Consider the following 141,281-nt stretch of genomic DNA (forward strand, 5'->3'; position numbering starts at 1 on the left):
CTCACACAGAGACCCACGGACTCACAAAGAGACCCACAGACTCACAGAGACCCACAGACTCACACAGAGACCCATAGACTCGCACAGAGACACACAGACTCACACAGAGACCGACAGACTCACACAGAGACCCATAGACTCACACAGAGACTCACACAGAGACTCACACAGAGACCCACAGACTCACACAGAGACCCATAGACTCGTACAGAGACCCACAGACCACACAGAGACTCACACAGAGCCTCACACAGAGACCCACAGACTCACACAGAGACTCACACAGAGACTCACACAGAGACCCATAGACTCGTACAGAGACCCACAGACTCACTCAGAGACCCATAGACTCACAGAGAGACTCACATAGAGACCCACAGACTCACACAGAGACCCACAGACTCACACAGAGGCACACAGACTCACACCGAGACCCACAGACTCACAAAGAGACCCAAAGACTCACACAGAGACCCACAGACTCACACGGAGACCCATAGACTCGTACAGAGACCCAGAGACCACACAGAGACTCACACAGAGACTCACACAGAGACCCACAGACTCACACAGAGACTCACACAGAGACTCACACAGAGACCCATAGACTCGTACAGAGACCCACAGACTCACTCAGAGACCCATAGACTCACAGAGAGACTCACACAGAGACCCACAGACTCACACAGAGACCCACAGACTCACACAGAGACCCACAGACTCACACAGAGACTCACACATAGACCCACAGACTCACACAGAGACCCTCAGTCTCACACAGAGACCCACAGACTCACACAGAGGCACACAGACTCACACAGAGACCCACGGACTCACAAAGAGACCCACAGACTCACACAGAGACCCACAGACTCACACGGAGACCAATAGACTCACACAGAGACTCACACAGAGACCCAGATACTCACACGGAGAATCACACAGAGACCCACAGACTCACACAGAAACCCACAGACTCAAACAGAGACCCATAGATTCACACAGAGACTCACACAGAGACCCACAGACTCACACAGAGACTCACACAGAAACTCACACAAAGACCCATAGACTCACACAGAGCCTCACACAGAGACTCACAGAGACCCAAAGACTCACACAGAGACTCACACAGAGACTCACACAGAGCCCCATAGACTCACACAGAGACTCACACAGAGACTCACAGACTCACATAGAGACCCACAGACTCACACAGAGACCGACAGACTCACACAGAGACCCACAGACTTAAACAGAGACCCACAGGCTCACACAGAGACCCACAGACTCACACAGAGACCCACAGACTCGCACAGAGACCCACAGACTCACACAGAGACCCACAGACTCACACAGAGACCCACAGACTCGCACAGAGACCCACAGACTCACACAGAGATCCACAGACTCGCACAGAGATCTACAGACTCACCCCGAGACCCACAGTCTCACACAGAGACCCACGGACTCAAAAAGAGACCCACAGACTCACACAGAGACACACAGACTCACACGAAGACCCATAGACTCACACAGAAACACACAGACTCACACAGAGACCCATAGACTCGCACAGAGACACACAGACTCACACAGAGACCGACAGACTCACACAGAGACCCATTGACTCACACAGAGACTCACACAGAGACTAACACAGAGACCCACAGACTCACACAGGGACTCACACAGAGACTCACACAGAGACCCATAGACTCGTACAGAGACCCACAGAATCACTCAGAGACCCATAGACTCACAGAGAGACTCACACAGAGACCCACAGACTCACAGAGACCCACAGACTCACACAGAGGCACACAGACTCACACCGAGTCCCACAGACTCACAAAGAGACCCACAGACTCACACAGAGACCCACAGACTCACACGGAGACCCATAGACTCGTACAGAGACCCAGAGACCACACAGAGACTCACACAGAGACTCACACAGAGACCCACAGACTCACACAGAGACTCACACAGAGACTCACACAGAGACCCATAGACTAGTACAGAGACCCACACACTCACTCAGAGACCCATAGACTCACAGAGAGACTCACACAGAGACCTACAGACTCACACAGAGACCCACAGACTCACACAGAGACCCACAGACTCACACAGAGACCCACAGACTCACACAGAGACTCACACATAGACCCACAGACTCACACAGAGACCCACAGTCTCACACAGAGACCCACAGACTCACACAGAGGCACACAGACTCACACAGAGACCCACGGACTCACAAAGAGACCCACAGACTCACACAGAGAACCACAGACTCACACGGAGACCCATAGACTCACACAGAGTCTCACAGAGACCCAGAGACTCACACAAAGAATCACACAGAAACTCACACAGAGACCCATAGACTCACACAGAGCCTCACACAGAGACTCACAGAGACCCAAAGACTCACACAGAGACTCACACAGAGACTCACACAGAGCCCCATAGACTCACACAGAGACTCACACAGAGACTCACAGACTCACATAGAGACCCACAGACTCACACAGAGAGCCACAGACTCACACAGAGACCCACAGACTTAAACAGAGACCCACAGGCTCACACAGAGACCCACAGACTCACACAGAGACCCACAGACTCGCACAGAGACCCACAGACTCACACAGAGACCCACAGACTCACACAGAGACCCACAGACTCGCACAGATACCCACAGACTCACACAGAGATCCACAGACTCGCACAGAGATCTACAGACTCACACCGAGACCCACAGACTCACACAGAGACCCACGGACTCAAAAAGAGACCCACAGACTCACACAGAGACCCACAGACTCACACGAAGACCCATAGACTCACACAGAAACACACAGACTCACACAGAGACCCATAGACTCGCACAGAGACACACAGACTCACACAGAGACCGACAGACTCACACAGAGACCCATTGACTCACACAGAGACTCACACAGAGACTCACACAGAGACCCACAGACTCACACAGAGACTCACACAGAGACTCACACAGAGACCCATAGACTCGTACAGAGACCCACAGACTCACTCAGAGACTGATAGACTCACAGAGAGACTCACACGGAGACCCACCGACTCACACAGAGACCCACAGACTCACACAGAGACCCACAGACTCACACAGAGACTCACACATAGACACACAGACTCACACAGAGACCCACAAAGACTCACACCGAGACCCACAGACTCACACAGAGACCCACAGACTCGCACAGAGACCCACAGACTCACACAGAGACCCACAGAATCACACAGAGGCCCACAGACTCGCACAGAGACCCACAGACTCACACAGAGATCCACAGACTCGCACAGACATCTACAGACTCACCCCAAGACCCACAGTCTCACACACAGACCCAAGGACTCAAAAAGAGACCCACAGACTCACACAGAGACACACAGACTCACACGAAGACCCATAGACTCACACAGAAACACACAGACTCACACAGAGACCCATAGACTCGCACAGAGACACACAGAATCACAGAGAGACCGACAGACTCACACAGAGACCCATTGACTCACACAGAGACTCACACAGAGACTCACACAGAGACCCACAGACTCACACAGGGACTCACACAGAGACTCACACAGAGACCCATAGACTCGTACAGAGACCCACAGAATCACTCAGAGACCCATAGACTCACAGAGAGACTCACACAGAGACCCACAGACTCACACAGAGACCCACAGACTCACACAGAGGCACACAGACTCACACCGAGTCCCACAGACTCACAAAGAGACCCACAGACTCACACAGAGACCCACAGACTCACACGGAAACCCATAGACTCGTACAGAGACCCAGAGACCACACAGAGACTCACACAGAGACTCACACAGAGACCCACAGACTCACACAGAGACTCAAATAGAGACTCACACAGAGACCCATAGACTAGTACAGAGACCCACAGACTCACTCAGAGACCCATAGACTCACAGAGAGACTCACACAGAGACCTACAGACTCACACAGAGACCCACAGACTCACACAGAGACCCACAGACTCACACAGAGACCCACAGACTCACACAGAGACTCACACATAGACCCACAGACTCACACAGAGACCCACAGTCTCACACAGAGACACACAGACTCACACGAAGACCCATAGACTCACACAGAAACACACAGACTCACACAGAGACCCATAGACTCGCACAGAGACACACAGAATCACACAGAGACCGACAGACTCACACAGAGACCCATTGACTCACACAGAGACTCACACAGAGACTCACACAGAGACCCACAGACTCACACAGGGACTCACACAGAGACTCACACAGAGACCCATAGACTCGTACAGAGACCCACAGAATCACTCAGAGACCCATAGACTCACAGAGAGACTCACACAGAGACCCACAGACTCACACAGAGACCCACAGACTCACACAGAGGCACACAGACTCACACCGAGTCCCACAGACTCACAAAGAGACCCACAGACTCACACAGAGACCCACAGACTCACACGGAGACCCATAGACTCGTACAGAGACCCAGAGACCACACAGAGACTCACACAGAGACTCACACAGAGACCCACAGACTCACACAGAGACTCACACAGAGACTCACACAGAGACCCATAGACTAGTACAGAGACCCACAGACTCACTCAGAGACCCATAGACTCACAGAGAGACTCACACAGAGACCTACAGACTCACACAGAGACCCACAGACTCACACAGAGCCCCACGGACTCACACAGAGACCCACAGACTCACACAGAGACTCACACATAGACCCACAGACTCACACAGAGACCCACAGTCTCACACAGAGACCCACAGACTCACACAGAGGCACACAGACTCACACAGAGACCCACGGACTCACAAAGAGACCCACAGACTCACACAGAGACCCACAGACTCACACGGAGACCCATAGACTCACACAGAGTCTCACAGAGACCCAGAGACTCACACAGAGAATCACACAGAAACTCACACAGAGACCCATAGACTCACACAGAGCCTCACACAGAGACTCACAGAGACCCAAAGACTCACACAGAGACTCACACAGAGACTCACACAGAGCCCCATAGACTCACACAGAGACTCACAGACTCACATAGAGACCCACAGACTCACACAGAGAGCCACAGACTCACACAGAGACCCACAGACTTAAACAGAGACCCACAGGCTCACACAGAGACCCACAGACTCACACAGAGACCCACAGACTCGCACAGAGACCCACAGACTCACACAGAGACCCACAGACTCACACAGAGACCCACAGACTCGCACAGAGACCCACAGACTCACACAGAGATCCACAGACTCGCACAGAGATCTACAGACTCACACCGAGACCCACAGACTCACACAAAGACCCACGGACTCAAAAAGAGACCCACAGACTCACACAGAGACCCACAGACTCACACGAAGACCCATAGACTCACACCGAAACACACAGACTCACACAGAGACCCATAGACTCGCACAGAGACACACAGACTCACACAGAGACCGACAGACTCACACAAAGACCCATTGACTCACACAGAGACTCATACAGAGACTCACACAGAGACCCACAGACTCACACAGAGACTCACACAGAGACTCACACAGAGACCCATAGACTCGTACAGAGACCCACAGACTCACTCAGAGACTGATAGACTCACAGAGAGACTCACACGGAGACCCACCGACTCACACAGAGACCCACAGACTCACACAGAGCCCCATAGACTCACACAGAGACTCACACAGAGACTCACAGACTCACATAGAGACCCACAGACTCACACAGAGAGCCACAGACTCACACAGAGACCCACAGACTTAAACAGAGACCCACAGGCTCACACAGAGACCCACAGACTCACACAGAGACCCACAGACTCGCACAGAGACCCACAGACTCACACAGAGACCCACAGACTCACACAGAGACCCACAGACTCGCACAGATACCCACAGACTCACACAGAGATCCACAGACTCGCACAGAGATCTACAGACTCACACCGAGACCCACAGACTCACACAGAGACCCACGGACTCAAAAAGAGACCCACAGACTCACACAGAGACCCACAGACTCACACGAAGACCCATAGACTCACACAGAAACACACAGACTCACACAGAGACCCATAGACTCGCACAGAGACACACAGACTCACACAGAGACCGACAGACTCACACAGAGACCCATTGACTCACACAGAGACTCACACAGAGACTCACACAGAGACCCACAGACTCACACAGAGACTCACACAGAGACTCACACAGAGACCCATAGACTCGTACAGAGACCCACAGACTCACTCAGAGACTGATAGACTCACAGAGAGACTCACACGGAGACCCACCGACTCACACAGAGACCCACAGACTCACACAGAGACCCACAGACTCACACAGAGACTCACACATAGACACACAGACTCACACAGAGACCCACAAAGACTCACACCGAGACCCACAGACTCACACAGAGACCCACAGACTCGCACAGAGACCCACAGACTCACACAGAGACCCACAGAATCACACAGAGGCCCACAGACTCGCACAGAGACCCACAGACTCACACAGAGATCCACAGACTCGCACAGACATCTACAGACTCACCCCAAGACCCACAGTCTCACACACAGACCCAAGGACTCAAAAAGAGACCCACAGACTCACACAGAGACACACAGACTCACACGAAGACCCATAGACTCACACAGAAACACACAGACTCACACAGAGACCCATAGACTCGCACAGAGACACACAGAATCACAGAGAGACCGACAGACTCACACAGAGACCCATTGACTCACACAGAGACTCACACAGAGACTCACACAGAGACCCACAGACTCACACAGGGACTCACACAGAGACTCACACAGAGACCCATAGACTCGTACAGAGACCCACAGAATCACTCAGAGACCCATAGACTCACAGAGAGACTCACACAGAGACCCACAGACTCACACAGAGACCCACAGACTCACACAGAGGCACACAGACTCACACCGAGTCCCACAGACTCACAAAGAGACCCACAGACTCACACAGAGACCCACAGACTCACACGGAAACCCATAGACTCGTACAGAGACCCAGAGACCACACAGAGACTCACACAGAGACTCACACAGAGACCCACAGACTCACACAGAGACTCAAATAGAGACTCACACAGAGACCCATAGACTAGTACAGAGACCCACAGACTCACTCAGAGACCCATAGACTCACAGAGAGACTCACACAGAGACCTACAGACTCACACAGAGACCCACAGACTCACACAGAGACCCACAGACTCACACAGAGACCCACAGACTCACACAGAGACTCACACATAGACCCACAGACTCACACAGAGACCCACAGTCTCACACAGAGACACACAGACTCACACGAAGACCCATAGACTCACACAGAAACACACAGACTCACACAGAGACCCATAGACTCGCACAGAGACACACAGAATCACACAGAGACCGACAGACTCACACAGAGACCCATTGACTCACACAGAGACTCACACAGAGACTCACACAGAGACCCACAGACTCACACAGGGACTCACACAGAGACTCACACAGAGACCCATAGACTCGTACAGAGACCCACAGAATCACTCAGAGACCCATAGACTCACAGAGAGACTCACACAGAGACCCACAGACTCACACAGAGACCCACAGACTCACACAGAGGCACACAGACTCACACCGAGTCCCACAGACTCACAAAGAGACCCACAGACTCACACAGAGACCCACAGACTCACACGGAGACCCATAGACTCGTACAGAGACCCAGAGACCACACAGAGACTCACACAGAGACTCACACAGAGACCCACAGACTCACACAGAGACTCACACAGAGACTCACACAGAGACCCATAGACTAGTACAGAGACCCACAGACTCACTCAGAGACCCATAGACTCACAGAGAGACTCACACAGAGACCTACAGACTCACACAGAGACCCACAGACTCACACAGAGCCCCACGGACTCACACAGAGACCCACAGACTCACACAGAGACTCACACATAGACCCACAGACTCACACAGAGACCCACAGTCTCACACAGAGACCCACAGACTCACACAGAGGCACACAGACTCACACAGAGACCCACGGACTCACAAAGAGACCCACAGACTCACACAGAGACCCACAGACTCACACGGAGACCCATAGACTCACACAGAGTCTCACAGAGACCCAGAGACTCACACAGAGAATCACACAGAAACTCACACAGAGACCCATAGACTCACACAGAGCCTCACACAGAGACTCACAGAGACCCAAAGACTCACACAGAGACTCACACAGAGACTCACACAGAGCCCCATAGACTCACACAGAGACTCACAGACTCACATAGAGACCCACAGACTCACACAGAGAGCCACAGACTCACACAGAGACCCACAGACTTAAACAGAGACCCACAGGCTCACACAGAGACCCACAGACTCACACAGAGACCCACAGACTCGCACAGAGACCCACAGACTCACACAGAGACCCACAGACTCACACAGAGACCCACAGACTCGCACAGAGACCCACAGACTCACACAGAGATCCACAGACTCGCACAGAGCTCTACAGACTCACACCGAGACCCACAGACTCACACAAAGACCCACGGACTCAAAAAGAGACCCACAGACTCACACAGAGACCCACAGACTCACACGAAGACCCATAGACTCACACCGAAACACACAGACTCACACAGAGACCCATAGACTCGCACAGAGACACACAGACTCACACAGAGACCGACAGACTCACACAAAGACCCATTGACTCACACAGAGACTCATACAGAGACTCACACAGAGACCCACAGACTCACACAGAGACTCACACAGAGACTCACACAGAGACCCATAGACTCGTACAGAGACCCACAGACTCACTCAGAGACTGATAGACTCACAGAGAGACTCACACGGAGACCCACCGACTCACACAGAGACCCACAGACTCACACAGAGACCCACAGACTCACACAGAGACCCACAGACTCACACAGAAACTCACACATAGACACACAGACTCACAGAGACCCACAAAGACTCACACCGAGACCCACAGACTCACACAGAGACCCACAGACTCACACAGAGACCCACAGACTCACACAGAGACCCACAGCCTCGCACAGAGACCCACAGACTCGCACAGAGACCAACAGACTCACACAGAGAACCCAAAGCCTCGCACAGAGACCCACAGACTCACACAGAGGCACAAAGACTCACACAGAGGCACACAGACTCACATCAAGACCCACAGACTCACACAGAGACCCACAGTCTCACACAGAGGCACACAGACTCACGTCGAGACCCACAGACTCACACAGAGACCCACAGACTCACACAGAGGCCCACAGACTCACACAGAGACCCACAGACTCGCACAGAGACCCACAGACTCACACAGAGGCACACAGACTCACACCAAGACCCACAGACTCACACAGAGACCCACAGACTCACACAGAGACCCACAGGCTCACACAGAGACCCACAGACTCGCACAGAGACCCACAGACTCACACAGAGACCCACGGACTCACAAAGAGACCCATGGACTCACACAGAGACCCACAGACACACACGGAGACCCATAGACTCACACAGAAACACACAGACTCACACAGAGACCCATAGACTCGCACAGAGACACACAGAATCACACAGAGACCGACAGACTCACACAGAGACCCATTGACTCACACAGAGACTGACACAGAGACTCACACAGAGACCCACAGACTCACACAGGGACTCACACAGAGACTCACACAGAGACCCATAGACTCGTACAGAGACCCACAGAATCACTCAGAGACCCATAGACTCACAGAGAGACTCACACAGAGACCCACAGACTCACACAGAGGCCCACAGACTCACACAGAGGCACACAGACTCACACCGAGTCCCACAGACTCACAAAGAGACCCACAGACTCACACAGAGACCCACAGACTCACACGGAGACCCATAGACTCGTACAGAGACCCAGAGACCACACAGAGACTCACACAGAGACTCACACAGAGACCCACAGACTCACACAGAGACTCACACAGAGACTCACACAGAGACCCATAGACTAGTACAGAGACCCACAGACTCACTCAGAGACCCATAGACTCACAGAGAGACTCACACAGAGACCTACAGACTCACACAGAGACCCACAGACTCACACAGAGCCCCACGGACTCACACAGAGACCCACAGACTCACACAGAGACTCACACATAGACCCACAGACTCATACAGAGACCCACAGTCTCACACAGAGACCCACAGACTCACACAGAGGCACACAGACTCACACAGAGACCCACGGACTCACAAAGAGACCCACAGACTCACACAGAGACCCACAGACTCACACGGAGACCCATAGACTCACACAGAGTCTCACAGAGACCCAGAGACTCACACAGAGAATCACACAGAAACTCACACAGAGACCCATAGACTCACACAGAGCCTCACACAGAGACTCACAGAGACCCAAAGACTCACACAGAGACTCACACAGAGACTCACACAGAGCCCCATAGACTCACACAGAGACTCACAGACTCACATAGAGACCCACAGACTCACACAGAGAGCCACAGACTCACACAGAGACCCACAGACTTAAACAGAGACCCACAGGCTCACACAGAGACCCACAGACTCACACAGAGACCCACAGACTCGCACAGAGACCCACAGACTCACACAGAGACCCACAGACTCACACAGAGACCCACAGACTCGCACAGAGACCCACAGACTCACACAGAGATCCACAGACTCGCACAGAGATCTACAGACTCACACCGAGACCCACAGACTCACACAAAGACCCACGGACTCAAAAAGAGACCCACAGACTCACACAGAGACCCACAGACTAGCACGAAGACCCATAGACTCACACCGAAACACACAGACTCACACAGAGACCCATAGACTCGCACAGAGACACACAGACTCACACAGAGACCGACAGACTCACACAAAGACCCATTGACTCACACAGAGACTCATACAGAGACTCACACAGAGACCCACAGACTCACACAGAGACTCACACAGAGGCTCACACAGAGACCCATAGACTCGTACAGAGACCCACAGACTCACTCAGAGACTGATAGACTCACAGAGAGACTCACACGGAGACCCACCGACTCACACAGAGACCCACAGACTCACACAGAGACCCACAGACTCACACAGAGACCCACAGACTCACACAGAAACTCACACATAGACACACAGACTCACAGAGACCCACAAAGACTCACACCGAGACCCACAGACTCACACAGAGACCCACAGACTCACACAGAGACCCACAGACTCACACAGAGACCCACAGCCTCGCACAGAGACCCACAGACTCGCACAGAGACCAACAGACTCACACAGAGAACCCAAAGCCTCGCACAGAGACCCACAGACTCACACAGAGGCACAAAGACTCACACAGAGGCACACAGACTCACAGCGAGACCCACAGACTCACACAGAGACCCACAGTCTCACACAGAGGCACACAGACTCACGCCGAGACCCACAGACTCACACAGAGACCCACAGACTCACACAGAGGCCCACAGACTCACACAGAGACCCACAGACTCGCACAGAGACCCACAGACTCACACAGAGGCACACAGACTCACACCAAGACCCACAGACTCACACAGAGACCCACAGACTCACACAGAGACCCACAGGCTCACACAGAGACCCACAGACTCACACAGAAACCCACGGACTCACAAAGAGACCCATGGACTCACACAGAGACCCACAGACACACACGGAGACCCATAGACTCACACAGAAACCCACAGACTCACACAGAGACCCCATAGACTCGCACAGAGACATACAGACTCACACAGAGACCGACAGACTCACACAGAGACCCATTGACTCACACAGAGACTCACACAGAGACTCACACAGAGACCCACAGACTCACACAGAGACTCACACAGAGACTCACACAGAGACCCATAGACTCGTACAGAGACCCAAAGACTCACTCAGAGACCCATAGACTCACAGAGAGACTCACACGGAGGCCCACCGACTCACACGGAGACCCACCGACTCACACAGAGACCCACAGACTCACACAGAGACCCACAGACTCACACAGAGACCCACAGACTCACACAGAAACTCACACATAGACACACAGACTCACAGAGACCCACAAAGACTCACACCGAGACCCACAGACTCACACAGAGACCCACAGACTCACACAGAGACCCACAGACTCACACAGAGACCCACAGCCTCGCACAGAGACCCACAGACTCGCACAGAGACCAACAGACTCACACAGAGAACCCAAAGCCTCGCACAGAGACCCACAGACTCACACAGAGGCACAAAGACTCACACAGAGGCACACAGACTCACCTCGAGACCCACAGACTCACACAGAGACCCACAGTCTCACACAGAGGCACACAGACTCACGCCGAGACCCACAGACTCACACAGAGACCCACAGACTCACACAGAGGCCCACAGACTCACACAGAGACCCACAGACTCGCACAGAGACCCACAGACTCACACAGAGGCACACAGACTCACACCAAGACCCACAGACTCACACAGAGACCCACAGACTCACACAGAGACCCACAGGCTCACACAGAGACCCACAGACTCACACAGAGACCCACGGACTCACAAAGAGACCCATGGACTCACACAGAGACCCACAGACACACACGGAGACCCATAGACTCACACAGAAACCCACAGACTCACACAGAGACCCCATAGACTCGCACAGAGACATACAGACTCACACAGAGACCGACAGACTCACACAGAGACCCATTGACTCACACAGAGACTCACACAGAGACTCACACAGAGACCCACAGACTCACACAGAGACTCACACAGAGACTCACACAGAGACCCATAGACTCGTACAGAGACCCAAAGACTCACTCAGAGACCCATAGACTCACAGAGAGACTCAAACGGAGGCCCACCGACTCACACAGAGACCCACAGACTCACACAGAGACCCACAGACTCACACAGAGACTCAGACATAGACCCACAGACTCACACAGAGACCCACAGTTTCACACAGAGACCCACAGACTCACACAAAGACCCACAGACTCACACAGAGACCCACAGACTCACACAGAGGCACACAGACTCACACTGAGACCCACAGACTCACACAGAGACCCACCGACTCGCACAGAGACCCACAGACTCACACAGAGGCACACATACTCACAATGAGACCCACAGACTCACACAGAGACCCACAGACTCACACAGAGACCCACAGACTCACACAGAGACCCAAAGACTCGTACAGAGACCCAAAGACTCGCACAGAGACCCACAGACTCACACAGAGGCACAAAGACTCACACCGAGACCCACAGACTCACACAGAGACCCACAGACTCACACAGAGACCCACAGGCTCACACAGAGACCCACAGACTCGCACAGAGACCCACAGACTCACACAGAGACCCACGGACTCACAAAGAGACCCACGGACTCACACAGAGACCCACAGACACACACGGAGACCCATAGACTCACACAGAAACCCACAGACTCACACAGAGACCCATAGACTCGCACAGAGACACACAGACTCACACAGAGACCGACAGACTCACACAGAGACCCATTGACTCACACAGAGACTCACACAGAGACCCACAGACTCACACAGAGACTCACACAGAGACCCATAGACTCGTACAGAGACCCAAAGACTCACTCAGAGACCCATAGACTCACAGAGAGACTCACACGGAGCCCCACCGACTCACACAGAGACCCACAGACTCACACAGAGACCCACAGACTCACACAGAGACCCACAGACTCACACAGAGACCCACAGACTCGCACAGAGACCCACAGACTCACACAGAGACCCACAGACTCAGAGACCCACAGACTCGCACAGAGACCCACAGACTCACACAGAGATCCACAGACCAGCACAGAGATCTACAGACTCACACCGAGACCCACAGACTCACACAGAGACCCACGGACTCAAAAAGAGACCCACAGACTCACACAGAGACCCACAGACTCACACGAAGACCCATAGACTCACACAGAAACACACAGACTCACACAGAGACCCATAGACTCGCACAGAGACACACAGACTCACACAGAGACCGACAGACTCACACAGAGACCCATTGACTCACACAGAGACTCACACAGAGACCCACAGACTCACACAGAGACTCACACAGAGACTCACACAGAGACGCATAGACTCGTACAGAGACCCACAGACTCACTCAGAGACTGATAGACTCACAGAGAGACTCACACGGAGACCCACCGACTCACACAGAGACCCACAGACTCACACAGAGACCCACAGACTCACACAGAGACTCACACATAGACACACAGACTCACACAGAGACCCACAAAGACTCACATCGAGACCCACAGACTCACACAGAGACCCACAGACTCACAAAGAGACCCACAGACTCACACAGAGACCCACAGCCTCGAACAGAGACCCACAGACTCGCACAGAGACCAACAGACTCACACAGAGACCCAAAGGCTCGCACAGAGACCCATAGACTCGCACAGAGACCCACAGACTCACACAGAGACTCACACAGAGACCCATAGACTCGTACAGAGACCAAAAGACTCACTCAGAGACCCATAGACTCACAGAGAGACTCACACGGAGACAAACCGACTCACACAGAGACCCACAGACTCACACAGAGACCCACAGTCTCACACAGAGACCCACAGACTCACACAGAGGCACACAGACTCACACCGAGACCCACCGGCTCACACAGAGACCCGCAAACTCACACAGAGACCCACAGACTCGCACAGAGACCCACAGACTCGCACAGAGACCCACAGACTGACACAAAGACCCACAGTCTCACACAGAGACCCACAGACTCACACAGAGGCACACAGACTCACACCGAGACCCACAGACTCACACAGAGACCCACAGACTCACACAAAGACCCACAGACTCACACAGAGACCCACAGACTCACACAGAGGCACACAGACTCACACTGAGTCCCACAGACTCACACAGAGACCCACCGACTCGCACAGAGACCCACAGACTCACACAGAGGCACACATACTCACAACGAGACCCACAGACTCACACAGAGACCCACAGACTCACACAGAGACCCACAGACTCACACAGAGAACCACAGACTCGCACAGAGACCAACAGACTCGCACAGAGACCCACAGACTCACACAGAGACCCACAGACTCGCACAGAGACCCACAGACTCACACAGAGACCCACGGACTCACAAAGAGACCCACGGACTCACACAGAGACCCACAGACACACACGGAGACCCATAGACTCACACAGAAACCCACAGACTTACACAGAGACCCATAGACTCGCACAGAGCCACACAGACTCACACAGAGACCCACAGTCTGACACAGAGACCCACAGACTCACACAGAGGCACACAGACTCACACCGAGACCCACCGGCTCACACAGAGACCCCCAAACTCACACAGAGACCCACAGACTCGCACAGAGACCCACAGACTCGCACAGAGACCCACAGACTCACACAAAGACCCACAGTCTCACACAGAGACCCACAGACTCACACAGAGGCACACAGACTCACACCGAGACCCACAGACTCACACAGAGACCCACAGACTCACCCAAAGACCCACAGACTCACACAGAGACCCACAGACTCACACAGAGGCACACAGACTCACACTGAGACCCACAGACTCACACAGAGACCCACCGACTCGCACAGAGACCCACAGACTCACACAGAGGCACACATACTCACAACGAGACCCACAGACTCACACAGAGACCCACAGACTCACACAGAGACCCACAGACTCACACAGAGACCCACAGACTCACACAGAGGCACACAGACTCACACCAAGACCCACAGACTCACACAGAGACCCACAGACTCACACAGAGGCACACAGACTCACACCAAGACCCACAGACTCACACAGAGACCCACAGACTCACACAGAGACCCACAGACTCACACAGAGGCACACAGACTCACACCGAGACCCACCGGCTCACACAGAGACCCCCAAACTCACACAGAGACCCACAGACTCGCACAGAGACCCACAGACTCGCACAGAGACCCACAGACTCACACAAAGACCCACAGTCTCACACAGAGACCCACAGACTCACACAGAGGCACACAGACTCACACCGAGACCCACAGACTCACACAGAGACCCACAGACTCACCCAAAGACCCACAGACTCACACAGAGACCCACAGACTCACACAGAGGCACACAGACTCACACTGAGACCCACAGACTCACACAGAGACCCACCGACTCGCACAGAGACCCACAGACTCACACAGAGGCACACATACTCACAACGAGACCCACAGACTCACACAGAGACCCACAGACTCACACAGAGACCCACAGACTCACACAGAGACCCACAGACTCACACAGAGGCACACAGACTCACACCAAGACCCACAGACTCACACAGAGACCCACAGACTCACACAGAGACCCACAGACTCACACAGAGAACCACAGACTCGCACAGAGACGCACAGACTCGCACAGAGACCCAAAGACTCACACAGAGACCCACAGACTCAAACAGAGACCCACAGACTCACACAGAGACCCTCAGACTCACACAGAGAGCCACAGACTCGAACAGAGACCCACAGACTCAAGCAGAGACCCACAGACTCAAACAGAGATCCACAGACTCAAACAGAGAACCCACAGACTCAAACAGAGACCAATAGACTCAAACAGAGACTCACAGAGACTCACACAGAGACCCATAGACTCGCACAGAGACACACAGACTCACACAGAGACCGACAGACTCACACAGAGACCCATAGACTCACACAGAGACTCACACAGAGACTCACACAGAGACCCAGAGACTCACACAGAGACTCACACAGAGACCCACAGACTCACACAGAGACTCACACAGAGACCCATAGACTCACACAGAGACTCACACAGAGACTCACACAGAGACGCACAGACTCACACAGAGACTCACACAGAGACTCATACAGAGACCCACAGTCTCACACAGAGACCCACAGACTCACAAAGAGACCCACAGACTTACACAGAGACTCACACAGAGACCCACAGACCTACATAGAGACCCACAGACTCACACAGAGACTCGCGCAGAGACCCACAGACTCGCACCTAGACTCGCATGGAGACCCACAGACTCGCACAGAGACGCACAGACTCACACAGAGACTCGCACAGAGGCCCACAGACTCGAACAGAAACCCACAGAGTCACACAGAGACTCACACAGAGACCCACACAGACTCGCACAGAGACCCACAGACTCACACAGAAACTCGCACAGAGACCCACAGACTCACACAGAGTCCCACAGACTCACACAGAGACCCACAGACTCAAAACAGAGACTCACACAGAGACTCAAACAGAGACCCACAGACTCACAGAGACTCACATAGAGACCCATAGACTCACACAGAGACTGCACACAGAGACTCACACAGAGTCCCACATACTCACACAGAAACCCAGAGACTCACACATAGACCCACAGACTCACAAAGAGACCCACAGACTCGCACACAGACCCACAGACTCACACAGAGACCCACAGACTCACACAGAGACCCACAGACTCAAACAGAGGCCCACAGACTCACACAGAGAACCACAGACTCACACGGAGACCCAGAGACTAAAACAGAGACCCACAGACTCACACAGAGACCCACAGACTCACACAGAGACCCACAGACTGACACAGAGGCCCACAGACTCACACAGAGACCTACAGACTCAAACAGAGACCCATAAACTCACACAGAGAATCACAGAGACCCACACAGAGACCTACAGACTCAAACAGAGACCCATAGACTCACACAGAGACCCACAGACTCGCACCTAGACCCACAGACTCACACAGAGACGCACAGACTCACATAGACACTCGCATAGAGACCCGCAGACTCGAACAGAAACCCACAGTCACACAGAGACTCACACAGAGACCCAGAGACTCACACAGAGTTTCACACATAGACCCACAGACTCACACAGAGACCCATAGACTCGCATAGAGACCCATAGACTCGCACAGAGACCCACAGACTCACACAGAGTCCCACAGACTCACACAGAGACCCACAGACTCACACAGAGACCCACAGACTCACACAGAGACTCACACAGAGACCCACACAGACTCACACAGAGACCCAGACTCGCACAGAGACTCGCACAGAGACCCACAGAGACTCGCACAGAGACCACAGAGACCCACAGACTCGCACAGAGACTCGCACAGAGACCCACAGTGTCACACAGAGACCCACAGACTCGTACAGAAACTCGCACAGAGACCCACAGACTCACACAGAGTCCCACAGACTCACACAGAGACCCACAGACTCAAAACAGAGACTCACACAGAGACTCAAACAGAGAACCACAGACTCACACAGAGACTCACATAGAGACCCATAGACTCACACAGAGACTCACACAGAGTCCCACATACTCACACAGAAACCCACAGAGACTCACACATAGACCCACAGACTCACAAAGAGACCCACAGACTTGCACACAGACCCACAGACTCACACAGAGACCCACAGACTCACACAGAGACCCACAGACTCACACAGAGGCCCACAGACTCACACAGAGACCCACAGACTCACACGGAGACCCAGAGACTAAAACAGAGTCCCACAGACTCACAGAGACCCACAGACTCACACAGAGGCCCACAGACTCACACAGAGACCCACAGACTCAAACAGAGACCCATAAACTCACACAGAGACTCACAGAGACTCACACAGAGACCCACACAGAGACCTACAGACTCAAACAGAGACCCATAGACTCACACAGAGACCCACAGACTCGCACCTAGACCCACAGACTCGCACAGAGACGCACAGACTCACACAGAGACTCACACAGAGACCCACAGACTCGCACCTAGACCCACAGCCTCACACAGAGACGCACAGACTCACATAGAGACTCGCATAGAGACCCGCAGACTCGAACAGAAACCCACAGTCACACAGAGACTCACACAGAGACCCAGAGACTCACACAGAGTTTCACACATAGACCCACAGACTCACGCAGAGTCCCACAGACTCACACAGAGACCTACAGACTCCCACAAAGACCCACAGACTCGCACCTAGACCCACAGACTCACACAGAGACTCACAGACTCAAACAGAGACCCACAGACTCACACAGAGACCTACAGACTCACACAGAGACCCACAGACTCGCACCTACACCCATAGACTCAAACAGAGACCCACAGACTCAAACAGAGACCCATAGACTCAGAGACTCAAAGAGACTCACACAGAGACCCACAGACTCACACAGAGACTCACACAGAGACCCACACAGACTCACACAGAGACCCACAGACTCGCACAGAGACTCGCACAGAGACCCACAGAGACTCGCACAGAGACCACAGAGACCCACAGACTCGCACAGAGCCTCACACAGAGACCCACAGACTCACATAGAAACCCACACTCACACAGAGACCCACAATATCACAGAGAAACCCACAGACTCGCTCAGAGACTCACACAGAGGTCTTCATACGTGCTGCTCGCTAAGAGCACTTGACCCAACAGTCTGTTCACACTAGACGGGGGATGTTTTCGTTGTTTGTGTGTCTGCGTGTGCAGTTAAATTCAGAGTGGTCACCTTGGATGAGAATTTTGCAACCGTCTTGCAAACGGTAAGACATCGTCTCTAAGAGTTTCTGAACCAAATGGTTCTTATAACCTTTAGTGCGGCATTGCACCCATTTGCTTCACAAACGTAAATGTGAGCGGGAATCGATCTCGGGTCGCCAGGTTCGTAGCACAGTGCGCTAACTGCTACACCACCGCTCCCCACAGACACACACACACACAGAAACACACACGCAGACACACATGCAGACACACAGATACACAGAAACACACACGCACACGCATGCAGACACACAGATACACAGACACACACACACAGACACACACAGAAACGCACACACGCAGACACAACAACCGCCATTCGCCACTAAGTGGCAGTGACGTCACCACGACGCTTGAGCCAGGCCATGTGCATCTTGAGGCCACGTGAATTGTCGAACGCCCGCTGGCAGGAGGTCGTGGGGCAGACCCAAGTGCCACGGATCGACTAAGATGACTGGCTGTTTGCACCACCTGTGCCCCCTATTGTGCCAACCTGCTGAGCTTAAGCCACCCAGCGCTCCGCTCGTTGTTGTGAGCGTCGCTCCTCCGCCCTCCGTTGTTGTTGGAGGGCGACTACCTCCAACTGCCCAGTAGCGTCCTTCACGAGCCTCCTCCACAGAGGCCGATCTTGACACCGCTGGTACCAATCATCGGCAAGTCCATCCAGCTCCACGTCCTCCTGTACCACATCACTCCATCTCTTCTCTAGCCCGTGCCGAGCCCGTTTAGCCCCCTCGATCCGGCCGAACAAAAGCTATTTAGGCATGCGGTGGCTGGGCATGCGGGCTACATGACCCAGCCATCGCAGCCTTGCCTGCCGGAGGAGCTCACCGATGGGACCTTGCCCCGATCTTTCAAGGATTTGTGAGCTCCTCACACAATCCAGCCTGGTTAAACCCAGGATGGATCGTAGGCAGGCTAGCCTAAATGTTTCCAACTGGCGAAGATGCTCCATTAGGGGGGTCCACGTTTTGCAAGCGTAGAGAAGGGAGGGAATGACCATGGCCGAGAAGACTTTAAGCTTAGTGTGGAGCGACAGACCAGGTAGCTTCCACACAGCGTTACGCAACCGATGAAAAGATATTGCCACTCGACTGATTCGGAGTGAGACCTTTGCTGTTAAACTGGAGCCGGTCATAAGCACACTGCCCAGGTATGGGAAACTCTCCACTCTCTCCACAACTGCCCAATCACCGATTGGGAGTTGTGGGGGTGGAGTGTCCGATGGTACAAAATACCCAGGCAGGTTCTTAGTTTTGGTGGGGCTGATGGTAAGGCCAAATCTCTTAGAGGCATGCTCCAGTCTCAGCAGCAGCGTCTCCAACTCCTCCTCTGAATGAGCAGCTATTACCAAATCATCAGCATACATAACGTGGTAGAGCACCCGGGCATCGATCGATCAATCGATCAATCGATCACACACACACAGACAGACACACAGATACACGCTGACACCACACGTCGACACACACGCAGATACACAGATACATACACACACATACACACAGACACACAAACACACAGACACACGTGTCTCAAAGTTGGCGGGCAAATTTCAAAGTAAGCGGGCATCAAGGACGACGCGAGGCCATGTGTGTAGATAAGGCTTTGTAATATTTAACCGAGCATTGCCGTTTTTCGCTGACTCGCCATTTCCACGCCTGACCCAGGGGTGCGTTCTGTAAACACCTGGGGGCAGATCCACCAGCTTTGGTTCGAGCAGAGCCCGACCCTGCTGGTGATGATGCTGATGAGACACTGAATGTTGAAACCGGACCTTGTCTATAAACATCTGGGGGCAGTTCCACCAGCGTCGGTTCAAGTAAATATCTGTGTGACCGTTGGTAACCAATCGTGCTATGTGTTTCGTATCTTTTGCAGTACGCTCTCATATATATCGAGGTAAGATGCGACAACGGATACCTATATTATTACAGTTTATTATTATCTGTAAGAGCGCTGTGCAGGGACTCATTGACTTAATAACGAGTTAGGCTCCAGATGTTTGTTTGTAACTCAATTTGTTTATAAGTCCCACATTACTCCTGTCGCTTGCAAACATGGTGTACAGCATTTATACTCAACGCGATAAATGGCTTTGAAAGTTGTATCATCTCCTGTAGATGTAGATGCCACTGGTTCTTCACCTTCTGCAGATGTAGATGCCACTGGTTCTCTTCACGTTTTGCAGATGTAGATACCACTGGTTCTTCGTGTTCTGCAGATGTAGATGCCACTGGTTCTTCACCTTCTGCAGATGTAGATGCCACTGGTTCTCTTCACGTTTTGCAGATGTAGATACCACTGGTTCTTCGTGTTCTGCAAATATAGATGTCACTGGTTCTTCACGTTCTGCAGATGTAGATGCTACTGGTTCTTCACGTTCTCGAGATATAGATGCCACTGGTTCTTCACGTTCTGCAGATGTAGATGCCACTGGTTCTTTACGTTCTGCAGATGTAGATGCCACTGGTTCTTCACGTTCTGCAGATGTAGATGCCACTGGTGTCTTCACGTTCTGTACATGTAGATGCCACTGGTTCTTCACGTTCTGCAGATGTAGATGCTACTGGTTCTTCACGTTCTCTAGATATAGATGCCACTGGTTCTTCACGTTCTGCAGATGTAGATGCCACTGGTGTCTTCACGTTCTGTACATGTAGATGCCACTGGTTCTTCACGTTCTGCAGATGGATGTAGATGCCACTGGTTCTTCACGTTATGCGGATGTAGAGGTCACTGGTTCTTCACGTTCTGCAGATGTAGATGCCACTGGTGTCTTCACGTTCAACCACTATCATCACAACCACCGTCACCACCATCGTCATCACCACCACCACCATCACCCCAACCGCCACCAACAGCACCACCATCAACCCAACCACCATCACCCCAACCACCACCCCAACCAACACCAGCACCACCACCCCAACCAACACCACCACCCCAACCACCACCCCAACCAACACCAGCACCGCCTGAGTGTCCACACGTCACCGCAGGACCCGCAGAGGAACCGCATCGCGCAGTGGAGGAACGCGAGCGGCCGGGCGGGCATCGTGCAGCTCGAGCTGGCCATGCCCTCCGAGCCGCCGCTGGGCACCTACAACGTGGCGGTGTTGGAGCAGCAGAGCGATGGGGACGTCGTCGCCTCGCACACCTTCACCGTGGAGGAGTACGGTAGGGGAGAAAGGGCTGTGGGGGGCGGGCGGTGGATAGGAGGTCGACGTCCGTTCAGTCGAAATGTCACATGGGGGCGGCTAGGGGGTTGCCTCTGTGGGAGGAGTCTGTGGGTGTCTGTGTGCTGAGTCTGTTGGTATCTGTGTGAGTATGTGGGTATCTGTGTGCTGAGTCTGTTGGTCTCTGTGTGAGGAGTCTGTGGGCCTCTGTGTGAGTCTGTGGGTGTCTGTGTGAGGAGACTGTGGATCTCTGTGTGAGGAGACTGTGGGTCTCTGTGTGATCCTGTGGGTGTCTGTGTGAGGAGTCTGTGGGTCTCTGTGTGATCCTGTGGGTGTCTGTGTGATGAATCTGTGGGTGTCTCTGTGTGAGTCTGTGGGTGTCTCTGTGTGAGTCTGTGGGTGTCTGTGTGAGTCTATGGGTGTCTCTGTATGAGTCTGTGTGTGTCTCTGTGTGAGTCTGTGTGTCTCTGTGTGAGTCTGTGGGTATCTGTGTGAGTCTGTGGGTCTCTGTGCGATCCTGTGAGTGTCTGTGTGAGGAGTCTGTGTATCTCTGAGTGAGGAGTCTGTGGGTCTCTGTATGAGGAGTCTGTGGGCCTCTATGTAAGGAGTCTGTGGGTCTATATGTGAGGAGACTGTGGGTGTCTGTGTGAGTTTGTGTTTATCTGTGTGAGTCTGTGGGTTTCTACGTGAGTCTGTGTTTCTCTGTGTGAAGAGTTTGTGGGTCTATGTGTGAGGAGTCTGTGGGTCTATGTGTGAGGAGTCTGTGGGTCTCTTTGTGAAGAATCTGTGGGTCTCGGTGTGAGGAGTCTGTGGGTCTCTGTGTGATGAGTCTGTGGGTCTCTGCCGCGAGTCTGTGGGCCTCTGCCGCGAGTCTGTGGGTCTCTGCATGAGTCTGTGAGTCTCTGTGTGGCAACAGGGAGGCCATCATCCAGCAGTGGATTGACAAGAGTGCTTTACTTGTGCACAGTGTATTTTAATTAACCATGCACATGATGATGACGATGATCGCTACGCGATAATTGTTGTTTCCATTCTGATTGCAGTGCTCCCAACTTTTGAGGTCTCCATTCAGACACCATCCTACCTGAACTATCTGGATGAGAGTGTCACTCTGAAAGTATGTGGCAGGTATGCACTGAGCTGAGTTTCTCTCTGGGTTGGTTCACAATGGCAGTGTCAGAGACATTGAGCAAATATTTACAAAAAACTGAGTTTGAGTCCTGGGTCTGGGTGTCTTTCCTGATTGGTTCATAATGGCTATGTTAGAAACATTGGTCCAGTATGTATGAAAACTTGGGATTGAGCCCTGTATCTGGGTGTCTCTCTCTCTTTGGGTTGGTTTACATTTGACCATGTTTGAGACATTGAGCCAGTATGTAAGAGTCCTGGGTTTGAGCCCTGGGTCTGGGTGTCTTTCTCTGGGGGTTCATAATGGCCATGTTAGAGACATTTAGCCAGTATTTATGAGATCCTGGGTTTGAACCCTGGGTCTAGATGTCTTTCTCTGGAGGTTCATAGTGGCCATGTTAGAGACATCTATCCAGTGTTATGAGACCCTGGGTTTGTGGCCTGATTCTGGGTGTCTTTCTCTGGGGGTTCATAATGGCCATGTTAGAAGCATTTAACCAGTATTTATGAGACCCTGGGTTTGAGCCCTGGGTCTGGGTGTCTTTCTCTGGGGGTTCATAATGGCCATGTTAGACACATTTAGCCAGTATTTATGAGACCCTGGGTTTGAGCCCTGGGCCTGGGTGTCTTTCTCTGGGGGTTCATACTGGCCATGTTAGAGGCATTTAGCCAGTATTTATGAGACCCTGGGTTTGAGCCCTGGGTCTGGGTGTCTTTCTCTGGGGGTTTATAATGGCAATGTTAGAGACATCTAGCCAGTATTTATGAGTCCCTGGGTTTGAGCCCTGGGTCTGGGTGTCTTTCTCTGGGGGTTCATAATGGCCATGTTAGAGACATTTAGCCAGTATTTGAGATCCTGGGTTTGTGCCCTGGGTCTGGGTGTCTTTCTCTGGGGGTTCATAGTGGCCATGTTAGAGACATCTATCCAGTGTTATGAGACCCTGGGTTTGTGGCCTGATTCTGGGTGTCTTTCTCTGGGGGTTCATAATGGCCATGTTAGAAGCATTTAACCAGTATTTATGAGACCCTGGGTTTGAGCCCTGGGTCTGGGTGTCTTTCTCTGGGGGTTCATAGTGGCCATGTTAGAGACATCTATCCAGTATTATGAGACCCTGGGTTTGTGGCCTGATTCTGGGTGTCTTTCTCTGGGGGTTCATAATGGCCATGTTAGAAGCATTTAACCAGTATTTATGAGACCCTGGGTTTGAGCCCTGGGTCTGGGTGTCTTTCTCTGGGGGTTCATAATGGCCATGTTAGCCACATTTAGCCAGTATTTATGAGACCCTGGGTTTGAGCCCTGGGTCTGGGTGTCTTTCTCTGGGGGTTCATAATGGCCATGTTAGAGACATTTAGCCAGTATTTGAGATCCTGGGTTTGTGCCCTGGGTCTGGGTGTCTTTCTCTGGGGGTTCATAGTGGCCATGTTAGAGACATCTATCCAGTGTTATGAGACCCTGGGTTTGTGGCCTGATTCTGGGTGTCTTTCTCTGGGGGTTCATAATGGCCATGTTAGAAGCATTTAACCAGTATTTATGAGACCCTGGGTTTGAGCCCTGGGTCTGGGTGTCTTTCTCTGGGGGTTCATAGTGGCCATGTTAGAGACATCTATCCAGTATTATGAGACCCTGGGTTTGTGGCCTGATTCTGGGTGTCTTTCTCTGGGGGTTCATAATGGCCATGTTAGAAGCATTTAACCAGTATTTATGAGACCCTGGGTTTGAGCCCTGGGTCTGGGTGTCTTTCTCTGTGGGTTCATAATGGCCATGTTAGACACATTTAGCCAGTATTTATGAGACCCTGGGTTTGAGCCCTGGGTCTGGGTGTCTTTCTCTGGGAGTTCATAATGGCCATGTTAGAGGCATTTAGCCAGTATTTATGAGACCCTGGGTTTGAGCCCTGGGTCTGGGTGTCTTTCTCTGGGGGTTTATAATGGCAATGTTAGAGACATCTAGCCAGTATTTATGAGACCCTGGGTTTGAGCCCTGGGTCTGGGTGTCTTTCTCTGGGGGTTCATAATGGCCATGTTAGAGACATTTAGCCAGTATTTATGAGATCCTGGGTTTGTGCCCTGGGTCTGGGTGTCTTTCTCTGGGGGTTCATAGTGGCCATGTTAGAGACATCTATCCAGTGTTATGAGACCCTGGGTTTGTGGCCTGATTCTGGGTGTCTTTCTCTGGGGGTTCATAATGGCCATGTTAGAAGCATTTAACCAGTATTTATGAGACCCTGGGTTTGAGCCCTGGGTCTGGGTGTCTTTCTCTGGGGGTTCATAATGGCCATGTTAGACACATTTAGCCAGTATTTATGAGACCCTGGGTTTGAGCCCTGGGTCTGGGTGTCTTTCTCTGGGGGTTCATAATGGCCATGTTAGAGGCATTTAGCCAGTATTTATGAGACCCTGGGTTTGAGCCCTGGGTCTGGGTGTCTTTCTCTGGGAGTTCATAATGGCAATATTAGAGACATCTAGCCAGTATTTATGAGACCCTGGGTTTGAGCCCTGGGTCTGGGTGTCTTTCTCTGGGGGTTCATAATGGCCATGTTAGAGACATTTAGCCAGTATTTATGAGATCCTGGGTTTGTGCCCTGGGTCTGGGTGTCTTTCTCTGGGGGTTCATACTGGCCATGTTAGAGACATCTAGCCAGTATGCATGAGACCCTGGGTTTGAGCCCTGGGTCTGGGTGTCTTTCTCTGGGGGTTCGTAATGGCCATGTTAGAGGCATCTAGCCAGTATTTATGAGTTTCTGCATGAGACACTTCAGTATTTTATTAAATGAAAGTAAATTTTGCGTGACCCTGGTGAGAATTCACGAGACCAAGACGAGAGCCGCATTAGGCTGAGGAGTCATCAACGTGACAACACAAAACTCATAAACGAGAGCAGAGACACACATCACGTCTGTATGTGAATGGATGTGGGGTTAAAAAAAATGGGTGGGTGGGATTCCTCTCTCCCTTCCTCCCTCCCTCCCTCCCCCTCCTCACCAACCTCCTCACCCCACTCCTCACCCTCCTTCCCCCTCCTCTTCCCCCCTCCTCCACCTCCTCCTCCCCCCTCCCCCTCTCCCCTCCTCCTCCTCCCCCAGTCTAAAATAAAGATTCCGAACTTCAATATATAATCAGAACCATTTCATTTAAGCTGCCGTGCCGGATGTCGGATTATTTTTTTTTACAATTTCGTCATTTTGCCTTTTCTACATTTCCACAGGTACACGTACGGGAAGCCAGTGCACGGTACTGTGAATGCAAGCGTGTGCATTCAGGGTCAGCCCAGGTTTTGGTGGCGGGAAGACTGCATCACTCCAGTCTGCAACGAGTTCTTCAAGGAAGTAAGCGAGTTGGCGGTGCGGAGCAGGGTTGGCTGTGCCTTGCTGTCGTGTAGCGTTTAGCCCGCGACGGAACCCGGCGACCCAAGTTTGATTCCCGCTAACGGCCACTAATCCATAGTGACCGGTTTCTCCCGGAACAATTGTTATTTTTTTTACTTGAAAAATGTCACTGAAGAATCCATCTCGGCCACTGGACATTGGTGGGGAAAAAACAAACTGCTGGTACATCCGGTAGAAAAAAAGAGCTTCATAGCTTCTCAGATTTCCTCCAGTAGACAGTTAATGTGGGGCACTCCTTAACGTTCACGGATAGATACGCTCCTGGAAAGGGATGCGCGTAGCTCCAACGTCGCGTTACGTCAAAAAGCAATTTTCCCCTTAAAAAATTAATGTTGAAGGGTTTAGGGGATATCACTAACAGCTCGCACACATTCTCGCCGATATTATCCTAACCTGTATCGATACAACACGTATACGCAATATAATACTCGGTCCTTCATTCTTAACAACTTGCTACAGCACCCTCTCTTTCATTGTCCCTTCACAACCTGTACTCTTATTCTTGGTTCTTTCGGTAAAGTCACGTAGAAGGGAAACAATAAAATAAAAAATATATAAAACAATAAATTCTTACGACGTTTCGACTGCAACACAAGCAATCATCATCAGGTGTGAAAATCACAGCAAGAAAATGTTTTCACACCTTATGATGATTGCTTGTGTTGTAGTCGAAACGTCGTGAGAATTTTATTGATTTATATATATTTTTTTATTTTTTATTTTGTTTCCCTTCTACGTGGTGACTTTACCGAAAGAACCAGTAATATGAATCCCTGCAGTCACGAAAGCTTTATATCAAAATTTTCACCTGTGCTCTCTCTAATTTCTCTTGGCACCTATGTTTTGTTATTCATAAATCTGCAGCAGCTCCGCGTTTAGGCCCCCGGCTTGTAACTCTGCCCGACTTGCGCTGGGGAGACGAAGGAGGCGTAGACGCGGCGAGGTTGCCGTGCCGTTGAGCAGCGGCACTTGCTTATCGTACCGCACTGGCCACTGGCAATGCCATTGGGATGCGGCGATTGGCTCGGGCGGCGCGTACCTCGCATTGCCACGGGTCACGTTGCTCCCGGCAATTGCCTCGGCGCACGTCAACGAAACGGAGAAGAAACGTTACCCGGAGCCACTGAAAGACGTTTGCAATGGAGGAGAACGCAGACGCTGATGGAAATGCGGTTAAGGGATGATCAATGAGAGGGTACCGTAGGAGGAGGAGACAGGTGGTTGAGATTTCAGGACTGGGAGGCAGATTTAAAGGGGGAGCGTCGCCTGCCGTAGGCGCGCTTGCCTGGGACGAAAGACGGAGGCTGCACAGCTACGCTGGAGCTCTTACTCGTCAAGAGTTCTGAAACGCCCCCCCCCTCCCCCCCCACCTTGGTAAACTGTTAATGAAAGCCTCTTACCTTCCTTGTCTTCATCACCGCGTCAGAGCTTCTTTACAAAAAGGTCTCAACGCAAAGCGAGCGGTATTCGAAAGTGGGCACGCCGCAGAAGGGCGCGAAACTGCGGATCGCATCGCATTCTGCATCTGACCCATCGCGAACGTCCGATACGCCAGGTGGGGAAGGACGGATGCGCGGAGTGGCAAGTGGACAACGCCAAGCCAAGCAACGCCTCCTGTCACACGACGCACATTCTGAAAGTCGTGGCTGTGCTGGAGGAGGAGGGAACAGGTTTTGTTTTTTTATTGCCGTTCTTATTTCGTTTTGAATGATATTTTGCCTCGGTGGCTGGGAGATGTTGACTACCTCGCCTGCTATGCAAGGAGCCCGTCGCTTCGATCCCCCGACCCTGAAGATGCCCGTTGTATATTTGGAGCTTGGCACATCTGTCTCTCTCCCCGTAGTAGTCGCAAGGGTTGAGTGAGTGGGTGGGTTAGTGTGTGTGGGTGAGTGGGTGAGTGAGTAAGTGCGTGAGGTTGGTGGGTGAATGAGTGAGCGGTTGGTTGAGTGAGTGGATGGATGAGTGAGTGGGTAACTCCGGTTCTTCCCTCCACATTTTGAATCGACATCACGCAGTCTTGGAGTGTTTAGCCGCCGCTATACATTTCCATGCGATAATGATGATGAAAAGCTTCCACTCCATTGGGCTATCATTTTCGATAGCCAGGGGCCGCTTCTGACTACAGAGCTATCTATGTAGCCGCTCGGTGGGGGCATTACACTTTATACAATAAAAACTTCGGATACCGGCAAATTCCTCGAATTGTAACAGCACACACGCAGACAGCAGCAACATCGCCCCCCCCCCCATCTGCCTTACAGCTGCGACAACACGAAAGTACCCCCCCACGCCCCCTCCCACCCCCCCCCCCCGAAACATTCCTCCGCTTCGACGCTCGATATTCCAGTTGAAAGCGTTCGCTTGCTTTTACCAACGTTTCCAGGGTAAAAAAACAAAACCCAGATCGATTGCCACATTCCCACCCCCACTGCGCCCCCCCCCTCCACCCCTGCCACGTCTGGTGGTGGAGGGTTAATGGTGCGAGACCATGTCTCGCCTATGAAGGGCCTTCGTAGGTGACACTACTCGCTCACGGCACTCATGCCAACGGGTTGTTAAGGCTAAATGGGGGATCTTTGTCACCCCCGGTACTGTAGCAGTTAGCGTTGCGCTGCAAACCCAGGTCCAATTTCCCGCTCACGGCCAACACCAGCGACGATGATCTAAACCGGTTCCTGGGCTTCTCCTGGGTCAAATTGTCCTCAAATGAGTACCTGGTGCAATGTGTAAACATCGCCACTGGGGGGAGACAAAGGCGGCCGGGGGTGGTGCTGGCCACCCACCCCCTCGTGTGCCACAGTGCCGGTAGCCTTCATAGGTGCTGCTACTCGCCCACAGCACTTGCCCCAACAGTCTGTTAAAGGCTCTTTGTTTTGCCCCCCCCCCCACCGCCTGCACAGGAATGAAAATGAAACAGAAGGCAGAGAAGAACTTTGAGACGGACATATCCCGGATCTCGTTCGTCGACATGCCCTCGTGGTACCGATACGGGCTTCCGATTGTGGGAAAGGTAACCCGAGCAGAGCACATCCCAGCAGAACTGCGGTGTATCATGACCCATCATTACGCTTTCAAACTCCTCCTTATAAGTCGCCGCCCTCCGAGCTCGTGAACAACCAGACCCCCCGGCAATGCATCTGCAAAGTCGAACCTCTCTCTGTCTCTCCCCGAGTCGTTAGTTTATCTTTAAAGTGACTCCTGCAACTGCCCGTCGTCGCGTGATGGGTTCGTATGAAAATTTAATTTTTCGTGACTGAAATGTAAATATTGGGTTTGAATTTATTTGATCCTAATTATTTTTCCCCCTCTAATACACGTGAAGTTTGGGTGTAAGACAATTTGACGGTCATCTACACAAAAAGTTTTCCTCAAGAATTAATTTGTTGTTGTTGTTAAATCCACAATTTGGTGTCGTTAGTCGAAAATTTTCGTTGCATCTTGGCAAAGCGGCAACTGAGTAAAGTTGCCCGTTGTGGAACAAAAAGAGCAGGTTCGTTGAGATAAAAGCCATTGTCCTCGAAAGGCGTTTGTGCTTGTGACTTATTGACAGCGATAGCAAATGCAGGAATGATAACTGGATAGATTACTTATTATTATTCTGTAGCTGTGCAAAACGAACATATAAAATACTAAAACAGGGGCGCGCGCCAATGTATATTTTTTTTGGAAAATTGATGATCCTTAGTAATAACAAACTAACAATTAGTTACAATTTTAATAATGAGCCTTTCGTCAAGAACAAATACACTTAAAATTGCATGAAAATCCACGCAGCCTAGGCATCAGCGTAATGCACGGCGGTACAGAGCATCAGGCCTTAGGCACAGATCACCAAAACTACATGGATTATTGCAAAAGAGGTCGCAGACTTCTCTTGCACTGTAACACAGCCAAAGTATCCCCGTCTCATACCAGATAGGATTGGGGTGTATTCATTCAGACTCTTGTAGACATTGCTTGTAAGCTATGCTATGTGTGATAGGTAGCCAGTGTAACCCATCTCGTATCACTGCTGGGCCGAGATAGAATTGGGGTGGAATTGATCCATGCTCTTGTGGATGAGTTTAATGCATTGGACGACCAATATTATCCGTAAGTATTTTTTTTGGGTAAATATAGATTTGTATTGTTGAATCCACCACCACCTGACACAGCCAATTACTAAAGGATTGTCATGAAAACAAAACGTGTGACCAATTCGTTACTTGTACAGCACTAACCAGTTATGTATTGGAGAGTAAACACACGACAACATTTTCCAATCGAGTACTTGTGGAATGGGTAGAAGTAGTTTGTAAGGGATGCTACGTTTTGATGGGCAGCCAATGTAAGCCGTCTCGTATTGAGGTCGTGATCGAACTAATCTACCTACTCTACAGTAGTATCTACCTACTCTATAGTTGTATATACCGACCCTATAATAGTATTTATTGACGCTATGGCAGTTAACTACTAACTTAACAGAGTGCTGTGGGGAGGCCTAGTCCTGTGGAGAGCCCCCGGCCTCGCCTAGCTTGCCCAGCCGGCCGAGGTGGTGCCTTGGCCGGCTGGGCCGCTATCCACACCCCCCCCCCCCCACTATCCCCCCACTACAGTAGTATCTATGGACTATAGGATTATTTACCGACCATATAGTAGTGAGTGCACACATTAGCATGGAGGGGGGGAGAAGAGGACATCACACTGTGGTGAAGAATTGACCTCAGCGTTGTGTGTATTTTTTTGCATTTTCAACGCAAATGAGAATTCCCCCCTCCCCGCACCGATCGCGTGTGTGCGTTGCTAAGGCAACCACGGGTCAGCTTTCTCGCGCATGCCCAAATGATAAATAGTACCAAATTGTTAATGTAACTACTTTAAAGTTGACGGACGTGAAATAGGAATAGCGCTGGCTCACCACCGGGCTTATCGCGTGGTATCTGGGTACTTTTTTGAAACGCGAACCCCACAGTTTGCGAGTTAAATCCATCACAAGCTGGGTCCACACACAGACAGACACACATACAGACATATCCTCCGGGCTAAAATGCCATAAACACACTGGCGAGTCTAACTCCGACCCGGCTCCGGTCCGGGTCCGGGTCCTGTCTTCCGGCTCCTCTTCAGGATGACGGCTCCAGGTCTTCAGGTGGTGGCTTCGGGTCCTCAAGTGTACCACAGCAGCCGGACCCGTTCAGGGGTCCGGCTCATATAGTCAGTCCCGGTTCTCTCCGCCCCAGAGCCATGCCCTTCTTCTCAAACCTCCGAGAAGGACCTGGGCTGTCGACATGTCATCCACCCAGCCCCCTCTTGGGGGTCCTGGGGTCCGTACCTCCAGTCACGAGCCCCCCTGGGTTCAACCTGAGTGCCACGGCCCAACTCTATCCGGGCATTCTACTGCCCCCTGTTATCCCGGGGCTGACACTACATCTAGAGAGCGGTGGTATTGCTGCTTCACAACCAGTAATGCCACGACACTACTGTAGTGCTAGTAGATACTACTTTAGTCAGTATATACTACTGCAGTGACAGTAGATACTACTGTAGTCAGTATATACTACTGTAGTAATAGTAGATACTACTATAGTCAGTATATACTACTGTAGTGATAGTAGATACTACTGTAGTCAGTATATACTACTGCAGTGATAGTAGATACTACTATAGTCAGTATATACTACTGCAGTGATGGTAGATACTACTGTTGTCAGTATATACTACTGTAGTGATAGTAGATACTACTGTAGTCAGTATATACTACTGTAGTGATAGTAGATACTACAGTAGTCAGTATATACTACTGTAGTGATAGTAGATACTACTATAGTCAGTATATACTACTGTAGTGATAGTAGATACTACTATAGTCAGTATATACTACTGTAGTGACAGTAGATACTACTGTAGTCAGTATATGCTACTGTAGTGACAGTAGATACTACTGTAGTCAGTATATGCTACTGTAGTGCTAGTAGATACTACTATAGTCAGTATATACTACTGCAGCGATAGTAGATACTACTATAGTCAGTATATACTACTGTAGTGATAGTAGATAATACAGTAATCAGTATATACTACTGTAGTGATAGTAGATACTACAGTAGTCAGTATATATACTGTAGTGATAGTAGATACTACTATAGCCAGTATATAGTACTGCAGTGATAGTAGATACTACTATAGTCAGTATATACTGCTGCAGTGATAGTAGATACTACTATAGTCAGTATATACTAATGCAGTGATGGTAGATACTACTGTTGTCAGTATATACTACTGTAGTGATAGTAGATACTACTGTAGTCAGTATATACTACTGTAGTGATAGTAGATACGACAGTAGTCAGTATATACTACTGTAGTGATAGTAGATACTACTATAGTGAGTATATACTACTGTAGTGATAGTAGATACTACTATAGTCAGTATATACTACTGTAGTGACAGTAGATACTACTGCAGTCAGTATATACTACTGTAGTGCTAGTAGATACTACTATAGTCAGTATATACTACTGCAGCGATAGTAGATACTATAGTCAGTATATACTACTGTAGTGATAGTAGATAATGCAGTAGTCAGTATATACTACTGTAGTGATAGTAGATACTACAGTAGTCAGTATATATACTATAGTGATAGTAGATACTACTATAGTCAGTATATTTATACTGTAGTGATAGTAGATACTGCTATAGTCAGTATATACTATTATACAGTTAGTAGATACTGCTATTGAGTCTGCAGATACTACTATAGAGTCAGCACATTACTATGGAGTTAGTAGTTACTACTATAATCAATAGATACTGTTAAAGAGTCAATAGATAATATTATAGTTTCAGTAGGTAGTACCATAGTCATTAGATATCATTGCAGAGTTAGTAGTTACTACTATAGGGTCGGTTGATACTACTATAGAGTTGGTAGATACGACCAGAGAGTTGGTAGATACTACTGCAGTGATCGTAGATACTACTGTTGTCATTAGATTATACTTGAGTCAGTAGATAACACTACAGTCTGTATATACTGCTGTAGAGTCAGTAGATACTGCTATAGAGTCAGCAGATACTGCTATGGAGTCAGTTGATACTACTATAGAGTTAGTAATTACTACTACGGTCAGTAGATACTACTATAGAGTCGGTAGATACTACTGTAGAGTCAGTATATACTACTACTACAGTTAGTAGATACTACTGCAGTAATCAGATACTCCTGAAGAGTTTCAACAGTTGCTACTTTAGAGTCATTTGATATTACATTAGAGTCAATAGATACTACTATAGAGTCAGTAGTCACTACTGTAGAGCCAGATACTACTATAAAGTCACTAGATACTACTCTATTGTATGGAGGGTGTTTACCCCCCACTTTCTATTTATTTTTTATTCAGGACTTCGGCAAGCCTCTCGTTATTTTGTTGATCAACAAATGGACAGACAAACAGAACGCTGGGCTTTCACAATAGCTTAGTATTTGTGTAGGTATATGTTATGTTTTTAAGAGAAGACAAGTTTTTGAAATATATTTTTCCCCCGGGCAATGCCGGGTACTTCCCGCTAGTATGTTATAAAGGGACCCTGAATAAAAAACAAAAATTCGAAAAATCATTTGTAACTTGCATAGTAAAGTAATCGTATTTTTTCATTTGCTATACAGCCAGATAATATAACAAATCGCTAACCCTAAACACCCAGTCGTTTGTAAAAGTTGAAGGCGGTATATTTCTGTAGTGATAGAGCAAGTGCAGAATCACTGAACCGAAATTGATAGTTTGAAAGCATCTAGTACGGGGGCCTTGAAAGTGCAGGGCCTGTAGCATATTATACTTTTGCTGCTAGGATCGCCCATCATTGCCGTGGCCGCGTGGATTTTTTCTCTGGGTCCTCCGTTGTTTCCCTTCCACATTTAGAAACATGCGCTTAAGAATATTTGGCTGCTATGAAAGCCTTAGTTAGAGCTATCATTTGTCATATTTGGGTCGCTTCTGAAAAAGAGCTTCACATGTTAGTGGGCCTTACCTGGTAAAATAGTAAAAAAAAAAAATTCCTAAACTAAAAATTGGCCACATTTTAGTTTTACCGCGTCAGGTACTCGCCACCTTTTGCCGTGACTCGAACTCGTCCGTCCCTGTATCCGCAGGTGAAGGTGGAGAGGCCTGACGGCAGTCCGGTCCCACGCAAACTCGTCAGCCTGGCCGTGAAGCAAGGCAACGGCGGTCCTCCCGGAAGCCAGCACCACACCGGGGCAGACGGAACGTTCACTTTCACCATAGACACGGGCGACTTCAATAAGTCCGGCGCGATCCTCCTGGAGGTGAATCACGGACCCACGGTCTTTCCCAGTAGAGGTGCATCCCGCTGCTGACCTGAAGAGGCACTCGATGCTATTGGCCCCCGCAATATTCGCAAGGAACACCGAGTCATGTTTTACTCTCCGACGAGGTCCCCTCTGAGATCTTCGGATCGACGTCTTCTAAGGACTCCGAGAGGTCAAGGCGCTGTTCCTGGGGTGATGGGGCTCTTGCCACTGTGCAGCTCCCAGGCATTGTAACTTGAAGGCCTGGGTTTCACTCAGGCCTAGGTTACATGAAAGCCTGGGTTACATGAAGGTCTTAGTTACATAAGGCCTGGGTTTTATGAATGAGTGGGTTACATGAAAGCCTCAGTTCCATAAGAACTGGGTTTCATTAATGCCTGGGTTACATGAAGGCCTTAGTTAGATATGGCCCGAGTTTAATTAAGGCCTGGGTTACATGAAAGCCTTAGTTACATAACTGGGTTTCATTAATGCCTGGGTTACATGAAGGCCTTAGTTAGATAAGGCCCGAGTTTAATTAAGGCCTGGGTTACATGAAAGCCTTAGTTACATAAATGGGTTTCATTAATGCCTGGGTTACATGAAGGCCTTAGTTAGATAAGGCCCGAGTTTAATTAAGGCCTGGGTTACATGAAAGCCTTAGTTACATAAGAAACGGGTTTCATTAATGCCTGGGTTACATGAAGGCCTTAGTTAGATAAGGCCCGAGTTTAATTAAGGCCTGGGTTACATGAAAGCCTTAGTTACATAAGAACTGGGTTTCATTAATGCCTGGGTTACATGAAGGCCTTAGTTAGATAAGGCCCGAGTTTAATTTAGGCCTGGGTTACATGAAAGCCTTAGTTACATAAGAAATGGGTTTCATTAATGCCTCTGTTACGTGAAGGCCTCAGTTACATGAAGGCCTCAGTTACATGAAGGCCTCAGTTACATGAAGGCCTCAGTTACATGAAGGCCTCAGTTACATGAAGGCCTCAGTTACATGAAGGCCTCAGTTACATGAAGGCCTCAGTTACATGAAGGCCTCAGTTACGTAACCCTTAGCTACACGAAGGCATTAATGATACATTCTGTGGAATTTTCCCAATTTGTGTTGTATCGCTTTAAGAGACGCATCCGCATGTGTTACCCCCACCCCACCACCATGAACCCCACAGGCCACAGACCCCGAGTTCAACTCGACCGCCCATCCGGGTGTGACCTACCGGCAGGGTTACAGCACCATCAGCGCGTTCTTCTCGCCCAGCGACAGTTTCCTGCAGCTGGAGCGCGTCGCTCACACGCTCGAGTGCGGCTCCTCCGTCTCTCTGCACCTGCTTCTGTTGCTGAAAGAGAACAGGAGCAGCGCCGGTGACGACCGCGCGGGAGGAGTTGTGCGGCCCGTTATCAATGTTCTGGTGAGCGCCGTCGCTTCCGTCCCTCTGCCTGCGAATCTCTTTTTTTCACCGTCGTTATGGCGGAGGTCACCCGGGCGCTCACCCGCAACAGCAGCGACTCACTAACCCACTCAATCATCCACACAGTAACTCGCTCACTAACCCACCCACCCGCACAGCGACTCACTCACTAACCCACTCACCCACCCGCACAGCGACTCACTCACCCACACGTCAACTCACTCACTAACCCACTCACTCACCCACACAGTAACTCGCTCACTAACCCACTCACCCACCCACACAGTAACTCGCTCACTAACCCACCCACCCGCACAGCGACTCACTCACTCACCCACACGTCAACTCACTCACTAACCCACTCACTCACCCACACAGTAACTCGCTCACTAACCCACCCACCCGCACAGCGACTCACTCACTAACCCACTCACCCACCCGCACAGCGACTCACTCACTAACCCACCCACTCACCCACACAGTAACTCGCTCACTAACCCACTCACCCACCCGCACAGCGACTCACTCACTAACCCACTCACCCACCCGCACAGCGACTCACTCACCCGCACAGCGACTCACTCACTCACCCACTCGCACAGCGACTCACTCACTCACCCACACGTCAACTCACTCACTAAACCCTCTCACTCACCCACACAGTAACCCGCTCACTAAACCACCCACCCACCCGCACAGTGACTCACCCACACGTCAACTCACTCACTAAACCCTCTCACTCACCCACACAGTAATTCGCTCACTAACCCACTCACCCGCACAGCGACTCACTCACTAACCCACTCACCCACCCGCACAGCGACTCACTCACTCACCCACACGTCAACTCACTCACTAACCCACTCACTCACCCACACAGTAACTCGCTCACTAACCCACCCACCCGCACAGCGACTCACTCACTAACCCACTCACCCACCCGCACAGCGACTCACTCACTCACTCACCCACACGTCAACTCACTCACTAACCCACTCACTCACCCACACAGTAACTCGCTCACTAACCCACCCGCACAGCGACTCACTCACTAACCCACTCACCCACCCGCACAGCGACTCACTCACTAACCCACTCACCCACCCGCACAGCGACTCACTCACTCACTCACCCACACGTCAACTCACTCACTAACCCACTCACTCACCCACACAGTAACTCGCTCACTAACCCACTCACCCACCCGCACAGAGACTCACTCACTCACTCACCCACACGTCAACTCACTCACTAACCCACTCACTCACCCACACAGTAACTCGCTCACTAACCCACTCACCCACCCGCACAGCGACTCACTCACCCACACGTCAACTCACTCACTAAACCCTCTCACTCACCCACACGTCAACTCACTCACTAACCCACTCACCCACCCACACAGCGACTCACTCACTAACCCACTCACCCACCCGCACAGCGACTCACTCACTCACTCACCCACACGTCAACTCACTCACTAACCCACTCACTCACCCACACAGTAACTCGCTCACTAACCCACCCACCCACACAGTAACTCGCTCACTAACCCACCCACCCGCACAACGACTCACTCACTAACCCACTCACCCACCCACACAGCGACTCAACCCACTCACCAACCCACTCACTCACCCACACAGCGACTCACTCACTAACCCACTCACCCACCCGCACAGCGACTCACTCACTCACTCACCCACACGTCAACTCACTCACTAACCCACTCACTCACCCACACAGTAACTCGCTCACTAACCCACTCACCCACCCACACAGCGACTCACTCACTAACCCACTCACCCACCCGCACAGCGACTCACTCACTCACTCACCCACACAGTAACTCGCTCACTAACCCACTCACTCACCCACACAGTAACTCGCTCACTAACCCACCCGCACAGCGACTCACTCACTAACCCACTCACCCACCCGCACAGCGACTCACTCACTCACTCACCCACACGTCAACTCACTCACTAACTCACTCACTCACCCACACAGTAACTCGCTCACTAACCCACCCACCCGCACAGCGACTCACTCACTAACCCACTCACCCACCCGCACAGCGACTCACTCACTCACCCACACGTCAACTCACTCACTAAACCCTTTCACTCACCCACACAGTAACTCGCTCACTAACCCACCCACTTACCCGCACAGCGACTCACTCACTAACCCACTCACCCACCCGCACAGCGACTCACTCACTCACTCACCCACACGTCAACTCACTCACTAAACCCTCTCACTCACCCACGCAGTAACTCGCTCACTAACCCACCCACTTACCCGCACAGCGACTCACTCACTAACCCACTCACCCACCCGCACAGCGACTCACTCACTCACTCACCCACACGTCAACTCACTCACTAAACCCTCTCACTCACCCACGCAGTAACTCGCTCACTAACCCACCCACCCACCCGCACAGCGACTCACTCACTCACCCACACAGTAACTCACTCACTAACCCACTCACCCACCCGCACAGCGACTCACTCACTCACCCACACGTCAACTCACACGTCAACTCACTCACTAGCCCACGGACTCGCTTGCACGCGAACAATGGACGAGAATTTTCAAGACAGGTAGCTCTGTTATCGGGGGGCCAATTTGGACAAACGATGAGCGGCACACCACGGCTTGTCATTTCGAATCACGTCCGGTGGGGATCTTTAACATTTTTTAATACCGCGCACCGCGTGGTATTCCACGGTCATTGCACTCACCACTGTCAAAATTAGGACGGCCGCTGGATTCCTATGTCATCTTTAACTTGATGTGCTTCCCGCACCTCCGATGAGCACGGTTGGCTACGTACGGTGCAAAAGACGTTCAGCATATACACACACACAGCACGGTTAGCCACGTGTGGGGCTAAAGAAGTTCAACATACGTACAAATAGCACGGTTGGCTACGTATGGGGTGAAAGAAGTTCAACACGCACACCGCGCAGTTGGCTACGTACGGTGCAAAAGAAGTTATACATACACATATCATGGTTGCTTATGTACGGTGCGAAAGAAGTGTAAATTACACACACACAGCATGGTTGGCTACGTATGGTGCAAAAGAGGTCCAACACACACAGCACGGTTGGCTATGTACAGGGTGAAAGAAGTTCTACATACACACACACAGAACGGTTGGCTATGTATGGTGCGAAAGATGTTCAGCATACATATGTAATGATGCCTTGACACACTTCTCTTGAGGTGGCACTTTATTGAAGACGCGTTCACTTAATATCTCCCCTGGCCACCAGTTCATTCGTACTGCAGATTGACTCCCCTGTCGTTACCTCCCGTGGCCACCAGTCCATTCAAACCGCAGGCTGACTCCCCTGTCATTACCTCCCGTGGCCACCAGTCCATTCGTACTGCAGATTGACTCCCCTGTCATTACCTCCCGTGGCCACCAGTCCGTTCAAACCGCAGGCTGACTCCCCTGTTGTTGTATATATAGGTGTTATGAAAATTGATGAAAATAATGAAAATTAAATGAAATTTGAGATTTGCATAATTTATCCGAAATTATGTTAATTAGTGTAATTATGTGCATACATTATGCTGATTCGAGAGATAATCGTATTAATTTATGCGAGTGGGCGTGGTTATGATAATGCAGGTCATTATGGATTATCAGGTCGAGCCTCGGTGACGAGGATTGTGTTATGAATTGGAATAACGCAATTAATCGTATGCAGTGACGCATGCGTTGTGAGCGTGAATGAGAGAGAGTCGATTCGACTCTGCTCTTTAATTCCGTATTATCGATAAGAATACGATTACTCTCGATTGAACATTACGGATTATGTGTGTTATGGATTATGTGTGGTGATAGTGTGCTTATGATAGGTCCCCAGGATTCAGATCTCATACGCAGAACAATATTATGCATAATTTCAGGAAGAATCACACACAAACCTTCTGCTTTGATCAATTTTATTTTCTAGCTAACTTTAATTTTTGGATAATATGAAAACTCTCGACCTTGGAATTTCAACACAGCGTTAACATGATACCATCACGATTGCGTTGTTTCACCTCGATAGCGGCACCTGTGGTTAATTCCCGACGCGTAACACAATCAATCGGTTGTTGAGAGAGAGATTAAAACATGCAACTATTCTATCAAAACCTTAACCTTATAATATGTAAACTCGTATTCTTGAATGATTACACAACACGGCACTCGGTCTTTGATTCGTATCCAATCCTTAACACATTCTGATATGCGAAATTATTATGCTTGAAATCGTCAGCACAGTACTACGGCGATGTTCGTTCATTGATTCATCAACGATTATGCAATTAAAGCGTTCGACTGAAATAATTCTGATTGCCTCATCAACGTAACTCAATGGGTGACGATGTTTTTCGTTATCAGCTAATAGTTGACGCAGTTATCATGAGTCTTGTATGTTTAATGGGAGGGTTGTTGATTTCTTGCGTTGAGCAAACGCCTAGGTTGATTTCCTTGTCAAAAAAATTGTTTGTTCGTTGTGTAGCGGTGGGGGAGTGAGGAGGGGGGAGAGTGTGGGGGGCATACGAACGACTGCCAGTTTCTGTCCACCGCTGGCTGGATGAGTCAGCACGACGCTCGCCGTCGTCGCGCCGATGGGTGTTGAGTGCAGGACCGCTGCCCTCTCAGCCCTGGTGACGCGAAGTTGCACACTGTAGCACGCTGGTGGCACGCTGTTGGCACGCGCTGGTGCTGATGCTGGTGCTGATGGCACGCTGGTGGCGCGCTGTTGGCACGCGCTGATGCTGGTGCTGGTGGCACGCTGGTGGCGCGCGCTCCCTCTCCTTGAAGATGCGCGAACGCGCCCGTGCTGGTTCGCTGATAGCAGTTTCTCTCCACTGCTGGCTGAGCTGCTGCACGCTCTTGCTTGGCGTTGCTGGCCGCGCTCTTTCTCCTTGAAGATGCGCGAACGCGCGCGTGCTGATTCGCTGACAGCGGTTTCCTCCACTGCTGGATGAGCTGCGCCGGTGCGCGCTCTTTCCGCTGCTGTAGTATCTGACGCTGCGCTCGCGAGCGACAGGTCAAGTTTTTCTTCTGCTGAGTGAGCCGAGTGGCACGCGCTCTCTTTGTTGAGGTTGTTGGCGGCTCTCTGACAGCAGGTTTCCTCCACTGCTGTATGACTCAAGTCGCACGCGCTTGGCCACTGGTTTGCTGAAGTTGTTGGCGGATGCCCAAGCTTTTCCGCTGCTGGTTGAGCCACGTTGCACGTGCTTGCTTTGTGGAGATGCTCGAGCGCTCTCAGCGCTGATTCGCTGATAGCAGTTTCTCTCCACTGCTGTATGACTCACTTTCGTTGAAACATCGCGACTCAGCGATCCTCGCTACTCAGCGAGGCTCGGAGCCAGCCGCTCCATGCGACTGCTAGTCCTGTGGACGTCTTGACTCGCTGATCTGTCTTGACTCTTGACTTAACTTCACTGACTTTTGAAAATGCGGCTGACCGTTATATTCAAAGACAAGTCTCTCTGCGCAGCGGAAAAGGGGGGAGGGGCGGGGTCTGTGTGTGTGAGTTCGTGTGTGTGTACAGATGGCTCCTGTGATAACGATCTGTTTGCCCTGGCGTGAAATTCCTCTCTCGCGCTCTTCGGGAGAGACAAAGGTGGTCGGGAGCACCTATCTCTTTATACTTTCGACTTATATTTCTCAAATACCATTTGGTCCCATGTTCGCCACGACTCGTGTTTGTAACTACGTCCTCCCGACACCTCTCGGTTTACCGAGGTTCGAAATGTTATGATGGAATTATTAAAAAGAAAAATAATTTTCATCCTGAGTTTAAGAGGTCCGTTTCCAGATTGTTGGAATCCATATCCCTTGGTTCTGTAAGGTTCTATAATGGAATATCGTTTAAGGTTAACACATTATTATTAATGTTATTTTGCAATTTCTTTAAAACTTGTTTGTCTGGTTGCCGTGTGTGGGGTGGGGTGTGTCTCCTCATCAAACCCGGCTGGCTTTTCCAGATGGCCCCTTGTGATAAGGTGTAATTCCTGCTTTTCCGCGCTGTGAGAGAGACAAAGGTGGTCGGGGTTGCTTGGGATATTGTTTAAACTCTTTCGTAAGTTTGCCCGTTCGCCTCATTCCTTCTCGATAACCTTTGATGTGACTCGGTATTTTGTCTCCAAGCTTTGTTTTAACAGTAAAAGTATTAAAGGTGAAAATCATTTGATAGCGAATTAATTATTGGATAATAATTCACTGATGTATCTGGTGGCCTGGTCTTGATTGGAGTGAGCGCGAGGACCGCTAACTTTAGCTCATTCTTGTTATTGCATTTTAAATTTGAACCGTTGTTTTAAAAAAAAAAATAGTTTAACCCGTGGGCGTCCTCATTTCTGGCTTGCGGGAGGGCTTCCCTCTGCTTGACCTACCTTAGGGCACATCAAACTCTTGTTCATCTGGAGATCTTCGCAGATAGCTGCTAACATCCTCGCCTCGAGAGTTTTATTATTTCTTTATTTATTAATGGCCTGTTTATGACCGACACCTGTTTTTTTGTGTGCCTGGCTTACGGGTTTTATTAATTATTTTGTTTCGTTTGTTAAAAAAAATATATGATATATATATAACGGCAAATATTATTGTTAATATCAATTTTGGAAAAGGCTCATATACAACACTGTCATTACCTCCCATGGCCACTAGTCCACTCACACCACATAAGGCACTATTGTCATTACACACACATAGCACGCTTGGCTACGTACGGTGCAAAAGAAGTTCAACATACACACGCAGCATCTTATGTAAGATATACATGAAGCGCCGAAATACAGGTGTGCTTTGAGGTGATATTGTTGGCATTGTAGTTTTTCTTGTTGTTCAGGTCATGTCAAGAGGAAATATCATGCACACGGAGTCATTCACAATGGACAACGTGTACCTGGGTACGTGAATTAATGACACCACCTGTATTCTGATACACTGTGGATTACACGGGGAGGTGGAAAGGGTTCACAATGGCCATGTATGTGTATCTGCGTAAGTCTCTGTGTGTCTGTGTAAGTCTGTGTAAGTCTGTGTATGTCTGTGTATTCCAAACTGGAGCTAGACATATACACACTGCGCAGGTACAAACACTTCTAGACTCTCTTTCTCTCTCTCCACAACTCATGGGCGAGTTGAGGGGATGGAGTATTTTGTTGGCGTAAGATACCCATGCAGGTGCTTTGTTTTTATGGGGCTGATGGTGAGTCCCAACCCTCTATGTGGACCGGCCAGGGGGCATTCGACACTTCACGCAATAGCCTTAATGCGCGAATGGCGGTTGTTGTTATTGTTGGTGGTGCGTGTGTACGTGCGTGTTTATGTGTGTGTGTGTACGCGCGTGTTTATGTGTGTGTGTGTACGTGCGTGTTTATGTGTGTGTGTGTGTACGTGCGTGTTTGTGTACCGCGCGCAGGCAAAACGCATTCCCATCACTTTGACCTCAAGGTTAAACACAGCTTCGCGCCGACGGCCCGACTCCTCGCCTGGATGGTCTTCGGCAACGAGACGGTGGCCGACACGCTCGCCCTGACCGTGCGCAAGTGCTTCCCCAACAAGGTGCGCCAGGCTGGCGGCCACGGTGGCGAGGAGATGTTGACCACCTCGCCCGGTATGCAGGAGGTCGTGGGTTCGATCCCGACCCCGACGATGCCTGCTGCTGTATGCTGGGAGTCCGCGTGTCTCTCCCGCATCATTACCACGGTGGCTAGGAGATGTTGACCACCTCGCCTGGTATGCAGGAGGTCGTGGGTCACATGAAGGCCTTAGTTACCCGAAGGCTATAATTACATAAGGCCTGGGTTTCATTAAGGTCTGAGTTACATGAAGGCCTTAGTTACATGACACCTGGGGTATATTTGTGGTTTGTGTCTCTCTCTCACCGTTGTCGCGTGGATTTTTCTACGGAGGTCTGAATTGACCTGTAATAAGGTAGGGCATTGATAAGGGGTTGACAGGTATTTAGTAGTGTAGTGTATAGTAGCGTAGTGGATAGTGTAGTGTATAGTGTACGGTAGTCTGAATTGACCTATAATAAGGTAGGGTATTGATAAGGGGTTGCCAGGTATGTAGTAGTGTAGTGTATAGTAGTGTAGTGTATAGTGTACGGTAGTCTGAATTGGCCTGTAATAAGGTAGGGCATTAATAAGGGGTTGACAGGTATGTAGTAGTGTAGTGTATAGTAGTGTAGTGTATAGTGTACGGTAGTCTGAATTGACCTGTAATAAGGTAGGGCATTGATAAGGGGTTGCCAGGTATGTAGTATAGTGTATAGTAGTGTAGTGTATAGTGTAGTGTATAGTGTACGGTAGTCTTAATTGGCATGTAATAAGGTAGGGCATTGATAAGGGGTTGCCAGGTATGTAGTAGTGTAGTGTATAGTAGTGTAGTGTATAGTGTACGGTAGTCTGAATTGGCCTGTAATAAGGTAGGGCATTGATAAGGGGTTGACAGGTATGTGTATAGGTCTTTTCCAGAAGCGACCTGGCCATCACACATTTAGAGCAGCAGCCAAATACCTCTAAACACATAGAGACGTTGATTCTAAATGTTGAGGGGAAAACCGGAGGACCCGGAGAAAAATCCACGCGGCCACGGGGAGAGACTGTAAACCAGGATCTCCTGTACACCAGGCGAGGTAGTTAACATCTCCTAGCCACCGTAATGGTAATGATGAGAGAGTGAGAGACACGCAAACTCCAAATATACAGCAGCAGGCATCGCCACGGCCGGGTTCGAACCCACGACCTCCTGCACACCAGGCGAGGTAATTAACATCTCATAGCCACCGTGGCTGAATACGGCCGATGAAAGGAAAAAAAAAGCATCGGCAAGTGACGTTGCTACCGATTCTACTCATAGTCTATGGGGAAACAGGGGGTGGGGGGTTCCCAGGAACAGCATTGTGACGTCATAAAAGCGGGGGGGGGTAGGGGAGGGGCCTCCCATTCTACTGCAGTGGATTGGACGTGTTTCCGCGTGACGAGCGGTGGTGCAGCGGTTAGCGCTACGCTGCGCTACGAACTCCGGCGGCTCGAGTTCGATTCCCTGTCACGGCCAACGCCAATGACGATCATCCGAACTGGTCCTGGGCCTCCCCTAGGTCGACTCAGCCACAAAATGAGTACCTGGTACGGTGTGTAGTAAACATCGCAACTGGGGGAGACAAAGGCGGCCGGACGTGGTGTCGGCCACCCACGCCCTCGTGTGCCACAGTGCCGGCCTTCATCAGTGCTCGCGAACAGTACTTGGCCCTACATCCTGCTAGAGGCTATACGTCTTTGTGTGTGTGCGTGCGTGTGCATGTGTGTGTGTGCGTGTGCATTCATGTGCGTGCGTGTGCATTCATGTGCGTGCGTGTGCGTGCGTGTGCATGCATGTACGTGTGTGCGTGTGTGTGTGTGTGCGTGTGTGTGTGTGCGTGTGTGCGAGTGTGCGTGTGCATGCGCAGGTGTCTGTGGGATTTGAGCATGAGCAGGAACTTCCGGGAGCCGTGTCCACGCTGTCGATCCGTGCGTCTCCCGGCTCTCTGTGCGCGCTGCGCGTCGTCGACAAGAGCGTCCTCCTCCTCAAGCCCGAAGCTCAGCTGTCGGCCGAGTCGGTAAGGGGGGCAACAATAACAACAACCATAACAATAACAACAACAACAATAACAACAACCATAACAATAACAACAATAACAACAATAACAACAACCATAACAACAATAACAACAATAACAACACATTCTGGACGCACGACCCGAACAACATCAACCGGCCCCCCTCCAGGGAAGCAGCAATTTAGGGGATCTGCCCACGGGCACCTGCGGACCAATCGCACGGGGAAATGTGAGCCCCCTTCAGCCGCTCGTTAGCCAACTGTCCGGCTCGGGAGTTGACCCTGGCAGCTTCCCGCGCTTCGGAGAGCTTTTCAGGAGATGTCACGGAATCTTTTGACGCTTTCACGGCCGGCGCGGCCCGCCCGCAACTGTACGTCGATGGGAGGATCATATTCCTGTCCATACATCAAAAATAATGGAGAGTAGCCGGTGGACGAGCGAGGGGCCATCCTGGAGGGCGGCGAGAACCGCAGGGACATGCAAGTCCCAATCCAGCTGTGACTCGCTGACCGGGTGACTCAACATGGAGGTCGGCGTTCTGTTCAGGCGTTCGACCGTGCCGTCCATCGGTGGATGGTATGGTGACGTGCGCACCTTCTTTGCCCCCAGCAAATCGCAAAACCTCACCTTAGCAGTTTCAAGTAAAATATTTTACCTTGATCGGTCAAAAGGCGTTCGGGGGGCACCCTTATCCAGGACATAGGCCATTACGGAACGCCTCGGTCACGGCTACAGCCGATTGATTCGGGAGCGGCCAGGCCATAGGCCAGCGTGAGAAATACTCAACGCCAACGAGCAAGTATTTGTTGCCTCGCGCGCGGATGTTGGAAATGGACCAAGATTACAGAGGGCAATCGGCTCGTTGATTCGCGGCACCTGAATGGACTGTAGCGGAGGGCAACAAGATTTCGCCGGTGGCTTCTGCCGCGCACATTGTACGCAACCTTTCAGCACATTTTCAATGCATCTGGGGGCGCAAAAAAACGCTGGCTGCGCTCAAACAACCTCACCACAGCAGAGTGGCGGGGGACAACAATAGCGTACCGGCATAATCCACCGTCCCAGTGCATGAACAGCCTGCCCCGCGGGACAGCCGAGGCGACACCACGTGTGGCCGTCTCACCGGCGGCCTCTCTGACTCGCCGACGTGATTTTAATCGAGGACGCGTCTTCCGCCTGCGGGATTTCAAGCCAGCGTGACAATTGGCCCGAGGGCTGATCCACACGCAGCGCGTATTGGAGCGCTGCGTGGTCGGAGCCACGCAGATAAGGCCGGTATTGATTTTCACGAAAAACCACAATGGGCCAACAAATTCCCGGCGCTTAACGCAGTACCGCTGCTCGGCCGGGGAGACAGCACCCAGCTCCCCTCAGGGTTCGAATGCCTGGGACTGACGTTTGCGAACAAGGTCCCTTCCTGAATTGTTACCGGGGTGTCGGCCGTGTGTTGAGGACCTGCGTGAACAGAGGCGTGTCAGCTGCTGCCAAACAGTGGCGACCCACCACTGATACCACTGCGGAGACGATGAGCGGCGCATCCGACCGGGAAGTGACGAGCGGGGCTGCGATATCGGAGCGGCACCAAGACCCGCGCACCAGAGGCGGGATCGAGAACCGTGGTCCTGATCAGCGCCTGAACTCACGTAAGCTGCTTCGCTTCCCCATCTGGGCACAAGAAATACAAGCAACCCTCTCCCTCCCCTCCCCGACGGGGTCTCGACGCAGCCTCCGTCCATCAGAATGCGAAGGGGCATGAGCCCCAACAGGTCCGTGCCCAGCAGGCAGGGAACCGTGAGCACACTGGAGACCAGTACCGGAGCACGACGTACCTCCAGCTCCCCGGTGCGGACCGGCGCTACCACTTGGCCCACTATCCCCATACTTCCCCCATTCGCGGCTACGTGTCTGGCCTGCGCCGGCGCGAGACGGCGCTGTCCCTCCGGTAACAGGTCAAAGATACGCGGGGACGTGAATGCTCGCCGACGCACCGGCGTCGGCCAACACGCGGACGCTGACCCCTGCCACCGAGCCTACCGACACGGACCAACCGACGCCACTTTTTAACCGTGTCCGGCCACGGTGCCCGGACCGTCAGCGGGAATCCTAGCCTGCGCCCCCGAGCGATGGGACGCGTGACGGGGTAAACATGGCGTGCATGGTCCGGGCCGGGTGTTCGAGGTGTCGGCGCTCGCCCGGGTCTGAACGGCCGCGGACCGAGGCTGACGATCCCGGCTGGCCGCCGCCCCGGCGCGCTCGTCCTGCTGCGGCGTCCGCGGACGACTCGTCCCTCCCGGCCGCAGCGGTGGCTGACGATGTCGTCGTTGACCCGAGGATGATCTCCTGCCTCACTGGGTGCCCATCGCCGGGGTCGGCGCGCGCCACGGCTCGCGCGGTTCCCGCCATCTCCTCGTAAGCGCAGATGATGATGGCGTGCGGCCCGTAGCGAGGTGCGGACTTGCTCCTCCACCGCCGGCAGCATCGCTCCCGCCTTCCGTGCCACGGGCAAGGAGCCGGCCCCGCCACCAGCGAGTCCCAGGGCCGGCTCGTTGAGCCGCCGGGAATGCGGCTTCTGCCGTCGCCACCGGTTTCCGTCCTGAGGACCGGGAACGATTCGAAATGCTTCACGCCGGCGGCCTTGAAACCTCTGGCGCACTCCGGACGGAGGATCGAACAACGTCCGCCATCTCCCTGCAGGCACCCTGCAGGGTTCCTCGTTTTTCAGCCAGAATCCGGTCGAACGCCACCAGCGTGCGGTCGTCCAACAACGGTGGGCAGCATCGTCAGGGCTTGCTCACCGCGTCCACCTCATTGCCCCGGGGCGGGCCGTCTCAAACCGGCGGGCGAAAGCGCGACAATTCTCCCGATCTGGACGCAAACTTCCTGCATCGCGGCCCAGCTGGCGGCTCCATCCTGATCCTCCCTCCGCGGGCCGCCTCGCCCGGAGGTTCCGGCTGCATCTCGCCCCCCCCCGGTTGCCGCTGCTGTCGGAGGATCTCGGGAGGACCGACTGGAGCGCTCGCCCAGGTCCCGCGCCGGACGCACGGTCGGCGGCATCGTTGATGCTGCTCCATCCCCGGTACAGATGCTGCGGAGTGCCTGGTCGGGAAGGCTGACCGACACACCCCCGTCTCCTCGCTGGGGTTGGTGGAGGAAGGTGGCCGCACGGGACAAGCAGCTGCCACGGATCTCGTCGATGAGCCGGGAGGCGAATCCCGACTCGTCCGTTCCGTTACGGAGCAGATATCGTCCCGGGCACCCAGAGCGTCTTCTTACTGTGTCTCCCCAACGTGGGTTCTTGCTTCGGGTGAGGCGAGACATCCCACCGCTGCCACCAGATGAAGAGGAGTCGAGAATGGTTGGAAGCACTTCTTTAATTCGCCAATGCACAGCAACACTCGTTCCACAACCAACCCCGAACACCCGTCCCACAGCGCCCTTTAACCCATCTCCAATACACATTCCCGTCTGGCACGCCTTGGTCCCGGTGACGTCACTGCCCTTTGACCCCTGACCCGCGCATTCCCACGCGTGCGATTTGGTGCGTCTCGGTGGCTCGCAGATCCCCTACAATAGTAACAATAATAACAATAATAAAAATAGTAACAACAATAACGGCAATAATAGTAACAATAGCAACGTTAATAACAACAATAATAAAAACAATAATAACAACAATCAACTAAAACCTTATTTTCCCGTGGGTCTGTGTCGAGGAGGAGCTGTACCCCATGGCTCTGCCAGGAGAAGGCGGTGGGTAGACAGGCAGAGTGTGTGGACTAATCTCCATCTGTTCAATCTCACTGCCTATTACAGCAGTATGTGGACTAATCTCCATCTGTTCAATCTCACTGCCTATTGCAGCAGAGTGTGTGGACTAATTTCCATCTGTTCAATCTCACTGCCTATTACAGCAGAGTGTGTGCACTAATCTCCATCTGTTCAATCTCACTGCCTATTACAGCAGAGTGTGGGGACTAATCTCCATCTGTTCAATCTCACTGCCTATTACAGCAGAGTGTGTGGACTAATCTCCATCTGTTCAATCTCACTGCCTATTACAGCAGAGTGTGGGGACTAATCTCCATCTGTTCAATCTCACTGCCTATTACAGCAGAGTGTGTGGACTAATCTCCAACTGTTCAATCTCACTGCCTATTACAGCAGAGTGTGTGGACTAATCTCCATCTGTTCAATCTCACTCCCTCCTACAGCAGAGTGTGTGGACTAATCTCCATCTGTTCAATCTCACTCCCTCCTACAGCAGTGTGTGGACTAATCTCCATCTGTTCAATCTCACTCCCTCCTACAGCAGTGTGTGGACTAATCTCCATGTGTTCCATCTCACTCCCTGCTACAGCAAAGTGTGTGGACTAATCTCCATCTGTTCCATCTCACTGCCTATTACAGCAAAGTGTGTGGACTAATCTCCATCTGTTCCATCTCACTCCCTCCTACAGCAGAGTGTGTGGACTAATCTCCATCTGTTCCATCTCACTCCCTGCTACAACAAAGTGTGTGGACTAATCTCCATCTTTTCCATCTCACTGCCTCCTACAGCAGAGTGTGTGCACTAATCTCCATCTGTTCCATCTCACTCTCTCCTACAGCAAAGTGTGTGGATTAATCTCCATCTGTTCCATCTCACTCCCTGCTACAGCAAAGTGTGTAGACTAATCTCCATCTGTTCCATCTCACTCCCTCCTACAGGAGAGTGTGTGGACTAATCTCCATCTGTTCCATCTCACTCCCTCCTAAAGGAGAGTGTGTGGACTAATCTCCATCTGTTCCATCTCACTCCCTGCTACAGCAAAGTGTGTGGACTAATCTCCATCTGTTCCATCTCACTCCCTCCTACAGCAGCAGAGTGTGCGTGGACGAATCTCCATCTGTTCCTTCTGACTCCCTCCTACGGCAGAGTGTGTGGACTAATCTCCATCTGTTCCATCTCACTCCCTCCTACAGCAAAGTGTGTGGACTAATCTCCATCTTTTCCATCTCACTGCCTATTGCAGCAAAGTGTGTAGACTAATCTCCATCTGTTCTATCTCACTCCCTCCTACAGGAGAGTGTGTGGACTAATCTCCATCTGTTCCATCTCACTCCCTCCTACAGCAGAGTGTGTGGACTAATCTCCATTTGTTCCATCTCACTCCCTCCTACAGCAGAGTATGCGGACTAATCTCCATCTGTTCCATCTCACTCCCTCCTACAGCAGAGTGCGGGAAAAAAAAGAAAGTCAACTCTGTCTCCTCGCCGCATATCTGTCTGCTCTCGCGGCGATTTGTCCCGACAGATTTTCCAAAGGCTTCAGGTGCAGGACCTCAGTTCCTACGACTACAGAATCGAGCGGTTGGATTGCAGCCTGAGAAGTGGTCGATGGCGCAAACGATTGTACAGTGATTGGCTGGATGATTTCCCAAATACCGTGCATCGGCTGTTCAAGGTGTGTGCTCCACAACGCCCGCACCACCACCACCACCACCACCATCAAGAACAATAACAACAGCGTGACCACCAGTAACATCGTAAACACCACTATCATCGTCTCCACCACCACTATCATCATCTCCACTATCACCACCACCACTATCATCATCTCCACTATCACCACTACCACCACTACCACCACAATCATCATCTCCACAACCACTATCATCATCTCTGCCACTTCCGCCATCTCCACCACCACCATCTCCACCACCACCACCACCATCTCCACCACCAACGCTGTACCATGGATGTGCAAGGAGAAGGTGGTACAGCAAAGTGTGTGTGTGTGTCACTATGTTTGTGTGGCACTGTGTGTGTGTGTGTGAGGGTAAATGTGCGAGATTTAGGACTGTGACCCATGCAGCTGCAATGGCTGCTTTGGGTACGTGGTCCAGACCTCCCCAGAGACCCTGGCTGACAGAGAAGGTGTTCAGGATAGTTGAGAAAAAGCAACAGGCCCACTGTCATCGGCTACAGAATCCCACGTCAGAGAGTGAGGATGCTTACCGCAGCCTTCGCTCGGAGGTTTGGAGAGCCATGAGGCGCTGCAAGGATGGTGGTGGTCGCGGGTTGCTGAGGAGATGGAGTCTGCCTCAGTGGCCCGCGATCACAAATCGCTATCTAACTCCATCAAAAAAGTAACCTGCAGCACCACACCTATTACCATCATTAGGGGAAAAAACGGTGATCCAATCTCTGACCCCCAAGAACAGGTTTGCAGATTTTCTGAGCATTTCTGTGAGGCCTTGGGGGAGGGAAAATCCCTCAGCCAGGAAAACATCGTGGCACAAATTGGGGATGACCCTGCTGAGGCTGCGGTGCCTCAAATATTGGAGGAAGTCACCCCCTGTGAGTGGCTGGCTGAGGTGCCATATGTTGAGGAAGTACTGAAGGCGATCCAGAGTCTGAGATCAGGAAAGGCACCGGGCAGAGATGATCTCCCAAGTGAAATGCTGAGGGAGGGTGGCGTTTGTGCACAGACTGCCATATATGACATCATAACAACAGTGTGGACCACTGGACGGGTTCCGCAGGATTGGAAGGATGCCCTGGTGGTCCCCCTCTTTAAGAAGGGGGACCGCACAGAGTGTAACAACTACAGGGGCATCTCACTCCTCAGTGTGCCGGGAAAGGTCCTGGCAAGGCTTATTCAACATCGCCTTGCCAGGCACGCTGAGGAGAGGCTTGCGGAGCCCAAATGCGGTTTCAGGAAAGGGCGGTCCTGCACAGATGCCATATTTTCTGTCCGTCTGCTACAGCAGAGGTGTAGGGAATTCCAGCAAGACCTACATCTCTGCTTTATTGACCTGGTCAAGGCCTATGATACCATCAGTAGGCCTGGGCTCTGGTTGATCTTCGTGCTTTTGGAGTCCCTGACCCTCTGCTCACGATCATTAAGGACCTTCATGATGGTGAGCGGGCCCGGGTAAAACTACGTGGCCGGGAGTCAGAGCCATTCCCTTTTCACCTTGGGGTGCGACTGGGATGTCCTCTGGCTCCCACATTATTTAACATCTATTTCGACAACGTAGTTCGTCAAGTCTTCGATGGCTGTACCAGAGGAATTTCCATCTGGTACAGATACAATGGGAGGCTGGTCGATTCCCGGGTGCGGTCAAGGGGTGGCTGTCCTATTGCTCAACCACGTTATGTATACTTATGATCGGGTAATTGCTGCTCACTCACAGGAGGATTTGGAGGCACGGCTGCTGAACCTGGAGCTTGCCACTAAAAGGTGGGGCCTTACCATTAGCCCCACAAAAACTAAGCACCTGCCTTGGTATTTTGTACCATCGGACACTCCACCCCCACAACTCCCAATTGGTGATGGAGCAGTTGTGGAGAAAGTGGAGAGTTTCCCATGCCTGGGAAGTGTGCTCATGACCGGCTCTACTTTGACAGCAGAGGTCTCACTCCAAATCAATCGAGTGGCATTATCCTTTCACCGGCTGCCTAACGCTGTGTGGAAGCTAACTGGTCCGTCGCTCCACACGAAGCTTCAGGTCTTCTCGGTCACAGTCATTCCCTCCTTTTTTTATGCTTGTGAAACGTGGACCCCCCTAACGGGACTTTCTTCGCTGGTTGGAAACATTTAGGAGCTCACAAATCCTTGAAAGATCTGGACAAAGTCCCATCAGCGAGCTTCTCCGGCAGGCAAGGCTGCGTTGGCTGGGTCATGTAGCCCGCATGCCCAGCCACCACATGCCTAAACAGCTTTTATTTGGCCGGAGAGGGCTAAATGGACATGGCATTTGCTAGAGAGGAAATGGTGTAATGTGGTACAATTGGATGTAGAGCTGCATGGACTTGCAGATGACTGGTATCTGTGGAGGAGGCTCGTGAAGGCCGCTACTGGGCAGGTGGAGGCAGTCGCCCTCCAGCAACAATGGAGGGCAGTGGAGCGATGCTCACAACAACGAGCGGAGCGCCGGGTGGCTAAAGTACAGCAACTTGGCACAGTAGAGGGCACAGGTGGTGCATCAGCCAGTGATCTCAGTCAGTGGACTGATAATAATAATGATTATTATTGCCATCATCATCACCACCACTGTGATCTTCTTCAACTCACAGGGCATGGGCCTGGTGGTTCTGACCGACACTACCGTGAAGAGGTCAGTGGATTGCCATAACCGTCAAGATGACATCCACTATTACAGTAAAATTGTCAACAGCCCACCTCGGGTGTTCGGTGATCGTGGAAAAATTCGTCACATGGAGCAAGGTACCAATCTCAGATGTGCACCACCGCCACCACCACTATCACCATCTCCAACACCACTATCTCCACCACCACTACTATCTCCACCAACACCACCACTATCACTGTCTCTACCACCACCACTATCACTGTCTCCACCACCACTATCACTGTTTCCACCACCACCACCACTATCACTGTCCCCACCACCACCACTATCACTGTCTCCACCACCACCACCACCACCACTGTCTCCACCACCACCACTATCACTGTCTCCACCACCACCACCACTATCACTGTCTCCACCACCACTATCACTGTCCCCACCACCACCACCACTGTCCCCACCACCAATATCACTGTCTCCACGACCACCACCACCACCACCACTATGACTGTCTCCACCACCACCACCACTATCACTGTCTCCACCACCAATATCACTGTCTCCACCACCACTATCACTGTCTCCACCACCACTATCATTGTCTCAACCACCACTAGCACTGTCTCCACCACCACCACTATCACTGTCCCCACCACCAATATCACTGTCTCCACCACCACTATCACTGTCTCCACCACCACCACTATCACTGTCCCCACCACCACTATCACTGTCACCACCACCACTATCACTGTCTCCACCACCACCACCAATCTCCACCACCACTATCACTGTCTCCACCACCACCACCACTATCACTGTCCCCACCACCACAACTATCACTGTCTCCACCACCACCACTATCACTGTCTCCACCACCACTATCACTGTCTCCACCACCACTATCAATGTCTCCACCACCACTATCACTGTCTCCACCACCACCACCACCACTATCACCGTCTCCACCACCACCACCAATCTCCACCACCACCACTATCACTGTCTCCACCACCACTATCACTGTCTCCACCACCACTATCACCGTCTCCACCACCACCACCACCACCAATCTCCACCACCATCACCACTATCACTGTCTCCACCACCACTATCACTGTCTCCACCACCACTATCACTGTCCCCACCACCACCACTATCACTGTCTCCACCACCACTATCACTGTCTCCACCACCACTATCACTGTCTCCACCACCACCACTATCACTGTCTCCACCACCACTATCACTGTCTCCACCACCACCACTATCACTGTCGCCACCACTATCACCGTCCCCACCACCACCACCAATCTCCACCACCACCACTATCACTGTCTCCACCACCACTATCACTGTCTCCACCACCACTATCACTGTCTCCACCACCACTATCACTGTCTCCACCACCACCACTATCACACTCTCCACCACCACCACTATCACTGTCTCCACCACCGCTATCACTGTCTCCACCACCACTACTATCACTGTCTCCACCACCACCACTATCACTGTCTCCACCACCACTATCACTGTCTCCACCACCACCACCACTATCACTCTCTCCACCACCACCACCACCACTGTCTCCACCACCACCACTATCACTGTCCCCACCACTATCACCGTCTCCACCACCACCACCACAATCTCCACCACCACTATCACTGTCTCCACCACCACCACCACCACTATCACTGTCCCCACCACCAATATCACTGTCTCCACCACCACTATCACTGTCTCCACCACCACCACTATCACTGTCTCCACCACCACCACTATCACTGTCTCCACCACCACCACTATCACTGTCTCCACCACCACTATCACTGTCTCCACCACCACTATCACTGTCTCCACCACCACTATCACTGTCCCCACCACCACTATCACTGTCTCCACCACCACCACTATCACTGTCTCCACCACCACTATCACTGTCTCCACCACCACCACCACTATCACTGTCTCCACCACCACTATCACTGTCTCCACCACTATCACTGTCTCCACCACCACTATCACTGTCCCCACCACCAATATCACTGTCCCCACCACCAATATCACCGTCTCTACCACTATCACCACCACCACTATCACTCTCCCCACCACCAATATCACCGTCTCTACCACTATCACCACCATTATCACCACTATCACCATCACCACTACCACCACCAATCTCCACCACCACGTTGTATGTATTGTTATTAAAGTGAATATTAAATAAGAAATGATTTTTAAAAATACAAAAATAACAATTAAAAATGTTAAAATTGCAACCAAAAATGTTTATTCATGTAAATAAGTGTTATTAACTACAAATGTGTGTTAAGTGTAATTAATTACACGTGTCTTAGCACGAAATTACGTGCGTGTGTATGTGATTATGTGAATGTGATTGTGTGCGTGTGTGTCACCTCGTGTACAATTATTAAGTGGTGCGATTATCAGTATTGGCTCTCTCGTTGCCTCGGAGTATGCTTCACCAATTGTGAAAATATCAATGGTTCTCGCTTTAATCTCAACATTTATGATTCTCTGCCTCTACATTCAGGATTATTGCTTTCACAATGATGATGTGTAACTGTGTCAGGTCTCGGGATTCAGATCTCACCGCGGGATACAGTTCATCATTACGACGATGAGCACGAGTTTAGGATAGGGCCACTCGTAAACCCGTTTTTTTTATTTAAATCTCAGCAACTTTAACCTGCCCCAACATCAAACTCTCATCATCGGGATGCCGACAGCGGAGCCCGTGCAAAAAAAAAAATACTCAACGAGTCAATCCGTACTGGACGATCACAAAAGCATCAATGGTCAAACCTCGCGATCACGTGACTAAACCCTAACAATGGGCAGCACCTCAGAGTGGCGATATCCACGCAGAATGCCTTTCTCGGCGAATGCGTATCGAATACATTCCGATTTAAAGCTTTTTCGCGACTGCAGGGATTCATCTTCTCGGTTCTTTCGGTGAAGTCACCACCGCGTAGAAGGGAAATAATAAAATGATAAAAAATAAAACGTGATAAAATAAAACTAGAATTTTTTTTATTACGTATAAAAAACACAAAAAAATAAAAAAAATATATTTTGTTATGCTTTATTTTTTATTGTTTTATTATTTCCCTTCTACGCGGTGGTGACTTTACCTAAAGAACCATGAAGGTATTATATATACTTAGTTTTTTCGGTAAAGTCACGTTGAAGGGAAACAACAAAATAATAAAATATATATAAAACAACAATATTGTTGGTAAAGTCACGTTGAAGGGGAACAACAAAATAATATATATAACAACAATATTGTTGTTTTAACAACATATATATAAAACAACAATATTGTTTTAACAACAATATTGTTGTTTTATATATATTTTAGTATTTTGTTGTTTCCCTTCAACGTGACTTTACCGAAAAAACTAAGCATATGAATTACTGCAGTCACGAAAGCTTTCAATCAAAATGTAACCATGAAGGTGCGTATCGAATAGTTGTAAAGTGTCGACGGTCGGAGCTCGTGAGCACGTGGTTCAACTGAAACAACATGGCCGTCACGTGACTTGAAGCTTTCGTGACTGCAGGAATAAATATTCTTTGGGTCTTTCGGTAAAGTCGCGTAGAGAGCGTGAATATAGACATTCCGTGTCGTTAAAACCCGCGGCCACCCGACACAGCCAACTAGTAAGGGTTATCACGTAAACAGAACGTTGGCCAATTCGTCACTAGTACAGCACTAGTGTGTAGTAGTGTATAGTGTAGACTGTAGTGTATAGTAATGTCGTGTATGGTAGTGTAGTGTATAGTGAAGTGTATTGAAGTGTAGTGTATAGAAGTGTAGTGTGTAGTAGTGTAGTGTATAGTGTAGTGTATAGTCGTGTTGTGAATAGTAGTGTAGTGTATAGTAATGTCGTGTATGGTAGTTTAGTGTATAGTGAAGTGTATAGAAGTGTAGTGTGTAGTAGTGTAGTGTATAGTAGTGTAGTGTATAGCGTAGTGTCGTGTATGGTAGTGTAGTGTATAGTAGTGTAGTGTATGGTAGTGTAGTGTATAGTAGTGTAGTGTATAGTAATGTCGTGTATGGTAGTGTAGTGTATAGTGAAGTGTATTGAAGTGTAGTGTATAGAAGTGTAGTGTGTAGTAGTGTCGTGTATGGTAGTGTAGTGTATAGTGTAGTTTATAGAAGTGTGGTGTATGGTAGTGTAGTGTATAGTGTAGTGTATAGTAGTATAGTGTATAGTAGTGTCGTGAATAGTAGTGTAGTGTATAGTAGTGTCGTGTATGGTAGTGTAGTGTATAGTGAAGTGTATAGAAGTGTAGTGTATAGAAGTGTAGTGTATAGAAGTGTAGTGTATAGTGTAGTGTATAGTGAAGTGTATAGAAGTGTGTGGTAGTGTAGTGTATAGTGAAGTATTTAGAAGTGTAGTGTATAGTGTAGTGTATAGTGTAGTGTATAGTAGTGTAGTGTATAGTAGTGTCGTGTGTGGTAGTGTAGTGTATAGTGAAGTGTATAGAAGTGTATGGTAGTGTAGTGTATAGTAGTGTAGTGTATGGTGTCGTCTATAGCGTAGTATACTAGTACAGCACACCGGTGTGTTGGAGAGCCCAGCCACAACATTTACAAACTTGAGTACGACGTTTCGCCAGCAATTACAACCAGCTTCATCAGGCGACAGCCAGTTTTGTGTCGGGTGGTGGCGGGTTTTTACGACACATTTACACGATCTAACCCAAAAAACAAACTCTGTTATGGTGGATACTGGTCGCGAAAAAGCCTAACGTGTTCAACTCGCGTAGACAGGTTCAAAGAAAATAACTAACAAAAACCCACGACGTCTCTAACCCACCTACGTGACTTTACCGAAAGACCCAAACAACAGGCCGTCTCGTGGTCACGCGGCCTTTAAAAAGTACTTGAGTGTCAAAGCGAACGCGTCGCCTGCTTCTGCCTCGTTCCCAAAACGACGCCTCGAGTCCCACGGCGTCGATGAGTGGCGAGTAAATTTCGATTTAAAGCTTTCGTGACTGCGGTGACTCACATTCTCGGTTCTTTCGGTAAAGTCACCACCGCGTAGAAGGGAAACAATAAAATAATAATAGAATATATATATATAAAACAATACAATTCTCACGACGTTTCGACTGCAACACCACAGGCAGTCACCATCATCATCATCAGGTGTGAAAACCAACGGCAAGAAACATTTGAAAGAAGTGGCGGTTTGTATTTTGTTTATTTTTGGAACGTTAGCACCACGGAGAGCGATTTGACATGTTTGATTAGATGGACGAGTCCATCTATTTTGATTTAAAGCTTTCGTGACTGCAGTAATTCATATTGTTTTATATATATTTTATTATTTTGTTGTTTCCCTTCAACGTGACTTTACCAAAAGAACTAAGAATACGAGTCCATCTATGTTCGGAAAACCGGACGGGGGGGAGACGAAAAATGAATGCATGCTGTCTGAAAGCCACCGTTCTTGCCGTTGGTTTTCACACCTGATGATGATGATGATAATGACTGCTTGTGGTGTCGCAGTCGAAACGTCGTGAGAATTTTTCTTGTTTTTTATATATATATGTACGTTTTTATTATTTCATTGTTTCCCTTCTACGCGGTGGTGACTTTACCGAAAGAACCGAGAATGTGAGCGGTAAGCCGTAGCGGGACGGCGGCAGGCTTTAGCTCCGCAGCGAGTCGTGCACCCACGGCCTCCCCGCCGCTCATCGTGCTTGGTCCACGCCGGAGGGTGCCCGCTGCTCCCGATGCGGCTGCGGGTTCGGCAGCCCAGGGCTCGATCTGCATCTCTCTGTGTGTGCGCGTGTGCGTGAGTGTGTGGCCGCGCTCCACCTCATTCCTTGTCAGCGGCTGTGGCCGCACCCTCGGTGCCTCCCCTCCTCCTCCTCCTCCTCCTCCCGACCTCTCTCGGGAGGTCTCCTTCTGTGCGCCGCTGTCTCGGCTGCCCCTCGCTCACTCTCGAGGACTCGCCGAAGGATTCCCGTTGTCAGGGAGTCGGTTTAATGCCACGGCGGTTTAAGAAAGGTTCATCATGCAGCGATTGGCAATTTGAACGCTTCAGCTGTCCAGGCGCCACGCTTTGTTTGATTCGGGGAGTGAAACGGCCGAGGGACATTTCCCGTCTCTCTTGACGCTGTCTTTTTTTTTTTTCCCCGTCGGGCGGGCAGGGAGCTTATGGCGCTTTGCCATGGGGTCCTCCCTCGCTCTCTCAGACAGTCCCCCTTTTGCCCGTGCAAGAGAATTATTTCCATATTCTTGGTTCTTTCGGTAAAGTCACGTAGAAGGGTAACAATAAAATAATAAAAAATATCTTTATATTATTTTATTGTTTCCCTTCTACGTGGTGGTGACTTTACGGAAAGAACCAAGAATGTGAATCCCTGCAGTCACGAAAGCTTTAAATCGAAGTTTATAATTATTTCCGTCATGGCCTCTCACCAACTTGTTCCTCCTTTGCTGCTGCATGAGTTAGGTTCGTTCCTGGGAAGCGAAATATTTTTGCGGCTTTAAAGGCCCTCCTCCTTGTCTCCTGTTACATAAATCAGGGAAGGGGGGAATGAATCGGGAAGGAAGGGAGGGAAGGAGGAAAGAAATGTGGGAAGGAATGAAGGAAGTGTAGCCAGTGTAAATTGTGTAATTTGTGTGCCTTGTGTAACTTGTGTGCCTTATGTACCTTGTCTACATTATGTAACTTGTGTGCCTTGTGTACCTCGTGTTCATTATGTAACTTATTTTCCTAATGTACCTCGTGCACATTATGTAACTCGTGTTCCTTATGTGACTCGTGCACATTATGTAACTCGTGCACATTATGTAACTCGTGTTCCTTATATACCTTGTGTACCTAATGTACCTTGTGTACCTTATGTACCGTGTGTTGCTTGCGTTGCCTGTCGCTTAAACTGCACAGAGGGCGAAGAGATGTTCAAGATGGTGAAGGAGGCCGTCAGAGAATATTTCCCGGAAACGTGGATCTGGGATCTCTACCCAGTCAGGTGAGACCAGGATCACCACCACCACCAACACCACCATCGCCAACACCACCACCACCATCACCACCATCGCCGCCGCCACCACCACCACCACCATCAACCACCATTGCCACCAATGACACCACCATCGCCACCAATGACACCTCCACCAACCACCATCGCCATCACCATCACCTTTGTCGTCCCCCATCAATGCCAACAACCATCGTCGTTGACACCACCACCACCATCGCAACCACTGCCACCACCGCCACCACTACCATCGCTAGCGCCACCATCACCACTACTACCACCACCACTACCATCGCTACCACCACCATCACCACCACTACCACCACCATTACCATCGCGACCACCACCATCGCCACCACCAATACCATCGCTACCACTGCCACCACCGCCACCACTACCATCGCTAGCACCACCATCACCACTACTACCACCACCACTACCACCACTACCACCACCATCACCACCACTACCACCACCACTACCATCGCTACCACTACCATCGCTACCACCACCACCATCACCACCACCGCCAGCATCGCCACCACCAGACCAAGTTCCGCCACTCGCTCGCCCCGCCAACCTTTACCGCCTCCACTTTGACAAACGCTCGGTGTAGTGAGAACCAAGACAGGGAAGTCTTCAGCAGTAGGCAGGGGTCCTGATTATCCTGGAGGCCCACTCACTCACCCACTCACTCACTCATTCACCTACTCACCAACTCACTCACCTACTCACTCATTCACTCACTCACCCACTCACTCATTCTTTCACCTACTCACCCACTCACTCACTCACACAACTCACTCACCCACTCACTCACCCACTCACCCAACTCACCCACTCACTCACTCACCCAACTCACCCACTCAATCACTCACTCACCTACTCACTTATTCACTCACTCACTCACTCTTTCACCTACTCACCCACTCACTCACTCACCCAACTCACTCACCCACTCACTCACTCACCCACTCACTCACTTACCCACTCACTTACTCACTTACCCACTCACTCACCCACTCACCCAACTCACTCACCCACTCACCCACTCACTCACCTACTCACCCACTCACTGACTCATTCATCCACTCACTCAGCCAACCCCCCACTCTCTCATTCACCCACCCAATCTCTGCCCAGGGGTTTTTGCCCCCAGCTGATGGTTAACTGCCCAGCCTCCCCCGAGTCTCTGAACACCTCGTACTAATGCCATCCTAATGATGCCGCCCTCCTCTACCCCGCCCTCCCCGCCCCACCCAAGTGAGCCTGGCTTGGAGCAGGTGGCGGTAAAGGTGCCAGACTCCATCACCGAGTGGAAGGCCTCGGCGTTCTGCTCGTCGCCGGCGGGTTTCGGCCTCTCCGAGGTCTCCTCGCTCCGAGTCTTCACCCCGTTCTTTGTCGAACCCGTGCTGCCCTACTCCGTGGTGCGTGGCGAGACCTTCCCGCTCGCCGTCAGCGTCCACAACTACCTGCACAGCTGCCTCAAGGTGACCGGCGCCTCTCCTGCTGCTGCTGCTGCTGCTGCTGGTGGTGGTGGTGGTGCTGGTGGTGGTGGTGGTGATGTTCCACTCCGGTGGTGGGTGTCCATCTAGGACCCCCATTCAAACCCACAGTGGGCCTGGTCTCGGCTAGCTGATGAAAGTTGCAAGCGAGAATTTCATCATCGCATGCGGCTGGGGTTGGCATCGTCCCCCACTCCTCCTGATGTCGAGGGTAAATGGGCGAGGTTTAGGACTGTGGCTCATGCAGCTGCGATGGCTGCTTTCTTTGGGTACGCGGTCCAGACCGCCCCAGAGACCCTGGCTGACAGAGGAGGTGTTCAGGATAGTTGAGAAAAAGCGACAGGCCCACTGTCATCGGCTACAGAATCCCACGTCAGAGAATGAGGAGGCTTTCCGCAGCCTTCGCTCGGAGGTTAGGGGAGCCGTGAGGTGCTGCAAGGATGGGTGGTGGTCACGGGTTGCTGAGGAGATGGAGTCTGCCTCAGTAAGCCCACGATCACAAATCGCTCTTAAACTCTATCAAAAAAGTAACCTGTGCTGCCACATCTATTACCATCATTAGGGGAATGAATGGTGATCGAATCTCCGACCCCCAGGAACAGGTTTGCAGATTTGCTGAGCATTTCTGTGAGGTCCTGGGGGAGGGGACATCCATCACCCAGGAAAACAACGTGGGACAAAGTGGGGATGACCCTGCCGAGGCTGCGGTGCCTCAAATATTGGAAGAAGAAGTCATCCCCCTGTGAGTGGCTGGCTGAGGTGCCATCTGTGGAGGAAGTACTGATGGCGATCCAAAGTCTGAGACCAGGAAAGGCACCGGGCAGAGATGATCTCCCAAGCGAAATGTTGAGGGAGGGTGGCGTTTGTGCACAGACTGCCCTACATGACATCATAACAGTCTGGGCCACTGGACGGGTTCCGCAGGATTGAAGGTTGTCCCTGGTGGTCCCCCTCTTTAAGAAGGGGGACCGCACAGACTGTAACAACTACTCCTCAGTGTGCCGGGAAAGGTCCTGGCAAGGATTATTCAACATCGCCTTGCCAGGCACGCTGAGGAGAGGCTTGCGGAGCCCCAATGCGGTTTCAGGAAAGTTCATAGTTCATTTCATAGTTCATTTATTTGGTATAGCCCTGTGAGCCATTCGGCTCTTGAATCGTGTGCAACCGCAACAAACAAAAAAAACATGAACAAGAAAACATCTTAAAGTGATTATGTGTGACTGTGCAAACAGAAAATCCAGGAAAACAACATAAAAAATATTCCTGAAATAGCACCGTACACCAACGCTGTGTGCAAAAAATCCTAGTGGGATGCAAGTCAAAATAACAACAACAACCACAAGACAACTAAGATTAAGGACATCAGTCTAACTCCATATACAATAAACAAAAACATGGCCAAAACAAAACAAAAACGTTTTCGAAATCACCAAAATAAAAGCCATACATGCAATGTAACAGTGATCATAGGGACTGTGACCAAATTTTTAACAACAAACTACATAAATAAATTATAACTCCAAAATCTAGAGCCATATTTTAGGCCACTGAATAGCAGTGGCAGCTAGGGGTGTACAACTCCTCTCGAGCAGTTTTGAGTGAAGATCTCATAGGTAGTGATTCAAGTTGCAGTTTATTGGCAATAGCATTCCAGACCCTGGGGGCATCAATAGCAAAGGCCCTTCCTCCAGTTTTTGTACGGCAATAGGGAATGTGAAGCTGGTACATGAGTGAAGACCTGAGGTCAAATTTGTTCTTTGAAACAGAGAGGAGATCCAGTAGTTAGTCTGCGGATTTTTTTGTAAGTACATCGTGAATAAATAAGATCTGGTGCACAAGCCGTCGAACATTAAGAGATGTTAAGTTTGACCCAATGTAGAGATCACAGTGGTGAGTCCTATATGGGCAGTTCAATGCAAATCTTAAGGCCGAGTGATAGATGGAATCAAGCTTTTTCAGTACAGTACTTGGGGCTGATTTATACAAGATGTCACAGTAGTCAAGTAGAGGCAGTATGGTAGCTTTTATCAATTCCAAACGGAACAATGGGGGGAAGCAATGCTTGTGTCGATACAGAAAACCAATTTATATTTTTGTCTTTTTACCAATATAATCAATGTGATCTTCAAAGTTAAGTTTTGAATCCAGGATGACCCCAAGATACTTATAGATCTTAACCTGCTCTATTTGATAATTATTCAAGGAATGTAATTGGGGAAAAATAACTTCCTGCTTTAGTCCCGGTGAGAAGCATAGCACCTTGGTTTTGGAGGTATTCAAGACTAGTTTAAGAGAAACTAGCTGATGTTGTAGTTTGTTGAAATCACCCTGGGTGCTCCTGCACAGATTCCATATTTTCTATCCATCTGCTACAGCAGAGGTGTATGGAATTCCAACAAGACCTACATCTCTGCTTTATTGACCTGGTCGAGGCCTAAGATACCATAAGTAGGCCTGTGATCTGGTTTGTTCTTCGTGCTTTCAGAGTCCCTGATCCTCTGCTCACGATCATTAAGGACCTTCATGATGGTGAGCGGGCCCGGGTAAAACTATGTGGCCGGGAGTCGGAGCCATTCCCTGTACACCTTGGGGTGAGACAGCGATGTCCTCTGGCTCCCACATTATTTAACATCTATTTTGACCACGTAGTTCGTGAAGCCTTCAATAGCTGTACCGGAGGAATTTCCATCTGGTACAGATACAATGGGAGGCTGGTCGATTCCCGGGTGCGGTCAAGGGGTGGCTCCCTATTGCTGAACCACGTTATGTATGCTGATGATCTGGTAATTGCTGCTCACTCAGAGGAGGAGTTGGAGGCGCTGCTGCTGAACCTGGAGCTTACCACTAAGAGGTGGGACCTTACCATCAGCCCCACCAAAACGAAGCACATGCCTGGGTATTTTGTACCATCGGACACTCCACCCCCATAACTCACAATTGGTGATGGGGCAGTTGTGGAGAGATTTGAGAGTTTCCCATACCTGGGCAGTGTGCTCATGACTGGCTCTGTTTTAACAGCAGAGGTCTCACTCCGAATTAGTTGAGCGACATTATCTTTTATTTGGTTTGATAACGCTGTGTGGAAGCTACCTGGTCTCTCGCTCCACACAAAACTTCAGGTCTTCTCGGCCATAGTCATTCCTTCCCTTCTCTACGCTTGCGAAATGTGGACCCCCCTAATGGAACACCTTCGCCGGTTAGAAATATTTAGGCTGGCCTGCCTACGATCCATCCTGGGTTTAACCAGGCTGGATTGTGTGAGGTGCTCACAAATCCTTGAAAGATCTGGACAAAGTCCCATCAGTGAGCTCCTCCAGCAGGCAAGGCTGCGTTGGCTGGGTCATGTAGCCCGCATGCCCTGCCACCGCTTGCCTAAACAGCTTTTGTTCGGCCAGATCGAGGGGGCAAAACGGGCGGAGCATGGGCTAGAGAAGAGATGGAGTGATGTGGTGCAGGAGGACGTGGAGCTGAGTGGACTTTCCGATGACTGGTGCCAGCGGTGTCAATATCGGCTTCTGTGTAGGAGACTCGTGAAGGACGCTACTGGGAAGTTGGAGGCAGTTGCACTCCAACAACACCGGAGGGCGGAGGAGCGATGCTCACAACAATGAGCGGAGCGCCGGGTGGCTATAGCACAGCAGGTTGGCACAGTAGGGGGCACAGGTGGTGCATTAACCAGTCGTCTCAGTCAGTCGACCCGTGGCATCTGGGTCTGCTCCATGACCTCCTGCCAGCGGGCGTTTGACACTTCACGTGGCCTTAAGGTGCACATAGCCTGGCACAAGCGTCGTGGTGACATCACTGCCACTTAGTGGCGAATGGCGATTGTTGTTGTTGTTGGTGATGGAGGTGGTGATGGTGGAGGTTGAGGTGTTGGTGGAGGTGGTGATGGTGGCGGTGAAATTGGTGATGGTGGTGATGCTGGCAGTGGCGGTGATGTTGTTGTTGATGTTGTTGTTGATGTTGTTGTTGATGTTGTTGTTGTTGATGTTGTTGTTGTTGATGTTGTTGTTGATGTTGTTGTTCATGTTGTTGTTCATGTTGTTGTTGATGTTGTTGTTGTTGTTGATGTTGTTGTTGATGTTGTTGTTGTTGATGTTGTTGTTGATGTTGTTGATGTTGTTGTTGATGTTGTTGTTCATGTTGTTGTTGTTGATGTTGTTGTTGTTGTTGATGTTGTTGTTGATGTTGATGTTGTTGATGTTGTTGTTGATGTTGTTGTTGATGTTGTTGTTGATGTTGTTGTTGTTGATGTTGTTGATGTTGTTGTTGATGTTGTTGTTGTTGTTGATGTTGTTGTTGATGTTGTTGATGTTGTTGATGTTGATGTTGTTGTTGATGTTGTTGTTGATGTTGTTGTTGATGTTGTTGTTGATGTTGTTGTTGATGTTGTTGTTGATGTTGTTGATGTTGTTGTTGATGTTGTTGTTGATGTTGTTGTTGATGTTGTTGTTGATGTTGTTGTTGTTGTTGTTGATGTTGTTGTTGTTGATGTTGTTGTTGTTGATGTTGATGTTGTTGTTGTTGATGTTGTTGTTGATGTTGTTGTTGTTGCTGCTACAGATCGAGGTGACGCTGCTGGACTCGGAGCACTTTGCGGTGGCCGCGGGAGGCCCCCGTGGTGCCACGAGCTGTGTGTGCCCTGACAGGAAGGGCCTCTTCAGCTTCCTCATCGAGCCGCTCTCCCTGGGTGAGCCCACAACTCGCACCCTCTACCCCTACCTCTACCATTACCACTATCACTACTCATACCCCTACCTCTACCACTACCCCTACCTCTACCATTACCACTATCACTACCTCTACCCCTACCACTATCACTACCTCTACCACTACTCATACCCCTACCACTATCACTACCTCTACCCCTACCACTACTCATACCCCTACCTCTACCACTATCACTACCTCTACCACTACCTCTACCACTACCCCTACCTCTACCACTACCTTTACCCCTACCACTATCACTACTCATACCCCTACCTCTACCACTATCACTACCTCTACCCCTACCACTATCACTACCTCTACCCCTACCAATACTCATAACTCTACCACTACCCCTACCACTATCACTACCACTACCTCTACCACTACCACTACTCATACCCCTACCCCTACCACTATCACTACCACTACCCCTACCACTACCACTACCTCTACCACTACCACTACCCCTACCACTACCCCTACCACTACCTCTACCACTACCCCTACCACTATCTCTAACACTACCACTACCTCTACCACTACCACTACCTCTACCACTACCCCTACCACTACCTCTACCACTACCCCTACCACTACCCCTACCACTACCTCTACCACTACCCCTACCACTACCACTACCCCTACCACTACCACTACCCCTACCACTACCACTATCTTTACCACTATCGCTACCCCTACCACTACTCCTGCCACTACCTGTACCACTACCCCTACCCCTACCACTACCCCTACCTCTACCACTACCCCTACCACTTCCACTACCCCTACCACTACCACTACCCCTACCACTACCACTACCCCTACCACTACCTCTACCACTACCACTACCCCTACCACTACCTCTACCACTACCCCTACCTCTACCACTACCACTACCCCTACCACTACCACTACCCCTACCCCTACCACTACCCCTACCACTACCTCTACCTCTACCACTACCACTACCCCTACCACTACCTCTACCACTACCACTACCCCTACCACTACCCCTACCTCTACCACTACCCCTACCCCTACCACTACCCCTACCCCTACCTCTACCACTACCCCTACCCCTACCACTACCCCTACCACTACCCCTACCTCTACCACTACCCCTACCTCTACCCCTACCACTACCCCTACCACTACCCTGGGTGAGTCCCCAACTCGCACCCTCTACCACTACTCCATGCTGGGGTATCGATGGAGGCAGTGGCACTGAGTTGAGCTCCCTCCCTCCCTTCTCCCTCCCTCCCTCCTTCCCTGCCCCTCCACCCTTCCCCCCTCGCCTGTCTCTCGTCCCACTGGGGGCGCGGTGCCAGGCACGGTGAACGTGAGCGTGAGGGCGGCGGCGGTGCGCAGTGAGGAGCCCTGCGGGAACGAGGTGGTGGTGGTGCCGGAAGAGGGGGCCGTGGACACGGTGGTGCGGAGTGTCATCGTCGAGGTGATGTCGTCGTCGTCGCCATCATCATCATCATCGTCACCATCGTCACCATCGTCGTCATTACCATTGTCATCACCATCGTCATCACCATTGTCATCACCATCGTCATTACCATTGTCATCACCATCGTCATCGTCATAGTCACCACCATCGTCATCGCCATCACCATCGTCATCATCATCGTCACCATCGTCATCACCCTCGTAATCACCATCGTCATCACCATTGTCATTACCATTGTCGTCACCATCGTCATCGCCATCATCATCATCACCATCGTGATTGCCATCATCATCACCATCGTCATCACCATCGTCATTAACATTGTCATCACCATCGTCACCATCGTCACTATCGTCATAGTCACCACCATCGTCATCATCATCATCATCGTCGTCATCACCATCGTCATCACCATCGTCATCACCATAGTCATCACCATCGTCACCACCATGGTCACCATCATCACCATCGTCACCATAGTCACCATCGTCATCATTGTCGAGGTGACATCACCGCCACCACCATCATCGGCGATATCAGCAGGAGCATTGTTTTCGTTATCGATGTGATTGTTGATGTGGTTGTTGTTGATGATGTGGTTGTTGTTGATGTTGTTGTTGATGTGGTTGTTGACACGGTTGTTGTGGTTGTTGTTGTGGTTGTTGTTGTTGTTGTTTCAGCCGGAGGGGATTCCAAAGGAGCTTGCATATAGCTCCCTGCTGTGCCCCAAATGTGAGTCTCCTGTGGGACTACTCACACAGTCCCACTCATGGAGCTCCTCCCTGGGGCCACTCACACAGTCCCACTCATGGAGCTCCTCCCTGGGGCCACTCACACAGTCCCACTCATGGAGCTCCTCCCTGGGGCCACTCACACAGTCCCATTCATGAAGCTCCTCCATGGGACCACTCACACAGTCCCACTCATAGAGCTCCTCCCTGGGGCCACTCACACAGTCCCACTCATGGAGCTCCTCCCTGGGACCACTCACACAGTCTCACTCATGGAGCTCCTCCCTGGGACCACTCACACAGTCCCACTCATGGAGCTCCTCCCTGGGGCCACTCACACAGTCCCACTTATGGAGCTCCTCCCTGGGACCACTCACACAGTCCCACTCATGGAGCTCCTCCCTGGGGCCACTCACACAATCCCACTGATGGAGCTCCTCCCTGGGGCCACTCACACAGTCCCACTTATGGAGCTCCTCCCTGGGACCACTCACACAGTCCCACTCATGGAGCTACTCCCTGGGGCCACTCACACAGTCCCACTCACGGAGCTCCTCAATGGGACCACTCACACAGTCCCACTCATGGAGCTCCTCCCTGGGGCCACTCACACAGTCCCACTCATGGAGCTACTCCCTGGGGCCACTCACACAGTCCCACTCATGGAGCTCCTCCCTGGGGCCACTCACACAGTCCCACTCATGGAGCTCCTCCCTGGGGCCACTCACACAGTCCCACTCATGGAGCTCCTCCCTGGGGCCACTCACACAGTCCCACTCATGGAGCTCCTCCCTGGGGCCACTCACACAGTCCCATTCATGAAGCTCCTCCATGGGACCACTCACACAGTCCCACTCATAGAGCTCCTCCCTGGGGCCACTCACACAGTCCCACTCATGGAGCTCCTCCCTGGGACCACTCACACAGTCTCACTCATGGAGCTCCTCCCTGGGACCACTCACACAGTCCCACTCATGGAGCTCCTCCCTGGGGCCACTCACACAGTCCCACTTATGGAGCTCCTCCCTGGGACCACTCACACAGTCCCACTCATGGAGCTCCTCCCTGGGGCCACTCACACAATCCCACTGATGGAGCTCCTCCCTGGGGCCACTCACACAGTCCCACTTATGGAGCTCCTCCCTGGGACCACTCACACAGTCCCACTCATGGAGCTACTCCCTGGGGCCACTCACACAGTCCCACTCACGGAGCTCCTCAATGGGACCACTCACACAGTCCCACTCATGGAGCTCCTCCCTGGGGCCACTCACACAGTCCCACTCATGGAGCTACTCCCTGGGGCCACTCACACAGTCCCACTCATGGAGCTCCTCCCTGGGGCCACTCACACAGTCCCACTCATGGAGCTCCTCCCTGGGGCCACTCACACAGTCCCACTCATGGAGCTCCTCCCTGGGGCCACTCACACAGTCCCACTCATGGAGCTTCTCCTTGGGACCACTCACACAGTCCCACTCATGGAGCTCCTCCCTGGGACCACTCGCACAGTCCCACTGATGGAGCTCCTCCCTGGGGCCACTCACACGGTCCCATTCATGGAGCTCCTCCCTGGGACCACTCACACAGTCCCACTCATGGAGCTCCTCCCTGGGGCCACTCACACAGTCCCACTCATGGAGCTCCTCCCTGGGGCCACTCACACAGTCCCACTCATGGAGCTCCTCCCTGGGGCCACTCACACAGTCCCATTCATGAAGCTCCTCAATGGGACCACTCACACAGTCCCACTCATGGAGCTCCTCCCTGGGGCCACTCACACAGTCCCACTCATGGAGCTCCTCCCTGGGACCACTCACACAGTCTCACTCATGGAGCTCCTCCCTGGGACCACTCACACAGTCCCACTCATGGAGCTCCTCCCTGGGGCCACTCACACAGTCCCACTTATGGAGCTCCTCCCTGGGACCACTCACACAGTCCCACTCATGGAGCTCCTCCCTGGGGCCACTCACACAATCCCACTGATGGAGCTCCTCCCTGGGGCCACTCACACAGTCCCACTTATGGAGCTCCTCCCTGGGACCACTCACACAGTCCCACTCATGGAGCTACTCCCTGGGGCCACTCACACAGTCCCACTCATGGAGCTCCTCAATGGGACCACTCACACAGTCCCACTCATGGAGCTCCTCCCTGGGGCCACTCACACAGTCCCACTCATGGAGCTACTCCCTGGGGCCACTCACACAGTCCCACTCATGGAGCTCCTCCCTGGGGCCACTCACACAGTCCCACTCATGGAGCTCCTCCCTGGGGCCACTCACACAGTCCCACTCATGGAGCTCCTCCCTGGGGCCACTCACACAGTCCCACTCATGGAGCTTCTCCTTGGGACCACTCACACAGTCCCACTCATGGAGCTCCTCCCTGGGACCACTCGCACAGTCCCACTGATGGAGCTCCTCCCTGGGGCCACTCACACGGTCCCATTCATGGAGCTCCTCCCTGGGACCACTCACACAGTCCCACTCATGGAGCTCTTCCCTGGGACCACTCACACAGTCCCACTCATGGAGCTCCTCCCTGGGGCCACTCACACAGTCCCACTCATGGAGCTACTCCCTGGGGCCACTCACACAGTCCCACTCATGGAGCTCCTCCCTGGGGCCACTCACACAGTCCCACTCATGGAGCTCCTCCCTGGGGCCACTCACACAGTCCCACTCATGGAGCTCCTCCCTGGGGCCACTCACACAGTCCCACTCATGGAGCTTCTCCTTGGGACCACTCACACAGTCCCACTCATGGAGCTCCTCCCTGGGACCACTCGCACAGTCCCACTGATGGAGCTCCTCCCTGGGGCCACTCACACGGTCCCATTCATGGAGCTCCTCCCTGGGACCACTCACACAGTCCCACTCATGGAGCTCCTCCCTGGGACCACTCACACAGTCCCACTCATGGAGCTACTCCCTGGGGCCACTCACACAGTCCCACTCATGGAGCTCCTCAATGGGACCACTCACACAGTCCCACTCATGGAGCTCCTCCCTGGGGCCACTCACACAGTCCCACTCATGGAGCTACTCCCTGGGGCCACTCACACAGTCCCACTCATGGAGCTCCTCCCTGGGGCCACTCACACAGTCCCACTCATGGAGCTCCTCCCTGGGGCCACTCACACAGTCCCACTCATGGAGCTCCTCCCTGGGGCCACTCACACAGTCCCACTCATGGAGCTTCTCCTTGGGACCACTCACACAGTCCCACTCATGGAGCTCCTCTCTGGGACCACTCGCACAGTCCCACTGATGGAGCTCCTCCCTGGGGCCACTCACACGGTCCCATTCATGGAGCTCCTCCCTGGGACCACTCACACGGTCCCATTCATGGAGCTCCTCCCTGGGACCACTCACACAGTCCCACTCATGGAGCTCCTCCCTGGGACCACTCACACAGTCCCACTCATGGAGCTCCTCCCTGGGACCACTCACACAGTCCCACTCATGGAGCTCCTCCCTGGGACCACTCACACAGTCCCACTCATGCAGCCACCACCACCACTGTCACCACCACCGCCGTCACCACCACCACCACCACCGTCACCACCATCACTGTCACCACCACCATCGTTACCACCACCACTGTCACCACCACCACCACCATCGTCACCACCACCACCACCGCCGTCACCACCACCATCGTCACCACCACCACTGTCACCACCACCACTGTCACCACCACCACCATCGTCACCACCACCACCACTGTCACCACCACCATCGTCACCACCACTGCCACCACCACCATCGTCACCACCACCACCGTCACCACCACCACCACTGTCACCACCACCATCGTCACCACGACCACCACCACCACCATCGTCACCACCACCATCGTCACCACCACCATCGTCACCACCACCACCACCACCACCACCACCGCCACCATCACCGCCGTCACCACCACCACTGTCACCACCACCATCGTCACCACCACCATCGTCACCACGACCACCACCACCACCATCGTCACCACCACCATCGTCACCACGACCACCACCACCACCATCGTCACCACCACCACCACCACCACCATCGTCACCACCACCATCGTCACCACCACTGCCACCACCACCATCGTCACCACCACCACCGTCACCACCACCACCACTGTCACCACCACCATCGTCACCACGACCACCACCACCACCATCGTCACCACCACCATCGTCACCACCACCATCGTCACCACCACCACCACCACCGCCACCATCACCGCCGTCACCATCACCGCCGTCACCACCACCACTGTCACCACCACCATCGTCACCACCACCATCGTCACCACGACCACCACCATCGTCACCACCACCATCGTCACCACCACCACCACCACCATCGTCACCACCACCACCATTACCACCACCATCGTCACCACCACCATCATCACCACCACCATCGTCACCACGACCACCACCATCGTCACCACCACCACCACCACCATCGTCACCACCACCACCTTCGTCACCACGACCACCACCACCACCATCGTCACCACCACCATCGTCACCACCACCACCGCCACCACCACCATCGTCACCACCACCACCACCATCGTCACCACCACCACCATCGTCACCACCACCATCGTCACCACCACCACCACTTCTGTTTCGATTTCTCTCTGCCTCGTCGTCTCCTTCCCAGCGCCAGCGTCCGAGCGCTTCGTCTTCAACCTGTCCCTGCCGGCCAACGTGATCCTGGGCTCTGCCCGGGCGTACGCCACCATCGCCGGTGAGTCTCCCTCTCGGCCCCGGCCTGGCGCTGCCATCAGCGATTAAAACACTCCGGGCCCTGGCAGAAGTCAGGGGCCGTTATTATCAAATAGGCCAGAGCAGGGCCCACTCACTCACTCACTCACCCACTCACTCACCCACTCACTCACTCACTCACCCACTCACTCACCCACTCACTCACGCACCCACCAACTCACTCACTCACTCACCCACTCACTCACTCACCCACTCACCCACTCACTAACTCACACACTCACCCACTCACTAACTCACACACTAACCCACTCACTCACTCACCCACTCACCCACTCACTAACTCACTCACTCACCCACTCACTCACTCACTCACACACTCATCCACTCACTCACTCACTCACCCACTCACTCACTCACTAACTCACACACTAACCCACTAACCCACTCACTCACCCACTCACCCACTCACTCACTCACTCACCCACTCACTCACTCACTCACCCACTCACTCACTCACTCACTCACGCGCTCACTCACTCACTCACCCACTCACTCACTCACTCACCCACCCACTCACTCACTCACTCACCCACTCACCCACTCACCAACCCACTCACTCACTATGGCTAGGAGATGTTAACTCTCTCACCTTGTGTGCAGGAGGTCGCGGGTTCGATCCCGAACCTGCCGCCTGCTGCTGTATATTTGGAGTTTGCGTTCCCCTCTCTCCCCCACGTGGTCGCGTGGATCTTTCTACGGGTCCCCCGGTTTTCTTTTTCCATCCACATTTAGTATCAGCAGCACACCCTGTGACTATGCTTGGCTGCTGCTGCTGTAAATGTTGATGTGACGACGACTGATAGCCCCCCCCCGCCCCCCTCTTCATTGGGCTACCATTTGTGATCGCCACGTCGCTAATGAAAAAGCAGCCACGTGGCAGCTCAGCCGGGCCTTGGCTGGTAAATAAAAACTTCGGACGTTTTACGTTTTTAACACAGCACGGTTGGCTACGTACGGTGTGAAGAAAGTTCAACACACAGCACGGTTTGCTACGTACGGTGTGAAAGGAGTTTAACACACACACAGCACGGTTGGCTAAGTACGGTGTGAAAGGAGTTTAACACACACACAGCACGGTTGGCTAAGTACGGTGTGAAGAATGTTCAACACACACACACAGCACGGTTGGCTACGTACGGTGTGAAGAAAGTTCAACACACACACATAGCACGGTTGGCTATGTACGGTGTGAAAGAAGTTCAACACACACACTTGGCTAAGTATGGTGCAAACCAAGTCCAACACACACACAGCGTGGTTGGCTTGGTATGGTGCGAACCAAGTCCAACACACGTAGCAAGGATTGCAGGGCCGTGCCTTTGCCCTCCGGGGTGAGCGACGGCTCCGTCCCTCTTGACTGGCGCCTTCCCCGTCGGCCCTCCAGGGGACATCATGGGCTCGGCTCTCCAGAACCTGGACAAGCTCCTCACCCTACCGACGGGATGCGGCGAGCAGAACATGGTCAAGTTCGCGCCCAACATTTACATCCAGGAGTACCTGCAGAACTCCGGGCAGCTGACGGACGCGGTCCGAGACAAAGCGCTCAACTTCCTGCGAGTTGGTAGGTGTCGGATCGGTTGTGTCTGTCTGTCAGTGTCTGGAGATCTATCAGAGACCAGTCTGTCTGTCAGTGTCTAGAGACACCCATCAGAGACCAGTCTGTCTGTCAGTGTCTGGAGACCCATCAGAGACCAGTCTGTCTGTCAGTGTCTAGAGACCCATCAGAGACAAGTTTGTCTGTCAGTGTCTGGAGACCCATCATAGACCAGTCTGTCTATCACTGTCTAGAGATCCCATCAGAGACCAGTCTGTCTGTCAGTGTCTAGAGATCCCATCAGAGACCAGTCTGTCTGTCGAGAGACCCATCAGAGACCAGTCTGTCTGTCAGTGTCTAGAGATCCCATCAGAGACCAGTCTGTCTGTCGAGAGACCCATCAGAGACCAGTCTGTCTGTCAGTGTCTAGAGACACCCATCAGAGACCAGTCTGTCTGTCAGTGTATAGAGATCCCATCAGAGACCAGTCTGTCTGTCTGTCAGTGTCTGGAGATCCCATCAGAGACCAGTCTGTCTGTCACTGTCTAGAGATCCCATCAGAGACCAGTCTGTCTGTCAGTGTATAGAGATCCCATCAGAGACCAGTCTGTCTGTCTGTCAGTGTCTGGAGATCCCATCAGAGACCAGTCTGTCTGTCACTGTCTAGAGATCCCATCAGAGACCAGTCTGTCACTGTCTAGAGATCCCATCAGAGACCAGTCTGTCTGTCAGTGTATAGAGACCCATCAGAGACCAGTCTGTCTGTCAGTGTATAGAGATCCCATCAGAGACCAGTCTGTCTGTCAGTGTATAGAGACCCATCAGAGACCAGTCTGTCACTGTCTAGAGATCCCATCAGAGACCAGTCTGTCTGTCAGTGTATAGAGACCCATCAGAGACCAGTCTGTCTGTCAGTGTCTAGAGACCCATCAGAGACCAGTCTGTCTGTCAGTGTCTAGAGATCCATCAGAGACAAGTCTGTCTGTCAGTGTCTAGAGACCCATCAGAGACCAGTCTGTCTGTCAGTGTCTAGAGATCCATCAGAGACAAGTCTGTCTGTCAGTGTATAGAGATCCATCAGAAAACAGTCTGTCTGTCACTGTCTAGAGACCCATCAGATACCAGTCTGTCTGTCTGTCAGTGTCTAGAGACTCATCAGAGACAAGTCTGTCTGTCTGTCAGTGTCTGGAGACCCATCAGAGACCAGTCTGTCTGTCAGTGTCTAGAGACCCATCAGAGACCAGTCTGTCTGTCAGTGTCTAGAGACCCATCAGAGACCAGTCTGTCTGTCAGTGTCTGGAGATCCCATCAGAGACCAGTCTGTCTGTCAGTGTCTAGAGACCCATCAGAGACCAGTCTGTCTGTCAGTGTCTGGAGATCCCATCAGAGACCAGTCTGTCTGTCAGTGTCTGGAGACCCATCAGAGACCAATCTGTCTGTCAGTGTCTAGAGATCCCATCAGAGACCAGTCTGTCTATCACTGTCTAGAGATCCTATCAGAGACCAGTATGTCTATCAGTGTCTAGAGATCCCATCATAGACCAGTCTGTCTGTCTGGAGACCCATCAGAGACCAGTCTGTCTGTCAGTGTCTAGAGATCCCATCAGAGACCAGTCTGTCTGTCAGTGTCTGGAGACCCATCATAGACCAGTCTGTCTATCACTGTCTAGAGAGCCATCAGAGACCAGTCTGTCTGTCAGTGTATAGAGACCCATCAGATACCAGTCTGTCTATCACTGTCTAGAGACCCATCAGAGACCAGTCTGTCTATCAGTATCTAGAGACCCATCAGAGACTAGTCTGTCTATCACTGTCTAGAGACCCATCAGAGACCAGTCTGTCTGTCAAGTGTCTAGAGATCCCATCAGAGACCAGTCTGTCTGTCAGTGTATAGAGACCCATCAGAGACCAGTCTGTCTGTCTGGAGACCGATCAGAGACCAGTCTGTCTGTCAGTGTCTGGAGATCCCATCAGAGACCAGTCTGTCTGTCAGTGTCTGGAGACCCATCAGAGACCAGTCTGTCTGTCAGTGTCTGGAGACCCATCAGAGACCAGTATGTCTATCACTGTCTAGAGACCCATCAGAGACCAGTCTGTCTATCACTGTCTAGAGAGCCCATCAGATACCAGTCTGTCTGTCAGTGTCTAGAGACCCATCAGAGACCAGTCTGTCTGTCTATCACTGTCTAGAGACCCATCAGAGACCAGTCTGTCTATCACTGTCTAGAGAGCCCATCAGAGACCAGTATGTCTATCACTATCTAGAGACCCATCAGAGACCAGTCTGTCTATCACTGTCTAGAGAGCCCATCAGAGACCAGTCTGTCTATCAGTATCTAGAGACCCATCAGAGACCAGTCTGTCTATCACTGTCTAGACACCCATCAGAGACCAGTCTGTCTGTCAGTATCTAGAGACCCATCAGAGACCAGTCTGTCTGTCAGTGTCTAGAGGTCCCATCAGAGACCAGTCTGTCTGTCAGTGTATAGAGACCCATCAGAGACCAGTCTGTCTGTCAGTGTATAGAGACCCATCAGAGACCAGTCTGTCTATCAGTGTCTAGAGATCCCATCAGAGACCAGTCTGTCTGTCAGTGTCTAGAGATCCCATCAGAGACAAGTCTGTCTGTCAGTGTCTAGAGACCCATCAGAGACCAGTCTGTCTGTCACTGTCTAGAGACCCATCAGATACCAGTCTGTCTATCACTGTCTAGAGAGCCCATCAGAGACCAGTATGTCTATCACTATCTAGAGACCCATCAGAGACCAGTCTGTCTATCACTGTCTAGACACCCATCAGAGACCAGTCTGTCTGTCAGTATCTAGAGACCCATCAGAGACCAGTCTGTCTGTCAGTGTCTAGAGGTCCCATCAGAAACCAGTATGTCTGTCAGTGTCTAGAGACCCATCAGAGACCAGTCTGTCTGTCACTGTCTAGAGACCCATCAGATATCAGTCTGTCTATCACTGTCTAGAGAACCATCAGAGACCAGTCTGTCTATCACTGTCTAGAGACCCATCAGATACCAGTCTGTCTATCATTGTCTAGAGATCCATCAGAGACCAGTCTGTCTATCACTGTCTAGAGACCCATCAGAGACCAGTCTGTCTATCACTGTCTAGAGACCCATCAGAGACCAGTCTGTCTATCACTGTCTAGAGATCCATCAGAGACCAGTCTGTCTATCACTGTCTAGAGATCCATCAGAGACCAGTCTGTCTATCACTGTCTAGAGACCCATCAGAGACCAGTCTGTCTATCACTGTCTAGAGAGCCCATCAGAGACCAGTCTGTCTATCAGTATGTAGAGACCCATCAGAGACCAGTCTGTCTATCACTGTCTAGAGACCCATCAGAGGCCAGTCTGTCTATCTGTATCTAGAGACCCATCAGAGACAAGGCTGTCTATCACTGTCTAGAGATCCCATCAGAGACCAGTCTGTCTATCACTGTCTAGAGACCCATCAGAGACCAGTCTGTCTATCACTGTCTAGAGATCCATCAGAGACCAGTCTGTCTATCACTGTCTAGAGACCCATCAGAGACCAGTCTGTCTATCACTGTCTAGAGAGCCCATCAGAGACCAGTATGTCTATCACTATCGAGAGACCCATCAGAGACCAGTCTGTCTGTCTATCACTGTCTAGAGATCCCATCAGAGACCAGTCTGTCTGTCACTTTCTAGAGACCCATCAGAGACCAGTCTGTCTGTCAGTGTCTAGAGACCCATCAGAGAACAGTCTTTCTATCACTGTCTAGAGACCCATCAGAGATCAGTCTGTCTATCACTGTCTAGAGACCCATCAGAGACAAGTCTGTCTATCACTGTCTAGAGATCCCATCAGAGACCAGTCTGTCTATCACTGTCTAGAGATCCCATCAGATACCAGTCTGTCTATCACTATCTAGAGATCCCATCAGAGACCAGTCTGTCTATCAGTATCTAGAGATCCCATCAGAGACCAGTCTGTCTATCAGTGTACAGAGATCCCATCAGAGACCAGTCTGTCTATCACTGTTTAGAGATCCCATCAGAGACCAGTCTGTCTATCACTGTCTAGAGATCCATCAGAGACCAGTCTGTCTTTCAGTATCTAGAGATCCCATCAGAGACCAGTCTGTCTGTCACTGTCTAGAGATCCCATCAGAGACCAGTCTGTCTATCAGTATCTAGAGATCCCATCAGAGATCAGTCTATCACTGTCTAGAGAGCCATCAGAGACCAGTCTGTCTATCACTGTCTAGAGACCCATCAGAGACCAGTCTGTCTATCACTGTCTAGAGACCCATCAGAGACCAGTCTGTCTATCACTGTCTAGAGATCCCATCAGAGATCAGTCTGTCTATCACTGTCTAGAGATCCCATCAGATACCAGTCTGTCTATCAGTATCTAGATATCCCATCAGAGACCAGTCTGTCTGTCACTGTCTAGAGATCCCATCAGAGACCAGTCTGTCTGTCACTGTCTAGAAACTCATCAGAGACCAGTCTGTCTGTCTAGAGACCCATCAGAGACCAGTCTGTCTATCACTGTCTAGAGACCCATCAGAGACCAGTCTGTCTGTCACTGTCTAGAGATCCCATCAGAGACCAGTCTGTCTATCACTGTCTAGAGACCCATCAGAGACCAGTCTGTCTGTCACTGTCTAGAGATCCCATCAGAGACCAGTCTGTCTGTCACTGTCTAGAGATCCCATCAGAGACCAGTCTGTCTATCACTGTCTAGAGACCCATCAGAGACCAGTCTGTCTATCAGTGTCTAGGATAATTAATTAGAAAAGTGTTTTACTTTCGTAATCAATGGATACGTTTCGCTGCTGAGTACGTCGCTACTATTTCCATTATTATTCCCGTGTGCATTAACATGCCTCCTTACCCTTGGGTGACACCCACCTCAAACCTTTATGTAACCTCCTGTCGCAGTAGGTCGTGATTTATTATTTATTTTTCTACCTACTCGGTGACTTTGCCGAAAGAACCAAATGGGTACGGATTCCCTGCCGTCACGAAAACTCAAAATCAAGATTGTTGCGAATATTGTTACCTCTGCGCTGTTGAACTTCGCAGGGTACCAACGGCAGCTGACCTACAAACGTGGAGACCATTCCTACAGCGCGTTCGGAACGAACGACCCTGAGGGAAACACGTGGTACGGTGTCATCGGTCACCAACGAGACATCGACACGTCATCTCTAATCGATTCACGCGTTATTGGGGGTCAGATGTGGTAATTGTACTCACCCCTAGTGCCGTTATTCTACTCACCCCTAGTGTTGTTATTCTACTCACCCCTAGTGTTGTTGTTCTACTCACCCCTAGTGTTGTTATTCTACTCACCCCTAGTGTTGTTATTCTACTCACCCCTAGTGTTGTTATTCTACTCACCCCTAGTGTTGTTATTCTACTCACCCCTAGTGTTGTTGTTCTACTCACCCCTAGTGTTGTTATTCTACTCACCCCTAGAGTTGTTATTCTACTCACCCCTAGTGTTGTTATTCTACTCACCCCTAGTGTTGTTATTCTACTCACCCCTAGTGTTGTTATTCTACTCACCCCTAGTGTTGTTATTCTACTCACCCCTAGTGTTGTTATTCTACTCACCCCTAGTGTTGTTATTCTACTCACCCCTAGTGTCACTCTACTCACCCCTAGTGTTGTTATTCTACTCAGCCCTAGTGTTCTTATTCTACTCACCCCTAGTGTTGTTATTCTACTCACCCCTAGTGTTGTTATTCTACTCACCCCTAGTGTTGTTATTCTACTCACCCCTAGTGTTGTTGTTCTACTCACCCCTAGTGTTGTTATTCTACTCACCCCTAGTGTTGTTATTCTACTCACCCCTAGTGTTGTTATTCTACTCACCCCTAGTGTTGTTATTCTACTCACCCCTAGTGTTGTTATTCTACTCACCCCTAGTGTTGTTATTCTACTCACCCCTAGTGTTGTTATTCTACTCACCCCTAGTGTTGTTATTCTACTCACCCCTAGTGTTGTTATTCTACTCACCCCTAGTGTTGTTATTCTACTCACCCCTAGTGTTGTTATTCTACTCACCCCTAGTGTTGTTATTCTACTCACCCCTAGTGTTGTTGTTCTACTCACCCCTAGTGTTGTTATTCTACTCTCCCCTAGTGTTGTTATTCTACTCACCCCTAGTGTTGTTATTCTACTCACCCCTAGTGTTGTTGTTCTACTCACCCCTAGTGTTGTTATTCTACTCACCCCCTAGTGTTGTTATTCTACTCACCCCTAGTGTTGTCACTCTACTCACCCCTAGTGTTGTTATTCTACTCACCCCTAGTGTTGTTATTCTACTCACCCCTAGTGTTGTTATTCTACTCACCCCTACTGTTGTTATTCTACTCACCCCTAGTGTTGTTATTCTACTCACCCCTAGTGTTGTTATTCTACTCACCCCTAGTGTCACTCTACTCACCCCTAGTGTTGTTATTCTACTCACCCCTAGTGTTGTTATTCTACTCACCCCTAGTGTTGTTATTCTACTCACCCCTAGTGTTGTTATTCTACTCACCCCTAGTGTTGTTATTCTACTCACCCCTAGTGTTGTTATTCTACTCACCCCTAGTGTCGTGATTCTACTCACCCCTAGTGTTGTTATTCTACTCACCCCTAGTGTTGTTATTCTACTCACCCCTAGTGTTGTTATTCTACTCACCCCTAGTGTTGTTATTCTACTCACCCCTAGTGTTGTTATTCTACTCACCCCTAGTGTTGTTATTCTACTCACCCCTAGTGTTGTTGTTCTACTCACCCCTAGTGTTGTTATTCTACTCACCCCTAGTGTTGTTATTCTACTCACCCCTAGTGTCGTCATTCTACTCATCCCTAGTGTTGTTATTCTACTCACCCCTAGTGTTGTTATTCTACTCACCCCTAGTGTTGTTGTTCTACTCACCCCTAGTGTTGTTATTCTACTCACCCCTAGTGTTGTTATTCTACTCACCCCTAGTGTTGTTATTCTACTCACCCCTAGTGTTGTTGTTCTACTCACCCCTAGTGTTGTTATTCTACTCACCCCTAGTGTTGTTATTCTACTCACCCCTAGTGTTGTTATTCTACTCACCCCTAGTGTTGTTATTTTACTCACCCCTAGTGTTGTCACTCTACTCACCCCTAGTGTTGTTATTCTACTCAACCCTTGTGTTGTCATTCTACTCACCCCTAGTGTTGTTATTCTACTCACCCCTAGTGTCACTCTACTCACCCCTAGTGTCACTCTACTCACCCCTAGTGTTGTTATTCTACTCACCCCTAGTGTTGTTATTCCACTCACCCCTAGTGTTGTTATTCTACTCACCCCTAGTGTTGTTATTCTACTCACCCCTAGTGTTGTTATTCTACTCACCCCTAGTGTTGTTATTCTACTCACCCCTAGTGTTGTTATTCTACTCACCCCTAGTGTTGTTATTCTACTCACCCCTAGTGTTGTTATTCTACTCACCCCTAGTGTGGTTATTCTACTCACCCCTAGTGTTGTTATTCTACTCACCCCTAGTGTTGTTATTCTACTCACCCCTAGTGTTGTCACTCTACTCACCCCTAGTGTTATTATTCTACTCACCCCTAGTGTTGTTATTCTACTCACCCCTAGTGTTGTTATTCTACTCACCCCTTAGTGTTGTTATTCTACTCACCCCCTAGTGTTGTTATTCTACTCACCCCTAGTGTTGTTATTCTACTCACCCCCTAGTGTTGTTATTCTACTCACCCCTAGTGTTGTTATTCTACTCACCCCTAGTGTTGTTATTCTACTCACCCCTAGTGTTGTTATTCTACTCACCCCTAGTGTTGTTATTCTACTCACCCCTAGTGTTGTTATTCTACTCACCCCTAGTGTTGTTATTCTACTCACCCCTAGTGTTGTTATTCTACTCACCCCTAGTGTTGTTGTTCTACTCACCCCTAGTGTTGTTATTCTACTCACCCCTAGTGTTGTTATTCTACTCATCCCTAGTGTTGTTATTCTACTCACCCCTAGTGTTGTTCTTCTACTCACCCCTAGTGTTGTTATTCTACTCACCCCTAGTGTCGTTATTGTACTCACCCCTAGTGTTGTTATTCTACTCACCCCTAGTGTTGTTATTCTACTCACCCCTAGTGTTGTTATTCTACTCACCCCTAGTGTTGTTATTCTACTCACCCCTAGTGTTGTTATTCTACTCACCCCCTAGCGACGTTATTCTACTCACCCCTAGTGTTGTTATTCTACTCACCCCTAGTGTTGTTATTCTACTCACCCCTAGTGTTGTTATTCTACTCACCCCTAGTGTTGTTATTCTACTCACCCCTAGTGTTGTTATTCTACTCACCCCTAGTGTTGTTATTCTACTCACCCCTAGTGTTGTTATTCTACTCACCCCTAGTGTTGTTATTCTACTCACCCCTAGTGTTGTTATTCTACTCACCCCTAGTGTTGTTATTCTACTCACCCCTAGTGTTGTTATTCTACTCAACCCTAGTGTTGTTGTTCTACTCACCCCTAGTGTTGTTATTCTACTCACCCCCTAGCGTTGTTATTCTACTCACCCCTAGTGTTGTTATTCTACTCACCCCTAGTGTTGTTATTCTACTCACCCCTAGTGTTGTTATTCTACTCACCCCTAGTGTCGTCATTCTACTCACCCCTAGTGTTGGTATTCTACTCACCCCTAGTGTTGTTATTCTACTCACCCCTAGTGTTGTTGTTCTACTCACCCCTAGTGTTGTTATTCTACTCACCCCTAGTGTTGTTATTCTACTCACCCCTAGTGTTGTTATTCTACTCACCCCTAGTGTTGTTATTCTACTCACCCCTAGTGTTGTTATTCTACTCACCCCTAGTGTTGTTGTTCTACTCACCCCTAGTGTCGTGATTCTACTCACCCCTAGTGTTGTTATTCTACTCACCCCTAGTGTTGTTGTTCTACTCACCCCTAGTGTCGTGATTCTACTCACCCCTAGTGTTGTTATTCTACTCACCCCTAGTGTTGTTGTTCTACTCACCCCTAGTGTTGTTATTCTACTCACCCCTAGTGTTGTTATTCTACTCACCCCTAGTGTTGTTGTTCTACTCACCCCTAGTGTTGTTATTCTACTTTCCCCTAGTGTCGTGATTCTACTCACCCCTAGTGTTGTTATTCTACTCACCCCTAGTGTTGTTATTCTACTCACCCCTAGTGTTGTTATTCCACTCACCCCTAGTGTTGTTGTTCTACTCACCCCTAGTGTTGTTATTCTACTCACCCCTAGTGTTGTTATTCTACTCACCCCTAGTGTTGTTATTCTACTCACCCCTAGTGTTGTTATTCTACTCACCCCTAGTGTTGTTATTCTACTCACCCCTAGTGTTGTTCTACTCACCCCTAGTGTTGTTATTCTACTCACCCCTAGTGTTGTTATTCTACTCACCCCTAGTGTTGTTATTCTACTCACTCCTAGTGTTGTTATTCTACTCACCCCTAGTGTTGTTATTTTACTCACCCCTAGTGTTGTCACTCTACTCACCCCTAGTGTTGTTATTCTACTCACCCCTTGTGTTGTCATTCTACTCACCCCTAGTGTTGTTATTCTACTCACCCCTAGTGTCACTCTACTCACCCCTAGTGTCACTCTACTCACCCCTAGTGTTGTTATTCTACTCACCCCTAGTGTTGTTATTCCACTCACCCCTAGTGTTGTTATTCTACTCACCCCTAGTGTTGTTATTCTACTCACCCCTAGTGTTGTTATTCTACTCACCCCTAGTGTTGTCACTCTACTCACCCCTAGTGTCACTCTACTCACCCCTAGTGTTGTTATTCTACTCACCCCTAGTGTTGTTATTCTACTCACCCCTAGTGTTGTTATTCTACTCACCCCTAGTGTTGTTATTCTACTCACCCCTAGTGTTGTTGTTCTACTCACCCCTAGTGTTGTTATTCTACTCACCCCTAGTGTTGTTATTCTACTCATCCCTAGTGTTGTTATTCTACTCACCCCTAGTGTTGTTATTCTACTCACCCCTAGTGTTGTTATTCTACTCACCCCTAGTGTCGTTATTGTACTCACCCCTAGTGTTGTTATTCTACTCACCCCTAGTGTTGTTATTCTACTCACCCCTAGTGTTGTTATTCTACTCACCCCTAGTGTTGTTATTCTACTCACCCCTAGTGTTGTTATTCTACTCACCCCTAGTGTTGTTATTCTACTCACCCCCTAGCGTTGTTATTCTACTCACCCCTAGTGTTGTTATTCTACTCACCCCTAGTGTTGTTATTCTACTCACCCCTAGTGTTGTTATTCTACTCACCCCTAGTGTCGTCATTCTACTCACCCCTAGTGTTGGTATTCTACTCACCCCTAGTGTTGTTATTCTACTCACCCCTAGTGTTGTTGTTCTACTCACCCCTAGTGTTGTTATTCTACTCACCCCTAGTGTTGTTATTCTACTCACCCCTAGTGTTGTTATTCTACTCACCCCTAGTGTTGTTGTTCTACTCACCCCTAGTGTTGTTATTCTACTTTCCCCTAGTGTCGTGATTCTACTCACCCCTAGTGTTGTTATTCTACTCACCCCTAGTGTTGTTATTCTACTCACCCCTAGTGCTGTTATTCTACTCACCCCTAGTGTTGTTATTCTACTCACCCCTAGTGGTGTTATTCTACTCACCCCTAGTGTTGTTATTCTACTCACCCCTAGTGTTGTTATTCTACTCACCCCTAGTGTTGTTATTCTACTCACCCCTAGTGTTGTTATTCTACTCACCCCTAGTGGTGTTATTCTACTCACCCCTAGTGTTGTTGTTCTACTCACCCCTAGTGTTGTTATTCTACTCACCCCTAGTGTTGTTATTCTACTCACCCCTAGTGTTGTGATTCTACTCACCCCTAGAGTCGTTATTCTGCTCACCCCCTTCGCCATTTGTGCCCCCAGGCTCACGGCGTTTGTGCTCAAGTCCTTCGTGAGAGCCTCCAAGCACATCGCCGTCTCCGAGGACCACATCACCGGGCCGTTCTCCTGGCTCAGAGAGCACCAGAACGCCTCCACCGGCTGCTTCATCAGCGTCGGACGGCTCTTCAACAACGCCATGAAGGTGCCGCTTTTGACACCAGAGTCGGAATGCTCGTTCCCACTGGAGCTGTGGAGCATGTCCAGGTTCCCGGGGGCCACGGGGTCAGAACGTCACAACGACGAGCACAATACACAAACGTTAGAAGTAGTACAAATTATTTGGGTCCTTTGGGTAAAGTCACGTCGATAGGTTAAAATTAATAAAAAAAATAACATAAACAAAAACAACGACGTTTCGATCACGACACAAGCGATTGTCATCAGGAGGTTAAAGGAGGGGGAAAGCTGCTGAGGCAGACTGTTTAAAATGTTTAAAATGGGTGCAGCTCAAGGGTCATAAACGAAGTGGGCGGGGCTAGTGATGTTAATTTGAGAAATTTGCATGTTAATGTAAGATGGGAGATTAGCATGAGTGACTTTACGGTGGCCATCTTGCATGAGTGACTTCGCGGTGACCATCTTGCATGAGTGACTTCACGGTCACCATCTTGCATGAGTGACTTTGCGGTGACCATCTTGCACGAGTGACTTTACGGTGGCCATCTTGCATGCCTGACGTCACGGTGGCCATCTTGCATAAGTGACGTCATGGTGGCCATCTTGCATGAGTGACTTCACGGTGGCTATCATAGGTGACGTCGCGGCGACCATGTTGCATGGGTGACGTCGCGGTGGCCATGTTGCATGGGTGACGTCGCGGCGGCCATGTTGCATGGGTGACGTCGCGGCGGCAATGTTGCATGGGTGACGTCGCTGCGGCCATGTTGCATGGGTGACTTCGCGGCGGCCATGTTGCATGGGTGATGTTGCGTTGGCCATGTTGCAGGTGGATTGTCTTCCTGGCAGCTGATTGTTTCCTGCACACTTTTTGAAGTTGTGTGGCCTGGGTGGGGGGGGGAATGTTCCTATTTGTAGTCCCAATTGAGTAATGTGCAGGTGTTTTTATCTTTAGCATTGGGGTGTTTTTGGCCAATACCAGTTACATTTTATGCACGGGGGTTTTGTTGTTGTTATCTATGGGAATAAACTGGAGAACGTGGAGGAAACTCGTGTTGAACAGGGGTAGGAGGGGAGACTTTGAGACTCCTACGATTGCATCACCCCTACCGAGCCAACACTCTACCACTACCACTCTTCCCCTGCCACTAACACTCTACCCCTGACACTTTACCCCAACCCTAACACAACCCCAACCACTAACACTCTACCCCTAACACTCTACCCCGAACAATCTACCCCTAACACTCTACCCCGAACACTTTACCCCGAACACTACCCCTACCACTCTACCCCTTCCACTAACACTCTACACGTACCACGACCACTCTACCGTACCACAACCACTCTACCCATACCACTAACACTCTACCCGTACCACTAACACTCTACCCATACCACGACCACTCTACCCGTACCACGACCACTCTACCTGTACCACTAACACTCTACCCGTACCACTACCACTCTACCCGTACCACGACCACTCTACCCCTACCACTAACACTCTACCCATACCACGACCACTCTACCCGTACCACTAACACTCTACCCGTACCACGACCACTCTACCTGTACCACGACCACTCTACCCGTACCACTAACACTCTACCCCTGACACTCTACCCCTGACACTCTACCCCTAACACTTTACCCCTAACACTTTACCCCCAATACTTTACCCAAAATACTTTACCCCTAACACTCTACCCTTTCCGCTCTACCCCTTTCCCGACCCCTCCGTCCCTACCCCTAACACACTACACATAGCACTCTGCCAAAAAAGTCTGTTAAGTTAACACGGGGTGTCTTTGTCTTGGCAGGGAGGAGTGGCGGACGATGTCTCGCTCACGGCCTACGTCACCGCCGCTCTCCTCGAGTCCAACATCTCCGTGAGTTCCTCGACGGAGGAGAAAACCACGTGCACGCCTCGAGCGTCATCGCTCTCTCTACACGAAGGGGTCTCAGTGGTAGCTCTGTGATATCCGCTTCTGCGGGTTCCGTTCTGCGTGGAACAGAGACGTCACTTGAATGAGAGGAAGAGAACTCGGAGCTAGCTCTGTGATATCCGCTTCTGCGGGTTCCATTATGGGAAATGTTTTTTTTTTTCCTGGATGGACTCTTCTCTGGAACTGGAGGCCACCGAAATCATGGGAGGGAATTAAAACCACTTTTTTTTTACTCTTTGGTTCTATTCGGTAAAGTCACGTAGGTAAAAAAAAATAAAACAACAAAAATCACGACGTTTCGGCCATAACACAAGCGTCCTTCATCAGGTGAAGGGACCAGACTGTCTCGAGGACAGCGCTTGAGTGAACACAGCTAAGCTCAGACCGCGACCTTTAAGCTGTGTGCGAGGAATCAAGGTGCTTTGACAAAGGAATTAGCATAAAAAATTTGCATTTGATTGGCGGACTTAGCATGATGAAAGGTGAACATGTGCAGGTCGGCGAGGGGGGGAGGTGTCAAAAGAGACGAGAGGGGATGCTGCGAAAGTTTGGGGTACTACTACTTGAAAAAATATACTGTACCATTGAAAAATTAGCTTAATGTTTGGTTCGATTTAGAACATCTTTCCAATGGTTGCTTAATTTGAAACCATCTTCTCGGTTGAAATTGTGTCTGTGTTTGTAAATCTGAATTGCCTCGTGAACAAATCTCTGATAAAAACCCGTGGGTTTGCAAAGAACCTTGGTATCGGAGAAAATTATATCAACAGGTAAGGGGCCCCAACTGACCTCGTTCTCAGAAGCGACCTGGCCATCACAAATGATAGATCAACGAAGTGGCTTATCACGTGGACATTTATGAGCAACCAAGTACTCTGAACGTGGCATGTCGATTCTAAATGTGGATGGAAACACCGGGGGACCCAGCTAAAATTTCACGCAACCACGGAGAGAGAGAGAGAGACACGCAAACTCCAAATATAACGCAGGAATCAAGTTTCAGGGATCGAACCCACGACCTCCTGCATACCAGGCGAGGTAGTTAACATCTCCTAGCCACCGTGATGGTGATGAGAGAGAGAGACGCAAACTCCAAATATACAGCAGCAGCAGGCATCAGGATCGTGGATCGAACCCACGAACTCCTGTAGACCAGGCGAGGTAGTCAACACCTCCCAGGCACTGTGAGAGGCTTCACGGTGGTGGTGGTGGTGGGGGCCGCTGGACTCGCTGGGGCAGCTGGGGCCACCCACCCCCCCTTTATCCCCGCCCACCCCTCCATTTATCTCCCCCTACCCCCCTTTAACCCCGTACCACCCTCCAACCCCTTCATCCCCAACCCCCCCTCCCCACCCCCTTTACCCCCCTCCCCCTTCGCCTTGGCAGGGCCCCGTCGTGGAGCGGGCTCTGGGCTGTCTCCGTCCCTACGTGCTCGAGTCCAGCAATCCGTACCTGCTGGCGCTCGCCTCCTACACCTTCAGCCTCTCCGCAGACGGCGCCACGGCACAGGCACTGCGAGACTCCCTGCTGTCGCGCGCCGTCACCAAAGGCAAGTTGGGGTGGGGCTGGGGGGAAGAGATACAGGGGCAGTGATGGTAGGGGTTGGGGTAGTGATAGGGGTAGTGATAGGGGTGGAGATACAGGGGCAGTGATGGTAGGAATTGGGGTAGTGATGGTAGGGGTAGTGATAGGGGTAGAGATACAGGGGCAGTGATGGTAGTGGTTGGGGTAGTGATAGGGGTAGTTATAGGGGTAGAGATAGGGGTAGAGATACAGGGGCAGTGATGGTAGGGGTAGGGGTAGTGATGGTAGGGGTAGTGATAGGGGTAGTGATAGGGGTAGAGATACAGGGGCAGTGATGGTAGTGGTAGGGGTAGTGATAGGGGTAGAGATACAGGGGCAGTGATGGTAGGGGTAGGGGTAGTGATAGGGGTAGAGGTACAGGGGCAGTGATGGTATGGGTAGAGATAGGGATAGTGATAGGGGTAGAGATACATGGGAAGTGATGGTAGGGGTAGGGGTAGTGATAGGGGTAGCGATAGGGGCAGTGATGGTAGTGATAGGGTTAGTGATAGGGGTAGAGATACAGGGGCAGTGATGGTAGTGGTAGGGGTAGTGATAGGGGTAGAGATACAGGGGCAGTGATGGTAGTGGTTGGGGTAGCGATCGGGGTAGAGATAGGGGTAGTGATGGTAGTGCTTGGGGTAGTGATAGTAATAGGGGTAGTGATAGGGGTAGAGATACAGGGGCAGTGATGGTAGTGCTTGGGGTAGTGATAGGGGTAGTGATAGGGGTAGAGATACAGGGGCAGTGATGGTAGGGGTTGGGGTAGTGATGGTAGGGGTAGTGATAGGGGTAGAGATACAGGGGCAGTGATGGTAGTGGTTGGGGTAGTGATAGTAATAGGGGTAGTGATAGGGGTTAGTGATAGGGGGAGAGATACAGGGGCAGTGATGGTAGGGTAGGGGTAGTGATAGGGGTAGAGATACAGGGGCAGTGATAGTAGGGGTTGGGATAGTGATAGGGATAGTGATAGGGGTAGAGATACAGGGGCAGTGATGGTATGGGTAGAGATAGGGATAGTGATAGGGGTAGCGATAGGGGCAGTGATGGTAGTGGTAGGGGTAGTGATAGTAATAGGGGTAGTGATAGGGGTTAGTGATAGGGGGAGAAATACAGGGGCAGTGATGGTAGGGTAGGGGTAGTGATAGGGGTAGAGATACAGGGGCAGTGATAGTAGGGGTTGGGATAGTGATAGGGATAGTGATAGGGGTAGAGATACAGGGGCAGTGATGGTAGGGGTAGTAATAGGGGTAGTGATAGGGGTAGAGATACAGGGGCAGTGATGGTAGAGGTTGGGGTAGCGGTAGTGGTAGGGGTAGAGATACAAGGGCAGTGATAGTAGGGGTTGGGATAGTGATAGGGATAGGGGTAGAGATACAGGGGCAGTGATGGTAGGGGTAGTAATAGGGGTAGGGATAGGGGTAGAGATACAGGGGCAGTGATAGTAGGGGTAATGATAGGGATATTGATAGGGGGAGAGATACAGGGGCAGTGATGGTGTGGGTAGGGGTAGTAATAGGGGGAGAGATACAGGGGCAGTGATGGTAGGGTTAGAGATAGGGATAGTGATAGGGGGAGAGATACAGGGGCAGTGATGGTAGGGGTAGGGGTAGTGATAGGGGTAGAGATACAGGGGCAGTGATGGTAGAGGTTGGGGTAGGGGTAGGGGTAGTGATAGGGGTAGAGATACAAGGGCAGTGATGGTAGGGGTTGGGGTAGAGATAAGGATTGGTGTAACGATAGGGGTAAGGGGAGTTATAGAGGCAGTGATAGGGTTAAAGAAATCTCGGTCATTTCAAAACCTTGTTAGTAAATAAATCTCTCTCATTTAAAAATCTGGTTAGTAAAGAAATTTTAAAAAGCGGCCGTGGTTTACTGCCAAGAAAGGTCCCATTCTGTAAATGCTCACCCCGAGCTAGAAATTCCCTGACAGGTGGCATTGTCTTTGTGCTGTTCACCTTTTGGCGTCCTCTGGTGTAACACTTTGAGACTAGGCTGTAAAGAAAGCTGTCTCTGGTGCGAACCAATCAGCTTCAAAGACATTGCATCATATACTACCAGAGTGACTTTCGAGAAATGGATCGCCATTTTGCTGCTTGCAGCGAAACGATTTGGGCCAAAACTGAACGCGTGTAAGACCGAGACGTCGTCAATGCAACCAGCAAACAGACGAAACGTAATCGACGATCACCCCGAAATCTTTCGTCAATTGGCGGCGCTCTCCGAAGTTGTGAACTCCGTTCACCCGCCCGCGAAGCGCCGCGTCAAACAACAACTCTGTGAAACAGGAGGAGGATTTGTCCACAACTCTGTGGCTGTCGCCTGATGATGGTGGTTCTAATCACTGGCGAAACCTCCACGCTACTCGAATGGTAAATGTTGTCGTGGCTTTAACGCTCCGGCATACCGGTGTGCCGTGCTAGTAACGAATTGGCGTGTGTTGTTTAGGTGACACAAGCCTTTCGAATTGGCCGTGTCGGGTGGTGGCGGGTTTAACGGATCTGACCCAAACACCTCCTAATATGGACAACTCTGCAGACACAGATCTCATTGCGCCTTCCAGCTCCATCGAACATCATCTTAACGCCTCGTGCTTTATTGATGCTGGAAAAAGGTCCCATTTTGTAGTTGCTCACCCTGAGTAATAAATGTTCTGATGGTGGCATCGTCCTTGTGCTGTTCGCCTTGCGGCGTTCTGTGGTCTGGCACTGGTCAGACTAGGCCCTAAAGAAGGCTGTCTATGGTGCAGGCCAATCGGTTTCAAAGACAATGCCATGTTTAATTATCAGAGCCATGTCCTTGGTTATTTCGGTAAAGTCACGTAGAAGGGAAACAATTAAATAATAAAAATACAAAATAGAATTTTATTGTTTTATATTTTTATTATTTTATTGTTTCCCCTTCGACGTGGTGACTTTGCCGAAAGAACTGAGAATATGAATCCCTGCAGTAACGATAGCTTTAAATCAAAATTTATCAGAGCCATGTTAGTGTTTGCATGTTCAGCACAAGTACCGTGTGCGATCAATGCAGTGACTCGATTCCTTGCAAAAAAATTTCTCCATTTGGTGTTTGAACATCTTAACATGATGACGTCAATCTTACTCTATTTAAGACAAGAAGCTGGTGGATTGCTTCACTATTCTGGCTGGATGTAATTCTAGTGAGTCGCAGACGTTGTCTTGGGAGCAACACTATTTATGACATCAGCTCAACACAACATAACGTAACCTACACTCGGGTGTTGAACGCCCCATCTAACCACGCTATGGCAGAACTAGACATGGTCCCGCTATATCCCGGTCCCGGACCGCGTGGCCCGAGGCTTCTTCAACCCGACGTGGATCTTCGCTCACCAGCGGTCACGAACCCCGAGCCCCACACGGGGCCCCCCGTTATATCGGCCCCTGGCTGGGGCTGGCTCCGCCTCTCGCCCCGCCCACCTTCTCGATCTCGCTGGCCCTTTCCCGAAGGCTCCCGAGAGCTCCTCTATACCGCGTGACCACCCAGCGGGCCCCCGTACACCGGTGGCGCCCCTCCAATATCATCCGGTCACGCGTCGGCAGGTCAACCGGCGTACCGTGCCCCAACGTAACACTGGCTGGCTGACGCTCGCTCTCGCTCCCTCACCGTGAGCCCGCACCGCACACCGGACGTGGTGCCTCTGCGCTAACCAGCGCTCACCCAAGCCCCGCTAGGGCCGGTGGCACTAGGCCCAGTAACCGGGCTGCACATAATGACAACATATTATCCGCCGTGGCCTCGCAAGGCCGGCAACACACAGTGACATGCACAGTCACAACATAATTACCAGCGGAACGTCGTACTGCTCAAATTTACTCTCCAACACGCCGTTGGGCTGAAGTAGTAAACTACACTATAAACTACACTATAAACTACACTATAAACTACACTATACACTACACTATACACTACACTATAGACTACTACACACTTTTCATTACACTATACACTACTATAAACTACACTATACACGACTATGCACTACACTATACACTACTACATGCTACACTATACACTACTATACACTTTCCATTACACTATACACTACTATACACTACACTATAAACCAATATACACTACACTATACACCACTACACACTACACTATTCACTACTATACACTTTTCATTAAACTATACACTACTATACACTACACTATAAACCAATATACACTGCACTTTACACCACTATACACTACACTATACACTACTACACACTATACTATACTAGTAACTAATTGGCGCATTGTTTACGTGACAAACCTTACTGGCTGTGTCGGGTGGTGGAGGGTGATGACACAACATTTATACTTCTAAACCAAAAACCTTTATTATGAATAGGTCCATATTATTGGTTATTTCGGTAAAGTCACTACGTAGAAGGGAAACAATGAAATGATAAAAATATAAAACAATAAAATTCTCACGACGTTTCGACTGCAACACGCAAGCAATCATCATCAGGTGTGAAAACCACAGCAAGAAAAATTTCTGATGATGATTGCTTGTGTTGCAGTCGAAACGTCGTGAGAATTTTATTGTTTTACATTTTTATTATTTTATTGTTTCCCTTCTACGTGGTGACTTCACCGAAAGAACCAAGAATATGAATCCCTGCGGTCACGAAAGCTTTAAATAAATAAAAATTCATGAATAGGTCGCGAAAGCCTTCTTCATGCTAAACCGATCTTAGCACCTCCTGTTTCGTGACGATTGTAAAGCGCTGCCTTGGACGGAGGCGCTGCCGCGTCAATGGAGAGAGGAATGAGACGTGGCCGCCACAGGCGTCGGGATGTCAAGTCGGGTGTTGATGTGTGTACGCTGAACTTCTTTTGCACCGTACGTAGCCAACCGTGCTGTGTGTGTGTTGAACTTCATTTGCACCGTACGTAGCCAACCGTGCTGTGTGTGTGGTTGAATTTCTTTCGCACCGTACGTAGCCAACCGTGCTATGTGTATGTGTACGCTGAACTTCTTTTGCACCGTACGTAGCCAACCGTGCTGTGTGTATGTTGAACTTCTTTTGCACCGTACGTAGCCAACCGTGCTATGTGTATGTTGAACTTCATTTGCACCGTACGTAGCCAACCGTGCAATGTGTATGTGTACGCTGAACTTCTTTCGCACCGTACGTAGCCAACCGTGCTGTGTGTGTGGTTGAAATTCTTTCACACCGTGCGTAGCCAACCGTGCTATGTGTACGCTGAACTTCTATTGCACCGTACGTAGCCAACCGTGCTGTGTGTATGGGTACGCTGAACTTCTTTTGCACCGTACGTAGCCAATCGTGCTGTGTGTGTGGTTGAAATTCTTTCACACCGTGCGTAGCCAACCGTGCTATGTGTATGTTGAACTTCATTTGCACCGTATGTAGCCAACCGTGCTATGTGTGTGTGTGTGTTGAACTTCATTTGCACCGTACGTAGCCAACTGTGCTGTGTGTGTGTATGTTGAACTTAATTTGCACCGTATGTGGCCAATCGTACTATGCTAAACTAGTTTTATATATTTTTTTTTACCAGGTAAGGCTCACTGAGCTTTTTAGCTATATAGCTCTTTTTTTCAGAGCTCAACGAAGTGGCTTATCATCATCATGTGGATATTTATAGCAGCAGCCAATACTCTGAGTGCATGTTGATTGTACATGTGGAGGGGAAAACAGGAGGACCTGGAGATGCATCCATCGTCAGGGTCGGGATCAAACCCACGACCTCCTGCATACCCGGCGAGGTAGTTAACATCTCCTAGCCACCATGGTGATGATGATGAGAGAGAGACACTCAAACTCCACATATACAGCAGGTTTCGTCAGGGTCAGAATTAAAACCCACGACCTTCTGTATACCCGGCGAGGTAGTCAACATCTCCTAGCCACCATGGTGATGATGATGAGAGAGAGACAAGCAAACTCCAAATATACAGCAGGTGTCGACAGTGTCAGAATTAAAACCCACGACCTTCTCTACACCATTCAAAGGTAGTCAACATCTCACTACGGGGAGAGAGAGACAGAGAGACAGAGAGAGAGACAGGCATCGTCAGGTTCGGGATCGAACCCACGACCTCCTGTATACCAGGCGAGGTAGTCAACATCTCCTAGCCACCTTGATAATGACGAGAGAGAGAGAGAGACACGCACACTCCACATATACAGCAGTATGCATAAGTCAGGTTCGGGATCGAACCCACGACCTCCCGCGTGACCGACCTGACGATCGTCGCCGCCCCCTGTGCCAGGCGGGCTCACGCACTGGGAAGAGGCCAAGAAGGAGGAGGACGACGAGGACGACGAGGAGGGGGGCTTCAACTTCCGACGGCCCTACGGCGGGGCCACGTCGGCCGCCGTGGAGACGACGGCGTACGCGCTGCTGAGCCGCCTGGCGGCTCCCCGGCGGCTCGACGCCTCGGCGACGAGCTCCAACATCGGCGTCGTGCAGTGGCTGAGCAAGCAGCGGAACGCCTACGGGGGGTTCTCGTCCACGCAGGCGAGGAGGCGGTCGCCACCGCTCGTTGTGGCAGCCAGTCACCGCAGCCAGTCACCGTAGCCCGTCACCGTAGCCAGTCACCGCAGCCAGTCACCGTAGCCCGTCACCACAGCCCGTCACCGTAGCCCGTCACCACAGCCCGTCACCGTAGCCCGTCACCGCAGCCCGTCACCGTAGCCAGTCACCGTAGCCAGTCACCGTAGCCCGTCACCGCAGCCATTCACCGTAGCCCGTCACCGTAGCCAGTCACCGCAGCCCGTCACCGTAGCCCGTCACCGTAGCCCGTCACCGTAGCCCGTCACCGTAGCCAGTCACCGCAGCCCGTCACCGTAGCCCGTCACCGCAGCCCGTCACCGTAGCCCGTCACCGCAGCCCGTCACCGTAGCCAGTCACCGTAGCCAGTCACCGTAGCCCGTCACCGCAGCCCGTCACCGTAGCCCGTCACCGTAGCCAGTCACCGCAGCCCGTCACCGTAGCCCGTCACCGTAGCCCGTCACCGTAGCCCGTCACCGCAGCCAGTCACCGCAGCCCGTCACCGTAGCCCGTCACCGTAGCCCGTCACCGTAGCCAGTCACCGCAGCCAGTCACCGTAGCCAGTCACCGCAGCCCGTCACCGTAGCCCGTCACCGTAGCCCGTCACCGTAGCCAGTCACCGTAGCCCGTCACCGTAGCCCGTCACCGTAGCCCGTCACCGCAGCCAGTCACCGCAGCCCGTCACCGTAACCAGTCACCGTAGCCAGTCACCGCAGCCCGTCACCGCAGCCCGTCACCATAGCCCGTCACCGTAGCCAGTCACCGTAGCCCGTCACCGTAGCCAGTCACCGCGGCCCGTCACCGCGGCCCGTCACCGCAGCCCGTCACCGCGGCCCGTCACCGCGCCCGTCATCATCACGCTCGTTGTGGTGTTCATGGCCACTGTGGTGGTGGTTGATGATGATGATGATGGTGTTTGATGGCGATCATGTTTGATGATGATTGATCTTTATGATTGATGATTGTGGTAATCGATGGTGATGATTGATAATGATGGTAATGATGATGATGATGATCACCACGACAGGGTAAGATCTGCTTGCATGCAGGTGTCCTTGCATGTAAGCAGATTTTTCTGACCTCTGACTCCATTGGTCACCTCCTGAATCAGATCCTCCTACTGCTGGTGGGTCTACAGACCTGGAGTTAGATCTTCTTGCTGCTGATGTGTCTACAGATCTTGAGTTAGATCTCCTTGCTGCTGATGTGTCTGCAGATCTTGAGTTAGATCTCCTTGCTGCTGATGTGTCTGCAGATCTTGAGTTAGATCTCCTTGCTGCTGATGTGTCTACAGATCTTGAGTTAGATCTTCTTGCTGTTGGTAGGTCTACAGACCTGGAGTTAGATCTTCTAGCTGTTGGTAGGTCTACAGACCTTGAGTTAGATCTTCTTGCCGTCGTGTTGAGCTCTTGTCCCTCCCTCCCTCCCTGCCTCCCTCCCTCTTTGACCAACCCCAAGCAGGACACAGTAGTTGGCCTGCAAGCCCTGTCGGCCTTTGCCGCCCTGATGCACAGTGGTGGAGGCAGTGGCGCTGGTGGTGGTGGTGGCGGTATCAAGGCGGTCGTGCTGGACTCGGCTCGCACTTTGCTCCGGGAGGTCTCCATCGACGCCACCAACGCCCTAATCCTGCACCAGGTGCAGCTGCCTCCTCCTGTTCCTGCTCCCCTGGTGTCCTCCTGCATCGTGGAGGCCACGGGCCAGGGCTGCGTGCTCTTCCAGGTGAGGGCGCCGGTGGAGGCCCACACCACAGGGGCGAGGAGATGTTGACTACCTCGCCTGGTCTGCAGGAGGTCGCGGGCTCAATGCCGACCCTGACGATGCCTGTATTTGGCGATGTTCCATACTCGTTGGTTCTATTCGGTAAAGTCACGTAGGTAAAAAAATAAAATACCAAAAATCACGACGTTTCGGCCACAACACACGTGGCCTTCATCAGGTGAAGGGACCGTGCTGTCATGATGACGATGATGATCACCATGACAGGGTAAGATCTAACTCCAGGTCTGTAGACCTACCAACAGGAAGAAGATATAGGCGAGGTGTTAACAAGGCCACTTGTGTTGTGGCCGAAACGTCGTGATTTTTGTTATTTTATTTTTTACCTACGTGACTTTACCGAATAGAACCAAAGAGTATGGATCCCTGCAGTCACGAAAGCTTCAAATCTAGAATTTGGCGAGGTGTTCACTCGGAATCCGATGAGCTATACAGCTGTTTTGTTCACAGATTTCCCAGTCAGGGGCACACGGGGGTAAGAACGTTACAACAACAACAACACAGTTACACAAACACGATAGCAGTGCAAAGTACAAGAAAGTTAAACGCATCACTCAATCACACACAAATACAATGCTAAATCATCCCCATCCTACCAGGCAGAGCCCACTGAGGTATTCGCTCGTTGTTCGCAAGCGACCTGGCCACAAATGATATCTCAACAAAAGTGGCTCATCCTTTGGACATTTATAGCAGCAAAATAATACAAATCCACAAGACCACGGGGAAAGAGAGAGAGAGAGAGACGCAAACTCCAAATATACAGCAGGCGTCAGGGTCGGGATCGAACCTCCGACCTCCTGTGTACCAGGCGAGACGCCGGTTCGACCGAGGGGCACAGTTAGTCTGTGTGTAGGCATTGCTACTCGCTACTAACAGCACTTGCCCCATCAGTCTGTTAGAGGCTACACGGGGGATCTTTGTCTGTGTATAGGCATTGCTACTCGCTACTAACAGAACTTGCCCCAACAGTCTGTTAGAGGCTACACGGGGGATCTTTGTCTGTGTATAGGCATTGCTACTCGCTACTAACAGCACTTGCCCCAACAGTCTGTTAGAGGCTACACGGGGGATCTTTGTCTCTGTATAGGCATTGCTACTCGCTACTAACAGCACTTGCCCCAACAGTCTGTTAGAGGCTACACGGGGGATCTTTGTCTCTGTATAGGCATTGCTACTCGCTACTAACAGCACTTGCCCCAACAGTATGTTTGAGGCTACACGGGGGATCTTTGTCTGTGTATAGGCGCTGCTACTCGCTACTACTAACAGCACTTGCCCCAACAGTATGTTAGAGGCTACACGGGGGATTTTTGTCTGTGTATAGGCGCAGCTACTCGTTACGACTAACAGCACTTGCCCCAACAGTCTGTTCGAGGCTACACGAGGGATCTTTGTCTGTGTATAGGCATTGCTACTCGTTACTAACAGCACTTTGCCCCAACAGTCTGTTAGAGGCTACACGGGGGATCTTTGCCTGTTGTCGCTGCAGGTCTCTCTCAAGTACAACGAACCCCCCAAAGCTTCGAAGCCCAAGTTCAGCCTCTCCGTGGCCACCAACCCGGCAAATTGCTCCAAGGCAGCACGCAAGGGCTTCCAAATCAACGTGGAAGTCAGGTGGCCATTGCATGGGGTTCACGATGGCCGTGTGAGGGGACACTGCACCCAGCATAGCTTAGAGCCTGGGATCGGGCAACGCTGAGTCTATGAGTTTATGGGCAGTGCTGAGTCTCTGAGTCTATAGGCAGTGCTGAGTCTATGGGCAGTGCTGAGACTATGAGTCTATAGGCAGTGCTGAGTCTATGAGTCTATAGGGATTGCTGAGTCTATGAGTCTATAGGCAGTGCTGAGTCTATGAGTCTATGGACAGTGCTGAGTCTATGAGTCTATGGACAGTGCTGAGTCTATGAGTCTATGGACAGTGCTGAGTCTATGAGTCTATGGACAGTGTTGAATCTATGAGTCTATAGGCAGTGCTGAGTCTATGGACAGTGCTGAGTCTATGAGTCTATGGGCAGTGCTGAGTCTATGAGTCTATAGGCAGTGCTGAGTCTATGGACAGTGCTGAGTCTATGAGTCTATGGGCAGTGCTGAGTCTATGAGTCTATGGACAGTGCAGAGTCTATGCGTCTATGGATAGTGCTTAGTCTATGAGTCTATGGACAGTGTTGAATCTATGAGTCTATAGGCAGTACAGAGTCTTTGGGCAGTGCTGAGTCTATGAGTAGGCAGTGCTGAGTCTATGAGTCTATAGGCAGTGCTGAGTCCATGAGTAGGCAGTGCTGAGTCTATGAGTTTATAGACAGTGCTGAGTCTATAGGCAGTGCTGAGTCTATGAGTCTATGGGCAGTGCTGAGTCTATGAGTCTTTGGACAGTGCTGAGTCTATTAGTCTATAGGCAGTGCTGAGTCTATGGGCAGTGTTGAGTCTATGAGTCTATGGGCAGTGCTGAGTCTATGAGTCTATGGACAGTGCTGAGTCTATGCGTCTATGGATAGTGCTTAGTCTATGAGTCTATGGACAGTGTTGAATCTATGAGTCTATAGGCAGTGCTGAGTCTATGAGTTTATGGGCAGTGCTGAGTCTCTGAGTCTATAGGCAGTGCTGAGTCTATGAGCAGTGCTGAGACTATGAGTCTATAGGCAGTGCTGAGTCTATGAGTCTATAGGGATTGCTGAGTCTATGAGTCTATAGGCAGTGCTGAGTCTATGAGTCTATGGGCAGTGCTGAGTCTATGAGTCTATAGGCAGTGCTGAGTCTTTGGACAGTGCTGAGTCTCTGAGTCTATAGGCAGTGCTGAGTCTATGGGCAGTGCTGAGACTATGAGTCTATAGGCAGTGCTGAGTCTATGAGTCTATAGGGATTGCTGAGTCTATGAGTCTATAGGCAGTGCTGAGTCTATGAGTCTATGGGCAGTGCTGAGTCTATGAGTCTATAGGCAGTGCTGAGTCTTTGAGTCTTTGGACAGTGCTGAGTCTATGAGTCTATAGGCAGTGCTGAGTCTATGGGCAGTGCTGAGTCTATGAGTCTATGGGCAGTGCGGAGTCTCTGAGTCTATAGGCAGTGCTGAGTCTATAGGCAGTGCTGAGTCTATGAGTCTATAGGGATTGCTGAGTCTATGAGTCTATAGGCAGTGCTGAGTCTATGAGTCTATGGGCAGTGCTGAGTCTATGAGTCCATAGGCAGTGCTGAGTCTATGAGTCTATAGGCAATGCTGAGTAAATGAGTCTATAGGCAGTGCTGAGTCTATAGGCAGTGCTGAGTCTATGAGTATAGGCAGTGCTGAGTCTATGGGTCTATAGGCAGTGCTGAGTCTATAGACAGTGCTGAGACTATGAGTCTATAGGCAGTGCTGAGTCTATAGGCAGTGCTGAGTCTATAGGCAGTGCTGAGTCTATGAGTATATAGGCAGTGCTGAGTCTATGAGTCTATAGGGATTGCTGAGTCTATGAGTCTATAGGCAGTGCTGAGTCTATGAGTCTATGGGCAGTGCTGAGTCTATGAGTCTATAGGCAGTGCTGAGTCTATGAGTCTATAGGCAGTGCTGAGTCTATGAGTCTATAGGCAGTGCTGAGTCTATAGGCAGTGCTTAGTCTATGAGTCTATGAACAGTGCTGAGTCTATGAGTCTATAGGCAGTGCTGAGTCTATGAGTCTATGGGCAGTGCTGAGTCTATGAGTCCATAGGCAGTGCTGAGTCTATGAGTCTATAGGCAATGCTGAGTAAATGAGTCTATAGGCAGTGCTGAGTCTATAGGCAGTTTTGAGTCTATGAGTATAGGCAGTGCTGAGTCTATGGGTCTATAGGCAGTGCTGAGTCTATAGACAGTGCTGAGACTATGAGTCTATAGGCAGTGCTGAGTCTATAGGCAGTGCTGAGTCTATGAGTATATAGGCAGTGCTGAGTCTATGAGTCTATAGGCAGTGCTGAGTCTATGAGTCTATAGGCAGTGCTGAGTCTATAGGCAGTGCTTAGTCTATGAGTCTATGAACAGTGCTGAGTCTATGAGTCCATAGGCAGTGCTGAGTCTATGAGTCTATAGGCAATGCTGATTAAATTAGTCTATAGGCAGTGCTGAGTCTATGAGTCTATGGGCAGTGCTGAGTCCATGAGTAGGCAGTGCTGAGTCTATGAGTCTATAGACAGTGCTGAGTCTATAGGCAGTGCTGAGTCTATGAGTCTCTGGGCAGTGCTGAGTCTATGAGTCTATAAGCAGTGCTGAGTCTATGGGCAGTGCTGAGTCTATGAGTCTATGGACAGTGCTGAGTCTCTGAGTCTATAGGCAGTGCTGAGTCTATGAGTAGGCAGTGCTGAGTCTATGAATCTATAGGCAGTGCTGAGTCTATGGGCAGTGCTGAGTCTATGAGTCTATAGGCAGTGCTGAGTCTATCAGTCTATAGGGATTGCTGAGTCTATGAGTCTATAGGCACTGCTGAGTCTATGAGTCTATGGGTAGTGCTGAGTCTATGAGTTTGTAGGCAGTGCTGAGTCTATGAGTCTATAGGCAGTGCTGAGTCTATGAGTCTATAGGCAGTGCTGAGTCTATGCGCAGTGCTGAGTCTATGAACAGTGCTGAGTCTATAAGTCCATGGGCAGTGCTGAGTCTATGAGTCTATAGGCAATGCCGAGTAAATGAGTCTATAGGCAGTGCTGAGTCTATAGGCAGTGCTGAGTCTATGGGTCTATAGGCAGTGCTGAGTCTATAGGCAGTGCTGATTCTGAGTCTATAGGCAGTGCTGAGGATATGAGTCTATAGGCAGTGCTGAGGCTATAGGCAGTGCTGAGTCTATGAGTCTATAGGCAGTGCTGAGTCTGAGTCTATAGGCAGTACTGAGTCTATAGGCAGTGCTGAGTCTATGAGTCTATAGGCAGTGCTGAGTCTATAGGCAGTGCTGAGTCTATAGACAGTGCTGAGTCTATAGGCAGTGCTGAGTCTATGAGTCTATAGGCAGTGCTGAGTCCATGAGTAGGCAGTGCTGAGTCTATGAATCTATAGGCAGTGCTGAGTCTATAGGCAGTGCTGAGTCTCTGAGTCTATAGACAGTGCTGAGTCTATGGGCAGTGCTGAGTCTATGAGTCTATAGGCAGTGCTGAGTCTATGAGTCTATAGGCAGTGCTGAGTCTATAGGCAGTGCTGAGTCTATTAGTAGGCAGTGCTGAGTCTATGAGTCTATAGGCGGTGCTGAGTCTATGGGCAGTGCTGAGTCTATGAGTCTATAGGCAGTGCTGAGTCTATGAGTCTATGGGCAGTGCTGAGTCTATGAGTCTATAGGCAGTGCTGAGTCTATGAGTCTATGGGCAGTGCTGAGTCTATGGGCAGTGCTGAGTCTATGAGTCTATAGACAGTGCTGAGTCTATGGGCAGTGCTGAGTCTATGAGTCTATAGACAGTGCTGAGTCTGAGTCTATGGGCAGTGCTGAGTCTATGAGTCTATGGGCAGTGCTGAGTCTATGGGCAGTTCTGAGTCTATGAGTCTATAGACAGTGCTGAGTCTATGGGCAGTGCTGAGTCTATGAGTCTATAGACAGTGCTGAGTCTGAGTCTATGGGCAGTGCTGAGTCTATGAGTCTATGGGCAGTGCTGAGTCTATGGGCAGTGCTGAGTCTATGAGTCTATGGGCAGTGCTGAGTCTATGGGCAGTGCTGAGTCTATGAGTCTATGGGCAGTGCTGAGTCTATAGGCAGTGCTGAGTCTGAGTCTATAGGCAGTGCTGAGTCTATAGGCAGTGCTGAGTCTATGAGTCTGAGTCTATAAGTCTATAGGCAGTGCTGAGTCTATGGACAGTGCTGAGTCTATAGGCAGTGCTGAGTCTATAGGTAGTGCTGAGTCTATGAGTCTTTAGGCAGTGCTGAGTCTATGAGTCTATAGGCAGTGCTGAGTCTATGGGCAGTGCTGAGTCTATAGGCAGTGCTGAGTCTATAGGTAGTGCTGAGTCTATGAGTCTATAGGCAGTGCTGAGTCTATGAGTCTATAGGCAGTGCTGAGTCTATAGGTAGTGCTGAGTCTGAGTCTATAGGCAGTGCTGAGTCTATGGGCAGTGCTGAGTCTGAGTCTATCGACAGTGCTGAGTCTATGAGTCTATAGGCAGTGCTGAGTCTGAGTCTATAGGCAGTGCTGAGTCTGAGTCTATAGGCAGTGCTGAGTCTATAGACAGTGCTGAGTCTATGAGTCTATGGGCAGTGCTGAGTCTGAGTCTATAGGCAGTGCTGAGTCTATGAGTCTATGGGCAGTGCTTAGTCTATGAGTCTATAGACAGTGCTGAGTCTATGAGTCTATGGGCAGTGCTGAGTCTATGAGTCTATGGGCAGTGCTGCTTAATGCACCGCGGACGTCGATCCGAGAGATGGAGGCCTACAAAGTGCGGGAGCCAAACATTGCCATCAATGAGCGTCGCCACGTGACGCTCATCCTCCTCCTCATCCTCCTCCTCATCCTCCTCCTTCTCCCTCCCTCCTTGTGATTTCTCTTCTCCCTCCTTCCCTCCTTCTTCAGCTACCACGGCGAGAGAGGCGAGTCGAACATGGCCCTCGTGGAGGTGAAGATGATCTCCGGGTACAGCCCGGTGAAGTCTTCTCTTAAAGAGGTTGGTGTGTCTCCATCGTCTCCATCGTCATCATCGTCGTCATCGTCGTCGTCGTCATCGTCGTCAATGGCCATCAGCAGCCGTGGTCAATCTGCTGCTGGATGAAAGCTCGTCCACTAACAGTCAGCCACCACCACTTGCGGTGGAACAATCCACAGGCTCCGATGTCACATCACATCACATCACCACTCCAATGTCACATCACATCACATCACCCCTCCGATGTGACATCACATCACATCACCCCTCCGATGTCACATCACATCACAGCTCTGATGTCTCATCACATCACCGCTCCGATGTCACATCACATCACAGCTCCGATGTCACATCACATCACCGCTCCGATGTCACATCACATCACCGCTCCGATGTCACATCACATCACATCACATCCCTCCAATGTCACATCACATCACTGCTCCGATGTCACATCACATCATCACTGCTCTGATGTCACGTCACATCACATCCCTCCAATGTCTCCTGAACCCGCGTATTGTCTCTAACACAGCTGCAGAGTTTCTACGACTTCGTGAAGAAGGTCGAGGTGGATGCAAGCCGCGTGGTCATTTACCTGGACAAGGTGAGCAGCCGGGGAACTCCAACTTGAGTGGTGGTGCTCATGGTGTCTTGGTGTGGGCTGGGACCCCTCCCCACCTCATCCCCCCCCCCTCCTGCCCCCCCCTCCTTCTGCCCCCTCCCTCTTCTCTTTCCCCCTCCTCTCTCTCCCTCCCTCCCCTCCTCCCTCTCCCTCCTCTCTCCCCCCTTCTCCCTCGCTTCCACCCCCTGCTCCTCCCTCTCCCCTCCTCCTCCTCCCCCCCTCCCCCTCCTCCTCCTCCCCCCCTCCTCCTCCCCCTCCTCCTCCTCCTCCTCCCTCTCCCCCTCCTCCTCCCCCTCCCCCTCCTCCTCCCCCCCTCCTCCTCCCCCTCCTCCTCCCCCTCCTCCCTCTCCCCATCCTCCTCCCTCTCCCCCTCCTCCTCCCCCTCCCCCTCCTCCCCCTCCTCCTCCCCCTCCTCCTCCCCCTCCTCCTCCTCCCCCTCCTCCCCCTCCTCCTCCTCCCTCTCCCCCTCCTCCTCCCCCCCTCCCCCCCTCCCCCTCCTCCTCCCCCCCCTCCTCCTCCCCCTCCTCCTCCCTCTCCCCCTCCTCCTCCCCCTCCTCCCCCCCTTCCCCCTCCTCCTCCTCCCCCTCCTCCCCCTCCTCCCCCTCCTCCTCCTCCCTCTCCCCCTCCTCCTCCCCCTCCTCCTCCTCCTCCTCCCCCCCTCCCCCCCTCCCCCTCCTCCTCCCCCCCTCCTCCCCCCCTCCTCCTCCCCCTCCTCCTCCTCCTCCTCCTCCTCCCCCTCCTCCTCCTCCCTCTCCCCCTCCTCCTCCCCCTCCTCCTCCTCCCCCTCCTCCTCCTCCCCCTCCTCCTCCCCCTCCTCCTCCTCCAGTCTAAACACAGATTCTGAGTCATAATCCCCTAACAAGGGATGCGAACCTTCTGATTGGCAGCCACCACGAATCAGAATCTTGATTTCGTCCCCGGAGAAATCCGATGAGCCATGAAGCTCTCTTTTTTTTCCGCAGACGTCCAGCAGGGTCCTGTAAGAAACTATTAAACTATAAACTTATTTTCATTTCACCAGTTGTAAGGCCCCACTAGGCTGCTATTTAGTTGCTCTTTTGTCAGAAGCTACCCCTGGCTATTACGAAATATAGCCGATCAAGGAAGATGCGGCTTGATCGTCATCATCATCATCATCATCGTCGTCTTTCTCATCGTGTGCAAATGTATAGCGGCAGACAAATACTCTACACGCGCGGCGATGTTCATTCGAAATGTGGAGAGAGAGAGAGAGACAAGCAGACTCAGCAGCAGGCATTAAGGTCGGAATTGCATCCACGACCTCTTGTATACAAGGCGAGGTAGTTAACATCTCCTAGCACCGTCATGATGATGATGATGATGGTGATACTGAGAGAGAGAGAGACACGCAAAGTCCAAACATACAGCAGGCATCGTCAGGGTGGGGATTAAACCCACGACCTCCTGTACACCAGGCGAGGTAGTTAACATCTCCTAGTCACCGTGATGATGATGATGATGGTGATAGAGAGAGAGAGAGAGAGACACGCAAAGTCCAAACATACAGCAGGCATCGTCAGGGTGGGGATTAAACCCACGACCTCCTGTACACCAGGCGAGGTAGTTAACATCTCCTAGTCACCGTGATGATGATGATGATGGTGATAGAGAGAGAGAGAGAGAGACACGCAAAGTCCAAACATACAGCAGGCATCGTCAGGGTGGGGATTAAACCCACGACCTCCTGTACACCAGGCGAGGTAGTTAACATCTCCTAGTCACCGTGATGTCCAGTAGGGGGCGCTGTCGTTCTGACCCATCTGAATCGAACATATTCCAAACCGTCTGCAACGTTGCCACACAACAACGTTGCCACACAACAACGTTGCCACACAACAACGTTGCCACACAACAACGTTGCCACACAACAACGTTGCCACAACAACGTTGCCACACAACAACGTTGCCACAACAACGTTGCCACACAACAACGTTGCCACACAACAACGTTGCCACAACAACGTTGCCACACAACAACGTTGCCACAACAACGTTGCCACAACAACGTTGCCACAACAACGTTGCCACAACAACGTTGCCACAACAACGTTGCCACACAACAATGTTGCCACACAACAACGTTGCAACTACAACGTTGCCACACAAACAACGTTGCCACAACAACGTTGCCACACAACAACGTTGCCACAACAATGTTGCCACGCAGCAACGTTGCCACAACAACGTTGCCACACAACAACGTTGCCACACAAACAACGTTGCCACACAACAACGTTGCCACTCAACAACGTTGCCACAACAACGTTGCCACAACAACGTTGCCACAACAACGTTGCCACACAACAACGTTGCCACAACAACGTTGCCACACAACAACGTTGCCACTCAACAATGTTGCCACACAACAATGTTGCCACACAACAACGTTGCCACTACAACGTTGCCACAACAACGTTGCCACAACAACGTTGCCACTAGAACGTTGCCACAACAACGTTGTCACAACAACATTGCCACAACAACGTTGCCACACAACAACGTTGCCACAACAACGTTGCCACAACAACGTTGCCACAACAACGTTGCCACAACAACGTTGCCACACAACAATGTTGCCACACAACAACGTTGCCACACAACAACGTTGCCACAACAATGTTGCCACGCAGCAACGTTGCCACAACAACGTTGCCACACAACAACGTTGCCACACAAACAACGTTGCCACACAACAACGTTGCCACTCAACAACGTTGCCACAACAACGTTGCCACAACAACGTTGCCACAACAACGTTGCCACACAACAACGTTGCCACAACAACGTTGCCACAACAATGTTGCCACAACAACGTTGCCACACAACAACGTTGCCACACAACAAAGCTGCCACAACAACGTTGCCACAACAACGTTGTCACAACAACGTTGTCACAACAACATTGCCACAACAACGTTGCCACACAACAACGTTGCCACACAACAATGCTGCCACACAACAACGTTGCCACAACAACGTTGTCACACAACAACGTTGCCACAACAATGTTGCCACAACAACGTTGCCACACAACAACGTTGCCACACAACAACGTTGCCACACAACAACGTTACCACAACAACGTTGCCACACAACAACGTTGCCACACAACAACGTTGCCACAACAACGTTGCCACACAACAACGTTGCCACACAACAACGTTGCCACAACAACGTTGCCACACAACAACGTTGCCACACAACAACGTTGCCACACAACAACGTTGCCACTCAACAATGTTGCCACACAACAATGTTGCCACACAACAACGTTGCCACAACAACGTTGTCACAACAACATTGCCACAACAACGTTGTCACAACAACATTGCCACAACAACGTTGCCACACAACAACGTTGCCACACAACAACGTTGCCACACAACAACGTTGCCACACAACAACGTTGCCACACAACAACGTTGCCACACAACAACGTTGCCACACAACAACGTTGCCACTACAACGTTGCCACAACAACGTTGTCACAACAACATTGCCACAACAACGTTGCCACACAACAACGTTGCCACACAACAACGTTGCCACACAACAACGTTGCCACACAACAACGTTGCCACACAACAACGTTGCCACAACAACGTTGCCACACAACAACGTTGCCACAACAACGTTGCCACTACAACGTTGCCACACAACAACGTTGTCACACAACAACATTGCCACAACAACGTTGCCACTACAACGTTGCCACACAACAACGTTGCCACAACAACGTTGCCACACAACAACGTTGCCACACAACAACGTTGCCACAACAACGTTGCCACAACAACGTTGACACACAACAACGTTGCCACAACAACGTTGCCACACAACAACGTTGCCACACAACAACGTTGCCACAACAACGTTGCCACAACAACGTTGCCACACAACAACGTTGCCACAACAACGTTGCCACAACAACGTTGCCACACAACAACGTTGCCACAACAACGTTGCCACACAACAACGTTGCCACAACAACGTTGCCACACAACAACGTTGCCACACAACAACGTTGCCACAACAACGTTGCCACAACAACGTTGCCACTACAACGTTGCCACAACAACGTTGCCACACAACAACGTTGCCACACAACAACGTTGTCACACAACAACGTTGCCACAACAACGTTGCCACACAACAAAGCTGCCACAACAACGTTGTTGCCACAACAACGTTGCCACACAACAACGTTGTCACACAACAACGTTGCCACACAACAACGTTGCCACGCAACAACGTTGCCACACAACAACGTTGTCACACAACAACGTTGTCACACAACAACGTTGTCACAACAACGTTGCCACAACAACGTTGCCACAACAACGTTGCCACAACAACGTTGCCACACAACAACGTTGCCACACAACAACGTTGCCACTACAACGTTGTCACACAACAACGTTGCCACAACAACGTTGCCACACAACAACGTTGCCACACAACAACGTTGCCACAACAACGTTGCCACAACAACGTTGCCACACAACAACGTTGCCACACAACAACGTTGCCACACAACAACGTTGCCACACAACAACGTTGCCACACAACAACGTTGCCACAACAACGTTGCCACAACAACGTTGCCACACAACAATGTTGCCACAACAACGTTGTCACACAACAACGTTGCCACACAACAACGTTGCCACAACAACGTTGTCACAACAACGTTGTTGTGTGGCAACGTTGCCACAACAACGTTGTCACACAACAACGCTGCCACACAACAACGTTGCCACAACAACGTTGCCACACAACAACGTTGCCACAACAACGTTGTCACACAACAACGTTGCCACACAACAACGTTGCCACAACAACGTTGCCACACAACAACGTTGCCACACAACAACGTCACACAACAACGTTGTCACACAACAACGTTGTCACACAACAACGTTGCCACACAACAACGTTGTCACAACAACGTTGTCACACAACAACGTTGCCACTCAACAATGCTGCCACACAACAACGTTGCCACAACAATGTTGCCACAACAATGTTGCCACAACAATGTTGCCACAACAACGTTGTCACACAACAATGTTGCCACACAACAACGTTGCCACTCAACAATGCTGCCACACAACAACGTTGCCACAACAATGTTGCCACAACAATGTTGCCACAACAATGTTGCCACAACAACGTTGCCACAACAACGTTGCCACACAACAATGCTGCCACACAACAACGTTGCCACAACAACAACGACATCGGCCTACCACGTGTTTTTTCCCCCCCGTGTTCACACTAAGTTTCCCTTTATCTTATTTTCCTCTTGCCGAGCGAGCGAGGGTTGTCCACCTCTCGTTGTCGGATGCCGTTCGCAAATTTTGAATCCAACCTCCCCTAGGTCGACAAGAAGCCAATGGCCCTGAAGCTGTCCGTCACTCAAGACATTGCCGTGGACAACCTGCAACCGGCCACCGTCAGAGTCTACGATTACTATGCCACAGGTGAGTAGGGCCCACTGCCTCAGAGTGTAGATTACTACTCTACAGGTGTGTAGGGTAGACTGTGTCAGAGTGTAGATTACTACTCTACAGGTGTGTAGGGTAGACTGTGTCAGAGTGTAGATTACTACTCTACAGGTGTGTAGGGTACACTGTGTCAGAGTGTAGATTACTACTCTACAGGTGTGTAGGGTAGACTGTGTCAGAGTGTAGATTACTACTCTACAGGTGTGTAGGGTCCACTGCCTCAGAGTGTAGATTACTACTCTGCAGGTGAGTAGGGTACACTGTGTCAGAGTGTAGATTACTACTCTACAGGTGTGTAGGGCCCACTGCGTCAGAGTGTAGATTACTACTCTGCAGGTGAGTAGGGTCCACTGTGTCAGAGTGTAGATTACTACTCTACAGGTGTGTAGGGTCCACTGTGTCAGAGTGTAGATTACTACTCTACAGGTGAGTAGGGCCCACTGTGTCAGAGTGTAGATTACTACTCTACAGGTGTGTAGGGTTCACTGTGTCAGAGTGTAGATTACTACTCTACAGGTGTGTAGGGTCTACTGTGTCAGAGTGTAGATTACTACTCTACAGGTGAGTAGGGCCCACTGCCTCAGAGTGTAGATTACTACTCTACAGGTGTGTAGGGTCCACTGCGTCAGAGTGTAGATTACTACTCTACAGGTGTGTAGGGTCCACTGTGTCAGAGTGTAGATTACTACTCTACAGGTGAGTAGGGCCCACTGTGTCAGAGTGTAGATTACTACTCTACAGGTGTGTAGGGTTCACTGTGTCAGAGTGTAGATTACTACTCTACAGGTGTGTAGGGTCTACTGTGTCAGAGTGTAGATTACTACTCTACAGGTGAGTAGGGCCCACTGCCTCAGAGTGTAGATTACTACTCTACAGGTGAGTAGGGCCCACTGTGTCAGAGTGTAGATTACTACTCTACAGGTGTGTAGGGTCCACTGTGTCAGAGTGTAGATTACTACTCTACAGGTGTGTAGGGTCCACTGTGTCAGAGTGTAGATTACTACTCTACAGGTGTGTAGGGTCCACTGTGTCAGAGTGTAGATTACTACTCTACAGGTGAGTAGGGTCCACTGTGTCAGAGTGTAGATTACTACTCTACAGGTGTGTAGGGCCCACTGTGTCAGAGTGTAGATTACTACTTTACAGGTGAGTAGGGTCCACTGTGTCAGAATGTAGATTACTACTCTACAGGTGTGTAGGGTCCACTGTGTCAGAGTGTAGATTACTACTCTACAGGTGAGTAGGGTCCACTGTCTCAGAGTGTAGATTACTACTCTACAGGTGAGTAGGGTCCACTGTGTCAGAGTGTAGATTACTACTCTACAGGTGTGTAGGGTCCACTGTGTCAGAGTGTAGATTACTACTCTACAGGTGTGTAGGGTACACTGTGTCAGAGTGTAGATTACTACTCTACAGGTGAGTAGGGCCCACTGCATCAGAGTGTAGATTACTACTCTACAGGTGTGTAGGGTCCACTGCGTCAAAGTGTAGATTACTACTCTACAGGTGTGTAGGGTCCACTGTGTCAGAGTGTAGATTACTACTCTGCAGGTGAGTAGGGTACACTGTGTCAGAGTGTAGATTACTACTCTACAGGTGTGTAGGGCCCACTGTGTCAGAGTGTAGATTACTACTCTACAGGTGTGTAGGGTTCACTGTGTCAGAGTGTAGATTACTACTCTACAGGTGTGTAGGGTCCACTGCGTCAGAGTGTAGATTACTACTCTACAGGTGAGTAGGGTCCACTGTGTCAGAGTGTAGATTACTACTCTACAGGTGAGTGGGGTCCACTGTGTCAGTGTAGATTACTACTCTACAGGTGTGTAGGGTCCACTGCGTCAGAGTGTAGATTACTACTCTACAGGTGTGTAGGGTCCACTGTGTCAGAGTGTAGATTACTACTCTACAGGTGAGTAGGGCCCACTGTGTCAGAGTGTAGATTACTACTCTACAGGTGAGTAGGGCCCACTGTGTCATAGTGTAGATTACTACTCTACAGGTGTGTAGGGTCCACTGTGTCAGAGTGTAGATTACTACTCTACAGGTGAGTAGGGTCCACTGTGTCAGAGTGTAGATTACTACTCTACAGGTGAGTAGGGTCCACTGTCTCAGAGTGTAGATTACTACTCTACAGGTGTGTAGGGCCCACTGCGTCAGAGTGTAGATTACTACTCTACAGGTGTGTAGGGTCCACTGTGTCAGTGTACGATTACTACTCTACAGGTGTGTAGGGTCCACTGTGTCAGAGTGTAGCTTACTACTCTACAGGTGTGTAGGGCCCACTGCGTCAGAGTGTAGATTACTACTCTACAGGTGTGTAGGGTCCACTGTGTCAGAGTGTAGATTACTACTCTACAGGTGAGTAGGGCCCACTGTGTCAGAATGTAGATTACTACTCTACAGGTGAGTAGGGCCCACTGCGTCAGAGTGTAGATTACTACTCTACAGGTGAGTAGGGTCCACTGTCAGAGTGTAGATTACTACTCTACAGGTGTGTAGGGTCCACTGTGTCAGAGTGTAGATTACTACTCTACAGGTGAGTAGGGTCCACTGTGTCAGAGTGTAGATTACTACTCTACAGGTGAGTAGGGCCCACTGCGTCAGAGTGTAGATTACTACTCTACAGGTGAGTGGGGTCCACTGCGTCAGAGTGTAGATTACTACTCTACAGGTGAGTAGGGTCCACTGTCTCAGAGTGTAGATTACTACTCTATAGGTGTGTAGGGTCCACTGTGTCAGAGTGTAGATTACTACTCTACAGGTGAGTAGGGCCCACTGTGTCAGAGTGTAGATTACTACTCTACAGGTGATTAGGGCCCACTGCGTCAGAGTGTAGATTACTACTCTACAGGTGTGTAGGGTCCACTGTGTCAGAGTGTAGATTACTACTCTACAGGTGAGTAGGGTCCACTGTGTCAGAGTGTAGATTACTACTCTACAGGTGAGTAGGGTCCACTGTGTCAGAGTGTAGATTACTATGCCACAGGTGAGTAGGGCCCACTGTGTCAGAGTGTAGATTACTACTCTACAGGTGTGTAGGGCCCACTGTGTCAGAGTGTAGATTACTACTCTACAGGTGTGTAGGGTACACTGTGTCAGAGTGTAGATTACTACTCTACAGGTGAGTGGGGTCTACTGTAACGCTACGCAGGCTGCGTGGGTGACCTTTGTTTGTGTCTCTCTGTCTCTACATTTGTCTTGTCTCTCTACCTGGTCTTGTCTCTCTACCTTTGTCTTGTCTCTCTACCTTTGTCTTGTCTCTCTACCTTTGTCTTGTCTCTCTACCTGGTCTTGTCTCTCTACCTTTGTCTTGTCTCTCTACCTTTGTCTTGTCTCGCTATCTGGTCTTGTCTCTCTTCCTTTGTCTTGTCTCTCTACCTTTGTCTTGTCTCTCTACCTGGTCTTGTCTCTCTACCTTTGTCTTGTCTCTCTACCTTTGTCTTGTCTCTCTATCTGGTCTTGTCTCTCTACCTTTGTCTTGTCTCTCTACCTTTGTCTTGTCTCTCTACCTTTGTCTTGTCTCTCTACCTGGTCTTGTCTCTCTACCTTTGTCTTGTCTCTCTACCTTTGTCTTGTCTCTCTACCTTTGTCTTGTCTCTCTACCTCTGTCTTTGTCTCTCTACCTTTGTCTTGTCTCTCTACCTTTGTCTTGTCTCTCTACCTTTGTCTTGTCTCTCTACCTTTGTCTTGTCTCTCTCTACCTTTATCTTGTCTCTCTACCTTTGTCTTGTCTCTCTACCTTTGTCTTGTCTCTCTACCTTTGTCTTGTCTCTCTACCTTTGTCTTGTCTCTCTACCTTTGTCTTGTCTCTCTACCTTTGTCTTGACTCTCTACCTTTGTCTTGTCTCTCTACCTGGTCTTGTCTCTCTACCTTTGTCTTGTCTCTCTACCTTTGTCTTGTCTCTCTACCTTTGTCTTGTCTCTCTACCTTTGTCTTGTCTCTCTACCTTTGTCTTGTCTCTCTACCTTTGTCTTGTCTCTCTACCTTTGTCTTGTCTCTCCACTTCCACAGAGGATGCAGCGACGTCCATGTACAGCGCTCCGTGCACTCACAGCCAGTGAGACAGCAGCGGTCGCTAGGCAACCAGAGCACAGGTAACCTGGGGGGGTGTGAGATTGGTGGTAACATGGGGGTGGGGTTGGTGGTAACGTGGCGGTGGGTGGGGTTGGTGGTAACCTGGGGGTGGGGTTGGTGGTAACCTGGGGGGTGGGGTTGGTGGTAACCTGGGGGGGTGTGAGATTGGTGGTAACATGGGGGTGGGTGGGGTTGGTGGTAACGTGGCGGGGTGGGGTTGGTGGTAACCTGGCGGAGGGGTTGGTGGTAACCTGGGGGGGGTTGGTGGTAACCTGGGGGGTGGGGTTGGTGGTAACCTGGGGGTGGGGTTGGTGGTAACCTGGGGGGTGTGAGATTGGTGGTAACGTGGCGGGGTGGGGTTGGTGGTAACCTGGCGGTGGGGTTGGTGGTAACCTGGGGGTGGGGTTGGTGGTAACGTGGCGGGGTGGGGTTGGTGGTAACCTGGGGGGTGGGGTTGGTGGTAACCTGGGGGGTGGGGTTGGTGGTAACCTGGCGGTGGGGTTGGGGGTAACCTGGCGGTGGGTGGGGTTGGTGGTAACCTGGTGGGGTGAGATTGGTGGTATCCTGGCATGGTGGGGTTGGTGGTAACCTGGCGGTGGGGTTGGTGGTAACCTGGGGGGTGGGTGGGGTTGGTGGTAACCTGGGGGTGGGGTTGGTGGTAACGTGGCGGGGTGGGGTTGGTGGTAACGTGGGGGTGGGGTTGGTGGTAACCTGGGGGGGGGTTGGTGGTAACATGGGGGTGGGTGGGGTTGGTGGTAACCTGGGGGGGGTTGGTGGTAACCTGGGGGTGGGGTTGGTGGTAACCTGGGGGGTGGGGTTGGTGGTAACCTGGGGGTAGGGTTGGTGGTAACCTGGCGGTGGGGTTGGGGGTAACCTGGCGGTGGGTGGGGTTGGTGGTAACCTGGCGGTGGGTGGGGTTGGTGGTAACCTGGGGGGGGTGGGGTTGGTGGTAACGTGGGGGGGGTTGGTGGTAACCTGGCGGTGGGGTTGGTGGTAACGTGGCGGTGGGGTTGGTGGTAACGTGGCGGGGTGGGGTTGGTGGTAACCTGGCGGTGGGGTTGGTGGTAACCTGGGGGGTGGGGTTGGTGGTAACCTGGGGGGGGTGGGGTTGGTGGTAACCTGGCGGTGGGGTTGGTGGTAACCTGGGGGGTGGGGTTGGTGGTAACCTGGGGGGGGTGGGGTTGGTGGTAACCTGGGGGGGGTTGGTGGTAACCTGGGGGGGGTTGGTGGTAACCTGGCGGTGGGGTTGGGGGTAACCTGGGGGGGGTTGGTGGTAACCTGGGGGGGGTTGGTGGTAACCTGGGGGTGGGGTTGGGGGTAACCTGGGGGGGGTTGGTGGTAACCTGGGGGTGGGGTTGGTGGTAACCTGGGGGGTGGGGTTGGTGGTAACCTGGGGGTGGGGTTGGTGGTAACCTGGGGGTGGGGTTGGTGGTAACCTGGGGGGTGGGGTTGGTGGTAACCTGGCATGGTGGGGTTGGTGGTAACCTGGGGGGTGGGGTTGGTGGTAACCTGGGGGTGGGGTTGGTGGTAACCTGGGGGTGGGGTTGGTGGTAACCTGGGGGGTGGGGTTGGTGGTAACCTGGGGGGTGGGGTTGGTGGTAACCTGGGGGTGGGGTTGGTGGTAACCTGGCGGTGGGGTTGGTTTCAACCTTGGGTTGTGCTGTATGCGTGAGTTGTGTGTGCTGTGTGTGAGTGCTGTATGTATGTATGTGAGTGTGCTGTATATATGCGTGAGTGGTGTGTGTGCTGTATGTGAGTGCTGTATGTATGCGAGTGCTGTATGTATGTATGTGTGCTGTATGTATGAGTGCTGTATGTGAGTGCTGTATGTATGTATGAGTGCTGTATGTATGTGTGAGTGCTGTATGTATGTATGTGTGCTGTATGTATGAGTGCTGTATGTATGTGTGAGTGAGTGGTGTGTGTATGAGTGCTGTATGTATGAGTGAGTGGTATGTGAGTGCTGTATGTATGTGTGAGTGAGTGGTGTATATTTGCTGTGTGTGTGTGCTGTGTGTATAAGTGAGTGGCGTTTGTGTGCTGTATGTATGAGTGGTGTGTGAGTGCTGTATGTATATGTGTGTGCTGTGTGTATAAGTGAGTGGCGTTTGTGTGCTGTATGTATGAGTGGTGTGTGAGTGCTGTATGTATATGTGTGTGCTGTGTGTATAAGTGAGTGGCGTTTGTGTGCTGTATGTATGTGTGAGTGAGTGGTGTGTGTATGAGTGCTGTATGTATGTGTGAGTGGTGTATATGTGTGTGCTGTATGTATGAGTGGTGTATGTATGTGTGTGTGCTGTATGTATGAGTAGTGTATGTATGTGTGAGTGAGTGGTGTGTGTATGAGTGCTGTATGTATGAGTGAGTGGTGTATGTATGTGTGTGTGCTGTGTGTATGAGTGCTGTATGTATGAGTGGTGTGTGTATGTATGTACGAGTGCTGTATGTGAGCGCTGTACGTGAGCGCTGTGCGTATGTGTGAGTGAGTGGTGTGTGAGTGCTGTATGTATGTAAGAGTGCTGTATGTGTGAGTGAGTGGTGTATGAGTGGTGTATGTATGTACGAGTGCTGTATGTGTGCTGTACGTGAGCGCTGTGCGTATGCGTCGTGCGTGAGTCCCATCTCGCCCCAGCTAACCCTCCGGTGTGCTCCCACAGGAATCCTCAGCACGTGGCCAGCCAACTCAACGCTGCCCCCACTCTGCGGCTTCTTCCCATCGTTGCCTCCGAACGTCGCTGTGTGTAGAACGTCGCTGTGTGTAGAACGTCGCTTGTGTGTAGAACGTCGCTTGTGTGTCAAACGTCGCTTGTGTATTGAACGTCGCTGTGTGTAGAACGTCGCTTGTGTGTAGAACGTCGCTTGTGTGTCAAACGTCGCTTGTGTATTGAACGTCGCTGTGTGTAGAACGTCGCTTGTGTGTAGAACGTCGCTTGTGTGTCAAACGTCGCTTGTGTATTGAACGTCGCTGTGTGTAGAACGTCGCTTGTGTGTAGAACGTCGCTTGTGTGTCAAACGTCGCTTGTGTATTGAACGTCGCTGTGTGTAGAACGTCGCTGTGTATTGAACGTCGCTGTGAGTCAAACGTCTCTGTGTATTGAACGTCGCTGTGTATTGAACGTCGCTTGTGAGTCAAACATCGCTGTGTATTGAACTTCACTGTGTATCAAACGTCGCTGTGTATTGAACGTCGCTGTGTATTGAACGTCGCTGTGCGTTGAACGTCTCTGTGTATTGAACGTCGCTTGTGAGTCAAACGTCGCTTGTGTATTGAACGTTGCTGTGTATTGAACGTCGCTGTGTATTGAACGTCGCTGTGTATCGAACGTCGCTGTGTGTAGAACGTCGCTTGTGAGTCAAACGTCGCTGTGTATAGAACGTCGCTGTGTATTGAACGTCGCTTGTGAGTCAAACGTCGCTGTGTATTGAACTTCACTGTGTATTCAACGTCGCTGTGTGTTGAACGTCGCTGTGTGTAGAACGTCGCTGTGTATTGAACGTCGCTTGTGAGTCAAACGTGGCTGTGTATTGAACGTCGCTTGTGAGTCAAACGTCACTGTGTATTGAACGTCGCTGTGTATTGAACGTCGCTGTGTGTCAAACGTCGTTTGTGTATCGAACGTCGCTTGCGTATCGATGTTGCAGGACGTGCAAGCTACCCAATAATAATAAAAAACCCTTTCGGTGCGGCCTGGCCGTAGACCGCCGGGGGCCTCGTGCTGGGCGTGTTTGTTTCCGCTTGTTCTTTTACAGCCTCCGTTTGCATTTTTCGATTTAAAGCTTTTCGTTTCCGCGGGGATTCATATTCTTGGTTCTTTCGGTAAAGTCACCACCGCGTAAGAAGGGAAACAATGAAATAATTTTAAAAAATATAAAACAATGAAATTCTCACGACGTTTCGACTGCTACACAAGCAGTGATTATCATCACTTGATGATGATTGAGAATTTTATTGTTTTATATTTTTATTATTTTATTGTTTCCCTTCTACGTGACTTTACAAGATTAGATAAATTTTGATTTAAAGCTTTCGTGACTGCAGGGATTCATATTCTTTGGTTCTTTCGGTAAAGTCACCACCGCGTAAGAAGGGAAACAGTAAAATAAAAAAAAATAAAAAAAAAATTCTCACGACGTTTCGACTGCAGCACAAGCGGCAATCATCATCAGGTGTGAAAACCACTGCAAGAACAATTTGAAAAAAAGTGGCGATGGCGTTTGAGAAATGTGACGTCACGTCAAAATGCGCAACTTCAAATAAATATAGAATCATATTCTTGGTTCTTTCGGTAAAGTCATCGCATAGAAGGGAAACAATAAAATAATAAAAAATATAAAACAATACAATTCTCACGAGGTTTCGACTGCAACACAAGCAATCATCATCAGGTGTGAAAACCACAGCAAGAACAATTTTCTGATGATGATTGCTTGTATTGCAGTCGAAACGTCGTGAGAATTTTATTGTTTTATGTTTTTTTTAATTTTAAACATTTTCTTGGGTAGTGAGACACTGCTAGTGAGACAGTGGGTAGTGACACACTGGTAGTGAGACACTGGGTAGTGAGACACTGGGTAGTGAGACACTGGGTAGTGAGACACTGGGTAGCGAGACACTGAGTAGCGAGACACTGAGTAGTGAGACACTGGGTAGTGAGACACTGGTAGTGACACACTGGTAGTGACACACTGGGTAGTGAGACACTGGGTAGTGAGACACTGGGTAGTGAGACACTGGGTAGTGAGACACTGGGTAGTGAGACACTGGTGGTGAGACACTGGTAGTGAGACACTGGGTAGTGAGACACTGCTAGTGAGACACTGGTAGTGAGGCACTGGGTAGTGAGACACTGCTAGTGAGACACTGCTAGTGAGACACTGGTAGTGAGACACTGGGTAGTGAGACACTGGGTAGTGAGACACTGGGTAGTGAGACACTGCTAGTGAGACACTGGTAGTGAGACACTGGGTAGTGAGACACTGGGTAGTGAGACACTGCTAGTGAGACACTACTAGTGAGACACTGGGTAGTGAGACACTGGTAGTGACACACTGGTAGTGACACACTGGGTAGTGAGACACTGGGTAGTGAGACACTGGGTAGTGAGACACTACTAGTGAGACACTGGGTAGTGAGACACTGGGTAGTGAGACACTGGGTAGTGAGACACTGGTGGTGAGACACTGGTAGTGAGACACTGGGTAGTGAGACACTGCTAGTGAGACACTGGTAGTGAGGCACTGGGTAGTGAGACACTGCTAGTGAGACACTGGTAGTGAGACACTGGGTAGTGAGACACTGGGTAGTGAGACACTGGGTAGTGAGACACTGGTAGTGAGACACTGCTAGTGAGACACTGGTAGTGAGACACTGGGTAGTGAGACACTGGGTAGTGAGACACTGCTAGTGAGACACTACTAGTGAGACACTGGGTAGTGAGACACTGGTAGTGAGACACTGCTAGTGAGACACTGGGTAGTGAGACACTGGTAGTGAGACACTGGTAGTGAGACACTGGGTAGTGAGACACTGCTAGTGAGACACTGGGTAGTGAGACACTGTGTAGTGAGACACTGGGTAGTGAGACACTGGGTAGTGAGACACTGGGTAGTGAGACACTGGGTAGTGAGACACTGGTAGTGAGACACTGCTAGTGAGACACTGGGTAGTGAGACACTGTGTAGTGAGACACTGGGTAGTGAGACACTGGGTAGTGAGACACTGGGTAGTGAGACACTGGTAGTGAGACACTGGTAGTGAGACACTGCTAGTGAGACACTGCTCGTGTGACACTGCTAGTGAGACACTGGTAGTGAGACTGCTAGTGAGACACTGGGTAGTGAGACACTGGTAGTGAGACTGCTAGTGAGACATTGGGTAGTGAGACACTGGTAGTGAGACAAGGCCATACAGAAGGGCCTCTGCTATCTCTGATGTGGACAGTGCCAATATTATTATCAGAGTTGTCTTTTTTGTTTGCATTTTGACTGCTTGTGTTGTGGTTATTGCAAACATGATGCCTTGAATAAAGGTGTCAGTTTTTTGTGCCAGTTAAAAGGGTAAAACCTATTCCTCTATTTGTACGTGTTGGCATGACTTATAATACTACTCGCAAGCGCGTGAACGCAGACAGACAGACAAAAAGTGACTTTTGTAGGTAAGACTAGCGGGAAGAATCCGACGTTGCCGGACAAAAAAATATATATTTCAAAACTACTCTTAAAAATCTAACATATACATACACAGATACCAAGCAATTGTGAAATCCCGGCTGGGCCGTTTGTCCATATGTAAGTGAGTCCAACTGAGCCGCAGACGTTATCTTGGGAGCAACACTATTTATTCCGCATTAACACGTAACACAACACGATCTACACTCGGGTCTCGAACGCCCATCTAGCCACGCTACGGCAGAATCTGGACACGGTTCGTCTATCCCCCGTCCGGACCACGAGCTGGGTCCCAGACCGCGTGGCTAGAGGCCTCTCCTCCCCTTTGAGTGGAACTTCGTAACACCGGCACGCGAAGAACCTCGAGCTGCTCACGAGGCCCTCGTTATATGCCCCCCGGGGCTGGGGCTGGCTCCGCCCTTCGCCCCGCCCCGCCCCACCTTCCACGCCTCTCTCGGGCTCCTTCTCGAAGATTCCCGAGAGCTCCTTTGGACCACGTGACCGCCCAGCGGCCCCCCCCCCGTCCACCGGTGACCCCCCTCCAATATCGTCCGGTCACGTGTCGGCAGGTCAACCGGCGTACCGTGCCCCAACGTAACCCTGGCTGGCTGACGCCCGCTCTCGATCCCTCACCGGGAGCCCGCACCGCCCACTGCTCCGTTCTACCTCCGGGCTAACGAGCGCTCACCCAAGCCCCGCTAGGGCCGGTGGCACTACACCCCGTAACCCGGGCTGCCCGTAATGACAACACATTACCTCTTCTTTGGTTCTTTCGGTAAAGTCACCACCACGTAGAATGAGGATAAAATAATAAATTGGTGAAATAAAATAACACAATAATATTCTCACGGCGTTTCGGCCACAACACAAGCGGCCTTCATCAGGTGAAGGGACGAGACTGTCCTCCAGACAGCGCTGTCCTCCAGACAGTCTCGTCCCTTCACCTGATGAAGGCCGCTTGTGTTGTGGCCGAAACGTCGTGAGAATATTATTGTGTTATTTTATCAATTTATTATTTTATTCTCATTCTACGTGACTTTACCCGAAAGAACCAAAGAAGATGAATCCTTGCAGTCACGAAAGCTTTAAATCGAAACACATTACCTGCCGTGGCTTTGCAAGCCCCGGCACCATACAGTGACAAGCACAGTCACTACACATATATCCACGAACAGAATTTATAAGAGACTTGCAGAAGTCCCAAAAGTTTTAGAAAGTGGAGGTTAAACAGTTGATGTAAAAGGTTGGGAACATTGTCGACCTTCCCCCCCCCCCCCTCAGAAAAATATTTACCCCCGCGTAGATATATATACGTACACACCCTACATACAACAGAGTTAGTAGAATGTATTTACTCTGTAGTTGTATTACTGACTGTACAGTAGTATCTACTGAGCCAGTAGTAGCTACTGTTTAGTAGTATTTAGTGACTGTAGCAACTACTGACTGAAGTAGTATCTACTGGGCTTACAGTAGTATCTAACTGTCGTAGTAAACACTGCGCGTAGTAGCATCTACTGGCCCTACAGCGGTATCTACCGACTCTATAATAGTAACTACTAACTCTATAGTAGTATCTGGTGACTCTATGGTAGCATCCACTAACTATAGTAGTAACTACTAACTGTATAGCGGTGTCTAATGACTCTATAGTAGTATCTACTGACTCTATAGCAGTAGCTGCTGACCGTAGTAGTATCTACTGGCCCTACAGCGGTATCTACCGACTCTATAATAGTAACTACTAACTCTATAGTAGTATCTGGTGACTCTATGGTAGTATCCACTAACTATAGTAATAACTACTAACTGTATAGCAGTGTCTAATGACTCTATAGTAGTATCTACTGACTCTATAGCAGTAGCTACTGACCATAGTAGTATCTACTGGCCCTACAGCGGTATCTACCGACTCTATAATAGTAACTACTAACTCTATAGTAGTATCTGGTGACTCTATGGTAGTATCCACTAACTATAGTAGTAACTACTAACTGTATAGCAGTGTCTAATGACTCTATAGTAGTATCTACTGACTCTATAGCAGTAGCTACTGACCGTAGTATCTACTGGCCCTACAGCGGTATCTACCGACTCTATAATAGTAACTACTAACTCTATAGTAGTATCTGGTGACTCTATTGTAGTATACACTAACTATAGTAGTAACTACTAACTGTATAGCAGTGTCTAATGACTCTAGTAGTATCTACTGACTCTATAGCAGTAGCTGCTGACCGTAGTAGTATCTACTGGCCCTACAGCGGTATCTACCGACTCTATAATAGTAACTACTAACTCTATAGTAGTATCTGGTGACTCTTTGGTAGTATCCACTAACTACAGTATTAACTACTAACTGTATAGCAGTGTCTAATGACTCTATAGTAGTATCTACTGACTCTATAGCAGTAGCTGCTGACCGTAGTAGTATCTACTGGCCCTACAGCGGTATCTACCGACTCTATAATAGTAACTACTAACTCTATAGTAGTATCTGGTGACTCTATGGTAGTATCCACTAACTATAGTAGTAACTACTAACTGTATAGCGGTGTCTAATGACTCTATAGTAGTATCTACTGACTCTATAGCAGTAGCTACTGACCGTAGTAGTATCTACCAGCCCTACAGCGGTATCTACCGACTCTATAATAGTAACTACTAACTCTATAGTAGTATCTGGTCACTCTATGGTAGTATCCACTAACTATAGTAGTAACTACTAACTGTATAGCAGTGTCTAATGACTCTATAGTAGTATCTACTGACTCTATAGCAGTAGCTACTGACCGTAGTAGTATCTACTGGCCCTACAGCAGTATCTACCGACTCTATAATAGTAACTACTAACTCTATAGTAGTATCTGGTGACTCTATTGTAGTATCCACTAACTATAGTAGTAACTACTAACTGTATAGCAGTGTCTAATGACTATAGTAGTATCTACTGACTCTATAGCAGTAGCTGCTGACGGTAGTAGTATCTACTGGCCCTACAGCGGTATCTACCGACTCTATAATAGTAACTACTAACTCTATAGTAGTATCTGGTGACTCTTTGGTAGTATCCACTAACTACAGTAGTAATTACTAACTGTATAGCAGTGTCTAATGACTCTATAGTAGTATCTACTGACTCTATAGCAGTAGCTACTGACCGTAGTAGTATCTACTGGCCCTACAGCGGTATCTACCGACTCTATAATAGTAACTACTAACTCTATAGTAGTATCTGGTGACTCTATGGTAGTATCCACTAACTATAGTAGTAACTACTAACTGTATAGCGGTGTCTAATGACTCTATAGTAGTATCTACTGACTCTATAGCAGTAGCTACTGACCGTAGTAGTATCTACCAGCCCTACAGCGGTATCTACCGACTCTATAATAGTAACTACTAACTCTATAGTAGTATCTGGTGACTCTTTGGTAGTATCCACTAACTACAGTATTAACTACTAACTGTATAGCAGTGTCTAATGACTCTATAGTAGTATCTACTGACTCTATAGCAGTAGCTGCTGACCGTAGTAGTATCTACTGGCCCTACAGCGGTATCTACCGACTCTATAATAGTAACTACTAACTCTATAGTAGTATCTGGTGACTCTATGGTAGTATCCACTAACTATAGTAGTAACTACTAACTGTATAGCGGTGTCTAATGACTCTATAGTAGTATCTACTGACTCTATAGCAGTAGCTACTGACCGTAGTAGTATCTACCAGCCCTACAGCGGTATCTACCGACTCTATAATAGTAACTACTAACTCTATAGTAGTATCTGGTCACTCTATGGTAGTATCCACTAACTATAGTAGTAACTACTAACTGTATAGCAGTGTCTAATGACTCTATAGTAGTATCTACTGACTCTATAGCAGTAGCTACTGACCGTAGTAGTATCTACTGGCCCTACAGCAGTATCTACCGACTCTATAATAGTAACTACTAACTCTATAGTAGTATCTGGTGACTCTATTGTAGTATCCACTAACTATAGTAGTAACTACTAACTGTATAGCAGTGTCTAATGACTATAGTAGTATCTACTGACTCTATAGCAGTAGCTGCTGACGGTAGTAGTATCTACTGGCCCTACAGCGGTATCTACCGACTCTATAATAGTAACTACTAACTCTATAGTAGTATCTGGTGACTCTTTGGTAGTATCCACTAACTACAGTAGTAACTACTAACTGTATAGCAGTGTCTAATGACTCTATAGTAGTATCTACTGACTCTATAGTAGTAGCTACTGACCGTAGTAGTATCTACTGGCCCTACAGCGGTATCTACCGACTCTATAATAGTAACTACTAACTCTATAGTAGTATCTGGTGACTCTATGGTAGTATCCACTAACTACAGTAGTAACTACTAACTGTATAGCAGTGTCTAATGACTCTATAGTAGTATCTACTGACTCTATAGCAGTAGCTACTGACCGTAGTAGTATCTACTGGCCCTACAGCAGTATCTACCGACTCTATAATAGTAACTACTAACTCTATAGTAGTATCTGGTGACTCTATTGTAGTATCCACTAACTATAGTAGTAACTACTAACTGTATAGCAGTGTCTAATGACTCTATAGTAGTATCTACTGACTCTATAGCAGTAGCTGCTGACCGTAGTAGTATCTACTGGCCCTACAGCGGTATCTACCGACTCTATAATAGTAACTACTAACTCTATAGTAGTATCTGGTGACTCTTTGGTAGTATCCACTAACTACAGTAGTAACTACTAACTGTATAGCAGTGTCTAATGACTCTATAGTAGTATCTACTGACTCTATAGCAGTAGCTACTGACCGTAGTAGTAGTATCTACTGACTGTATAGTAGCGTAGTGGGTCCAAGATGAGGAGAGACGGTTCTTCAGAGGCAACACGTTTATTTAACACGGGGTTCCCTAATAACGGCCCCTTCCACCCAATACCTGGGGAGGTACAGCCTCCGGGCAATTGTGGCCTCTATTACTGGAGCCACTCTCTCTCTCTCTCTCAGCCCTCCGGCTAAGGGGAAATAGGGGAGGCTATATGACCCCATCCAGCCAAGGTCCTCTGGCCCACTCGGTCCCGGCCCTTAGAAGGACGGTGGATCCTGGGGGCTCCCAGGGTCCTATTCTAAGCCGGCTCTTCGGGTCTTCGGCTTGACGATGACTGCCGAACCCGTTCAGGGGGTCCGGCTTTTATACCCACTCCAGGGTCTCTCCATCCCTAGCCACGTCTCCCTTCTGGAACGTTCTAGGGGGGGGCCTGGAATATCCCCCAACCCCTCTCTTGGGGTCTGGGAACGCGAGTGGCCCAACGGCCCTCTTCATTCCGCCTGGCCTGCATACCACCCCCTGCTGACACATGCCCGCTACTACAGGTAAGCTCCTTCATGCCTCTGCCGCAGCTGACCGCTGTTATAACGCTGTGGGCTCGCATAATGTTGTTTTTTTTTTCCGAGACCAAGGTACTCTGCAAACCTTCGGGCAACTATCAAAGGTTTGTTTATGAAGCCAAATATATATAAACATAGACATATCTTCAACCGAGAAGATGGATACAAACTGAACAATCATTGGAAGGATGCTATTAACCAAGTGAAACCTTAACTGCTTTATGGCGTTGCCTTCATTTCTGCATCTCCAGTTGTTTCAGCTTCCCACTCCCAGCTCCGGCCACTCCCCCCCCCCCCCCGGCATGTTGTCCTTGCCCGTTTCCTAATCCCCCGAGCAACGTTTCAACTCCCCCTTCCCCACACCCCCCTCTCATCTCTCCTCCCTGGCTCCTCCCCCCTCTCTATCTCTCCTCCCTGCCTCCTCCCCCCTCTCTATCTTTGCTCCCTGGCTCCTCCCCCTCTCTATCTCTCCTCCCTGGCTCCTCCCCCCCTCTCTATCTCTCCTCCCTGGCTCCTCCCCCCTCTCTATCTCTCCTCCCTGGCTCCTCCTCCCCTCTCTATCTCTCCTCCCTGGCTCCTCCCCCCTCTCTATCTCTCCTCCCTGGCTCCCCCCTCTCTATCTCTCCCCCCTGGCTCCTCCCCCTCTCTATCTCTCCTCCCTGGCTCCTCCCCCCTCTCTATCTCTCCACCCTGGCTCCTCCCCCCCTCTCTATCTATCCATCCTGGCTCCTCCCCCCCTCTCTATCTCTCCTCCCTGGCTCCTCCCCCCTCTCTATTTCTCCTCCCTGGCTCCTCCCCCCCTCTATCTCTCCTCCCTGGCTCCTCCCCCCCTCTCTCTCTCCTCCCTGGCTCCTCCCCCCCCTCTCTATCTCTCCTCCCTGGCTCCTCCCCCTCTCTATCTCTCCTCCCTGGCTCCTCCCCCCTCTCTATCTCTCCTCCCTGGCTCCTCCCCCCCTCTCTATCTCTCCTCCCTGGCTCCTCCCCCCTCTCTATCTCTCCTCCCTGGCTCCTCCCCCCTCTCTATCTCTCCTCCCTGGCTCCTCCCCCCCCTCTCTATCTCTCCTCCCTGGCTCCTCCCCCCTCTCTATCTCTCCACCCTGGCTCCTCCCCCCTCTCTATCTATCCTCCCTGGCTCCTCCCCCCCTCCCTATCTCTCCTCCCTGCCTCCTCCCCCCTCCCTATTTCTCCTCCCTGGCTCCTCCCCCCCTCTCTATCTCTCCTCCCTGGCTCCTCCCCCCCTCTCTCTCTCCTCCCTGGCTCCTCCCCCCCCCTCTCTATCTCTCCTCCCTGGCTCCTCCCCCTCTCTATCTCTCCTCCCTGGCTCCTCCCCCCCCTCTCTATCTCTCCTCCCTGGCTCCTCCCCCCTCTCTATCTCTCCTCCCTGGCTCCTCCCCCCCCTCTCTATCTCTCCTCCCTGGCTCCTCCCCCCCCCCTCTCTATCTCTCCTCCCTGGCTCCTCCCCCCCTCTCTATCTCTCCTCCCTGGCTCCTCCCCCCTCTCTATCTCTCCTCCCTGGCTCCTCCCCCCTCTCTATCTGTCCTCCCTGGCTCCTCCCCCCCCTCTCTATCTGTCCTCCCTGGCCCCTCCCCCCCTCTCTATCTCTCCTCCCTGGCTCCTCCCCCTTCTCTATCTCTCCTCCCTGGCTCCTCCCCCCTCTCTATCTCTCCTCCCTGGCTCCTCCCCCTCCCTATCTCTCCTCCCTGGCTCCTCCCCCCTCTCTATCTCTCCTCCCTGGCTCCTCCCCCTTCTCTATCTCTCCTCCCTGGCTCCTCCCCCTTCTCTATCTCTCCTCCCTGGCTCCTCCCCCCTCTCTATCTCTCCTCCCTGGCTCCTCCCCCTCCCTATCTATCCTCCCTGGCTCCTCCCCACCTCTCTATCTCTCCTCCCTGGCTCCTCCCCCCCCCCCTCTCTATCTCTCCTCCCTGGCTCCTCCCCCCCTCTCTATCTCTCCTCACTGGCTCCTCCCCCCCCTCTCTATCTCTCCTCCTTGGCTCCTCCCCCCCCTCTCTATCTGTCCTCCCTGGCTCCTCCCTCTCTCTCTCTCTCTCTCCTCCCTGGCTCCTCCCCCTCTCTATCTCTCCTCCCTGGCTCCTCCCCCCCTCTCTATCTCTCCTCCCTGGCTCCTCCCCCCCTCTCTATCTCTCCTCCCTGGCTCCTCCCCCCCTCTCTATCTCTCCTCCCTGGCTCCTCCCCTCTCTCTATCTCTCCTCCCTGGCTCCTCCCCCCCCCCCCCCTCTCTATCTGTCCTCCCTGGCTCCTCCCTCTCTCTATCTCTCCTCCCTGGCTCCTCCCCCTTCTCTATCTCTCCTTCCTGGCTCCTCCCCCCTCTCTATCTCTCCTCCCTGGCTCCTCCCCCCCTTCTCTATCTCTCCTCCCTGGCTCCTCCCCCCTCCCTATCTCTCCTCCCTGGCTCCTCCCCCCCTCTCTATCTCTCCTCCCTGGCTCCTCCCCCCCTCTCTATCTCTCCTCCCTGGCTCCTCCCCCCTCTCTATCTCTCCTCCCTGGCTCCTCCCCCCCTCTCTATCTCTCCTCCCTGGCTCCTCCCCCCTCTCTATCTCTCCTCCATGGCTCCTCCCCCCCCCTCTCTATCTCTCCTCTCTGGCTCCTCCCCCCCTCTCTATCTCTCCTCCCTGGCTCCTCCCCCCTCTCTATCTCTCCTCCCTGGCTCCTCCCCCTTCTCTATCTCTCCTCCCTGGCTCCTCCCCCTTCTCTATCTCTCCTCCCTGGCTCCTCCCCCCTCTCTATCTCTCCTCCCTGGCTCCTCCCCCTCCCTATCTATCCTCCCTGGCTCCTCCCCACCTCTCTATCTCTCCTCCCTGGCTCCTCCCCCCCCCTCTCTATCTCTCCTCCCTGGCTCCTCCCCCCCTCTCTATCTCTCCTCACTGGCTCCTCCCCCCCCTCTCTATCTTTCCTCCTTGGCTCCTCCCCCCCCTCTCTATCTGTCCTCCCTGGCTCCTCCCTCTCTCTCTATCTCTCCTCCCTGGCTCCTCCCCCTCTCTATCTCTCCTCCCTGGCTCCTCCCCCCCTCTCTATCTCTCCTCCCTGGCTCCTCCCCCCCTCTCTATCTCTCCTCCCTGGCTCCTCCCCCCTCTCTATCTCTCCTCCCTGGCTCCTCCCCTCTCTCTATCTCTCCTCCCTGGCTCCTCCCCCCCCCCCCCTCTCTATCTGTCCTCCCTGGCTCCTCCCTCTCTCTATCTCTCCTCCCTGGCTCCTCCCCCTTCTCTATCTCTCCTTCCTGGCTCCTCCCCCCTCTCTATCTCTCCTCCCTGGCTCCTCCCCCCCTTCTCTATCTCTCCTCCCTGGCTCCTCCCCCCTCCCTATCTCTCCTCCCTGGCTCCTCCCCCCCTCTCTATCTCTCCTCCCTGGCTCCTCCCCCCCTCTCTATCTCTCCTCCCTGGCTCCTCCCCCCTCTCTATCTCTCCTCCATGGCTCCTCCCCCCCTCTCTATCTCTCCTCCCTGGCTCCTCCCCCCTCCCTCTCTATCTCTCCTCCCTGGCTCCTCCCTCTCTCTCTATCTCTCCTCCCTGGCTCCTCCCCCCTTCTCTATCTCTCCTTCCTGGCTCCTCCCCCCTCTCTATCTCTCCTCCCTGGCTCCTCCCCCCCTTCTCTATCTCTCCTCCCTGGCTCCTCCCCCCTCCCTATCTCTCCTCCCTGGCTCCTCCCCCCCTCTCTATCTCTCCTCCCTGGCTCCTCCCCCCCTCTCTATCTCTCCTCCCTGGCTCCTCCCCCCTCTCTATCTCTCCTCCATGGCTCCTCCCCCCCCCCTCTCTATCTCTCCTCTCTGGCTCCTCCCCCCTCTCTATCTCTCCTCCCTGGCTCCTCCCCCCCCCCCTCTCTCTTACCTATAAAGCCTCTTGTCACGGCAGCCCTTTTGCCCACTTCAGAAATTGTTTCTTGCTGTGGTTGTCCCACCTGATGACGGACGCTGGTGTTGCGCCCGAAACGTCGCGATTTATGTTATTTTATACCTACGTGACTGTAACGAAAGAACCAAAGAATAGCAGCGGCTATGTTAGTGAGACATTTAGCCTGTTAATGTAAAGAAATTTAACAAGGTAATGTAACTCAGAGAGTCGGAAATAACTGCTACCATAACTGTCTGTGATGCTTCCATCCTGCCTGCCTATGTTAGCAGTTATTTCCGACTCTCTGAGTTACATTACCTTCATCATTAGACCTCCGTTGCCAGTATCAACATATAATAGGGGTTTTTTTTCCCCTTTTTTCTAGCAACAAAACTGAAACCTTTTTTACGATGAATCACGTGTGCATTAACCACAATACTTGTGGTCAAAATGCAAACAAAAAACGACACTATGATAATATGATGATGCATTGTCCTCGAAACTGATTGGTCCACACCAGAGACGGCTTTCTTTTGAGCCTCGTCTCAATTGGTGCTAGACCAGAGGACGCCAAAAGTCGTCACACAGCTCAAAGACAATGCCACTATCAAAGTAATGAGGGCTCAGGGTAAGCATCTACATCAGGGGTGTCCAAACTACGGCTTGCGGGCCAACTGCGACCCACGGTCCAGTTTTTTTATTGGCCCGCAGCAAATTCTGAAACTATAATTGAATATGGCCCGCACAAGAAGCTTGAGCTCAACTCTGTTGCACTTCTCAGTTTTAACGCTAGATGAAGCCAGCCACGGAAAAAGCCGTGCTCCTCCACTAAACAAAATTAAGCGGAGAAAAACTTTTTACCGCGAGTCGCCAGAAATGGCAGCACCGAGGAAACGCAAAATAGCGAGTGGGTGTGGAAGATTTCAAACACGGTGGGAAAATGAATATATTTCTTTCAAAGAAATCAACGGAAAGTGTGTCTGTTTGATTTGCGATGAAGATGTTGCTGTGATGAAAGAGTATAATGTCCGTCGGCACTATGAGACCAGACATCAGAGCTGCACATCGTACACCGGTGCCGAACGAACACAGAAAGTCAAGCGAATGGCGGCTGGCCTGCAAGCTCGACAAACATTTTTTCTCGTGCTAACAAAATCCAGGAAAACGCCACAACAGCAAGCTATGAAAGTCACTAAACTTATTGCCCAGCACGGCAAACCGTTCTCAGACGGTGATTTCATAAAGCAGTGCCTCATCAAAGTCACAGAAATAATGTGCCCGGAAAAAGTGCAGGATTTCAACAGCGTGAGCTTATCCAGAAATGCAGTGGTGCGGAGAATCTCGAGGACTTGTCAGCTAACTTGAAACTTCAGCTGAGAGACAAAGCTTGTGCTTTTGATTTTTACTCGATAGCATGCAACGAGAGCACAGATGCCACAGACACTGCACAGCTGTTAATTTTTTTTTGCGGGGAGTAGATGATAACTTTCGCTGTACGGAGGAACTGCTTGATATGATGAGCCTAAAAGGCACAAACGACGGGTACAGATATTTTTGAAGCTGTGTCAGAGGCAGTTGAAAAGATGGGGGCTTAAATGGGACAAGCTCTAAATTTTGATTTACCGAAAGAACTAAGAATATGAATAGGGACAAGCTCTGTGGAGTAACAACGGATGGAGCTCCGGCCGTGACGGGCGAGCGCAAAGGATATGGCATCGATGGTGCGCGCCAAGGTAAAAGAGAGCGGAGGTGAGGCTGTTAGGATGCACTGCGTAATCCACCAAGAAGCACATTGTGTGCCAAGACTGTCCAGCTGGGCGATGTGATGAACACCGTCGTAAAAAAAAACTGTCAACATAATTCGAGCTAGAGGACTGTACCACAGAGAATTTCAAGCTTTCCTATCTGATGTGGATGCTGAACACGGGGGATGTCTCTCTACCACTCTGATGTGCGCTGGCTCAGCCGCGGCTCTGCGCTGCAGCGGTTTTATTCGCTGAGATCAGAAGTCGACCAGTTTTTGAAAGAGAAGGGCCGACCTCTTCATGAACCGAGTGACCCTCTGTGGCTGGCAGACCTGGCATTTTTAGTTGATCTTACTCATCATCTGAATACACTGAACAAGAACCTACAAGGCAAAGAACAGCTGGTGCCACGCCTGTATGCGCACATGAAAGCCTTCTGTGTAAAGCTCCGCCTGTTTGAGACGCAACTACGAAGCTTTAATGCTGCACACTTCCCTGCGCTGTCTGAAATCAAGTCTGCTTATTCCAAAGGCCGACCTTTCTGCTAAAAAGGAGAAATGTGTGTCTGTGATTGTATCTCTCGTGACAGAATTCAACCGGCGTTTCCAAGATTTTTCTGTCATTGAAAAACAAATCAAGCTGTTCTCGACCCTCTTCCTGGTGGATGCAGAAGAAGTGGAAGAGAGTCTGCAGTTAGAACCGATTGAAATGCAATGTGATGATTATCTGAAGAGTCAACATCAGCTTCTCTCCCTCCCTGACTTCTATCAGAATTTGGATAATGCCAAGTTTCCTCTGATGAGACGCCACGCAAAAAGAATGATGAGCCTGTTCGGCTCAAACATACATACGTGAACAAACATTTTCTCTGTTAAATCAGAACAAAAGCAGACTGAGAACCAGAATGACTGATAGCCATCTCTGTGAAGTCCTTCGTGTCTCAACCACCAAACTTTCTCCTGACATGTCAGCCATCCTTCAATCCAAAGGACAGCATCACTGCTCCCACTGAGTGCAGTGTTCTTCACATTATAGGCGAGTAAGAAATATACACAGTATTCACGTGTCAATATGTCACCTCTATTCTAGATTTGAAGCTATCGTGACTGCAAGGATCCATACTCTTTGGTTCTATTCGGTAAAGTCACGTACCTACGTGACTTTACCGAATAGAACCAAAGAGTATGCCACCTCTAGTGTGTGGCCCGGCCTTTTGTTTATTTTTCTGTATGTGGTCCTCACTAAAAAAAACTTTGGACACCCCTGATCTACATCATTAGACCTCCTTTGTCAGTATCAAAACATAATAGGATTTTTCCCCTTTTTTCTGGCAACAAAACTGAAACCTTTTTACGAGGAATCACGTGTGCATTAACCACAATACTTGTGGTCAAAATGCAAACAAAAAACACACTGATAATATGATGCATTGTCCTTGAAACTGGGCAGTTGGAGGCAGTCGCCCTCCAACAACAACAGAGGGCGGAGGAGCGACGCTCAGAACGAGCAGAGCGTCGGGTGGCTAAAGCACAGCAGGTTGGCACAGTAGGGGGCACAGGTGGTGCATCAGCCAGTCATCTCAGTCATGTCAGTCAGTCGACCCGTGGCACCTGGGTCTGCCCCGTGACCTCCTGCCAGCGGGCGTTCGACACTTCACGTGGCCTCAAGGTGCACATGGCCTGGCACAAGCGTCGTGGTGACGTCACCGCCACTTAGTGGCGAATGGCGGTTGTTGTTGTCTGTGTCTATCTGTGTGTGTCTGTGTATCTGTGTCTGCATGTGTCTGCGTTTGTGTGTTTCTGTGTCTTTGTGTCTCTGTGTGTATCTGTGTGTCTGTGTGTGTGGGGGGGGCAGTGGTGTAGCAGTTAGCGCACTGTGCTACGAACCTGGCGCCCCGAGTTGGATTCCCGCTCACATTTACGATTGTGAACCAAATGCGTGCAATGACGCAGTAAAAGTTATAAGAACCATTTGGTTCAGAAACTCTTAGAGACGATGTCTTACCGTTTGCAACACGGTTGCAAAATTCTCAACCAAAGTGACCACTCTGAATTTAACTGCACACACAGAGACACACAAACAACGACAAAGATCCCCTGTATAGAGTGAACAGACTGTTGGGGCAAGTTCTGTAAGCGAGCAGCACAAATGAAGACCTCTGTGTGAGTCTGTGGGTCTCTGTGCGAGTATATGGGTCTCGGTGTGAGTCTATGAGTTTGTGGGTCTCTGTGCGAGTCTCTGTGTGAGTCTGTGGGTCTCTGTGCGAGTCTGTGGGTCTCTGTGCGAGTCTGTGGGTCTCTGTGCGAGTCTGTGGGTCTGTGCGAGTCTCTGTGTGAGTGTGCAGATCAGCTCCTCGGTAGGTTCTGGTGTCAAGGAAATGAGCCCGCATATGCTGTTCCGTCACTATACAGTCCAGCAGATGTTCTTGCTTGGACCCGGAGTGCATCCATGATGTTGTGTGGATGCTCCGATGCCGGGAACAGAGTGTTGGTAATTACAAGCCCATGGGCTGCACAGAAAGTCTAGCAGCCTCCGACCGTTGTGATTGAGCTTATCTGGCCCATGCTTTCCAATCACTCCAGCCTAGGTGCCAGCAGCATGACCAACTCGGGCATTGAAGTTGTGGTGCCACAGCAAGGGAGCAACTCCGCCGGCTGCCATCCCCTCGCACCCCTCCACACGAACGCACGCGCACCCCCACTAAACACACACACACACACCCCCACTAAACACACACACGCACACCCCCACTAAACACACACACACACCCCCACTAAACACACACACACACGCACCTCCACTAAACACACACACGCACCCCCACTAAACACACACACGCACACCCCCACTAAACACACACACACCCACTAAACACACACACGCACCTCCACTAAACACACACGCACACCCCCACTAAACACACACACACGCACACCCCCACTAAACACACACACACACCCCCACTAAACACACACACGCACCTCCACTAAACACACACACGCACCCCCACTAAACACACACACGCACACCCCCACTAAACACACACACACCCACTAAACACACACACGCACCTCCACTAAACACACACCCCCACTAAACACACACACACACGCACCTCCACTAAACACACACACGCACCCCCACTAAACACACACACGCACCCCCACTAAACACACACACACACCCCCACTAAACACACACACACCCCCACTAAACACACACACACACCCCCACTAAACACACACACACACGCACCTCCACTAAACACACACATGCACCCCCACTAAACACACACACGCACACCCCCACTAAACACACACACACACCCCCACTAAACACACACACACCTCCACTAAACACACACACGCACCCTCACTAAACACACACGCACCTCCACTAAACACACACACACACCTCCACTAAACACACACACACACGCACTCCCACTAAACACACACCCCCACTAAACACACACACGCACCCCCACTAAACACACACACACACACCCCCACTAAACACACACACGCACTCCCACTAAACACACACGCACACTCACTAAACACACACGCACCCCCACTAAACACACACACACACCCCCACTAAACACACACACACACCCACTAAACACACACACAAACCCCCACTAAACACACAAACGCACCCCCACTAAACACACACACACACACCCACTAAACACACACACACACACCCACTAAACACACACACACACCCCCACTAAACACACACACCTCCACTAAACACACACACGCACCCCCACTAAACACACACGCACTCCCACTAAACACACACACGCACCCCCACTAAACACACACACACACTCTCACTAAACACACACACGCACCCCCACTAAACACACACTCTCACTAAACACACACACACACCCCCACTAAACACACACACGCACCCCACTAAACACACACACACACACCCTCACTAAACACACACACGCACACCCCCACTAAACACACACTCGCACACCCCCACTAAACACACACACGCACCCCCACTAAACACACACACACGTACCCTCACTAAACACACACACGCACCCCCACTAAACACACACACGCACTCCCACTAAACACACACACACACTCCCACTAAACACACACACGCACCCTCACTAAACACACACGCACCCCCACTAAACACACACACACACCCCCCCACTAAACACACACACACACCCACTAAACACACACACACACCCCCACTAAACACACAAACGCACCCCCACTAAACACACACACACCCACTAAACACACACACACCCCCACTAAACACACACACACACCCCCACTAAACACACACACCTCCACTAAACACACACACGCACCCCCACTAAACACACACGCACTCCCACTAAACACACACACGCACCCCCACTAAACACACACACACACTCTCACTAAACACACACACGCACCCCCACTAAACACACACACACCCTCACTAAACACACACACGCACACCCCCACTAAACACACACACGCACACCCCCACTAAACACACACACGCACCCCCACTAAACACACACACACGTACCCTCACTAAACACACACACGCACCCCCACTAAACACACACACGCACTCCCACTAAACACACACACACACACACCCACTAAACACACACACACCCACTAAACACACACACACACCCCCACTAAACACACACACACACCCCCACTAAACACACACACACACGCACTCCCACTAAACACACACACACACCTCCACTAAACACGCACCCCCACTAAACACACACACCTCCACTAAACACACACACGCACCCCCACTAAACACACACGCACTCCCACTAAACACACACACGCACCCCCACTAAACACACACACACACTCTCACTAAACACACACACGCACCCCCACTAAACACACACACACCCTCACTAAACACACACACGCACACCCCCACTAAACACACACACGCACACCCCCACTAAACACACACACGCACCCCCACTAAACACACACACACGTACCCTCACTAAACACACACACGCACCCCCACTAAACACACACACACACTCCCACTAAACACACACACACACACACCCACTAAACACACACACACCCACTAAACACACACACACACCCCCACTAAACACACACACACACCCCCACTAAACACACACACACACGCACTCCCACTAAACACACACACACACCTCCACTAAACACGCACCCCCACTAAACACACACACGCCCACTAAACACACACACGCACCCACGTAGGGCCTCGTGGGAGGGGGGGGGGTCCCCTGGTACCATGAATTTTTACCCGAGGGGCCTCTAGCGGGGATGTCCCACGGTTTCCCAGTGCCAGGAGATTGGCCGACCCCCCCCCCCCCCCGCCCCCAGGCCACATTGCATTGTGGCCCCCCAAACCACAATGAGGCACTCACAGCACGGGGAAGGGGCCAGGTGGGGGGGGGGGGGGGGGGATATCACGCGGGGAGCGCAGACGAGGAGGTGCGAGGGAAATTCCTGGACCCACTGCAGCTGCGTCTTCCGCGGGACGGCCACCCCGATCGAACCGGTTGAGTCCCGGGTGGGGAGGACGGGGGCGTCGACAATGGATCGAGGCGTCATGGGAAGCTGCGCTTCTGGTAGGGGCGGGGCCATCGGTTTAGAATCGAAAGGAAGGCGCCCGATTGGCCGGGCAGGATAACGTCACGTGACCCTGGATCTTTGGATTCCGAGGGCATAAAAGGAGGGGGCGGGAAAAATAAAAACGTCGAGCGGTTTCTCCTGCAGCCGTTCAGCCTCCCCGGTCCGACTCCCAGCCGCTACGACTCGACCCCAGGCAGAGACCCCTCGTACCCTCGTCGCTCCGACTCCCGCCGCGTCCGTGCGATACCGTGAGCGCGTCCGCGAGGCGATGAGTAGAGTGGGGGGCACACCCAGGGATTGAATAGGGATAGGCTCGGCGCTGCTCGTAGAATATTTACTCCGGGCCCCACGGGGTTTTCTGTAGACGCGCCGTTAATAAACTTCAGTTCAGAAGATCGGTGCAGTCAGGGGCGGAGCCAGGATTTTCAGCCCGGGGCGACATTCAACAAATGTTAATTTCAAGAATAGATTAGAGAGCCAGGCTGTTGAACTAGACAACCATCGGCTGGCGACATGCTCTGACAATGCAGTTGGAGTCCGCCAGACCGAGTGTCGTACAACTTATACGCAGAAAGTTTCAGCTTCTTTGGTTCTTTCGGTAAAGTCACCACGTAGAATGAGAATAAAATAATAAATTGATAAAATAAAATAACGCAATAAATATTCTCACGACGTTTCGGCCACAACACAAGCGGCCTTCATCAGGTGAAGGGACGAGACTGAAGGCTGCTTGTGTTGAGGCCGACGTTTCGGCCACAACACAAGCAGCCTTCATCAGGTGAAGGGACGAGACTGAAGGCCGCTTGTGTCGTGGCCGAAACGTCGTGAGAATATTATCGCGTTATTTCATTTTATCAATTTCATTATTTTATTCTCATTCTACGTGGTGGTGGTGACTTTACCGAAAGAACCGAAGAAGATGAATCCTTTGCAGTCACGAAAACTTTAAATTAGAATGTTTCAGATTTTCGATTTTTTATGTTTTTTCACGGGGTGACAATTGTCTACCCCGTCACCCCCCTGGCTCCGCCCCTCGCTGCAGTGATTTCTGTGTGTGGGTGAACATCGCCGTGGCGTATCTGACTTTTGAGTGGGGCGTGGGGCTGGTGCACGAGGTCCGCGTAGATTACAATCTCATAACGACCGTCACCGTTTGCCCGCGCCCGCGTTCGCACGGCAGAAGTGGCCACCAACGGCGAGACGTGCGCCCCAGGGTCCCGCCGCAGGTCACCTCCTCCTTTTCGTTTGCATCAGCGGCGGCAGGGCAGAGGTGCACATTGCATACGGGCATTTATTTTTTTTTGGGGGGGGGGGGGGGGGGAGCGCCGGGCCGTGGCGGGCGACGTGCGCCTGCCGGGGCAAGCCGCCACCTCCGCAACCGGCGGTGGTGGTGCACGCGGGGGAGTGTGTGTGTGGGATAACTCCCGGGCGGTGGCGACCCAGCCAGCGAGCCGTGTCCCTCGGAGAGGGCGCTGGTGCGGGGGCGGGGGGGAGCGGGGGGCCGGGGGCGATCACCCGATCGGCGGGGGCCCCGGCGAGAAGTGGCCGAGGAGGAGGAGGAGGAGGGGGGTGGGCGTCGGCCCCCACGCCAACATGAACCACACATTGCTCTCGGTAAAAGAAGCGTTGACGATTAACGACGATTGTAAACTATTCTTTATTTTATTTCAGCAGGTGTAAGGTCCCGCCGAAGCTGTGGAGTGGCTCCTTTGTTAGAAGCGACCACCTGAATGAGAGCTGCTCGACCAAGCGGCGGCTTATCGTTATCATCATCATCATCGCCACCGCCACCACGTGGACATTTTACAGCGGCAGCCGAATGCTCTCATAGCGTAGCAACGTCGATTCTAAACGTGGAGAGGGGGGAAAAACCGGAGGACCCGGAGAAAAATTCACGCGACCACGGGGAGAGAGAGACGCGGACTCCAAATACA

General features: G+C 50.9%; 1 protein-coding gene across 1 annotated transcript; it reads left to right on the top strand.

Annotated features, from left to right (window-relative positions):
- The first annotated feature begins 19,902 nt into the window (after window positions 1-19,902).
- On the top strand, window positions 19,903-120,260 carry LOC116957128 (alpha-2-macroglobulin). The gene is made up of 33 exons (XM_076055185.1): window positions 19,903-19,991; window positions 21,871-21,891; window positions 22,992-23,169; window positions 24,212-24,296; window positions 27,502-27,622; window positions 29,238-29,352; window positions 30,583-30,692; window positions 35,815-35,988; window positions 37,149-37,388; window positions 44,261-44,321; window positions 44,837-44,979; window positions 46,871-47,020; window positions 52,314-52,463; window positions 55,082-55,232; window positions 62,043-62,127; window positions 63,401-63,626; window positions 68,205-68,331; window positions 69,683-69,804; window positions 70,488-70,539; window positions 75,215-75,301; window positions 76,724-76,900; window positions 81,942-82,023; window positions 87,787-87,946; window positions 89,745-89,813; window positions 91,257-91,419; window positions 97,693-97,940; window positions 99,435-99,692; window positions 101,242-101,366; window positions 106,242-106,332; window positions 106,847-106,918; window positions 112,338-112,440; window positions 116,477-116,559; window positions 119,197-120,260. The coding sequence occupies exons 3-32, from the start codon at window positions 23,067-23,069 to the stop codon at window positions 116,524-116,526; spliced, it is 3,900 nt and encodes a 1,299-aa protein (XP_075911300.1). The 5' UTR covers window positions 19,903-19,991; window positions 21,871-21,891; window positions 22,992-23,066; the 3' UTR covers window positions 116,527-116,559; window positions 119,197-120,260.
- The last annotated feature ends 21,021 nt before the right edge of the window (window positions 120,261-141,281 follow it).

The sequence above is a fragment of the Petromyzon marinus genome, chromosome 70 (assembly GCF_048934315.1).
Source record: "Petromyzon marinus isolate PM22_M1 ecotype Great Lakes invasive population chromosome 70, UKy_Petmar_22M1.pri1.0, whole genome shotgun sequence".
Taxonomy (NCBI): Eukaryota; Metazoa; Chordata; class Hyperoartia; order Petromyzontiformes; family Petromyzontidae; genus Petromyzon; species Petromyzon marinus.

What these genes read in the sequence shown, in the direction of transcription:
- LOC116957128 (XM_076055185.1), top strand. Translation starts at nt 23,067, where the DNA reads ATGCCCTCCGAGCCGCCGCTGGGCACCTACAACGTGGCGGTGTTGGAG. An exon ending in CCGGCGCGATCCTCCTGGAG is followed by an intron (nt 35,989 to 37,148) that starts GTGAATCACGGA and finishes TGAACCCCACAG; the next exon opens with GCCACAGACCCCGAGTTCAA. An exon ending in TGGTCATTTACCTGGACAAG is followed by an intron (nt 106,919 to 112,337) that starts GTGAGCAGCCGG and finishes AACCTCCCCTAG; the next exon opens with GTCGACAAGAAGCCAATGGC.